The 141,003-nt window shown below is 50.0% G+C and overlaps 4 protein-coding genes and 1 long non-coding RNA gene across 6 annotated transcripts; 3 read left to right on the forward strand and 2 right to left on the reverse strand.

Annotated features, from left to right (window-relative positions):
- Positions 1 to 31,224: 31,224 nt before the first annotated feature.
- On the reverse strand, positions 31,225 to 48,254 carry ETHE1 (ETHE1 persulfide dioxygenase). 2 transcript variants are annotated; one of them, XM_060257871.1, is made up of 7 exons: positions 48,005 to 48,254; positions 38,789 to 38,933; positions 36,410 to 36,558; positions 34,830 to 34,959; positions 33,591 to 33,680; positions 33,086 to 33,202; positions 31,225 to 31,803 (listed from the first exon to the last, which is right to left on the reverse strand). In XM_060257871.1, the coding sequence occupies exons 1-7, from the start codon at positions 48,149 to 48,151 to the stop codon at positions 31,751 to 31,753; spliced, it is 831 nt and encodes a 276-aa protein (XP_060113854.1). In that variant the 5' UTR covers positions 48,152 to 48,254; the 3' UTR covers positions 31,225 to 31,750. The 2 variants fall into 2 exon arrangements, with proteins under 2 accessions (XP_060113854.1, XP_060113855.1); XM_060257872.1 differs by lacking the exons at positions 36,410 to 36,558; positions 48,005 to 48,254 and having other exon boundaries at positions 38,789 to 38,921.
- A 7,306-nt stretch (positions 48,255 to 55,560) lies between these two features.
- On the forward strand, positions 55,561 to 63,438 carry ZNF575 (zinc finger protein 575). The gene is made up of 3 exons (XM_060258411.1): positions 55,561 to 55,749; positions 60,557 to 60,670; positions 61,785 to 63,438. Exons 1-3 carry the CDS (start codon positions 55,677 to 55,679, stop codon positions 62,480 to 62,482), a joined length of 885 nt encoding a protein of 294 aa, XP_060114394.1. The 5' UTR covers positions 55,561 to 55,676; the 3' UTR covers positions 62,483 to 63,438.
- Positions 63,439 to 69,539: 6,101 nt separating this feature from the next.
- On the reverse strand, positions 69,540 to 99,799 carry XRCC1 (X-ray repair cross complementing 1). The gene is made up of 17 exons (XM_060258379.1): positions 99,680 to 99,799; positions 97,767 to 97,859; positions 96,618 to 96,725; positions 95,070 to 95,228; positions 93,098 to 93,178; positions 92,758 to 92,875; positions 91,815 to 91,936; positions 89,801 to 89,924; positions 88,151 to 88,370; positions 86,676 to 86,792; positions 86,326 to 86,425; positions 82,522 to 82,717; positions 78,867 to 78,918; positions 76,613 to 76,758; positions 73,078 to 73,168; positions 71,101 to 71,176; positions 69,540 to 69,714 (listed from the first exon to the last, which is right to left on the reverse strand). Exons 1-17 carry the CDS (start codon positions 99,728 to 99,730, stop codon positions 69,601 to 69,603), a joined length of 1,968 nt encoding a protein of 655 aa, XP_060114362.1. The 5' UTR covers positions 99,731 to 99,799; the 3' UTR covers positions 69,540 to 69,600.
- Positions 99,800 to 113,620: 13,821 nt separating this feature from the next.
- Positions 113,621 to 116,225, forward strand: PINLYP (phospholipase A2 inhibitor and LY6/PLAUR domain containing). The gene is made up of 3 exons (XM_060257731.1): positions 113,621 to 113,849; positions 115,237 to 115,380; positions 116,035 to 116,225. Exons 1-3 carry the CDS (start codon positions 113,621 to 113,623, stop codon positions 116,202 to 116,204), a joined length of 543 nt encoding a protein of 180 aa, XP_060113714.1. The 3' UTR covers positions 116,205 to 116,225.
- A 12,614-nt stretch (positions 116,226 to 128,839) lies between these two features.
- On the forward strand, positions 128,840 to 139,378 carry LOC132586253 (uncharacterized). Its single transcript, XR_009556356.1, has 4 exons — positions 128,840 to 128,924; positions 137,653 to 137,808; positions 138,055 to 138,201; positions 139,134 to 139,378. It is a non-coding gene; the product is annotated as an uncharacterized LOC132586253 (long non-coding RNA).
- Positions 139,379 to 141,003: the final 1,625 nt, after the last annotated feature.

Raw genomic sequence — 141,003 nt, forward strand, 5'->3', positions numbered from 1 at the left:
AACCGAGCCGGGTTCTCCCAACTTCCACGGGGATCTCTCTCCCTCCGGCCTGGGCAGAAAGACCCCCCCCCTCAAAAAAAAATCTAGATTCCTCCAGACGCGGCTGGCGGAGGGGGACTCCTCCTTCCCCCTCCTCCCCAAACCCCATTTTTTCCCAAATCCTGAACCCTTCCAGTTTTAGGGCTCCCGGTTTCTCGTGCCCCTCCAACTGTACACGCACCCTCACTGCCCCCCCCCCAAGCCCGCTAAAGGGGGCGTAGGTGACCCCCCTTTGGAAAACCTCTGCTCGCATCTGCCCCCAAAGTGCGCCCCCCCTTCTCGCACCCAGGTGCCTATTACGCCCCCCCCCCCAAAAAATACTCACTCTCCAGTGGTCTTGGGGGGCACTTCGCCCTCCTGCTAGGACAGCCCCCGGACCAGATCCCCGATGTCCTGAAGTGGGGGGGGGGAGAGAGAGAGAGGAAGGAAAAAGGCCTCTGACAACCCCAGTTTTTTTGGGGGATGGCTGCAAGTTCAGACGGTGTCCCCCTGTCCTAGGAGAGCTGCGCTGGGGATGGATGTCCTGCCACCAGGTTGTCCCTTTGCTCTTCCTCTCTCCCTCCCTCCCTTCCCTGGCTCCTCCTTCTCTCCTCCCCCCCCCCCTTACCGGCTTGCTGCCTTCCTAAGTTCGAGGCTGCCCCAGGTCACACGCGCCCGGCCCCGCTTTCGAACGAGGCGAGGATGGAAGGCTGTCAGTCACTCACCTGGGCTGCCCTGGAGCTGGCTGCACAGCAAGGGGTGGGTGGGTGGGTGGGTGGGTGGCACAGAGCACTCCTCACCTCCACCACTTCCGCCTGGCTTTCTGGCCTCTGCAAGGCTGCCTCTTTTTGTGTTTGCAAAGAGTCCTTCCCCCCCCCCTTCCTTCCCTCTCTCTCTCTTTCTCTCTCTTTCTCTCTGCCTCTCGCTCGCCCCGCTGGTGTTCAAACAAGTTTTACAACCCAGCTTCGCCGCGGCCCTGGCAGAACAAGAAACCCGGTGAGATCAGAGGAGCCCAGCAGGAGGGGTGGGGGTGGAGGGGGGAGCATCAAAGCCTGTCTTGGCCGGCAGAAACGACTGCTAAGGTTGCCAGGTCTGGGGGGGGGGGGGGGGGGAATCCCTGAAGACTTTGGGGGTGGCTCCGGGAGAGGGTGAGGTTTGGGCAGGGGAGGGGCCTCAGAGTGACACAGTGTCACTCTTCCAAAGGGCCATTTTCTCCAGGGGGAGTTGATCTCTGCCGGCTGGAGAGCAGTTGGAAAAGCGGGAGAGCTCCAGGCCCCACCTGGAGGCTGGCAACCATAACTGAGGGGCAGCATTGCCAATCCCCGGTCGGGCAAGGGAAACAAAGCATAAAGCTTTAGAGTGTTGTTCTGTGTTTGAAATTCATGGCGATCTTACCCAGTAGGTGAACATTGATTGGGAGAAGCTTGAAGAAGCTAACGCGAAACAGGAATAAGTAGGACAATCCTGTTGCCTTAGGGATCGCTGGCTGCATAATATTGTAGCATCAATTTGCTTGTATCTGGCATTTATTTGCTTGAGAAGAAGGAATTGGATTCCTGATGAAATGTTGTTCCTTGGAGGGTATTGCAGCCTTCACGGACTGTAAAACAATTCTATTTGGTACTTTTGTATAATTTTGCACTCTTGGTTTAATTTTCTGGAGGTTGAATATCACGGCAGCTTTCTGCTTTGTTTCCCCTGCCTCTCTTCACTGTGATTCTCTAATTTGGTTACACAATCCCCAGTTGGGGACAGGGGATCTGCCTATTTGGAGGCCCTCCTCGCGCTTCAAGGTCATCACAAAGCAGGGGGGGGGAATGTCTGCTGGGCACTCCATTATACCCTATGGAGATTGATTCCCATAGGGTACAATGGAGATCCATGGGTGTCGGGGGGGTTGGTTTTTGAGGTAGCGGCACCAAAATTTCAGCATAGCATCCAATGCCTCTCCTCAAAACACTCCCCACGTTTCAAAAAGATTGGACCAGGGGGTCCAATTCTATGAGCTCCAAAAGAAGGTGCCCCTTTCCTCCATTATTTCCTATGGAAGGAAGGCATTGAAAAGGAGCACATTGCCTTTACATGTGAGGGCCAGAACTCCTTTTGGGGTGCAGTTGTGCTGGTCACACCCTTGTTCCTGGCTCAAACCCCAAAGTCCCCAGATACTTCATGAGTCGGACTTGGCAACCCTACTGAGGGGTTACCTTGGAGATATTCCTAGAATGTCATTATAAAGGCCATTTTTTCTGTCCTACACACCTCAGTCTCTCACAGATGGGACACTGGGACTGAGGGTAGGGTTTGTGTTGGAAAATACCTGGAGACTTTGGGGGTGGATCCAAGAGAAGGTGGGGTTTGGGGAGGGGCCTCAGCACGGTGCAATGCCCTAGAGCCCGCCCTTCCAAGCAGCCATTTTCTCCAGGGGAGCTGATCTCTGCCTGCTGGAGATCAGTTGAAAGAGCCGGAGATCTCCAGCCCCCCCCCCCCCCGGAGGCTGGCAACCCTAATTATTTGCCAAAGCAAAACCAGGGACCCCTGGGTGGCCTCTCGCAGCTTCACTCTCTGTGTTAACAACAGGACTCCTTTAAGACGGGGTTTTGACAGGCAGACGTTCAGCCGGTGCAGCTTTCTGCCAACACAGATGCTCCAGCTCTCTGGTAGAAGGCTCAGTGGCTCGGTTCCCTGGGCTCGGTGAAAGGTTGGCAAGGAAGAGAAAGGTCTTTGCCTCAGCAGCCAGTGCTGCTCCGTATGGGGCCAGACGAGCCAATGGTCTGACTCAGGAGAGCCAGAAAACTGCTTCCTATCTCACTCAGTAATTGATGCTGAAGAAGCAAGACACAGGCCCGGCCCTCAGATTTAGAGGCCTGACTTTTGGCTACCTGCTTGAATTCGCCCAGCAGGGAAAGGCACTCTGTTTGTGCTCAGAGGCATTGTCTTGTTCATCGCATCGTGTGTTTAGATGCAGTGGTTCCCCCCCGAGGTGGGCAGCAGACCTCCTGGCTTCCTCTGGGGTCTTGCCTAGCAGCTCAGCCCCTGGAATCCAGCAGTCTGGAGACAGGTTGTAATTCCAGGGCAACTCCAGGCCTCACCTGGAGGTTGGTAGCCCTCTTGTTGTGTAGCAAACTCTAGTTAAAAGCCAGTCCTCCCTGATAAATGCTGCTGTCAAGAACAATCTATACAATTTAATTTCCTTTCCAAGCATAGAATCTAACAAGGGGCTGTAGCTCAGTGGTCAAGCATATGCTTGGCCTGCAGAAGGTCCCAGGTTCAATCCCCAGCATTTCCAGTTAAAAGGACCAGGCAGGAGGTGATAGGAAAGACCTCAGTTTGAGACCCTGGAGAGCCACAAAATGGGGCTGTAGCACAGTGCTATAGCATCTGCTTGGCATGCAGAATTTTTTTATTTATTTAAGGCAATTTATAGCCCGACCTTTCCCAAGGATGGGTTCAGGGCAGAAACAACATTCTAAAAACAGTATAAGAACAACAGTTAAAACCAGAGCAATGTGGACAATACAGTTTGACAGATCATACAAATTATAAATGCCCCAGAAGGTCCCAGGTGCAATCCCCAGCATCTCCAGTTTAAAAGGACCAGGCAGGAGGTGATGGAAAAGACCTCAGCCTGAGACCCTGGAGAGCCATGAAGTGGAGCTGTGGCTCAGTGGTAGAGCATCTGCTTGGCCTGCAGAAGGAACCAGGTTCAATCCCCGGCATCTCCAGTTAAAAAGGACCAGGCAGGAGATGATGGGAAAGACCTCAGCCTGAGACTCTGGAGAGCCGCTGCCAGTCTGAGTACACAAGATGGACCTGGATGGACCAGCGGTCTGATTCAGTATAAGGCAGCTTTTTGTGTTCATTTGTAAGGAAGGGGCCATGGCTCAGAGGCAGAGCATCTGCCTGGCATACAGAAGGTCCCAGGTTCAATCCCCAGCATTTCCAGTTTAAAAGGACTAGGCAGGAGGTGATGGGAAAAGACTGTGACCCTGGGGAGCTGCTGCTGGTCTGAGTGGCCAATACTGTCTCTGATGGACGAAGGGATCTGATTCAGTAGAAAGCAGCTTCAAAGGTTCATGTGCTTCCCTCGCACCTGACACCTGCCTGGTATACTGATCCAACCGGCCTTAATTATAGCCTCTCCTGCTCCCCTCCCAGGTAATGGAGGGGCAGAGATGTCAGCCATGTGCACGAGAGAGAAAACGAACACTCCTTTTCATCCCCTCCTTTTTTAATTAAAATACTCCCCCCTCTCCCCGCCCAAGAATGCCTGTTGCCATATTTGAAAGAGGCCATTCCAAGGGACACAACAGTTCCCTCTTTCCTCATCTTAGTGGCTGCAAGACTGTGACAAAAAGCTTGATGTTGGAAATTAGAAGAGCTGACGCTGAAAGAAGGGCTGTTGCCATTACTTTCAGGAGGGCAGCTGGGCTGGTCTGCTGTAGAAGAGCTAGATTTGAATCCAGGGGCGATTGCGAGACCCACAAGATTTTCAGGGGGAGAAGCTTTCCAGCTTAGCCTACCTTGCAAGGTTGCTGTGAGCAGGGCTCATTTCGTAGCAGGAGCTCCTTTACATATTAGGCCACACCCCCTTGGTGCAGCCAATCCTCCTGGAGCTTACAGTAGGCCCTGTAAGAAGAGTCCTGTAAGCTCTTGGAGGATTGGCTACATCAGGGGTGTGTGGCCTAATATGCAAAGGAGTTCCTGATACAAAATGAGCCCTGGTTGTGAGGATAAAATGAAGGCAAGGAGAACCACATCCACTGCCCTGAGCAACTCCCAAGAAGGCTGGGGTTTTTAAAAAATGGTATCATCGAACTCATTTGTTATGAGGGCCAGATCTGAGCTAAATGGGACCTTGTCGGGCTGGGCCATGCATGTACCTATTTAAAATTGGGTAGCAGAGATATAAACTTTTTGAAGGACACAGACAAACACGTGTAAAGATTTTTTTTTTAAACCCCTTAAAATAAAACAGCTTACAACATTCGCACTTGTTGGTCTTAAAGGTGCTTTCTTTGTATTTCTCCCATGGAATCCAGGGAACTGGGCAAGGGAAGCTCTGGCTCTTTTCTTCCTTCCCCAGGGGACCACAGTGGAGAGGAGCCTCAGCCAATAGAAGGAAGAGAGGCTTGGCTCAGTAGCTCTGCTGTGCAATTGAGGGAGACTGACAAAGCAAGCTCTGCCTCTCCCCCTTCCTCCTCAAGGGAGGAGCCTCAGCCAATGGAGAAAATTTTAGGTTTTGCTCTGTAGCTCCTGTGCGATTGAGCAAGTCTTGCAAAACAAGCTGAGATGCAGAAGGAAGCAAGAGAGAGGGAGAAGGAAGCAGATGACAGCCAGTTGCGAGGGGGCCTGATAGAACCCCCTCTGGGGGCCTGATTCGACCCCCAGGCCACTTGTTTGACACCCCTGGCATAGATGGTCCTTTTTTTTTTTTTGCAGGGGGGGGATCTCACAGTGTGCAAAACAACCATCTGCATTGCAGCCTTTGCTGGTATTTCTTCCATATTTGGGGCAGCCTTCCCTCCCACACCCGGTGGCTCCCACAGCTATGGGCATTTTTGGAAAACAATCATGATCCCTGGAGAAAACGTCCATCGGAAAATGCCAACATCAAGAGCCGGTTTCAAAAATAAACTATCTGCAGAATCTTGTAATAAGAATTTCTTCATTGCAACGCAGAGCATTTTAAAGCTCATCCATGATCACAGAATTCCCTGTTCCTGAGAAATCACATGTTGCCAAGTTTGTCCCAAACATGCGAATTTCCTCCATGGAGGGAAGGATTCATATCTTCATAAGGGAGGATTCAAACACCCCCCTGTTTTCTCCCTGCCACTTGAATGGGTTCAGAACAGGAAATGCATAACCATCTGATTCTGCTGATAGCACAAACTGTCCCAAACTGGCTTAGTGGTTACATATCGGCCAGTTTCCAGAGCAGGGGAATGGAATTGTTAAACCTCAATGCCGTAAGTGCGTGCCAGTGTTCTGAAATGGGATTATTTTTCCACCCCTGTCTTCTTTTTTGTTATGCAACTCCTTTATTTCGGAAGCAGAATAGACTTAACTGATAATTAGATTTCTAGATTTTGGCAGAAGATCTGCTCGGTTAGATCTGGGGAGAGACCAGAGGAAATTTGGATTCCTAAACTGTCTTTGGCTGTAGGAAGTCAGAGGCGGCTGGAGCGAGACTGGAGCTGTTTCCCCCTTTAGGCAGAAGAAGAGAAGAAGAATCAAATGAGAGAGTCTGAGGGATCTCACTAAGCTCACAGCAGTGTGGTGTAGCAGTCAGGAGTGTGAGAATAGTACCTGGGAGACCCGAGTTCAAATCCACTCTCATGAAAGCTCACTGGGTAACCTTGGCCCATCACACTTTCTCAGCCTAGCCTACCTGACAGGGTTGCTGTGAGGATGAAATAAAGGAGAAGGGAACAACGTAGGCCACTTTGGGTCCCCAAAGAAAGGGTGAGACAGCGCATAAACAACCTTTGAGGAACCATTTATTCCAGAGAAGAAAGGTGAGACAGCGCTTAAGTAAACTTTGAGGAACCATTTATTCCAGGAAAAGGAGCTGAACTCCATCCCTGCCATTTTTTGTTGCAAAGATATAAGGGGAATGGTGCAGGCCATTTATGTTCTAGTGGCTTGAAAAGGATTGGGGAGTAGAAATGGCAAGATGGCTGGAGAAATACTATTTATATGTGAATATGGTGCTATAGCACTACAACCACCTTTTGCCATCAGTCTGTTTCAAATTTTGTAGAACTATTACAGTACATGGATAAAGAGGCTAGACGGCCATCTGACAGCAATGTGGCTCCTGTGAATTTAGGGGGAGGTATCTGAAGTTTATTTGTGAACTTCCCGCATTGTGCAGGGAGTTGAACTAGATGACCCTGGAGGTCCCTTCCAACTCTATGATTCTAAGAACACACACAAAAAAGTGTGATGAGGCACCACAGCATCGGTGCTGACCGGGCCCTCAAGAGTTGTTGCAGAACATGTGAGGAAAGGAAAAGCTGTAAAAAGAACAGAAGAAATGTGCAGAGAACTGTGGAAGCTCAGTTGAATACACAAGCAGCAGCTTTATGCTGAATCCGACCCTTGGCCCATTAGGGCCATCATTGTCTACTCAGAATGGCAGCAGCTCCCCAGGGTCTCAGGCAGAGGTCTTTTAAAATTTCCTTCTACCTGGTCTTTTAAGTGATAATGCAGGGGATTGAAGCTGGGACTTTCAGCATCTCAAGCAGATGCTTTGCCACTGGCCCCATTCACCAACAGTGTCTTTCTGCATTTGCAGTGGTGTGGACAGCATACCAGGAAACCCTCTCAGTGTGGAAGGAGCCACTAAAGAGGCAGACAGTACTATTCAATAGGTAGGGGTGCCGGGTTCGATTCACGAAATATCTGGGGACTTTGGGGGTGGAGCCAGGAGACATTGGGGATGGAGCCAGGCACAAGGGTGTGAAAACATAATTGAACTCCAAAGGGAGTTCTGGCCATCACATTTAAAGGGACTGCACGCCTTTGAAATGCCTTCCCTTCATTGGAAATAATGAAGGATTGGTTACCTTCTTTGGGGGCTCATAGAATTGGACCCCCTGGTTCAATCTTTTTGAAACTTGGCGGGTGTTTTGAGGAGAGGCATCGGATGCTATGCTGCAAGTTTGGTTCTCTACCTCAAAAAATAACCCCCCGGAGCCCCAGATACCCATGGATCAATTCTGCATTATTCCCTATGAAATTGGTCTCCATAGAGAATAATGGAGTGTCCAGCAGACATTTCCCTCCCGCTTTTTGATAACCCTGAAGTGGGGGGAGGGTCTCCAAACCAGGGGATCCCCTGCCCCCACCTGCTGATTGGCAACCCTATCAATAGGTGAGACAGACGGAACCCCGAGGCCACCATTTGCCAATCCCCAGGCTAAAACCATCACCTCACCCTTCAAAATAAGGTTGCCCATGGTTATGCAGATATTAGGGTTTGTAGAATCTTTCGGGCTCAAGTGCCGTGTTCTACTGGAGAAAGTTTTTCTTCCAGACGTTTCGTTCTCAGCTGCGGAGAACATCCTCAGTGGCGTTGCAGCCAGAGCAGGCGCTCTGACCTTCTTAGCTGCTGTGCATTGAGATCAGAAGAAGGTCAGAGCGCCTGCTCCGGCTGCAACGCCACTGAGGATGTTCTCCGCAGCTGAGAACGAAACGTCTGGAAGAAAAACTTTCACCAGTAGAACACGGCACTTAAGCCCGAAAGATTCTACAAACCCTAATGATGTTACCAGCCATGAAAACCTGAAATCTTTGTTATGCAGATACTTTGAGATCAGATTACATTACTTTGATTATCACTGGCCCATTGTTCTCGCAACTTGTGTCTGAACAATAAAATCAATTCCCTGAAAACCGGGTCTCGGGGCCAAGCCTGTGGAAGAGAAAATGCAGATCTTCTGGTATCGCGGGCCGAGATAGAAGGGAAGGGAAAGTGGCACCCCACCCCGTCTGTCTCCAGCCCTGAAATAACACCTGGGCCTGCTCTCCAAAAACAAAGCCGCCACGCCCCCCTGTTTCAACAATGCAGTCTGTCGTCCAAACATCACGCTGCTGCGTTTTTAGATATGGAACAAAGGCAGGGTGTTTGATGGCACTCCAGAGATCGGAGGGTGGGGCCTAGGGTTTGCCATGATGCTCTTGAGAGAGCACTCAGGGGCCAGTAGTTGGCAAACTGTGTTCGAATCCTGGAGTTCTTTGGAAGCCCTAATGGAATTCAAGGGTCACCGAGAACAGATCGGCTTCCCAGGAAAAGTGCTTGCCACCCCAGTCTCCTGTCATGCTGGAGATTTTGGTGAGCCTTCTCCATTTGCATGGGGTTAGGATAGGGTCGCCAATCCCCAGGTGGAAGCAGGGGATCCCCCGGTTTAAAGGCCCTCCCCCCGCTTCAGAGTTATCAGAAAGCAGGGGAGGGGAGGGAAATGTCTGCTGGGAACTCTGTTATTCCCTGTGGAGACTTATTCCCACAGCAAATAATGGAGACTGGATCCGGAAATATCTGGGGCTCTGGGGGGCTGTTTTTTGAGGCAGAGGTACAAATGTTTCAGTATAGCATCTAGTGCATCTCCCAAGTTTCAAAAAAGATTGGACCAGGGGGTCCACATCTATGAGCCCCAAAAGAAGGTGCCCCTATCCTTCATTATTTCTTATGGAAGGAAGGCATTTAAAAGGTGTGCGGTCCCTTTAAATGTGATGGCCAGAACTCCCTTTGGAGTTCAATTATACTTGTCACACCCTTGCTCCTGGCTCCACCCCTATGTCTCCTGGCTCCACCCCCAAAGTCCCCAGATATTTCTTGAATTGGACTTGGCAACCCTATGTTAGGATAGGACCCAACATGCCTAGGCTGATGTTCAGAATGAACTCAAGAGCGGGGTTGGGGGCAAACTGTGGCTCTTTCACACATATTGTGTGGCTCTCGAAGCCCAACACCACCAATACTCCCTCTAAACTGTGGAGTCTTCTGAGCAAATATTTTACTTCATGAGCTGCTGGCTTTAAAGTTGTGAGCTACTGCATAAGTTAGTGTGCTCTAAGCTAAGGCCACCCTTTCTGCGCTAAGACAAAAATGTGTGAGCTGGAGACTAAAAAACTGTGAGCTAGCTCACACTAACTCAGCTTAAAGGGAACACTGGTATGGGGCCCTTTTTCCTGCATGAAGACAAAAATGTGTGAGGTAGAGGCTAAAAAACTATAAGCTAGCTCACACTAACTCAGCTTAGAGGGAACATGGTCCATCACCCTGTCAGCTGAGATGGAAAAGCATTTCTCTCTTCAAATCACTTCTCCAACCAAGCCAGCTAGCAGCTTGGAGAATGCATTTAAAGTTTCTTTCTTTCTACCTCTCCCGCTCCCCTCTGCCATCTATTTGCTTGCAGCTGTCACAGACCTGACATTTATTCTCTGTGGATCTTAAATTAAGCAAGTTTGGCCCCCCTTGACTCAGAGTATATACCCTTCAATATATCACAGATGGGTGGAATTCTAGCAGAAGCTCCTTTGCATATGAGGCCACACTCCCTGATGTAGCCAATCCTCCAAGAGCTTACAAGGCTCTTTTTCATAAGCTCTTGGGGGATTGGCTACATCAGGGGGCTCCCGCTAGAATTCCACTCCTGATCGCAGAATCCTCTGCAATGCGTAAGGGGTCCTTATCAAGCACTCAGGGCTTGGGAAACAAATTGACACAGAAAAGTTGATCTGCAGACAGAAAGCTCTATACTAATCCGGGGCCTTTTGCCAGAGCAGATGAGACTTTGGGAGATCTGTGAATAGTTCCTTCTATCCTTTTTTCAAAGACTTGTCTGAACAATGCGGGGTGGAGTGGGGATTAGTCCTCTCTGTGCTCTGGGTTTGCCAATGAAAACTGCTCTTGCGGCTGCTGTTACCTAGGGTTGCCAAGTCCAATTTAAGAAATATCTGGGGACTTTGGGGGTGGAGCCAGGAGACTTTGGGGGAGGAGCCAGGAGACATTGGGGTGGAGCCAAGATCAAGGCTGTGACAAGCATAGTTGAACTCCAAAGGGAGTTCTGGCCATCACATTTAAAGGGACAGCACACCTTTTCAATGCCTTCCTTAAATAGGAAATAATGAAGGATAGGGGCACCTTCTTTTGGGGCTCATAGAATTGGACCACCTGGTCCAATCGTTTTGAAACTTGGGAGATATTTTGGGGAGAGGCACTAGATGCTGTACTGAAAATTTGGTGCCTCTACCTCAAAAAACAGCCCCCCCCCCGAGCCCCAGATACCCGTGGATCAATTCTCCATGATTTTCTATGGGAATAAATCTCTATAGGGACATATCCCTCCCCTCCCCCCGCTTTCTGACGACCCTGAAGCGGGGGGAGGGCCTCCAAACCGGGGGATCTCCTGCCCCCACCTGGGGATTGGCAACCCTACTGGTACTCCTCAAAAAGGAGGGAGAGACTGGCACACTCTTGACCCATCTTTTTCCCTTCTCACATGGACCCATTTGGGGAGGAGAGGATTTGCAAAAAGGCGGAGGGACACTTGGGAGGAGGTTCACAGAAATCTCTTGCTTTTAGAGATACAGAAGGGCAGGGGTGGAATTCTAGCAGGAGCTCCTTTGCATATTAGGCCACACATCCCTGATGTAGCCAATCCTCCAAGAGCTTACAAGGCTCTTTTTTTGTAAGCTCTTGGAGGATTGGCTATGTCAGGGGGTGTGGCCTAATATGCAAAGGAGCTCCTGCTGGAATTCCACCCCCGCAGAAGGGAAATAAGGGAATTATTCTCAGTGGCGCCATGAGAAGGAAAGTCTGAGCCCCGCAATCAGGGCAACTTATTTACCCCATATATACCCTGCCTTTCACCCTAACAGGGATCCAAATCGCATCATTGTCTTCTCCTCCATTCTGTCCTCACAACGGGCCTGTGAGGTAGGCTGAGAGTCAGTTTGGTGTAATGGTTAGGATCGTGGACTCTAATCTGGGAGAACTAGGTTTGATCCCCCATTCCGCCACAGATACCTGCTGACGTGACTTTGTGTCAGCCACAAATTCTCTCAAAGCTGTTCTTTCAAGAGCAGCTCTCTCTGAGCTCTCTCAGCCCCACCTACCTCACAGGGGATCTGTTGTGGGGAGGGGAAGGGAAAGAGATTGTAAACTGCTCTGAGACTCCAAGTGAAGGGCGGGGTATAAATCCAATCTCCTCTTCTAAACAGAGTAAGGATTTGAACCCGGGTCTTTTAGATCCTAGTCCAGCAGTCTAACCATGGCCCTACAGTGAGTCTTAATCAAGTTCCAGGCAAGGCTTTTTTTGGTAAGGTACAGAGCTTAGAACACTCTTCGGTGAGAGCTTTAACTAACACATATATTGAAAAAAAAATTAAACCACAGTATTTTTCACATAGTAATTTGGAATTATTTTATGATCCGTTTTGCAATATGCAATGTTTTTCTTCGTTTGTAGGACTTCCTGAAGTCCAATGCACCAATGCAGGTGGGATTGCAGTTCCCAATTTGCATAAGCAAATGAGTCGTGCTAACGAGCTCCAGCACCTGTTTTTCTATGAAATGACCCTGAGCACAGCTGAACATCGCAATGTAATTCTACAGCCAGGCAAGCATCAGTTGTCCACGTGAAGAAAAAGACAGTTTTGGTGTGCTTGGCACCCACAGCCCCCTCTGGCACCCTAGACATTGCCCTCGTCATGGGCCTCATTTTGGGCAGGAGCTCACAGGGACAGAGGTCCAGAACCTCTAAATTTTATTGAGCTCTTTCTTTCTTCCCCCTCCCCCCACCAATACTTGCCTCTGGGCTCCGTTGTTCAAACCCCCTGGAGAATTTTGCTGAACTCTAAGATTTGACAAACTTTCTAATATTTTCTCCCACAAAAAAAGGGAAAATAACCAAAACATGATGATGATGATGATGATGATGATGATGATGATGATGATGATGATATTGGATTTATACCTCGCCCTGTACTCTGAATCTCAGAGCAGCTTACAACCTCCTTTACCTTCCTCCCCCACAAGAAACACCCTGTGAGGTCGGTGGGACTGAAAGAGCTCTCACAGAAGCTACCCTTTCAAGGACTGCTCTGTGAGAGCTATGGCTGTCCCAAGGCCATTCCAGCAGGTGCAAGTGGAGGAGTGGGGAATTGAACCCGGTTCTCCCAGATAAGAGTCCTCTCACTTAACCACTACACCAAATTGGCTCTCCATATCAAGTGGACAGATGGAAATCTTCATCATGCCACTGTGGTCACCTAGGAAAAAGTAATTTTAAAAGTATGATGGGAGTAAGGTTTTATTCTAACAATTATAATTCCAGAAGCATTTTAAGGTAGATGGTTAGCTGATATGATTTAGTACACCTTTCAGTGACATCAGTTGTGCTAATGATCTCCAGCACCTCTTTTTCTATGAAATGACCCCTGTATCACTCTCTCTCTCCCTCCAAATGCTGTAATGTTGTTCTATTTATGGGTTTGCACCAACCCCTCTTTTCTATATATCCCCACAACATTCAGGCCACAGCCCCCAGCAGAAGCAAGCTTTGGACACACACACACACACACACACACACACACACACACACCAGAGAAAGTTCAGGTAAGCCCTGGAAGAGACTTCCTTCCTGTCTCCGCCATGTCGGCCAACAGCCCTGTGGGGTTTTTTAATCTCACCTCCCATATTTCTGGCCTTTCCGGAATGTTTCTAATCTCTCTGATACTCTGGAGAGCCACTGCCAGTCCGAGCGGACTATTGGGACTTTGATGGGCAGGTCTACTTCAGTAAAAGGCAGCTCTACGTGAGTGTAGGAAGATGACTCTTGGAATGAGCCTGTGTTGGGAGAGATGTGGAGGATCTAGAGTTGCCACCTTGGGCTTGGGCAGTTTTGGGAAAAAGTTCTTGGGGAGAGCAGGAAGGTTAATGGTGGTGTGATACCATAGACCTCTCCTTCCAAAGCTGCCATTTTCTCCAGGAAAACCTATCTCTGTATGTGTACATTAAATGCTGTCAAGTCGCTTCCAACTTATGACAACCCTACGGATTAGTGTCCTCCTAAATTACCTATAGGCAAGGGTCAGTTTGTAGAAAAATAGGTGATGGAGTTCATTAGCATAACTCAGTAGCATATGCTGCCCCCTCCCACCAGCCAAAAGCAACCCGATGCAAGAAAGGAAAGCCAAGGGCAAGCGATGTCTGCTTGGGCTGGCTAGAGATCCAGCCAGCCCAAGCAGGCCTCACTCACCTGGGGCTCTTCTTGGTCACCCCCCCCCCCCCATTCAAAAGGCCAGCAAGCCACCTCCTGCCCAAAATCACATAAGAAGTGGAGAAAGGGTGGCGTGGGCTTCTCGAGGGGTTAATGAGGGCTGCTGGGAGTGTGGCAAAGCCCCTGGTGGCTGGCTGGCTGCCCGCTCTCCTAATCCAGAGATTGTTATGCAGCTGCACCAACTATCCAATGGACAAGGTAGGTGGGGAGGAGGAGGGGGAACCCTCAGAAAGGTTCAGGAGCTGCACTCCTGTGAGCTCCTGCTGAATTCAAGGCCTGCCTACAGGTAAGAACACTGCTCAAGTCTTGCAAACTGAGGGCCGTGGCTTCCCTTCTCAAAGGGTCTTCCTTTTTTCCTGCTACCTTCAACTTTTCGTAGCATTTCATTACCTTTTTTTCAGTGACTCTTGTCTTCTCATAATGTGACCAAAGTACAACAGCTTCAATTTAACCAAGTGTGAGTCCAGGTACACCATTAAGACCAACAAAGGTTAATTCTGGGTATAAGCTTCCGTGTGCAGGAACACTTTGCATGCACATGAAAGTTCAGGTTTGTTTAAAAAAACCCAAAAAACCCAGGAATGCAGCTCCAGCTAGCTTGACCAGGGCTCTAGCTTGACCAGGACTCCAGCAGAGGAAAGTCACTAGACAGCCACACACTCCCAGATGGTGTGCTCCATCCTCTCTGACACCTCCAGACTCCAATGGGCTTGTGAAGAGGGTGAGGGATGTGGAGCTGCCCAAAAGCCCCCCCCCTTCCAGAAGAAGCTGGGCCTGCCACTGCCCGCTCCGCCACATAGGGTTGCCAATCCCCAGGTGGGGGCAGGGGATCCCCGGTTTGGAGGCCCTCCCCCTGCTTCAGGGTCGTCAGAAAGCAGAGGGAGGGGAGGGAAATGTCTGCTGGGAACTCTGTCTGCTGGGAACTCTGTTATTCCCTATGGAGATTTATTCCCATAGAAAATAATGGAGAATTGATCTGCGGGTATCTGGGGCTTTGGGAGGGGCTGTTTTTTGAGGTAGAGGCACCAAATTTTCAGTACAGCATCTACTGCCTCTCCCCAAAATATCCCCCAAATTTCAAAACGATTGGACTACGGGGTCCAATTCTATGAGCCCCAAAAGAAGGTGCCCCTATCCTTCATTATTTCCTATGGAACGAAGGCATTGAAAAGGTGTGCTGTCCCTTTAAATGTGATGGCCAGAACTCCCTTTGGAGTTCAGTTATGCTTGTCACAGCCTTGATCTTGGCTCCACCCCAATGTCTCCTGGCTCCACCCCCAAAGTATGTGCTCCCACCTGGGAAGTCCCAATAACAGCCTGGCTGCTGCGTTCTGCACTAGCTGTAGTTTCCGGGTTCGGCACAGGGGCAGCCCCAAGTTGAGGGCATTACAGTAGTCCAACCTCGAGGTGACCGTAGCATGCATCACTGTTGCCAGGTCGTCGCGTTCCAGGAAGGGAACCAACTGCCTCACCCGCCTAAACAGACTTGGAGTGGGACATCCACACGAGCCTTGAGGGCATAGTGGTCCGACCATGGCACTGCTTCAGCGGCAATACCGTCCACTAGAACCCCTGCAGCAAAGATCAGATCTAGCATGTAAGAACCCACATCCATGAAATGCAGCTGATGATACTGTACTGTTCTGGGTCAATATGCGGAAAGTAGCCTACTGAATGGGTGATGTCACTTCTGGTGACACCAGGGGGTGGGGCCTAATATGCAAATGAGCTCCTGCTGGTAGGAAAAGCCCTGCTTGTGACCCCACCCCTCCCTCTCTGGCCTGGTGATTCAGAGTCTAGGAAGCTCTGAGCCATGACTGGTTACAGGTTTCTTGACAGTTACTAGAAACGCCCCATCCCTGAACTTGAGAAAAAGTATGAAAAGGCACGGCTACAGTTTCTCCCCAGAATTCGAGACATTTAGCTAGACCACCTCTGTATACAAATGCTCTGTTCTGGGCTATAAGAACGGCCAATGACAGAGCAGCGTATAAATCTTTTATAAAAACCATCTAGATGAGCCATCACTGTGTCCAGTGGCAGCAGATCCCATGGGTTTAAACCCTTTTCAACAACATGCTAGCTTTCTAAGGGCAGGTACTTCTTTAGACCTGGTGGTAATCCAACACGCAGGCCCCCTGCATCCACAGATAATGGGTGTGGATAAAGCACCATTAAAGTCACAGCAAACATGGCCACCCCCTAGGATTTTTAAGGCAAGAGGTGAACAGAGGTGGTTACATTGCAACCTAGACTTCCTTGGTGGTCTCCCATCCAGGGGTGGAATTCTAGCAGGAGCTCCTTTGCCTATTAGGCCGCACACCCCTGATGTAGCCAATCCTCCAAGAGTTTACAAGGCTCTTTTTTGTAAGCTCTCGGAGGATTGGCTGCATCAGGATTGTGTGGCCTAATATGCAAAGGAGCTCCTGCTAGAATTCCACCCCTGCTCCCATCCAAGGACTAACTAGGGCTGACCCTGTTTAGCTTCCAGCTTTGTGGAGGGGTTAAGAGCGGCTGACACTAATCGGGAGTATCAGGTTTGATGCCCCACTCCTCCATGTACAGCCAGCCGGGAGACCTTGGGTCAGTCACAAGTTCTCTCAGAGCTGATCTCTCAAGAGCAGTTCTCAAAAGAGCTCTCTCAGCCCCACCTACCCCACAGGATGTCTGTTGTGGGGAGAAGAAGGGAAGGACTTTAATCTGGGAGGACCAGGTTTGCTTCCCCATTCCTCCTCCACATGCAGCCAGCTGGGTGATCATGGACCAGTCTCAGAGCTCTCTCAGTCCCACCAACATTACAGGGTGTCTGTTGTGGAGAGAGGAAGGGAAGGAAATTGTAAGACACGCCGAGACTACTTTGGGTAATGATAGGCTTCCCAAACCTCTCGCTCTGGCGGGAGACTTCTGGGTTCGCAGCCTGATTCCCCGCTTTTCAAAACTCTGGAAGCGGGGGGGGGGGAGAACATACCCGTAGGCGTCATGTTGTAGAGCTCCTGAGCCCTTTGCAAAATGTCTGCCCCTTTAAGGCTGGACAGGAAGCAGGAAGGGCTTCTGAGAACAGCCCCTCCCTTTCTTTTGCTTTCGTTTTCACAGCAAGTAGAGTTGTCCCGAAGAAGATCTGGTAAGTGTTTGTGTGTGAGAGGGAGGGGGCAGGGGATTCCCTGGTTTGGAGGCCCTCCCGCCCTTTAGAAAGCTTAGGGGGGGGGGAGGGAAATGTCTACTGGGCACTCTATTATTCCCTATGGAGAATGATTCCCATAGGGAATAATAGGGAATTCATCCGTGGGTATTGGGGGCTCTGGGGGGGGGCTGTTTTTTGAGGTAGAGGCACCAAATTTTTAGTATAGCATCTAGTGCCTCTCCCCAAAATACCCCCCAAGTTTCAAAACGATTGGACCAGAGGGTCCAATTCCATGAGCCCCAAAAGATGGTGCCCCTATCCTTAATTATTTCTTATGGAAGAAAGGCATTTAAAAAGGTGTGCTGTCCCTTTAAATGTGATGGCCAGAACTCCCTTGGAGTTCAATTATGCTTGTCACACCCTTGTTCCTGGCTCCGCCCCAATGTCTCCTGGCTCCACCCCCAAAGTCTCCTGGCTCCGCCCCCAAAGACCCCAGATTTTTCTTTAATTGGACTTGGCAACCCTAGGTAATGAACAGGAGAGCATAAAACCAATTCTAATCTCTCAAAAGAGAGCCAGTTTGGTGTAGTGGTTAAGTGTGCGGACTCTTATCTGGGAGAACCGGGTTTGATTCCCCACTCCTCCACTTGCACCTGCTGGAATGGCCTTGGGTCAGCCATAGCTCTCGCAGAGCTTGTCCTTGAAAGGGCAGCTTCTGAGAGAGCCTTTCAGCCCCACCCACCTCACAGAGTGTCTGTTGTGGTGGGGGAGAAGATGTAGGAGATTGTAAGCTGCTCTGATTCAGAGGGAAGGGTGGGGTATAAATCTGTACTTCTTCTTCGCCAGCCAAGTCAGGGTGTTAGAAATCAAACAATCCAGGAAAAAAATATATACCATGTGATTTTACTGAACGCAGAACCCGGTTCATATTTCTTTTCTTTCCAACAACCCAAACCACATAAGGTACTCTAAAAATGGGTACCCAACAGCTTTCCCACCTTTCCCCCCCTACCCAGTTCCTTTCCCAATGATTAACTCAGAAGCAGCCTTTTCCAAATCCTAGAACTCCAACAGATCCGACGTTTCAAAACCTTCCCCCTGCCAAACTGGTCCTCTGTTTGCCCAGCACCATGACTGGATGCTGTGCCAGATCTGGGGTTTATATAACCCTCGCGCCAACTTGGTAGGTGGCCGACTGCACAAACAGGATTAGAGGAGGAAGCATGTGGGGTGCAGATGTTGTTGTTCTTGGCAACAAAGGCAAGGCAGGAGAAAGCTGCCCTTCTCGTTTCTTTGATATCTCTCTTGAGGGTTTGGATGAGTGTGTTGTGTGTGTGTGTGTGCTTGGAAATCATGGTTGACTTCTGGTAACTCCTATTTGAGCTTGGAGAGGTGACCATAAGAGAAGCCATGTTGGATCAGGCCAGTGGCCCATCCAGTCCAACATTCTGGGTCACACAGTGGCCAAAAAAACCAGGTGCCATCAGGATGTCCATCGATGGGGCCAGGACACTAGAAGGCCTCCCACTGTTGCCCCCTCCCAAGCACTAAGAATACAGAGTATCACTGCTGCAGACAGAGTTCCAACAATACCTGATGATGTATTGTTATTGCCTGCCCCTGCATCCCAGCCCTGGTATTCCTTGGAGGTCTCCCATCCAAGTACTTGCTAAAGCCAGCCCTGCTTAGCTTCTGAGATCTTTGACATGTCTCTTGAGCCACACCCTTAGCAGTGACAAAAAGGAAAAGAAACAGGCAGGGAACCGCAAAGGCCAAATCATCAGGTCCGCTGATTACCAGCCAAACCTTTCACCCACTAAATTTATATTATTTATTGACATTATTTATAGTCCGCTTTTCTTGCAGGGACTCAAGGCAGATTACGCACAGGGAATCCGTATAATCAGGTCTTTTATGAAAAAAAAAGGGGAAAAAAGGCTCAGCAGGAATTTCTTTGCATATTAGGCCACATCCCCTGGCATCAACATTGTTTCACACAGGGCTTTTCTGGAGAAAAATCCCAGCAGAAATGCATTTGCATATTACACCACGCCCCCTGACACCAAGCTAGCTGGAACTGTGTTCCTGTGCATTCCTGCTCAAAAAAAGCCAAGTGTAATCAACAAAATGTGCATTGGAAGAGGTGCAGAAAAGGGCAACTAGAATGATTACAGGTTTGGAACACTTTCTCTATAAAGAAAGGTTAAAACGCTTGGGGCTCTTTAGCTTGGAGAAACGTCGACTGCGAGATGACATGATAGAGGTTTACAAGATTATGCGTGGGATGGAGAAGGTAGAGAAAGCAGTACTTTTCTCCCTTTCTCACAATACAAGAACTCGTGGGCATTCAATGAAATTGCTGAGCTGTTGGGTTAGAACGGATAAAAGGAGGTACTTCTTCACCCAAAGGGCGATTAACATGTGGAATTCATTGCCACAGGAGGTGGCGGTGGCTACAAGCATAGCCAGCTTCAAGAGGGAGTTAGATAAAAATATGGAGCAGAGGTCCACAGCGTGTATATATATGTATATAAATTTTTGGCCACTGTGTGACACAGAGTGTTGGACTGGATGGGCCATTGGCCTGTTCCAACATGGCTTCTCTTATGTTCTTATATGACATTTGACAACCAATGTATTAAGGTTTTAGAAAGAACTGGTGCATTTGGGGGGCATTTTTGTAGTGTGTGCGCGTTTGCGTGCACATACATGCACCCAGAAGTCATGGCTCATTCTGGTGACTGACCCCCTACTTGGGGACTGGAGGATATTTAGAGAGGTGGTTGAATAAAGCCTGCCCCTGCCTCCCGGCTCTGGTAACTGGAGATATTCTGGTATTACAACTGCTCTCCAGGCTCCAGAGATCAATTCCCCTGGAGAAAATGGCTGCTTTGGAAGGTAGACTCTATGGTATTATACCCCCTTGAAGTTCCTCCCCTTCCCAACCCCCCACCCTTTGAGGCTCCACCCCCCCCCGAAATCTCTAAGTATTTCCCAACCCAAAGGTGGCAACCCTAGAGGCATAGAATAAATATTCATATGATGCACCTTAAACAGTGCAAGATTTACATAACAGGATCCTACTTGCAATAAACTACATGCACCAGTATATAGAAGAAGAAGATTGCAGATTTATACCCCGCCCTTCTCTCTGAATCAGAGACTCAGAGCGGCTTACAATCTCCTACATCTTCTCCCCCACCACAACAGACACCCTGTGAGGTGGGTGGGGCTGAAAGGCTCTCTCAGAAGCTGCCCTTTCAAGGACAAGCTCTGCCAGAGCTATGGCTGACCCAAGGCCATTCCAGCAGGTGCAAGTGGAGGAGTGGGGAATCAAACCCGGTTCTCCCAGATAAGAGTCCACACACTTAACCACTACACCAAACTAGCTCTCACAGCCCCTGATCATATTATCCAGGCATATTGCCACTTAATTCAGCCTTGCAAAACAGGTCAATGAGAGTGGCTACAGCCTGCTTGGCTGGAGGTGCCGGTGTTCATTGGACGTGGCCTTAAAAGAGAAAGAGAGCCCCATTTTTGCAGAACTGCCTTGCCTAGTCGCCTGCCTGAGATTCTTAATGCACCATAGGCGACCTGGAGCAAGTGGTTAATTAGGAGCCTGCCAGCCTTGACTACTAATTTAGGTGCATGACACATCTCTGGTTTAGGGAGGGGACGGAGATTTGCATTTGTGAACTTTTTTTGGCATATGCGTATGTGTGCGTGCACGCCTTAGGCGGAGAGGCAGCACATAAATCTTGTGATATTTTATTTACTCACAACATCTTGTCAACCCACCTAACTCCACTGCGGCCACCTGTACACTCCAGGCACGTGTCTTATTTTCTGGGAGAGGTGTTTGTAATAGCTGCCGTAAAGGTAGGAATTCGGTAGCTTGGCCTTTCCCCCCAAGAGAGCTAGAATTTCTACCCAATTCACCTCCCAACTGAATGCAGCTGTAGAAGCCCTGCTCACTTCATTCCGGAAGCAACTGGGGTGTGTTGACCGCTCTCTCCTGCCCCACAGCCATCTCCCTCCTGGGATCTTTGCTGGGGAGGGTTAGAATTGGGGGTGCTGGCCTCCAGGAGGTGGGAAAAGGCTAGGGTCGCCAAGTCCAATTCAAGAAATATCTGGGGACTCTGGGGGTGGAGCCAGGAGCAATGTTGCAACAAGCATCGCTGAACTCCAAAGGGAGTTCTGGCCATCCCATTTAAGGGGACCACACACCTTTTAAATGCCTTCCCTCCGTTGGAAATAATGAAGGATAGCGGCACCTTCTTTTGGGGCTCATAGAATTGGACCCCCTGGTCCAATCTTTTTGAAACTTAAAGGGTGTTTTGAGGAGAGGCACTGGATGCCATGCTGAAATTTTGGTGTCTCTACCTAAAAAACAGCCCCCCCCCGAGCCCCAGATACCCATGGATCAATTCTCCATTATACCCTATGGGAATCAGTCTCCATAGGGAATGATGGAGTGCCCAGCAGACATTTCCTTCCCCCCCCTTTCTGATGACCCTGAAGCGGGGGGGAGGGCCTCCAAACCGGAGGATCCCCTGCCCCCACCCGGGGATTGGCAACTCTAGAAAAGGCTAAGCCAATGGGCTCCGTGCAAATACAGTCTCAAAACACACAAGTTCTGAAAATCCTCTAACTTGATAAATGATTCAAAAATCCAGTCATCACAGCTCCTCAAAAATATCCCAAACTCTTTCCCAATCCAACGGATATAAGCATACCAGGAAACAGAATCCACGCACCGCCAACAGTAAATCTCTAACGCGTGAAACCAGCCACGAAAAATTCTGCACAATCAGGAAATCTTCCATTCCACAGACCATCCATGGCCAGACCTCTTATCCCACCTTGGTTCGAAGTATCAATAAATACCAGTTTACAAGTGGAACAGGTATACAAGGTCTCATTTCACGGTATGCTTTTTCCTAACTTAATCCCAATCTAATATCAATTTAAAACGGGAACGCTCATAATACTCAGGGATTTTTTTTTAAAAAAAAAGAAAACACAGAAGGAACTCATTTGCATATTAGGCCATACCTTCTGATGTCACCATTGTCACACAGGGTTTTCTTTGTACAAAAAAGCTCAGTAGGAACTCATTTGCATATTAGGCCACACCCTCTGGTGGCACCATTTTTTCCACACAGGACTTTCTTTTGTAGAAAAAGCCCAGCAGGAACTCATTTGCATATTAGGCCACACCCTCTGGTGCCACCATTGTTTCACAGGGCTTTCTTTGTACTAAAAACTCAGTAGGAACTCGTTTGCATATTAGGCCATAACCCCCGGACATCACCATTGTCTCACACAGGGGGGTTTTTTGGTAGAAAAAGCCCAGCAGAAACTCATTTGCATATTAGACCACACCCCCTGAAGCCAAGCCAGCCAGAACTGCGTTCCTGCTAAAAAAAAGCCCTGATAATACTGTTAACATTCCACATAATTACCGATTGTCATACCCTATCCAGTGGATTGGAAAAGGGTTTGGGATATTTTTGAGTAGTTGCGATTATTGGACTTCTGAATTATTTAAAAAATTAGAGGATTTTCAGAACTCATGTGTTTTGAGACTGCACTTGCACGGAGCCCATTGGCTTAGCCTTTTCTGTGCTACTCACTGGTGCTCAGCCTCCAGGTGCTGGCTGGAGAGCTCCTGCTATAGCCATCGATCCCCAGGCAACGAAGATCAGTCGGCCTGGAGAAAATGCCTGCTTTGGAGGGTGGGCTCGACGGAATTATAACCCCATTGAAGTCCTTCCCTTCCCCCATCTTCCTTAGGCTCTCCCCCCTCAAAATAATCTCCAGGTATTTCCCAACCTTGAGCTAGGGTTGCCAATCCCCAGTGGGATCTCCCACTTCAGGGTTATCAGGAAGTGCAGGAGGGGGAGAGAAATGTCTGCTGGCCGCTCCATTATTCCGTGTGGAGAGCGATTCCCATAGGGTACGGGTGTCAAACATGTGGCCTGGGGGCCGAATTAGGCCCCCAGGCCTCCTATCCCCCAAGCAACTGGCTGTCATCTGCTTCCTTTTCCCTCTCTCTTGCTTCCTTCTCCATAGCATCTTGCTACAGAGCAAAACTTCTTTTTACTGCGTTAGATGAGGCTCCTTCCTTGAGGAGGAAGCGGGGGGGAGGCAGAGCTTGCTTTGCCAGGCTCTCTCAATCGCACAGCAGAGCTACAGAGCCAAGTCTCTCTTCCCCTGGGGAAGGAAGGAAGGAAGAGCCAGAGCTTCCTTTGTTTAGTTCCCAGGATCCCTTGGGAGAAATACAAGGAAAGCACCTTTAAGATCAACGAGCGCTAATGCTTTAAGCATGTTTTATTTTTAGGTTTGTGTGTGTCCTTTATAAAAATTTATATCTCTGCTACCTAATCTTAAATAGGAACACACATGGCCTGGCCCAACCTGACATGGCCCAGCCGGACAAGGTCTCATTTATGGCAGATCCGGCCCTCATAACAAATGTTCAACACCCCTGCCATAGGGTATAATAGAAAATTGATCTGCGGGTATCTGGAGCTCCAGAGGGACTGTGTTTTGAGGTAGAGGCCCCACTTTTTCAGCATAGCATCTGATGCCTCTCCTCAAAACATCCCCCAAGTTTCAAAAAGATTGAGCCAGGGGATCCAGTTCTATAAGCCCCCAAAGAAGGTGCCCCTATCTTCCATTATTTCCTATGGAAGGAAGGCGTTTAAAAGGAGCACTGTTAGGCTACAAACGGGAATACCCTTTAAATGTGATTGCCAGCACTCCTTTCGGAGTTCAGTCGTGCTTGTCGCAACCTTGCTCCTGGCTCCACCCCCCAAAGTCCTCAGATATTTCTCGAGTCGGACTTGGCAACCCTACCTTGAGCTGGCAATTCCAGCTGGAGCACAGGCGCGAGACAGACGCCCCTCTCCACCCTCAGAAACAAACAGCACACAGGGAGGGGAACTGAGTGTGGGAAAAGGGTGCAGGGGAAAGAAGGCCCCGCCTCCAGCCCCCAAGTCAAATTAGCAGCCGTTTCCAGCATGCAGCTGCGTTTAATTTTTTTTTTTTAAAGGCGGAAGATTCGTCATGGATTGCCTGGCATAATAGGCGGCTTGGATCTCACATGCAGACATTGAAGGCAGTGCTGGCCCCCAAATTTGCATCTGGCCCCCCAATTCGCATCTGGCAATGCTCTCAATGGAGGATGGGACCCAGGGTGGGGGCCACGGCATTAACAATGGGTGCTGAATTCTAAAAACTAAGCCTTGCTGCATCACACCAACAGTTAGAGTCGCCAACACCAGCCTAGGAAATTCAGGGGCAGTGCCTGTAGAGAGGGGAGATCTGGGGAGAGATTTGGTGCAGTGGTTAAGAGCGTGGACTCTAATCTGGGGGGACCGGGTTTGAGTCCCCATTTTCTTCGCATGAAGCCAGCTGGGTGGCCTTGAGTAAATCACAGTTCTCTCAGGGCTGTTCTCTCAAGATCAGTTCTCAGAGAGCTCTCTCAGCCCTGCCTACCTCACAGAGTGTCTGTTGTGGGGAGATGAACAGAAAGGCAACGTAAGCCGCTCTGAGACTCCAAGTGAAGGTTGGAGTACAGGGGTGGAATTCCAGCAGGAGCTCCTTTGCATATTAGGCCGCACACCCCGATGCAGCCAATCCTCCAAGAGCTTACAAGGCTCTTTTTTGTAAGCTCTTGGAGGATTGGCTACATCAGGGGGTGTGGCCTAATATGCAAAGGAGCTCCTGCTGGAATTCCAATCTCTTCTTCTCTGATCCACACGCCAATGTGTAAAGTGCTGTGGAGCCGCAGCAGATGTACGGTGATCCCAGCAAGGGGTTTTCAAAGCAAGTGAGAAGTGATTTGCCATTGCCTTCCTCTGCAAAGGCTTCCTTGGTGGTCTCCCTTCCAAACACCGACCCTGCTAAGCTTCTGAGATCAAACTATACCATGCTGCCTTTCCTCCCCCTAGAATCTATGGTATACTATGAAGTTTGCCCTTCAAAGCTCTCCATTTTCTCCAGGGGGACTGATCTCTAATCTAGAGATCCATTGTCATTCCAGGAGACCTCCAGATCCCATCTGGAGGTTGGCAGCAACCCTACCAATAATCTGTCTAGCCCAGTCTCCTGTTTCCAGCCAGCTCTCCCTGGGAGGCCTACAAGCAAGGCTTTCTTGTCGTGGCCCCAGAACTGGTAATTCTGGGATATGCTGCCCCTGAATATGGAGGTTCCATGTATTTATTGCTGCTGCTAGCCACGTGTGGATCTTCCTTCTCTGAATCTATCCTGCTTTTAAAGCCACCCAAAACAAGTGACTATCGCTAATTTCAGCCAGAGTGAATCCCTCAAGTTCATTAGTTCAGTGAAAAACTTCTTTTTGTCTGTCCCAAATAAGGTTGCGAGGTCTTCTCTGGCAGATGAGGGGGTAGCCAGATCCAGGCTGGGAAACGCCTGGAGATTTGGGGAGGACAGACACCTCAGTGGGGCACAATGGGGCACATGTGGCTCTTTCACACATTTTGTGTGGTTCTTAAAGCCCCCATTGCCCCATCAGCTGGTTTGGAGAAGGCATTTAAAGTTGCTTTCTTTCTACTCTCTCTCCCTCCTAGTTGCTTTCCTTCCTTCCTCCCTCCCTCCCTTCCTGTGTTGCAGCTCTCAAACATCTGATGCTTATGTCTTGCGGCTCTCAGACATCTGATGTTCATGCCTTGCAGCTCTCAAACATCTGACATTTGTTCTCCGTGGCTCTTACATTAAGCACGTTTGGCCACCCTTGCCATAGAGCGTCCATCGTCCAAAGCATCCCATTTCTCCTGGGGAACTGACCACTGCAGTCTGGAGATGAGCTATAATTGCAGGGGATCCCCAGGTCCCATCTGGAGGTTGGCATCCCTACATCCTGAATATATCGCCCATTCACTCGAGTACCAAGTTCTAATATAGGGCGGGGAGGGGGGTTTCTGCTCAAAGGATGGGATCTGGAACCGGTTCCTTCCCAAAGGATGGGGTCTGGATTGTCCCTAACTTGTAAAGGTGAAAAGCCCACCGGCCCACTTCCTCCCAGGTGAGTGTTTGAGTCCATGGACGGAGAGAAGACCCTGGGTGGATTTCACAACCCTTGTGTGCCAGCTCTCTGCCTGCCCTGTGGGAAAAAACCAGTTCCTCTCCAGCCTGCTCAGCAAATCAAAACATGCCAGATCTTGTCTGGTTTTGCTCTCCTTTCAGCTGTTTTCTGGTTTCCCTTGGGAAAACTCCAGTATGCTCCACCAGTCCTGGCTGGGAAAGTGACGGTGGGGAAGGGGGAGAAGGGGCTTTCTTCCCACCTCCTTCTGCAGCAGCAGAGCTCGGGAACTGAAGGAGGGTACCGGAGACGAGTCCAGGGGCGGACGCAGCAGGTTTTGGAGCAGCTCAAGGATGAGAGGCTGACTGTGGGTATCATCCTAGCTGAGGGAAGCTTGGCACGGAGCCTCCGCTGTGCAGAGGTCCATGAAAAGGGAAGGGATAGGCAAACCTCAGCGGATCATATGAGAGAGAGACAGAGAGGGTGTTTTTACACGGACAGTTTGTTGCTGTCTTATCTCCACATTGGAAACTCGCTTTTTACACTACAGAAGGAAAAGGAGAGGTCCCCTGTGCAAGCCCCAGTCCTTTCTGACTCTGGGGTGACGTTGCTTTCACAACGTTTTCACGGCAGACTTTTTACGGGGTGGTTTGCCATTGCCTTCCCCAGTCTTTTACACTTCCCGCCCCCAGCAAGCTGGGCACTCGTTTTACCGACCTCAGAAGGATGGAAGGCTGAGTCAACCTCGAGCCAGCTACCTGAAAAACCAGCTGCCGCCAGGGATCAAACTCAGGTCGTGAGCAGAGCTTAGGACCACAGTACTGCAGCTTTAACACTCTGCGCTATGGGTGTTAACACTCTACACTTCAGGACGTGCTCACAACTGTCTCGCATTGTTGTTTCCCAAAACATCTACATTTGTTTAGGCGAAATGGGTGCCGACTCTGCTGTTGCGTAATTTTTCTTGAAACTAGTTTTGATCTGGACATTTCTCAAGAGACGAATCAAATGAATGGTTGTGGAAGTTTTCCTCTGTATTTTCAGACCCCACTCCCTGCCCCTCTGAAAGCCACAAGGTGCCACCGATTTGCATAAGAATTGACAGCACTTGAAATTTTTACATCTCATTGCTTGCCTCAATTTACATTTGCATGGTGATGATTTCTAAGCAATTGTATACATCCCTGTACTAAGCAAAGGAATTCTGGCTGCCCTGATCACAGCTCATCTCACAACGTTTAATTTTTGCTCACAATAATCCACATCATGGAGTAATAAGGAAACCGTGAACACTGGAAAGAGCTGCAGAATGTAGCAATCAGGCTTCCGGATAAAATGCGATGTCTCAGAACCATATATCTGCAGTTCCTGTAACTGACGTCAGCAGTCTGTGCATGAGCTGCAATACAGAAGCTTAGCTCCGCAAAATGAGCGCAGCAAATCCACAAATGTAAAAAGGAAATAATTAAAGCGGAGCAGTGGCAGGCGATTTGAATACTCAATAACTCTGGATCAAAACCGAATGTAAAAACACTCACAAAGACACAGAGAGACAGACACACGAACACCCCAGAGCTTTTTTTTTGTAGAAAAAGCCCAGCAGGAACTCATTTGCATATTAGAGCACACCCCCTGATGCCAAGCAAGCCAGAACTAAGCCCAGAGAGACTCAACTGAATCATGAAAAGGAGAATTCAGAGATGTTTTCATTGCGTGTGTAATTAGGATTGCCAGCTCTGGGTCTGGAAATACCTTTTGGGAGATTTTGGGTGTGGAGTCTAGGGAGGGGAGGGGCCTCAGCAGCGTACAATGCCACAGAGCAGGGGTGTCAAACTCATTTGTTATGAGGCCTGGATCTGATGTAAATCTCACTTTGCCCTGCCAGGCCGTAAAACGTATAAAGGGCACAGGCAAACTGAATTAACAACATTATTTTTTTTTTTACTCAAAATATGAACAAGAGCAAACGATTCCTAGCTGTGGAAGCAATCGATTCACTGGGGAAGCCACAGAAGTCCCAATAAATGCATCTAATCCTATGCAAGACGAGGCTTTGTTTTCCACGGTCACACATTTGAGCATGCAAGTAAGCCCCGGTTCATCCATGGAACCCGCCCCCCCCCCCCAAACCCTGGGATTCAACCCTGAGAGATTCAAAGTGCTTCTGGCCATAGGCAGAGTACTTTCCCCTCATCTCCAAGGAAGCAAAATTCCCCACACGTCTGAGGATTTAGGGTGAGGTTACCACAGGCTACAAATTAGCCCCAGCCCCGCTCATGGTGAAAATGACAACTGATTCCAGCCATTTATTTGGCAATCACCTTCTCTTGCAGGTGAGACATCAATGGAATGGAAGGATATGGTGCCGTTCTGGCTGGGAGGCTCAGGGGCTGGGTAAACGGTTGCAAAATCCCCCTCCGCTATGAAGTAGAGAGCAAAGAAACCAGTTCTACTCACAAAACAAAGCCGTGAACTCCGGAATGTCCTCTGTGAGACACTGTACATGCATTGTACATGGGCCACGTCACCGCACGGAGCTGGAATCTCAGGGGGCAAAGGACAACACGGCCGAGAAGAGGAACTCCAGTGCAGCGTTCCCTCTAAGCTGAATTAAGTGTGAGCTAGCTTACAGCTTTTTAACCTCCAGTTTGCACATTTTTTTTGTCTTAGCCCAGGGAAAACGCCTCCAGAACAAATGCAATGGCTTACAACTTTCATGCCAGTAGCCAGGGATTGTTTTGTAGAAAAATAGGTGGTGGAGCTCATTATTATAACTCATTAGCACGTTCCCCCCCCCCCACTAGCCAAAAGCAACCCGATGCAAGAAAGGAGAGCCCCAGGCAAGCGAGGCCTACTTGAGCGGGCTAAAGATCCAGTCAGCCCAAGCAGGCCTTGCTCGCTTAGAGCTCTCCTTTGCCGCCCCTGCCCCCAGGAAGAAGGCCAGCAAGCCACCCATTGCCCAAAATCACACAAGAAGTGGAGAAAGGGTGGCTTCTCCAGGGGTTAGTGAGGGCTGCTGGGGAGGGTGTGGCAAAGCCCCTTGTGACTGGCTGCCTGCCTGCCTGTTCTCCTAATCCAGGGATTGTTATGCAGCTTCACCTACTATACAATGGACAAGGTAGGTAGGTGGGGAAGAAGAGGGGGAACCCTCAGAAAGGTTCAGGAGCTGCACTCCTGTGAGCTCCTGCTGAATTCAAGGCCAGCCAGTAGCTCACGAAGTAGAAGTTTGGCTACCCCTGGTATAGCCCGAAGTGCCTTAAGGAAGGGTCGGGACTGGATCTATAAGTTTTTAGAGAGGGGGGCAAAATTAAAAAAAAAGGACTCCCCCTTATGGGCCATTCTGTCTTATGGTCCCATAGAATACAATGGACGCCATACCCAATTTGGTGCCCCCCCTCCGTCAGCGCCCAGGGCAAGCACCCCTCTCTGCCCCCCCCCCCCCCCCCGACCAAACCCTGGGAAGGGTCTATTATGAGCGTGACAAAAGACCCAAAGAACTGGGGAGGGGAAAATTTGAGCACAGTGACTCTCCAGCAACAGTCTCCTGATGCAGGCTGGGTCAGTTTGCAGGATTCGGTTACTGTTCTGCGCTACAAAACACTGATCTTTCAGACTGGGACATGGCAGAATCAATATTTGAAAAGGTAGAGGAAGCAAATGGAGAGTCAGGTGTGCATGGGGGTGGGGGGGGGGGAGACAAGGAAAGAGAAGCAGAGTTGTCACTGATACACAAGCAAACCGCAATCCTGCAAAGAGGTGCCACGATCCTTCAGGCTGCAGCAGCCCATGGGCATGATTCATGGCTAGAGTTTCCAGACCCGCCCCAGCCAATGGCGGGGGATGGAGGGATAGGGTTGCTAAATCCAGGTTGGAAAACTCTTGAAAATGTGGGGACGGAGCCCGGGCAGGAGAGGGAGTACAATGCCCTAGACTCCACTCTCCCAAAACATTAATGTCCTCCAAGCTAACTGACCTTTGCAGTCTGGAGACGAGCTTTAATTCTGGGGGATCCCCAGGCCCCACCTGGAAGCTGGCGTCCCTATGATGACACTCAGGGGTGGAATTCTAGCAGGAGCTCCTTTACATATTAGGCCGCACCCCCCTGATGTAGCCAATCCTCCAAGAGCTTACGAAAAAGAGCCTTGTCAGCTCCTGGAGGATTGGCTACAGCAGGGGGGGAGGGGTGCAGCCTAATATGCAAAGGTGCTCCTGCTAGAATTCCACCCCTGAGGACACTAAATATCCCAAAATTTAAGAACATCGCATGCAAACGCAGATAGGTGAAGATTGTCAAACGATTGCTCATTTCTCAACTTCCAGAGTCAGGGAAGCGAAAGCAGGTGCTCAGTAGAATGACCGTAGACCTTTAGAGGGGTTCTCCAAAATCCTCTAGCTTTCCGGGATTGTTAGCATTCCTGGATCGAGAGTGGCCTCAGCAAGCCAATCCTGCCACCTAGCGATCAGAGCCTCCAACTGCAAGCTAAAAGGACAATCAAATCTTGACCCTGCGGACTATCAAAGTACTTCAGTGCTGTGCAGAAGGAAACCTCCCTTCCCTCAAAGAACTTACAATATTTCCCCAATGGAAAGCGCCACCAAGTCTCAGATGACTTATAGCAATCTCGTAGGGTATTCAAGGCAAGAGGCAAACAGATTGGCCATTGCCTGCTTCTGCGTAGCCACCCTCCCAGCCTCCAGGCACAGACACACAAACACACACACAAAATACAAATAAATAATCTCCCATAGCCAATCAGAAGCCTTGCTGGGCAACAGCCCTACCTGGTCCCACTCACTTCCTTAAACATTTGGCACAGGTGCCAGAAAAGGTGGGCATCATGATGCCCACGGGCACAATGCAGCTGACCTGTAGCCTAGATCTGCCCTTCTCTCACTTAAGAACAGGGCTTTTTTTGTAGCAGGAGCTCCTTTGCACATTAGGCCACACACCCCTCATGCAGCCAATCCCCCGAGAGTTTACACGGCTCTTAACACAGGGCCCACTGGAAGCTCCAGGAGGATTGCCTACATCAGGGGGTGGGGCCTAATATGCAAAGGAGTCCCTGCTACAAAAAAAAGCCCTGCTGAAGACCATTCGATCTAGCCTGGCCGTGCCAGAGCAGCTGAGGTGCACATCAAGAAACCTTCCAAGGCCTTGCAGTCAAAGCGCACTGGGCTCCATCCTGCCACAGCCCCTCAGGTCCACAGCCCTCACCAGCGCCCTGCCCAGTTTGAACTCCTGCAGATAACAACAAATGCATTTTATTTGACTGTAGTAAAAAACCTTTCACAGACAGCGTCTCTCCCCGCCACCCCTGGTTTCAAAAATTCACAGTACAAAACTCTTTTGCCTTCTGATCCGATCCGGCACAGGGAAGCGGGGCCAACATATCTCTGGGGTGAAAGCAACGCAGTGCAAACTTGAAAGTGAACTGAAGTGAATCGAAAGTGAATTGAAGCTGGGCTGGAAATTTCCAAGGGCTGCAAAAAACGAAGTACCAGCAAGTACCAGGAGGGGGAGCAAGTAGATCAATCAAAAGTCTCCTTCATATCGATTTCCAGTGCAGGAAGTAAAGAACAGGAGGGACTATTTCGCCTCCCTGAGAAGCGCATTTTCTTCTTTTACCATTTTCTAGGCATCAGTGCTAAGGAAGTGGGGGTGGGGGGTGGTTTCCTTCATGGCATCCCGTCCCACTGCTACAGGGGCCCCTTTTAGGAGCCCCTTTTAGGAGCCATTTGCGGCAGAAGCCCATCCGATTGGGCAGGCAGCTGCTAAACTGCTACATCTTGGACTCCGCACTTGAGGTTTGCCGGTACTGCAAAATCTAGAAGTGACAAGAGAGAGCAGAGGTCAGCTAGAAATCTTTTGGGATTGCCTTCCTTCAGCGCCTGAGTTCCAAACCCCCAATTTTTGGCTTTCTTCTCTTTTTTTTGGGCCATAAGTTGCAGTTGAGTTGTAGTGACCCCATAGGGCAGGGGTGTCAAACTAATTTGTTATGAGGGCCGGACCTGACCTAAATGAGACCTTGTCGGGACGGGCCAGGTCATATCAGGCCGGGCCATGTATGTACCTATTTAAGATTAGGTAGCAGAGATATAAACTTTTCAAAGGTTTATAAATACGACTAAAGATTTTTAAAAACCCTTAAAACATGCTTGAATCAATAGCACCTGCTGGTCTTAAAAATGCTTTCTTTGTATTTCTCCCACAGGATCCAGGGAACTGGGCAAAGGAAGCTCTGGCTCTTTCCCTCCCTCCCCAGGGGACCAGGAGGGGGAGGAGCCTCAACCAATAGAGAAAATCGAGGTTTTGCTCCGTAGCTCTTGTGCGGTTGAGCAAGCCTGGCAAGCCAAGCTGAGATGCAAAGGGAAGCAAGAGAGGGGGAGAAGGAAGAAGACAAGAGCCAGTTGCTCAGGCCGCATGTTTGACACCACTGCCCTAGAGGGTTTTCAAGGCAAGAGACATTTAGAGGTGGCTGGTCACTGCCTGACTCTTTGGTGGTCTTCCATCCAAATACTGACTAAAGCCGACCCTGCTTGGCTTCTGAGATCTGACAAGATTGGGCTATCTGAGGCTCTGCAGGTCAGGGCTTTAAACAAAAATCAACCAGCTTCCGCCCAATTCCGGGCCAGTTGACACTGAAGAGTTTCACGGGATTTGCTCCCAAAGTGTCAGTGGGGAACAGGCCTTCAGTATGTCAACACTACATACTAAAATGGGATGAAACTGTCAAATTTGTCACCTCAGTGAACTGTATTTCTACTAGCGGGGAGAGGCAGGGAAATTCTGACGCTTAAGAACCAACAAGATTTCGGGCGTATAAACTTTTCGAGAGCCAAAGCACTCTTTGTCAGGGGTCTGATGAATTCCCCGTAAATTCTGCTCGTCTCTCAGAAGCATTGAAATTGGCTGTTTTACCACAGACCAATAGAGCTACCCTCTGAAACCCTGATGTTCTTGCCCACCCTCCTCAAACTAGCATTCTCAAGCTACTTGGGGGAGGAGGGGACATGACACTTGAACCAGGACATAGGTTTGTAGTACAGACAGGCCCTTTGACCCCACGGCTCTCCCCGAGAGAAAAGGGAGACAGAATCTGGCCTCACCGATCTGTTTGGGCTTCGGCAGGTTTAAGTTGTTCATCAGTTCCACAAAAGCCTCCAGGGGGAGAGTCAGACGAGGATTCAGGGTTCTCTCTTCCTCCACTGTGGAAACTGTTTGGCCTAAAAGCAAGGTGAGGCAGGGCATGTTGAGGGGGACGGCACACAAAGAAGAAGAAAAGATTGGATTGACACACCACCCTTCACTCGGAGTCTCAGAGTGGCTTACAATCTCCTTCCCTTCCTCTCCTCACAACTAACACCCTGTAAGAGAGGTGGGGCTGAGAGAGCTCTGACAGAAACCGCTCTTGAGAGAACAGCTCTGAGAGAACTGTGACTGACCCAAAGTCACCCAGCGGGCTGCAAGTGGAGGAGTGGGGAATCAAACCTGGTTCTCCAGATTAGAATCTACCACTCTCAACCATTACACAAAACTGGCTCTATCTTTTCCCCGCCGCTGACTGCCCAAGACTGCTTCCCCCTCTAGCATCACCATCAGGCACTGACATACCAGTATAATCATGGGCGGGGTAGATCAGGCAGTCGCCAGGGAGTGTAAAGATCTTCTCACGGACAGAGTGGTACAAAGCTTCTGGGGAACCTAAGAGGAGAAAGGGAGCTGGCTGAGACAATTCTAACTCCCTCTACTCCATTTATCCACTCAATCTGCACTCTGCACGTGGCATGGAATGAAGTTGTGGGTTGAAGGGGCAGAATCCTGAACTGTCTCACCACACAGTCCAGGTGGGGTGCAGCGTATTTTTGAAGGTGGGGGGGAGTTTTAACATAACGAACTACTGCATCAAGGGCTAGGTTAGAACATCTCTCCTTGATGACCTAACTTACTAACTGTGGGGAACTTCTCACAACAGATTGAAATTTGTCCCTGGTGAGAGAACGAAGAAGGCTATAGACAAAAGGATCCTCAGCTGTACCCGCTTCAGACTGCATTTTTGAATACTCCATGAGAAGCTCCCTGGATGTAGCAAGCTAGCTCATACAGACACACGCTGCAGTCTAAAATGAGCTCCCCCTCACCCTTTAAACCATATCCAAAATAATCTTACTTTGGTCTGGTTCAAAGAAGGAGCTATGGGGTGGTGGTGGGTGAAGCATCCTCCTGAATGCTTCCCCCCACAGCCACTAGGGAGTAGAGCTAAACTCTGCTTGCAAAATGGTACCCACCATTCCTCCCCCACTTCCTGTTTTGGGATTTAAACTGGTTTTCTGCCTAGCATGGATAGAGAAAGGACACAGATGAGAAGGAGGCGATTTGGGGATAAAATGGGATTGTGTGTTTGCGCCCACCCTGGGTGACACGTGTTGCCTTAGTGATGAGATCAAACATCCTGAGGAGGAGAAAACATTTTAGGCGGGAAAATAAAATACCCTGAGGAAACTCTGACGGAAAGGTATTCTGAGGGGACAGAAAACTGAGGAGATTTAACGTTCAATTGAATTCTATGAGGGAAAAAGAATTGCTATAAAGAAGGAAAAGAATTGTTATAAAAGAAAGAGAACATAATCTTGTGAGGTTTAGTCAAATTGTAGAAGGGAATACTATTAAAAGAGTGAAACATGGCAGAGTTCCTACAATCTGAAATTGGATTGTGTAATCCTGATGCTTAGCGAAGCAGCCAGTACTCCTACCCCAAACCCACCTGACCACAGGAAGAATCCCCTCTTCTATAATTCCCCCTCCTTCCAAAGCATTGCAGAGTCTGCTCTCCATTCACATGCACCACTGTACCCTGCTGGAAATCCGTCCGCCCGCAGCCCCGAATCAGCAAGGCGTCCCCCGTGAAGGCCATGCTCTGGTCGTTCAGCACGTAAGTCAGGCAGCCGTCCGTGTGCCCCGGAGTGGAGCGAGCTTCCAAGGCCTGCGAGGCAAGATGGAAAGAAAGCAAACCTAATGCTTTGCAAGAAAATAATAACTATTATTACATGGCATTGTGTGTAGAATAGCCAGGAGATCCTAAGATTGTCTGGCAGCCTGAAGTTGGATCACAGTTGCTTCTTTTAATCATTAGAGCTGGGGAAAGATATTAAAAAGGGCAAGGAACATGATGGAGGAATTCAAGAGCTTTCTCTAGAAGGAGAGACTGAATGGTGAATCCCCCACCTCCAGCTTTTAGAAAAATGGGGGAGGGAGGGATCCAAGAGAGAGGTTTGTAAAATTGTATGGGGTAGGCTTCTTTTAAAGCCTGTGGACTCCTTTGGCATTTTGAGAAGGGGTGGTAAACATCACCTGAAAATGGCTGCCATAGGAGGTCGAGCCAAACCCAAAATGGCAGCTACAGTAGGAGGAGCCAAATGGAATAACACCCTCCTCATACATCCTTGGAAGAAAGGAATCTTGGAAGGGGAAATAAAACCATATACTGACTAAGGAAAGCCTGGATGCTTATCACCCCACCCCACTGACTGCTGGACAACCCTTGCATTTGAATGAGGGCAGCCAACAAGAAGCTCCACCTAGTCGGGTTAGAACGGATAAAAGGAGGTACTTCTTCACCCAAAGGGTGATTAACATGTGGAATTCACTGTCACAGGAGGTGGTGGCGGCTACAAGCATAGACAGCTTCAAGACGGGGTTAGATAAAAATATGGAGCAGAGGTCCATCAGTGGCTATTAGTCACAGTGTGTGTGTGTGTATATATATATAAAATTATTGGCCACTGCGTGACACAGATTGTTGGACTGGATGGGCCATTGGCCTGATCCAACATGGCTTCTCTTATGTTCTTATGTACAATGGCCCAACCCACTTTATGGAAAGCTCAGAGGGAACCAAGGGAAGAACTGGCAGGCACCATGTTGGGGAACCCTGAGGTAGACAGAGAGGACTGTTTCTCCTTCTATTATAATGTTATTGTTCGGGAAAAACAGATGGGCCTCACAGTTGGGTCCAGCAAAAGTACATACTGCTTTGCAATATCCACAATCAGCTCAGCAATATCCACAGTTGCAAGACCCGGTAATGCCATTAGCTTAGATGGTTTTCAAAGGCGAGCACATGAATTCACACAGGAAGAGGCCTACCAAGCTCTCAACTGCAACAGCTAAATGGAAACTCCACATTTGGAGGCAATATATCTCTGAATGCTGGTGGCTACCCCCTATGAGTTCTGGTCATGGGCTTCCCGAAACCTCTGTCTGGCTGCTGCAGAAACTATGATCCCAAAAAGTTCATTCCACTTTCCTGCTTTCTAACCCCACCAGAACCAGTGGCTCTCAGAGACCCAGAATGATTAAGGGTCGAGCTAAAACCAAATGCATCTGTCTCTCTTCATTCGGCTTTGCCCAATGCGCCAACTTATGTGACTTACGAATGCCCCAAACTTCAGGGAGTGTCCTTCCCCGATCAGGATATCTGCCGAGGCCCCGCTGTCCCGGGAGATAACACTCCGACATCCAGGCAAGAGCTGCTTCAGAAGGCCAGTGCCTGTGATGTGGTCGGCGTGGCAATGGGTGTTGACTGCAAAGGAGTGGGGGATGGAATGGGACAAAAGACCAAACTGTAAGAACATAAGAGAAGCCATGTTGGAGCAGGCCAATAGCCCATGAGTTTCAACACTGTAAGAACATAAGAGAAGCCATGCTGGATTGGACCAATGGCCCATCCAGTCCAGTGTCCAGTGGCCAAAAAATCCAGGTGCCATCAGGAGGTCCACCAGTGGGGTCAGGACACTAGAAGCCCTCCTACTGTCCCCCCCCCCCCCCAGGCACCAAGAAAACAGCATCTCTGCTCCAGACAATGGCTAATAGCCACTGATGGACCTCTGCTCTATTTGTTTATCCAATCCCCTCTTGAAACTGGTTATGCTGGCAGCCATCATCATCTCATGAGTCAGTGAACTCCATGTGTTCCTTTGGGTGAAGAAGGACTTCCTTTTATCCATTCTAACCCAACTGCTCAGCAATTTCATTGAGTGCCCACAAGTTCTTGTATTGTGAAAAATGAAGAAAAGGACTTCTTTCTCTAACTTCTGTGTCACACTCAGTGTCACACACAGTGGCCATCAGGAGGTCCATCAGTGGAGCCAGGACATTAGAAGCCCTCCCACTGTGTCCCCCCATGCACCAAGAATACAGAGCAACACTGCCCCAGACAGAGAGTTCCGACAATACGCTGTGGCTAACAGCCACTGATGGACCTCTGCTCCATATGCTTATCCAATCCCCTCTTGAAGTTGTGTACACCTCCCACATTACCGTCATCTCTGGACACAGAACTGAGCACTAACCCACTTTTCTCTCGGCCTACAGTCTTCAGTCCCACCTGCTTATGACTACCATGGAAACACCAGGGGTGTGTGTGGGGGGGGAAAATAATTTCCAAGCATATTTTTTTCCACTATAAACATGCTTGAAGAATGTTACATCCTGCCAATTACAGATTTGTTAATAACGTTTTCTCCAATACTGGGCCCCAGTTGCAGGCTGGCGGGAGGCACAGATAGAAATATTTTAATAAACGGTTTAACTAGATTTAGGCAGGGGTCTTTTTGAGTACAGGAACACATTTCTGGATGGCTTGGGGGTGTGGCCTAATATACACATGAGCTTTTTCTTTAAAAGGCCCTGCGTGAAACAATGGTGACCCCCAGGGGGTGCGGCCTAATATGCAAATGAGTTCATGCTGGGCTTTTTCTACAAAAAAAGCCCTGAATTTAGAAGTTTAAGGGAGCGGAGGGGTGGGGGGGGGGAATAGATCCACCCCAATAGCTTACAAACTGGCTGAGAGAGCCACTGCGGTGCAGTGGTTGAAGTGTGGGTCTAGGATCTGGGAGAACCCAGTTTGAATCCCCACGTGGCGGTGGAAGCTTGCTGTGTGACCTTGGGCCCGTCACACACATTCAGTTTGACCTTCTTTATAGGGGAGGAGAGAACAATGAAAGTTCTTTTGGGTCCCCCACTGGACAGGAAGGAAGGATATAAATCAAGAAATGAATATAGCAGAGCGTAAACGGCTCTCAACAATCCCATGGTGTTCTTCAAAATCTCAATTTAAAAATCAAACTGAGCATTCTAAAATCAGGCGTTTCCAATTCAGTTGGGAACGTTTTTGGATTTTCAAAGGATCACCGTGACCAATTCCAGTTCTGACTGGATGGATACTCAAGACCAGGGCTTTTTTTTTTTTTGTAGCAGGAACTCCTTTGCATATTAGGCCACACACTCCTAATGTAGCCAATCCTTCAAGAGCTTACAGTAGGCCCTGTAAGTTCTAGAAGGACTGATTACATCAAGGGGGCACAGCCTAATATGCAAAGGAGTTCCTGCTACAAAAAAAGGCCCTGCTCAGAGCCGCTGTGATTAAAAGCCTTCCAATTCGTTCCTGAGGTTGCTGTTCTACAATCAGGGGCCTGTCAACTGAAGCTCGATTCAGAAGCAAGTAAGCCTTCCAATGGTGGAAACGGCACAGGCCCCTTTCCTTTCTTGCCAATTTAATCTAGACTTCCAGGAGAAAGGGGTGGAGATTGGACATTTGTCCTCGAAGTCAAACGATTCGCTTTATTAACTTCATTTATTTTCTGCTTTTCCGCCCTGGGTCTCCAAGCCATGCCCAAGCAGCATCTTGCTGACTACTGACTACTCCTGAAAAAGCAGAGCTTTTAGGTACCTTCAGCTCCTACCGACAACAGGCCGATCCCCTTCCAAAGACCTATGTTCAGTCAGGGCACACGTAGACCACCTGGTCTCACCTGCATAGAGTAAGTTAAGCCCCAGCTGCTTCACGAGCGTCGTGTCTCTCTGGGCCGTCTCCAGAACTGGGTCAATCAGAACCGCCTCCTTGGTCTTTGGGTCTGCCAGCAAGTAGGTGTATGTGAAGCTTTCGGCTTCAAAGAGCTGGTGGGGAAAGAGACAGTCAGTGAGTCTAGGGAAGAACCGGAGGTTTCACACGCTCTGCATTTGCTCCAAACCTTCCGGAATTAACTGGCATTGTTGAGGGAGAGGAATGTTTTATTCCTCATTGCACTGTTCCTTTTGTTGGCTCTAAACCAGGGGTAGCCTATGGTAGCTCTCCAAATGTTTTTTTGCCTACAACTCCCATCAGCCCCAGCCATTGGCCATGCTGGCTGGGGCTGATGGGAGTTGTAGGCAAAAAAACATCTGGAGAGCTACCGTGGCCACCCCTGCTCTAAACCATTGTTTTATGGAGCTTTATCGTTTTATTACGAAAAAGTTCCTGCCAACTTGCTTGAAAGCACTGCACATTAAATGGTGCGTCAGTGACAGAACTGAGAATCTATATCCAGACCCAAGACTAGAGATGTAAAATTTCTGGAAATTTTGAACCTTTTTTTTTTTGGGGGGGGGGGGGAATATACCGTATTTTTCACACCATAAGACGCACTTCCCCCCCCAAAAAAAAGTGGGGGGAAAAGGGTAGTTTTTTTGGGGGGGGGATATAATTTTTTTGAAAAATTGATAAAAATGCTACATTAGCACTTCTTTTTTCTTTTCCCAATTGAAGAAGAAGAAGATGATATTGGATTTATATCCCGCCCTCCACTCCAAAGAGTCTCAGAGCGGCTCACAATCTCCTTTACCTTCCTCCCCCACAACAAACACCCTGTGAGGTGGGTGGGGCTGGAGAGGGCTCTCACAGCAGCTGCCCTTTCAAGGACAACTCCTGCCAGAGCTATGGCTGACCCAAGGCCATTCCAGCAGGTGCAAGTGGAGGAGTGGGGAATCAAACCCGGTTCTCCCAGATAAGAGTCCACACACTTAACCACTACACCAAACTGGCTCTCTGAAAGTCATTCTGTTACTTTAGGGACATAAAATATGACTTTGGACAATTTTACTTGGCATGAAATTATCACAGCTAGCATATTAAAAATACAGTGCATCCAAACAATGATTATAAACAGAATTTACTTTTTAAATAATATTTATTTGTAATTGTAACAAATGGAGCAACAATCTGCTGAAATGTTTACTAGCTTATGTGGAACAGACAAAAAACCTCCACAAAACAATTTTTTAAAAATCCAGAAGTAACCATTATGCATATTTCCTCTCCACAGTATTAAATAAAAATCTCATTCTCATAAAAAGAATTGTAGAGGGGGGAAGTGTCTAGAAGGGAGTGTAGGACTAAGTTTCAATGAATGGGCATGACCTAGGACTTCCTTGTCCTCAGTGCACAAAAATTAGAATAATCTAATACCATACATATTTTTTAGAAATGATTTGGAAAATATTTGAACACCTCATCATAAAATATTTTATTCATCATGAAAATAAAACATTCCATAATCAATTTTTTTCTTTTCTTCAATTTTTCCAATTTTTCAGAAAAAAACAAAAAAGGCTCCAGGAAAAAAACTGTGTGTGGGGGGGAAGGTTTTTTTTCTGAATTTTTCCAGTTTTTTTCCGGGCCTTCACATCTCTACCCAAGACTTTTTCTTGGCATTGAAGCCTTTAAAGATATCTAGCGGGGTGTCAAACATGCGGCCCAGGAGCTGAATTTGGCCCCCAGAGGACTCCTATCAGGTCCCCAAGCAACAGGCTGTCTTCTGCTTCCTTCTCCCTCTCTCTTGCTTCCTTCTGCATCATAGCTTGTTTTGTCAGACTTCCTCAATTGCACAGGAGCTACAGAGCAAAACCATGACTTTCACCATTGGCTGAGGCTCTTCCCTTTGGAAGGGTTGGAGGAATAGCTTGCTTTGCCAGGCTCTCTCAATCGTACAGCAGAGCTACTGAGCCAAGCCTCTCTTCCTTCTATTGGCTGAGGCTTCTCCCCTTCCTGCTCCCCTAGGGGAAGGAAGGAAAGAACCAGAGCTTCCTTTGCCCAGTTCCCTAGATTGCACAGGAAAGATACCAAGAAAGCACCTTAAGACCAATGAGTGCTAATGTTTTAAGCATGTTTTATTTTAGGCTTTGTGTTTTGTCAAGTCTGTCTATAACTCTGGCTCAACCAAAGAGCATGCTGGGTAAAACCAAAGTATAACCAAATGCTGCTAGCAAACCCTCTCCTATCCCCCCTCCCAGTAGAGAGTGTTCCTGCTTTGAAATGGAAATGTGTGAAAAGTCTTATCTGTGCCTTCTCAGCTCAGGCTCAGGGGGAGAGGAAGGAGCCTGGAGTATCAACGCCAAATGGGCCTCTAATCAACTTGAGAATGTATTTGTAACATCTATGTGTGAATGTCCTCTGCACAATTCCCTCTCCCCGTAGGAATCCCTTTGAAGTATCCCTTATATGCAATGTATCTACTGTATGTACTTTAGTCTTTTCAAGCCTTGGCTTAGGCCACAAGTATCAGTATCAATAAAATAGTTTCTTTGTACTTACATCGACTCATCATTGAATCTGCAGACTTGACATGTTTTGTCTGTGTCCCTTATAAAGTTTATACCTGTTACCTGACATTATATTTTATGACACACATGGCTAGGCCCAACAAGGTCTCCTTTATGCCAGATCCGCCCCTCATAACAACTGAGTTTGACACCCCTGATCTATATGTTAAAAAGAAGAGTTGTAAGCAAGCATAGCAGCTAGACTCAAATTCAGTAGCATGCAAGAGACCAACAAAAATTTCAGGGGACCAGTCATCCAGAGTAAAAGTGCCTCTTAATATTAAGAAGGCGCCAGACATTTTTTTATTGGGATTACAAATGGAAACATTTCAAAACCAAGATAGAACAATAATTTGGTACATGCTTTCAGCTGCACGGACATTAAGAACATAAGAGAAGCCATGTTGGATCAGGCCAATGGCCCATCCAGTCCAACACTCTGTGTCACACAGTGGCCACAAAAAATTATATATCTATATATACACACATATATATACACACTGTGGCTAATAGCCACTGATGGACCTCTGCTCCATATTTTTATCTAACCCCCTCTTGAAGCTGTCTATGCTTGTACCCGCCACCACCTCCTGTGGCAGTGAATTCCACATGTTAATCACCCTTTGGGTGAAGAAGTACTTCCTTTTATCCATTTTAACCTGACTGCTCAGCAATTTCATCAAATGCCCACAAGCATTTGATGAAATTGCACCTCAAAATATGCGCAAACATGGAAGCAAGATAAACTACCAGAAAGGTGGGAGTGGACTTTGAAAGTTATGCACTGGAGTGAAATGGACAAGTTTACAAGAATCTTAAAAGAACAAGATCTAGAGAAGTTTAAAAATGAGCGGGGAAAATTTCAAAAGTACACTGAAAAACAATGGAAAGTTAAAGGACATTTGGTGATTTTTGACAATGGTTAATCTCTAAATGGTTAATGGTTAATCTCTAAAAACAATTTTATATGGATTACAGTTTTAAAAAATGAGATTATTGGACTATATCTTTTTCTTTTCTTTGTGAAAGACTATAAAGGACTACTATCGAGTTGGAGTACAAATATGGGGTTTTTCTTCTTTTTAATGTTTTTTCTTTATAAAGCAAGATTCTTTAATAGAGTTTATTACCTTCTAACAAAGCAATAGGGAACAGTTTGTAAAGGGGGTGAAACCTGCACTGCCGGGGGTCACGAAAAGGGTGGAGGGGTGAAGAAAATGTAATGTATGTGTATTAATCTTTAATAACCAATGATGATATGAAAAATTACAATATATTACATTATAATAAATTGTTTTAAAGATAGAGTAAAAGTGCCCTTTGCCAGATACTATAGGTAAACATGAAAAGTTAACACTATCTGTACTGATAATCCAAATGACATCGTTAAAGTCCATAAAACAATTCACAGTGACCGTGATCTTTGAAAAACCTGATTGCTTGGAGGGAGGGGGTATTTTTCAGCAGTACAGACTCAGTCTGGCCATTTCGGCTTCAGAATTTAGCAATCTATACTTTCACAGTGAGAGCAGTTTTCTGTTCAGGCCATTTTGCCTGCATCCAGTATTTTGGGCTGCAGTTCAATCTCAGTCCCACCTACAGCACTCATTTAATTATCACGGCATCCAGGGCCTTTTTTGTAGCAGGAACTCCTTTGCATATTAGGCCACACACCCCCATGTAGCCAATCCTCCTGGAGCTTATAGTAGGCCCTGGACTAAGAGCCATGTCAGCTCTTGGAGGATTGGCTACATCAGGGGGTGTGGCCTAATATGCAAAGGAGTTCCTGCTACCCCCCCCCCCAAAAAAAACATGACTGCATCTGATGCCCAAGCAAGAGCCAGCCTGGTGCAGTGGTTGGATCTGGGTTCAAATTCCAACTCAGCTATGTAGCTTAGTGGGTGATCCTGGTACAGTCCACTTTCTCACACCCTCGCCTACCCTGCAGGGGTGTTTTGGAGATAAGGTGGCAAAGGGTTCACATTGAAAGTGATAAGGCACATAAATGGAGTTGAAAAGTAAAGTACTGTTAATGATCAAGCTAATTGCAGCCCAAAGAACCTCAAATGCTCTGCTGAACCAGACAATATAAGAGTGGGAAATGCTGTCAAGGCACAACTTACTTAAAGTGACCCAGAACGGGCATTCAAGGCAAGAGGTGAACAGAGGTGATTTGCCATTATCTGCTTCTGCATTAGGAGCACTGCCAAGATTCTAAAAATCGGAGGCATTTTTAAAAAGTCAGAGGGCACCCTTTCCTAGGGCTTTTTTTTTTTTTGTAGCAGGAGCTCCTTTGCATATTAGGCCACACACCCCTGATGCAGCCAATCCTCCAAGAGCTTGCAGGACTCTTAGTACAGGGCCTATTGTAAGTTCCAGGATGATTGGCTACATCAGAGGCGCGTAACCTAATATGCCAAGGAGTTCCTGCTATGAAAAAAAGCCCTGCCCTTTCCCATCCACTGTGCGACTTGCCGCCCTTCAGAAGCTTTCTCGGGTAGGGGCAAAAGCTGGAGACTCTGAAAGAGGCAGCCGACACTAAAACTTTGGAGACAAGGAGAGACTGCACCTTGCGTGCAAGCAGGGGGGTTTCCTTCCACCTCCCTCTTCCCCACCCCAGTGATTTGCAGCCAGCAGCTCCATTCATCCCCCCCCCCCACCTGGCCTATTCCATGCGGCTTCCTCCGTCTCCCTCCTCTCCAACTGCTACTTTTGCTGCTGCAGTGCACTGTGCCCTGCTCAGCTCTCCCGGCTCTGGCTGCCGCTGATGATGCTTCACTGGCTCAGTCACGGCAAAGCGAAGCGAAGTGCAGGGTGCACCCCAGAGGGCCACTTGGAAGCTGGCCCCGGCCTGGAACTCGTGGGGCAGGGCCCTCACAGGCCCCTCCATGGCTATGGGCCTGCTCTGCGTGGCAAACAAGGACTTCCTCTGCAGAATAAAGAACGAGTTTATTGACGCTTTGGTACATACATCTATGAAAAGAGAGCCAGTTTGCCAGCTGAGAGCCAGTTTGGTGTCGTGGTTAAGTGTGCGGACTCTTATCTGGGAGAACCGGGTTTGATTCCCCACTCCTCCACTTATAGCTGCTGGAATGGCCTTGGGTCAGCCATAGCTCTGGCAGAAGTTGTCCTTGAAAGGGCAGACTCTTATCTGGGAGAACTGGGTTTGATTCCCCACTCCTCCACTTGCACCTGCTAGAATAGCCTTGGGTCAGCCATTGCTCTTGTAGGAGTTGTCCTTGAAAGGGCAGCTGCTGTGAGAGTCCTCTCAGCCCCACCCATCTCACAGGGTGTTTGTTGTGAGGGGGAAAGTTATAGGAGATTGTAAGCCGCTCTGAGTCTCTGATTCAGAGAGAAGGGTGGGGTATAAATCTGCAGTCTTCTTCTTAAAGAAAAAGCATATTAAAAATTACAGTCTTTCATAGATAGATTGGCTAGTATGAATAACAGATGCACGTTTCGTTCCTTAAAGAGATATGCTATTGAACATTTTGTTAAGTAGTCAATAGAAAACCTAACAGACTCTAATACTTATCGAGCCAGGTGAAACAATGAGAAATGATGAGGTGCAGGGTTAGAATAAATATTTAAATTGGATGCCTAAACTTTACCCACAGAGAGAGTAAAGGTAAAGGTATTCCCCTGCGCAAGCACCAGTCGTTTTCAACTCTGAGGTGACGTTGCTTTCACAACATTTTCATGGCAGACTTATTTATGGGGTGGTTTGCCCTTGCCTTCCCCAGTCATCTACACTTTCGCCCCAGCAAGCTGGGTACTCGTTTTACCGACCTCGGAAGGATGGAAGGCTGAGTCAACCTGGAGCCGGCTACCTGAACCAGCTTCCTCTGGGATCTAACTCAGGTCGTTAACAGGGGGCTCTGTCTGCAGTACTGCAGCTTTACCACTCTGTGCCACGGGGCTCTTCTACAGAGCGAGTAGGAAGTTTAATAAATAGATTGGACGAAAACGTAAAAAGCAATCAATACTAATAGTAGGTGAACGAAAAGGATACCAAATAAAGAAAAAAAAGAGAGAACAGAAAAAAACTAAAATCAAATAAATTTTCAAATAAACTTTAACAATTAACTTGTGTCGTGGCTAAAGTGGAGTAACACAGTGTAAGAGTGTGAAGTGTGGCATTGCAGTTTCCTATCCAAGTCCCCGTAAACAGCTGAGGCCTTCCCCAAAGACATGCACCAGGATTCTCACCCTGCATCAGAAGAAAAAGTTATCCTTATTTAGGTATTAAAAGAGGCACCGGGACAGTTAGCGAAAAATATGTGGGTTTATTCACAACACAAGGGGAGGAGATGGAAAGAGATAGAACACAGCTCCTTCAGGAAATGAAAGGAAGCGCCACTGAACCTAAGGGACTTTTCCCTGCAGTGCCTACGTGCCTGAACTCCAGGAAAGAGATTTACAGCTCCAATCTGTGTTTACTCTGAAGTCTCGGTAACAGCTGGGTGTGTAAGAACAGAGATGCAATGCATGCTAGAAAATTGGAGCTGTTGAACTCTGACTTTATTCCTTTTTTGGCGGTACGGCAGCTGGCCCCTTTTCTGGAGCATGACGACTCACCAATGGTGATCCACGCTATGGTCACCTCGAGAATAGATCACTGTAATGCCTTCTACATGGGGCTACCCTTGACACTGACTTGAAAATTACAGCTAGTGCAGAACACTGAAGCGCGGTTGTTAATGGGGCTCCCTCGATGGGAGCACGTTCGACCAGTGCTGAAAGAGCTGCCCTGGCTACCTATTGTGTTCCGAGTCCGTTTCAAGGTGTTGGTATTGACCTTAAAGCCCTATACGGTTGGGGGCCTGCCTATCTAGGGGACCGCTTTTCTCCGCATGTTCCCCAGAGAGCACTGAATTCAGGGACACAAAACCTACTGTCCATTCCTGGACCAAGGGAGGCCAGGCTGTGTTCTACACGAGCTAGGGCCTTCTCGGTGGCAGCACCAGAAATGTGGAATGCACGCAAAAGCTCATACCATGACTAAGCCTTTATTGGTCTTAAAAGTGCCACAAAATTTGCTCTAATGCTACAGACCAAGGGTGGCCAAACTTGCTTAACATAAGAGCCACATAGAATAAATATCAGTTTGAGAGCTAAGGAAGGAAGGAAGGAAGGAAGGAAGGAAGGAAGGAAGGAAGGAAGGAAGGAAGGAAGGAAGGAAGGAAGGAAGGAAGGAAGGAAGGAAGGAAGGAAGGAAGGAGGGAGGGAAAAGAAAGCAACTTTAAATGCATTCTCCAAGCTGCTGACTTCTCCAAGCTGGCTGATGGGGAAGTTGGAGGCTTCAAGAGCCACACAGCATGTGTGAAAGATCCTCATAAGGCTTCTGAGCCACAGTTTGGCCATCCCTGCTACAGACCAGCGACTGCCCACCTGGATCCCGGATCAGCAACTGGAGAAATCTTCCCTGTTGAAATTACCAGGAGCTTTTTAAGGGTGCCACATGGGAAACCCACGATTCGGAGCCATCAGCGCTGCCTTCGCACCATCCTCAACATCCACTGGAGTGACTTTGTGACCAACACTGAAGTCCTCAAGCGGGCAGAGGTTACCAGCATCGAGGCACTGCTGTTGAAGACGCAGCTGCGCTGGGCAGGGCATATTTCTAGGATGGAAAACCACCGCCTTCCCAAGATTGCCCTGTATGGCGAACTCTCCACCGGCCATCGAAATAGAGGGGCACCAAAGAAGAGGTACAAGGACTCCTTGAAGAAATCCCTTAGCACCTGTCACATCAACCATCACCAGTGGTCTGACCTAGCCTCAGATCGCAAAGCATGGAGGCACACCATCCACCAGGCTGTCTCTTCCTTTGAGAACACACGCATAGCTGGTCTTGAGGACAAAAGGAGATTGAGGAAGAATCGCACTGCTACAGCACCAACCCCAAATCAGACTTTTCCCTGCAGCCGCTGTGGCCGGACCTGCCTGTCCCACATTGGTCTTGTCAGCCACCAGCGAGCCTGCAGCAAACGTGGACTATTGCACCCTTCTTAAATCTTCGTTCGCGAAGCCAAGCCGAGAGAGAGAGAGAGAGAGACATGGGAAAGGAAACGCACTTTTTACCCACAACAGGAACTGTACTTGCTATAGCTATTGGACTAGATTAAATTATCTCAGATTAAAAATGTGTCCTGTTTGTCTTTCCAGCCTCCAGGTGGAGCCTGGAGATCTCTCAGAATTCCAGCTGATCTCCAGACTACAGAGATTAATCCCATTGGAGAAAATGGCTATTTAGAAGACGAACTTTATGGCATTATATATAACCCGTTGAGGCCCCTCTCCATCCTCCACCCTCAAATTCTCCAACCCAGAGTTTGCAACAACGTGTACACCGCTATCCGTAGCAACAAGCAATGTCACAGGGTTGCCAGCTCCAGTTTAGGGAACTCCGGGAGGTTTGGAGGTGGAGCCTGGGGAGAGCAGGGGCTTCAGTGGGGTACAATGCCCTACAGTCTACCCTCCAAAGGGGAACTGATCTCCGTAGCCTGGAGATGAGCAGTCATTCCGAGGGATCCCCAGGTCCCACCTGGAGGTTGGCATCCTCAGGCTCCGTTCCGGTTTCCCCTGCCGCTTCTCCAGCAAAGGCTCACCTGTCGGAAGAGCAGTCCCTGGCGCTGGGCGGAGCCGGCGCCGTAGTCTCTGCGGGGGAGGCCGTCGGGGGGCCGGGCGCGGCGCAGGGCCAGGGAGCGCAGCGCGGCGGAGGCGGCACCCGCGGGGCATCTCCGGGGCAGCCACATGGAGGGAGGCGCGGCACCCTTCGAGGAACGGCTGGCAGACGGCGAAGCGGCGCCTTCGGAAAGCGCCCCGGCCAGGAAGCGGTGCTGGGAGTCAGCCCCGGGGGAGGAGCCGGCCCGGGAGGCCGGGCTTTCCTTAAGGGCGCTCTGCGGAAGAGGCAGGCTGCCCGCCCGCTAGGGGAATACGTTCCGGGGCGCGGGAAGAGAGCGCGCCCCCTGCAAAGGATAGACCAGCGGCGTCAAACATGCAGTTTGGGGGCCGAGTCCTCGGAGGCCTCCAAGTCACTGGCTGCGCTCTGCTGCCTTCTCTTGCCTCCTTCCGCGTCACAGCTGGCTTTGCAAGGCTTGCTCAACGGCACAGGAGCTACAGACCAGCAAGATGCCCGGGGTTTTCACGGAGCTACTGGGCCCAAGGCTTGCTCTTCTCCGGGACACCCACATGGGTTTCCCTGTGAAACTCTGAAAAATGAGCCAGGTGGGCAGCCGTAGTGGTCTGAAGCAGCAGAACAAAGTCTGAGTCGGTGGCACCTTTAAGGCCAATACAGTTTTATTCAAGGTGTGAGCTTTCATGTGCACGCGTGAAAGGTGCCGCTGGACTCAAACTTGGCACTAAAAGAATTGTAATCTTTCAGTTGTCACTAGACCCGTTTGCACATGCAGAGAGCGAGAGAGAGCATGTACTGGCCCAGAGAGGATCCCAGATTTCCTTTTCTGCTTCATCCTTCTTTTCTGTTTTATAAGACTGTATTTAAGAAAGCGTTAGAAGCCAGTTAGGAAAAATAATAATAATTCAGGATCGGAGATCTAATTTTTCCCCCTACATTTTACTTTTACAGTGGCTGGCAGTATTATAGACTCAGTGTGAACATATTCAAAGAGGCCTTGTACAGAATCAGACTATGATCCATCAAGGTCTGTATCAGGGGTGACCAAGCTGTGGCTCTTTCACACATATTGTGTGGCTCTTGAAGCCTCTACCACCCTCTTGGCCTGCTTGGAAAAGGCATTTCTCTCTTTAAATCGCTTATCCAAGCCAAGCCAGCTGGCTTAGAGAATGAATGTAAAGCTAAAGTTGCTTTCTTTCTACCTCTCTCCCATCTATATGCCTTCTTCCCCCCCTCCGCCATCCTTCCCTTCCTTCCTGTCTTGTGGCTCTCAAAATCTGACGTTCGTGTCTTAAGGCTCTCAAACATTTATTCTTTGTGGCTCTTACGTTAAACAGGTTTGGCCACCCCTGATCTATATTGTCAGTTCTCTGACAGATCAGCATTGTCCACTCAGACTGGCACCGGTCTAAGTTTCCAAGGTCTCAGACAGTGGTCTTTATTATTGTTATTGTTATTGATTTCATTTATACCTTGTTTATTTTTTTACGATTTTAAGTTATGATTTTATTTATGTCAACTTCCTGCTCTACACCACCCCGAGCCCTGTTTTACTCAGAAAGCAGTCTAAAAATTGAACTCAAATAAATGAACCTTGCTTTCCTGCCCCACAGGTATCCAAAGTGGCTTACATTGTTTCGCTGTCCTCCATTTTATTTTCACAACTACCCAGTGAGGTAGGTGAAGCTGAGAGTGCGTGACTGGCACAAGGTCACCCAGTGAGCTTCCCAGATAGAACAGGGATTCGAACTTGGGTCTCCAAGATCCTTGTTGTTCAGCCACACAGTCGAGTCCGACTCTTTGCAACCCCGTGGATGAAGTCATGCCAGGCCCTCCTGTCTTCCACCATCCTCTGAAGTCTGCTCAAATTCGTTTTTGTTACATCAGTAACGCTGTCCAGCCATCTCATCTTTTGCCGTCCTCTTCTTCTTTTGCCTTCTGTCTTTCCCAGCATCAGGGCCTTCTCCAGGGAGTGCTCTCTTCTCATTGGGTGGCCAAAGTATTTGAGCGTCAGCTTCAGCATCTGACCTTCCAGGGAACAGTCTGGGTTGATTTCCCTTAGGACTGACTGATTTGGTCTTCTTGCAGTCCAAGGGACTCTCAAGAGTCTTCTCCAGCACCACATCTCAAAAGCATCTATTCTTCTGTGCTCGGCCTTCCTTATGGTCCAGCTCTCACAGCCATATATTACTAGCGGGAATACCATTGCTGTGACTATACAGACTTTTGTTGGCAGGGTGATGTCTCTACTTGTTATTATACTGCCCAGGTTCGCCATAGCTGTCCTCCCAAGGAGCAAACGTCTTTTCATTTCGTGGCTACAGTCACCATCTGCAGTGAACTTGGTTCCCAGGAATGTGAAGTCTGTCACTGCTTCCATGTCTTCCCCTTCTATTTGTCAAGGTGTGATGGGGCCGGATGCCACGATCTTAGTCCCACTTTAACCTTTACATCACGCTGGCTTGAGAATTTCTCCTCACCTTCTACCTCATCCTTAGAACTGGAAGTGTTGGGGATTGAACCTGGTACCTTCTGCATGCCAAGCAGATGATTCACCACTGGGCTACAGCCCCTGCCTGGGTCTGGGGGGAAGCAGTGTAAAAAGAATGTCAGATAAAACAATCGCACTCACAGACATTGCGGAAGCAAAGCATTCAAATAGTGGCACTCCATTTGGAGTAATTTTCACATCTCTCCGTTTTTTAATGCAAGTTGTCGGGTGAGTGCTGGGCCAAAGAGGATCTGAAAACTACGCCCAGGGATGTTCTATGCACAGAGGCCTCAGCTTTTCCAGAGGACCGAAACAGGTTGATGTGTTACTAGCGCTAAACTTTTATCATGGGCTTTCTCAGCACAAAGGGCAAAATGGTGTGTACATAGGCTTGTGGTTATTCTTTTACAGATGGCACGAGGCTGTGTGTGTGTGTGTGTGTGTGTGTAGACCCGGGCAGGGCATGGCATGGTGTGTGCCAGATGCGGCTAGAGCAGAGGTGGCCAAACTGAGGCTCAGGAGCTACATGTGGCTCTTTCCCACATATTGTGTGGCTCTCAAAGCTTCCAGCACCTCGTTGGCCGGCTTGGAGAAGGCATTTGTCTCTTTAAATCACTTCTCCAAGCCAAGCCAGTCAGTGGCTTGGAGAATGCATTTAAAGTTAAAAGTTGCTTTCTTTCTACCTCTCTCCCCCAAATCTATTTTCCTTTCTTCCAGCCTGCCTGCCTGCTCTCAAACATCTGATGTTATGTCTTGTGGCTCTCAAACATCTGATGTTCACGACTTGCGGCTCTCAAATTTCTGACGTTCATGTGTCTTGCGGCTCTCAAACGCCTGATGTTTATTCTGAATAGCTCTTTCTTTAAGCAAGTTTGGCTACCCTTGGGCTATAGGGTGCCTGATTGCAGAACAAAACATTTAGCCAGACTAGGATGCTTTCACACGCGCTGACCAATGCAACTTTTGGTGCACTCATGATGGTTTGCACGTGGATCTTGCCATTTTCACTCGGTAAAATCCAGTTGCACGGTTGTATTGAAAGTGGATATGTAGATACAGAAGTCTGAGCACTCAGCTTGGTTTAGTTTAGTTGCCAGGAAGAGCCCATCAGAATCAAGACAGAGACAGAAACAAAACTGGAAATGACTAGTCTACGCAGGTGGGCAGTCAGTTATCATACAGCATAGCGAAGATGTTGAAGGATCAAACAAGAATAATAAGCTCAGCTTATATGGTAACCATTTTTGTCTCTCCTGATTCTAATTGGCCCTTCCTGGCAACTAAACCCCACCCCCAACGCTTTCTTTCTATATATAATAGTTGAGGAAATTCTGCACCACTGCATCTGAAGAAGTGTGCATGCACACAAAAAGCTCCTACCTTGAATAAAATGTTGTTGGTCTTAAACGGGGTGGCCAAACTGTGGCTGGGGAGCCACATGTGGCCTTTTGACATATATTGTTTGACTCTTGAACCCCCCACTGCCCTGCTGGCCTGCATGGAGAAGGCATTTCTCTTTTTAAATAACTTCTCCAAGCCAACCCAGTTGGTGGCTTGGAGAATGCATTTAAAGTCACTTTCTTTCCACCTCTCCTCCCCCCCCCCCCATTTATATGCCTGCCTGCCTTCCTGTCTTGCGGTTCTCCAACATCTGATGTTCATATTTTGCGGCTTTCAAGCATCTGACATTTATTCTATGTGGCTCTTACATTAAGCAAGTTTGGCCAACCTTGGTCTTAAAAGTGCCACTGGACTCAAAATTTGTTCACATACCACTGCGTGTGCATACAGTATTAGTGATGCTTGCAAGTGGTATACTGCACACTAGGTTTGGAAGCCAAAGCACAAATTGTCCTGTATTTGTGAAATGCCTTGTAAGAGAAACTTAAATAGGTTCCCCAGGGCATGTAAAACCGAACTTTTCCAAAAGCCTTTCCCCTGACTGTGTTGCTATCAGTCCATCTCTCTTCAGCTCTAGCTATTTCTTCCCTCTAGTTTTCAGATTTTGGAGAGGTTTCAAGTTTTTGATAACTGATATTTTTAGAATTTTATACTGATTTTATTATCGTTTATTTATATTGGTTTGAAAGTACGCTATTCTACATTGCCGTTGATGGTTATATGGCATTTAACTCGTTTAAATCCGATTCTATCACACTGTTGTTACCTGTCTGCAGCTGTGTTTGCTGTGGTACAGAGGAGGGAATGTTGGGTTCTTAGGTGTTGATTCCCCTGATGTTGTTAGCCGGTCCAAAAAAGTAACCACAAGCTATGCTTTTAAAGTTAATTTTTTTTATTTATTGGAGGGAAATTGAATCTTGAATCCTAAATAGCCCTTGCTGAAAATCCAACCTCCGGGTTTCCTTGCACGCTTTCCCTCCTTGCAAATGTGTTTATTATTAACATGAAAAAAGATGAATGTTCTCCTAAGCATTTGCCTTCTGTGGCAGCTTTCAAAGTAAATACACAAAAATACAATGGTTTTTTTTTTTTAAAGTAACCATGGAGGCAGGTTAAAACCACAGACACAATTATTTGTGACCTCTGAGAAAGCAGTAACAGATCAGGGACAGGCCTCAGCTTCTATGACTTGTTTGTTTGCTGGAGATCTTGCAGATTTCACACTTGATTGGCCCTCAGACTGACTGATTTGGCACATGTGGTTTGGGAGCCACATGTGGCTCTTTCGCACATATTGTGTGGCTCTCAAACCTCCCACCACCCCATCGGCTGCCTTGGAGAAGGCACTTGTCTCTTTAAATCACTTCTCCAAGCCAAGCCAGCCTGCGGTTTGGAGAATGCATTTAAAGTTGCTTTCTTTGCACCTCTCCCTTCCTCCCCCATCTATTTTCCTTCCGTCCTTTATTCTGTGTGGCTCTTAACGTTAAGCAAGTTTGGTCACCCCTGCTATATGGGCTATATGGACCACTGGGCTGATCCAGCTGGACTTATTCGGGTTTGTGTGTTTTCTAGCTACAGAAGGCTGCCTTCTCAGTTGAAGTTAAGTCCTATGAAGATAAGGAAAGAGGACTAGGCTATACCTGGTTAGGATAAGGGTAGGGCTTTTATTTGAGGTAGGTGGCAGAGGAAACTGCAGCCTGAGCCATGGCTCTTTGGAAAGCGGCATCTCCTGTGGGGGAACCATCCCTCCCCGAGAGGTCCCAGGTTAAATCCCCAGCATCTCCAGTTAAAAGGTCAGGTAGAAAATGATGTGAAAGTCTAGAGAGCAGCTGCTAGTCAGAGCAGGGAATTAAATGGCCAAAGGTCTGACCCAGGGAAAGGTCACTTCCTTCTGAGCAATAAGCATGCGCAGGATCTGGCCTTTGGGCTCCGTTTCTGAGCACACTTGTCTGGAAAGTGCCATCACAGCTGAACTACGAGGACCCCCAAAAGGTTTCTAAGGCATGAGATGTACAGGGGTGGTTTGCCATTGCCTACCTCTGCACGGCAGCCTGGACTTGTTTGGCGGTTTCCCATCCAAGTGCTAAACAGTGCTTCTGACCAAGTGCTTCTGAGATCTGATGATCCAGGGCTAGCCTGGGTTATCCAGGCCAGGGTACATTTTGTTAGGAGATCCAAAGGAAAGCAGGTCTTGCCCGATTCTAAAGGCATGCAGCGAAACTATAGGATCTTAGTGTACAGCTGTGTAAATGAAAAACCGCTAAGAGACACCATAACAGTCTTCTGTGAATGTCTTTTTGCTACATGCTCTTGCCTATGCAAAGTTATATGTGCAAGCTTCGTCAGAACACCACTGACCTCTACATTACACTGTCTGGTTGTTTAAAATTTATGGTGTCTCTTAGCGGTTTTTTATTTAGACGATTCTAAAGGCAGGGAAAGGGGAGCACAGGGGAGTACCTTTACCTTTTTTAAAGGCAGGCAGATTTCTTGCGGCATAAACTTGGGAGGCTGCTACAAAGTGAGAACTCCTTTTGATAGAGGTGCGGGAACGGAAACATGAGGCAGCGCCACCTCATTTCTCTGCAGAGGACAAAACAGCAGGTTCGTGTTTCTTCCCAACAAACTTGTACAGAGCTCAACCAAGTTCTCAACATCTGGAAGTAGTGCTGCCAACCTCAAGGTGGGGCCTGGAGATGTCCCAAAGTTGCAACTGATTTTCAGATGTGGTCAGTTCCCTGGAGAAAGGGGCAGCTTTAGGGAGAGGAGTTACAGCAGTACATCTTCACGAAGGTCCCTCCCCAAGCCCCACCCTCCCCTGGCTATTAGGGTTGCCAGCCTCCAGGTGGGGCCTGGAGATCTCTCAGAATCTACACAGACGACAGAGATCAGTTCCCCTGGAGGAAATGGCTGTTTTGGAGAGTAGCCTCTATAGAACCGAACCCCTCTGAGGTCCCTCCTCTCCCCCCCCCGCCCCCACCACCCCCAAATCTCCAGGAATTCCCTAACCAGGAGTTAGCGTCAACCGACTCCACTCCCCAATCTCCAGGAAGCTCTCAGGCCAGAGTTGGTAGCCCTCTTTGGAGAGAAGGCAAATCTTTCCTCGGGAGTAAGACCCATTGCATGGGCGGATTTACTGTGCAGTATTGCAGTCGGAGCCCTCTGCTCACGACCTGAGTTCGATCCCAGGGGAAGCTGGTTCAGGTAGCCGGCTCAGGATGACTCAGCCTTCCATACTTCCGAGGTCGGTCAAACGAGTCCCTTGGGGGAAAGTGTAGATGACTGGGGAAGGCAACGGCAAACCACCCCGTAAAAAGTCTGCCGTGAAAACGTTGTGAAAGCAACGTCACCCCAGAGTCGGAAACGACTGGTGCTTGCACGGGGGACTACCTTTACCTTGATTTAAGCGCGCTTTGGCCACAGCTGCTAGCATTGAAAGCAGTTTCCTTGCGAGGAAGAGGGGCGGAAAGGTTGGGAAAGGAGAGCTGAGCTTCCTCCTGGGTCGGGGGAAGAGAACCAGCCGCGTCGGAGAGGATCCCCCCCTCCCCTTGACGTCGCTTCCGTCACCGCCGACCTCATCGCGTACCCCCCCCTCCCCTCCCCAAAAACAAGCCCGTCGAGGGGGAGGCGCCGACCGCGAGCGAGCCGGGCTCTGCTTTCCAGCCTCCCCGGCGGCGGCGGCGTCTTGGGCTGGTGCGCCCAGGCTGGGGGCAAAAGGGATGCGGCGGGGCGCCCCCCCCGCGGGGACAGCATGACCCGCCGCGACCGGCTCATGAAAGGGAGACCCCAGAGGCAGCCGGAGGCCGGCGGAGGCGCCCGGGCCGGTGAGTGGCTCGCCGGGCCCCCCAAGCCCAAGGCCGCGCTGGGGGCAAGGGCCAGGAGGCGGCGGGGAGGGCGCCCCGGGGGCAAAAAAGGACGGGGGGGGGGAGGAAGGAGCAACTGCACGCGGACCCCCCGCGTCGCATTGCATTGCATCGCATCGGGTTGCTTCCGTCCCCCACCCCGCTTTGCAGAAACCCATCCGACCCTCTCCAAACTCACCCCGCGGAAGGAAGCGTTGCGCAAAAAAGCCCCATTTCCGCCCGGCGCTCCACATGCATCCCCTACGCGCCCGACACACACCCCGATCTTCCCATGGGTCCCGGGCCCTATGGAGATCGAGCTTCTTGCTTCCTAAGGGAGGGAAGAGTCGAAGGGGGGTGGGAGGGGAGTGCCTTATCCAAAATGTGCCTTTGGGCTTCCCGGGAGGCGCACAGGAGGTGTTTGGATCGGGAACCGGATCAAGGGGTTCACAGGGGGATAGAGAGTCAGATGTCCCGCGGGTTAAGAACCTGAGAAGGGCCCTGCTGGATCACACCCGCGGTCCATCTAGTCCAGCATCCTGTCTCACGCAATGGCCAACCATTTCTTCTGGAGGGCCAGCAACAGGGCAGAGAAGCGGAGGCCTTCATAAGAACATCAGAAGAGCCTTTCTGGATCAGAGCAGTGGTCCATCTAGTCCAGCATCCTGTCACACACAGTGGCCAACCAGTTCCTCTGGAGGGCCAACAACAGGGCAAAGAGGCTGAGGCCTTCATAAGAACATCAGAAGAGCCCTGCTGGATCAGAGCAGTGGTCCCTCTAATCCAGCATCCTGTCTCACACAGTGGCCTCAACCAGTTCTTCTGGAGGGCCAACAACAGGGCAAAGAGGCTGAGGCCTTCATAAGAACATCAGAAGAGCCCTGCTGGATCAGAGCAGTGGTCCATCTAGTCCAGCCTGCTGTCTCACACAGTGGCCTCAACCAGTTCCTCTGGAGGGCCAACAACAGGCAGAGAGGCCGAGGCCCTTCATAAGAACATCAGAAGGCTCCTGCTAGATCAGACCAGTGGTCCATCTAGTCCAGCATCCCATCTCACACAATGGCCAACCTGTTCCTCTGGAGACCCAAAAGCAGAGGCCAAGGCCTCCGCCCCCCCTCCATGTCCTTTGCTGGCTCTGGGGTACAGAGGTTTAGTGCCTCTGAACCGGAGCCCGCATGGCAAGAGCCCCTGAAAGACCTATGTCTGTTGGAGCTAGGGGGCAGCAGATCCCACTGCCGACCACACCAGACCCACCAAAATGGCCTACGGCTCTGACCATCTCCTCAGCAGAGTGTGCTTTTTCTTTTCAAGCATGTGGTCTGCCTGGCTTCTGCAGTGCCCCCCCCCCCCCCATGCAGAACTCCCTCCAAAGAGGTTCCCCAGGAAGACAGAGAGCAACTCTAGACATAGTTTAAGAAGCCATACAGAACAGGGGTGGCCAAACTTCAGCTCAGGAGCCACACGTGGCTCTTTCACACCTATTGAGGGGCTCTCGAAGCCCCCACCACCCCATTGGCTGGCTTGGAGAAGGCATTTCTCTCTTTAAATCTCTTATCTGAACCAAGCCAGCTGGTGGCTTGGGAAAATGCATTTAAAGTTGCTTTCTTTCCACCTCTCTCCCTCCCAGTCTATTTTCCTGCCTAGTCAAACATCTGACGTTCATGCCTTGCGGTTCTCAAACATCTGATTTTATTCTGCGTGGCTCTTACGTTAAGCAAGTTTGGCACCCCCGATAGAGAGCACGGGCCGGCTGCTGTGCCCCGTTAAAGAATCACTGCCAGCGATGCCAGGGGAATCAAGATTGCCGCCGCCCCAAGACATTGAAGCTCCAGCCCCACCCTTTGATCTGAGCCTCTATTTCCCCCTCCCCCCCAAAAAAAAAATTGCCGAGGAGTCCACACTTTCAGCTTTTTGGCACACGTTTCAGTTTTGAGACTTGGCATTGAACCCCGGTGCTGGGCCCAAGTCTTGGAAGAGGTTCAGCTCTGTTGCTGCTGAGCCTTTCGGTGTCCGGCTGCCCTCCGCCTCTCCCTTGGCAGGGCGCCTCTCTCGCCTTTGCCCCGGCGGTGGCTTCTTTTCCTCAGCTTGTTCGGCCTGTCTGCTGAGCTAGTTGCCATAGCAACCGCACAGGGAGGCCAAGCTGAGCGAGAGCAGAACTGAACGGCAACCGGATCCAGAGGCCCTGCAGCAGACAGGAGCCAAGGGGGAAACTGGGGCAGGCTGTGTCGGGGGTCTTTCCCAGAGATGCCGCCGGCCCACCCGTCGGAACAAAAGTCAGCCTTTTGAACGGCCGCAAGATTCGCTAGCCCGTCTGCTCACTCGCATCCTGAAAAGGTCACCTGTGATCCAGAACAGTGGCTCCCAACCTTGTTGACACCAGGGGCCGGTTTCATGGAAGACAATTTTTCCACGGACCAGTGGAGGGGCGATGCTGGGGTTTTGCTGCCCCAGGCTGCCCCCCTGTCCATGCCCCATCCCTGGCCCCCCATGGGGGTCTTTAAATGAGGGGTAGGCAAAGGTTGCTGCCGTGCTGCCCCTCCAGGACCTGGCTGGATGAAAGTGGTGGTGCTTCAGAGCGAGGCCGTGCCTCTTTTGTCTGCCTGGGTCGCGGGTGGCCAAAAGGGGCAGTGAAGCACCTCTGCCTTGCTCCACGGCCTGGTTGCTAACAGGCCACAGACCGGTACCGGTCTATGGGCCAGGGGTTGGGGACCCCTGATCCAGAAGAAAAAAGGAGCCAATTTTTGTAAAGGGTTTGTTTTTTAAAAAACTAGTCACTTGGAGACAACCCTTGTTCGCCACAGGTGACTAGACCATGGCTATATACAAACCTGCCTGGTTTCATGGACGCTTTCCTACTTTCCTGTACCATGGCTCAGGGCTAGGTGAATTCCCCACCAGCACTGAAACTGTGCGGATTCTGATGCCTAATATCTGAAAACCTTAGCGGAGGTACAAATACGTATAGAGCAGGGGTAGCCGTACTTGCTTGATGAAAGAGCCACATAGAATAAACGGCAGATGTTTGAGAGCTGCATGACGTGAACATCAGATGTTTGAGAGAAGGAAGTTAGGAAGGGAAGGAGAAGGAGGAGGGAGAGGTGGAAAGAAAGCAACTTTAAATGCATTCTCCAAGCTGCCAGTCGGCTTGGCTTGCAGAAGTGATTTAAAGAGAAATGCCTTATCCAAGCCAGTCAATAGGGCAGTGGGAGCCAGTTTGGTGTAGTGGTTAAGTATGCGGACTCTTATCTGGGAGAACCGGGTTTGATTCCCCACTCCTCCACTTGCACCTGCTGGAATGGCCTTGGGTCAGCCATAGCTCTGGCAGAGGTTGTCCTTGAAAGGGCAGCTGCTGGGAGAGCCCTCTCCAGCCCCACCTACCTCACAGGGTGTCTGTTGTGGGGGAGGAAGGTAAAGGAGATTGTGAGCCGCTCTGAGACTCTTCGGAGTGGAGGGCGGGATATAAATCCAATATCATCATCTTCTTCTTCTTGAGCCGCACAATGTGTGTGAAAGAGCCACATGTGGCTCCTGAGCCGCAGTTTGGCCATCCCTAGTATAAAGCAAGCTTTTAGTCCAGGGGTATCAAACATGCAGCCCTTGGGCCAGATCAAGCCCCCGGAGGGCTCCTATCAGGCCCGCAAGCAACTCAGTCATCTGCTTCCTTCTCCCTCTCTTCTTTATACTTCGCAGCTTGCTTTGCCAGGCTTGCTCAATCACACAGGAGCTACAGAGTGAAGTCTCTGTTTTTTTTCATTGGCTGACCAGCACACAAAGCAATTTATGTACAGAAGCTCGCAATGCCCAGCCACTTCACGTTTTCCCCTGGGTCTCAGGCTCAAAGCATTGGCCATGAGATTTCTGTAACGAATGTCAATAAATCAAAAGTAGGTTCGCAACTTGCAGACACACACCTGAACAGCACACTCAAGATTGCTACAGCACAGACACGCTCCAGATGTTGATACAATAATTCAGAGCAAGAGGTGTCAGTTATCAGAGACCATTCAGGGGTGGCCAACGGTAGCTCTCCAGATGTTTTTTGCCTACAACTCCCATCGGCCTCAGCCATCAGCCATGCTGGCTGTGGCCGATGGGAGTTGTAGGCAAAAAACATCTGGAGAGCTACCGTTGGCCACCCCTGTATTAAATAAACAAAATATTGCAAGAGTGCTAATCTTTTAAGCATGTCTTAAAGTTTATTTTTTTAAAATATTCCATAGTGTTTGTCTGTCCTTTATAAAATTTATATCTCTGCTACCTAGCATATTTTATGACACGTGGCCTGGGCCGACAAGATCTCATTCCTGCTAGCATTCCACCCCTGATGTGATGTCACCCTGTGGGTCGGTAACAACTCGGTGCTTACACAGGGGATGTCCTTTACCTTTTTAACCTGTACTTTCCCGGTTTTGCACTTTGCAAAGAGCCCCGTGGCGCAGAGTGGTAAAGCTGCAGTACTGCAGTCGGAGCCCTCTGCTCACGACCTGAGTTCGATCCCAGCGGAAGCTGGTTCAGGTAGCCAGCTCCAGGTTGACTCAGCCTTCCATCCTTCCAAGGTCGGTAAAATGAGTACCCAGCTTGCTGGGGGGGAAAGTGTAGATGACTGGGGAAGGCACTGGCAAACCACCCCGTAAAAAGTCTGCCGTGAAAACGTTGTGAAAGCAGCGTCACCCCAGAGTCGGAAACGACTGGTGCTTGCACGGGGGACTACCTTTTACCTTTATTTTTTTTACTTCCCGGCTTGATCAGTTGCCGCAGGTAATACTGTAAATGTCTCCTGTTGGTCCAGGTTTCTTCCTCGCTAGACCGAGCCTTGTCCTGATGCTGGAAAGGGGAGACCAGCCCTGCGTGAGCAGCAGCAAGAATGGCATGGCTGGCAATCCGCTGAGCGGCGACAGTGCGGGTAAAGAGGACCCGTCTCAGAAAGCAGGAGGCATCTCTTCTCGGGCGGGACTGTGCCACACACAAGTTTGCGGTGGAACGGCGGGGAGGGACGAGGGCAGGAAGCCGATGTCGTTTGCCATCCGGAGGGGGTCTGGAGGAGGGGCGGAGCATCCGCTTTGTGTGTAGAAGGAGGGAGGCTCAAGCCCCGGCACGGCTGGATAAAATGAGGGCAGCATCTAGCACGAAAACCTTCTAGCTGAGGCTCTGGAAAGCTGCTTCCAGTCAGAGCGGGAGATGCTAACCTCGAACGACCTGACTCAGAAGGCAGCGTCATGCTGCCACCCAAAATTTGTTTGAGCTAAGAAAGGAGAGGAACTTAGAGAAAAGTGGTCATTATGTCATAGGGGGATCAGGCCTGTAGTTACGGTGGGGCCTTGGGGGCCAAGCCACTCTATTTAACCCCCCCCTTCTCTCTGTAGGGCCCCTCCATTGGAGGGTCTCCAATATGCTTCTAATTCATGCAGCCAACAACAGGATCAGAGGAAAAGGGAGAGTGAGAGCACGAGAGAGCGACAGCGAGAGTGAGAGAGACTGCAAGAGCAACAGTGCAAGAGTGCTAGAGAAGCAGGAGAGCGAGAAAGCATGAGAGAGAGACAGACAGAGAGAGCATGAAGATGATGATGATATTGGACTTATATCCCGCCCTGTACTCTGAATCTCAGAGACTCAGAGCAGTCACAATCTCCTTTTACAATCCCACCCCCCCCACACACAACAGACACCCTGTGAGGTGGGTGGGGCTGGAGAGGGCTCTCACAGCAGCTGCCCTTTCAAGGACAACTGCGAGACCTATGGCTGACCCAAGGCCATTCCAGCAGCTGCAAGTGGAAGAATGGGGAATCAATCCCCGTTCTCCCAGATAAGAGTCCGCACACTTCACCACTACACCAAACTGGCTCTCCGAGAGAACGACAGTGGCCGCTCCACCAATATTTTTATCCCCTGGGCCACCCCACCCAAAATCTTCTGGCTACAGGCCTGACGGGAATGATCCCTTACCCAGGCGGTTGAAGCAGGGAAGTGGTTTCCCCCATAAAAGCACTTTCCCTTTTGACTTTCTCCTTTCCTTTCAGACCCGCAAGCCGTGAAGGAGAATGCCAGGGCACCTTCGCCTACAGCCCTCTCTTCTCCCCCCGCCGCGGAGCCCCCCAAGCCTGCCCGCCCTCGCCGCCCCAGGCCCCCCGCCATGCTCCCCTCGGAGCGCCCGTACCAGTGCAAAGACTGCGGCAAGCGCTTCATCTACCGCTCCAAGCTGGCCACCCACCAATGGACCCACTGCGCCGAGCGCCCCTACAAATGCCCCGATTGCCCCAAGAGCTTCAGCTACCCCTCCAAGCTGGCCGCCCACCGCCGAACCCACACGGGCGAGCGGCCGTACCCTTGCAGCCTGTGCCCCAAGCGCTTCGGACACCGCTCCAAGCTGGCCGCCCACCAGTGGATCCACACCCCGGAACGCCCCTACAAATGCGCCGACTGCCCCAAGAGCTTCTGCTATCCCTCCAAGCTGGCCGCCCACCGCCGCACGCATACGGGGCAGCGCCCTTACCCCTGCAACCGCTGCGGGAAAAGCTTCTGCTACCCCTCCAAGCTGGCCGCCCATCAGCAGATCCACGCGGCTGCCGCAGCGGGACGCCCCTACCCATGCATGCGCTGCAGCAAGAGCTTCCGGCAGCTCCGCAACCTCACGCTCCACCAGCGGGTGCACGAGGACGCCGAGGCGGAGAGCGACTTGTCCCAAAACAAGGGCCGCAGCAATGGGGAGAGGCCTTAGAGCGGAGCTTCCAGAGACCGGACCATGGGAAGGGGAAGGGTGGTTAAAATTTGAACACGTGGTGGGTGCGGTGGGATCGTTTTGTATGTAGCTGAACAGGACACAAGGGAGGATTTGAAATGACATGACGATGCCCCCCTGTTGGCTCATAACCTCTTGGCCCATGGCGGTTTGCTCCCCCCCCTGGTACTGCCAAATCAAAGCGCTCTTCAGACCAACTTGTGTGTCGCCCCCTGAAAAACAATTCCACGTTCTCACCCCGATTCTGCAGCAAGGAAAGGCGTATCCTGCGCCCTGAATAATTTATGCAACCTGGCACATCTAGTTTATTTTGCTGAAATCTATTTTCAACTTGCGTCAAGGAATCACGAAGAACACAGAAGTCCTGCCGCCGTATGCAGAAATCCGTTTTGTAAGAAATTTGTTTTGAAAGATATTTGTGTTCCCCCTCCCCAACGTTTAGCATCACACGAGAGCAGAATTCTGTCTTTGCTTTGCACAGAGGGACAAATGATCTGTCTGGTGCTGGGACGGTATGTATTCTGTGGCTTTTTAATTTGCACACGTGCACAAGAACTCCTTGGGATCGGAGACCTGGCCTTGCCAACCTTCCGAACGTCGGTTGCCTACTGCGGCCTACGCAGTGGTTTTGTGAACTAAGGCAGGGCTTAAATTTGCAGTGGTTCCCAAAGCGGGAGGTTTAAAAACACAGTAGCAGGTGAAGGTACATTGCTCTGGCCGCGCGCGACTGGAAGCCCTGTCTGATCTGGCCGGTCTTTTAAAAAAAAAAAAAAAAGCTTCAAGCCCTCATTAATTCAAAGGGTAAACCTGGGAAAAAACATTTGGAATTTCTGGGTGGAATTAGAGGTCAGCACGATTCTGTACAACTGCAGTCTGCCCGTTCTGTGTCTAACAAGCAGAATAACTTTTGTTAAAAAAAGACATAATTTATGTAACCTTCTGAATTCCGGGTGTTTTCTTTTTAGTTCAGTATCTGGGCCAAGTGCTGCTAGGAGTGCAGCCGGCTGGACACGCAGAAGGGCAGTTCGGGGCTGTGAGCGTGTTCTGCTTTCCTTTCAAGGTGCACTTCTTTCCATTGCATTGGGGTTGGTGCATCACAGTGCGACTGTCAAGAGCGGGGGGTGGCCAAACTGCAGCTTGGGAGCCACGTGGCTCACACGTATCAGGTGGCTCTCTAAGCCCCCACTGCCCTGTCGGCCAGCTTGGAGAAGGCATTTCTCTCTTTAAGTCACTTTGCCAAGCAAAGTCAGCCAGCAGCTTGGAGGATGTGTTTAAAGTTGCTTTCATTCTACCTCTCTCTTCCCCCTTCCATCTATTTTCCTTCCTAGCTTCGATGTTCATGTCTTGCGGCTCTCAAAATATGACTTTTATTCTATTCCAAGGGTGGCCAATGGTAGCTCTCCAGATGTTTTTTTTGGCCTACAACTCCCATCAGCCATGTTGGCTGGGGCCGATGGGAGTTGTAGGCAAAACAAATCTGAAGAGCTACCGTTGGCCACCCCTGTTCTATGCATCTCTCATGTTAAGTATGTAAGTTTGGCTACCCCTGGTCAAGAGCAGTGTTTCCTCTAAGCTGAGTTAATGTGAACTACCAGAGATTTTTGGCCTTTGGCTCACACTTTTTTGTCTTAGCTCAGGAAAAATGGCCCCAGAGCAAACTAATTTATACAGCAGCTCACAACTTTCATGCCAGTAGCTCACAAAGTAGAATTTTTGCTCGCAAGTCTCCATGGCTCAGAGGGAACATTGGCCAACAGCAAGAACCTAGAAAGCTGTTTTCGCTGCGCAGATAGCGCCTAACAAATAAGGTTGTCGCACTTTTCTTTTGCACTGTTCTGTTAATGTTCTGCTTGTAGCGCACTTCCTCAGTTCTTGTTTGTGGCCGTTTAAACCCAAAGGCATTCTGGGGTCTGTCCCCCGCCTCCCAATGCAGGGGTCAGTCTTGTACCAGTTTGGCCTCCTGTCCAGTTTGCTGCATTCCACCTGTTCTCTAGGATACAAACCCAAACTTGGGGATTTTACTCATCCAGGTGTTTCCCCCCCCCCCTCCTTTTTACATTTGCCAAAGTGTCTCCTCCTTGCACTCGCCACCCCAAACCAGCAGATTCCCCTACCCTGCAAGGCAGGTTGTAGAGATGGCGGAACAAAGGATTCGTGATCTCTCTGATGTTGCCTCTATGAGGGGAGTCGAGGGTTTTTCTTTTTTGGTCTTTTTCTTGGACCGTAAATCCCCCCCCCCCCCAAAAAAATGTTTCTCAGCCAGGGATGGAATTCTAGCAGGAGCTCCTTTGCATATTAGGCCACACACCCCTGGTGTAGCCAAACCTCCAAGAGCTTACAAGGCTCTTTTTTGGTAACCTCTTGGAGGATTGGTTACATCAGGGGGTGTGGCCTAATATGCAAAGGAGCTCCTGCTAGAATTCCATCCCTGCTAGGTCATCTGAATGTGGGGGAGGGGAGGGAAATGCCTGCTGGGGACTCCATTATTCCCTATGGAAGCTGATTCTCCTAGGGTATAGCGGAGAATCGGTGTGTAACCATCTCTAGCAGGAGCTCCTTTGCATATTAGGCCACACACCCCCTGATGTAACGAAGCCTCCAAGAGCTTACAGGGCTTTTTTTTGTAAGCCCTTGGAAGATTGGCTACATCAGGGAGGTGTGGCCTAATACGCTAAGGAGCTCTTGCTAGAATTCCACCCGTCCTCAGCTATACTGACTTTGGCTGACCAGTTCATTGAGTAGGTCTTTAGAGAACGTCTCCGCCCAAAAACCAAACTGTGAGGACGGGGATGAAGTTCAGGGCTTGGTGTCATGCATTTTGAAGCAAGTGACTGCCGGTGGGAAAAGAAAACTGGGTTAGGTAGGTCCACACCCACCCTATAGAATGCAGTTCTCATCTACGGATGCAAATTGGCCTTGTGCTGAAATGAAATCTGGCCATGGCTCAGTGGGTAGAGCCTCTGCTTCACACGCAGAAGGTCCCAAGTTCAATTCCTGGCATCTCCAGATAAAAGGACCAGGCAGGAGGTGATGGGAAAGACCTCAGCTGAAGAGCCAGGAAGTGGGGCTGTAGCTCAGTGGTAGAGTATCTGCTTGGCATGCAGAAGGTCCCAGGTTCAATCCCCAGCATCTCCAGGTAAAAGGACCAGGCAACAGGTGATGGGAAAGACCTCAGCTGGAGACCCTGGAGAGATGCTAGTCTGCAGATGCAGTGCTGCAGCCGATGGATCAAGGGTCTGATTCACAACATGGTACCTTCATATATTCATGTAGGTCCCTGCTAAAATACCCAGATATTCTCTGGAAGGTGTGGCTTAGCAGTAGAGCATCTGTTTGGTACACCCAAGGTCTGAGGTTCAGTCCCCAGCATCTCCAGTTAAAAGGACCAGGCAGGAGGTGATGAGAAAGATTTCAGCCTGAGACCCTGAAGAGCCATGAAGTGGGGCTGCAGCTCAGTGATAGAGCCTCTACCTGGCATACAGAAGGTCCCAGGTTCAGTCCCCGGAATTTCCAGTTAAAGAATCTAGCAACAGGTGATGGGAAAAGACCTCGCCCTGAAACCCTGGAAATCCGCTGCCAGTCTGAGTAGACGTTCTGGACTGAGGATGATTCAGTATAAAGCATTTTCACGGATATTCATGTTGTCTGTTTTGAGAACGGCTGCCATTTATAGAACAGGTCTGTGAGATCTTCCTATTTCCCATAAACACAATCTCAAGAAGACGATTGCAGACTGATACCCCGCCCTTCTCTCTGAATCAAAGACTCAGAGTAGCTTACAATCTCCTATATCTTCATCCCCCACAACAGACACTCTATGAGGTGGGTGGGGCTGAGAGGGCTCTCACAGCAGCTGCCCTTTCAAGGACAACTGTCAGAGCTATGGCTGACCCAAGGCCATCCCAGCATGTGCAAGTGGAGGAGTGGGGAATCAAACCCGGTTCTCCCAGATAAGAGTCTGCACACTTAACCACTACACCAAACTGGCTCTCTCACTAGTAACTCCTTTTTGCTCTAACACAGGAACACAAGAGCACCTGAAGCCCTTTTTGAATATTTATTTTTTTAAAAAAAAACACAACAAACCATACGGGAGTGGGGGAGGGAAATACATGAACAGAGGCCCCCGAAAGAGATTTGCGCTGTATTCTTTTCTCCATTTCTAGACACTTGAGGCAAGCTTGTTCTGACTCGTATTATTTCATACAAAAAAAGTTAAGCCCTTGAATCTTGGCCGTAGGGGCAGCGTTACAAACTTGACCTGGCTTTTTAATTCTGGTGGGCCTCCCTCTCTCAGCCCCCCCCCTTAATGTTGTAGTTTTATAAGAGCCATTGCATGTGTGTATTAGACAATCCACAGGGCATGCTCAAAACCCCTACGTTTCCCAAGGCTTCCAGGCAAGAAGCTGATAGCTTATTTGAAGCCCCCTCTAAGGACACGCCTCCTGTCGAGTGTATGATTTAGAAGGGCAATACTGGGTACCTGCAGAATCCCGGCATAGATGAAATCTGGTAGAAGGAATTCTGTAAGGGGACAGAGCGCCAGAAAGGTTAGGGCATCCCCTACCCGGAAGAAATCCACATCCCCTCTTCCAAGGTTCCTTGGTTGTAACCCGGGGAGTTTCCCTGTGCCTTGACTGTCTGTCTGTGGAGCGGGAGAGGTGACAACAGCAAACCCCAATTCCTTCCCAAGCTGGTCCTCTTGCCCAGGGGTGGAATTCTAGCAGGAGCTCCTTTGCATATTAGGCCACACACCCCGATGTAGCCAATCCTCCCAAGAGCTTACGAGGCTCTTTTTTGTAAGCTCTTGGGAGGATTGGCTACATCAGGAGGGTGCGGCCTAATATGCAAAGGAGCTCCTACTAGAATTCCCCCCCGTTCTCAACCTGTTAGCAGCTCAGCTTTGCCACTTCAGCAGGAAAATGGGGACTCAGGCAATCTGGGGGACGGTGTGTGTGTGTGTGTGTGTGTGAAGAAACCTCTGCAGCCCCACTCCCATGGCATTTGAGAGATCTCCAGGTCACACAGGGCTTTTTTTGTAGCAGGAACTTCTTTGCATATTAAGCCACACACCCCCTAATGTAGCCAATCCTCCAAGAGCTTACAGGGCTCTTAGTACAGGGCCTACTGTCAGTCTTGGAGGACTGGCTACGTCAGGGGTGTGTGACCTGATATGCAAAGGAGTTCCTGCTACAAAAAAGCCCTGACAGTGGGAATTTCTGAAAGATAACACCTGGGGAGATGTTGCAGGATGCTAGCCGAAATGAGACCATCCAGAAGAGCCGGCCCCTGGCCAGTCTCTGTGGCAGCCGCTTGAAGATGGGGAACCCCCCCCCCCCCCGAAGGAACTGGGGAACGCAAGAAGCGCAGCTGGCTCGATCCCTGGGGCAGAGGGCAGCACCAACGGAGCGGTGGAAGCTGGCTGTAAAAACGAGGTAGATTCAAAGCCCTCGCTGCCCAGTTCAGAGCCAGTGCGGACCGGGGGTGTGTGTGTGAAGGGCACGCGCTTTCCAAGAAGGGCAGCCCCCCGGAAATCTGTGGGGGTGTTGAGCCGGAAAGGGATTGATTGGCTCTTTCCAGAGGTGGGCTTCACCCAGGCAGGAGGAAAAGAACCAGAGCCGGATGATGCGAACTTAACCCTCTGGTGAAATCTGAACTCGCGTACCCTTCTACTCTCCTGTCCTATAAGGGGGAAACGGGTTCCCACTGCTTGGTCCAAAAAAAGTACAAACAGCGCTTCCTAATGCAGCTTTAACTGGTTACGCCAACGGTAAGAAGCTCTTAAATTTAAAAAAAAGGGGAGGGGGTGTGTAATGTGAGAATTCTGAAGTTTGGCACTGGATCTCCTCTTAGAACGCTTGGCCACAGGAGGGCGTCCACCGGCAGACATGTCAGGGGAGGAGAGCTTGTGAATACTGTATAGGGGAAAGCTCAGATATGCAGCTGAAAGAGCTGGACTGGAAAGAACCAGTTTGGACCCAGGTGTTTCCGCGTGCACCCGTGGGTAATGTGGAATGCACAACAGAAATCTGTGCTCACGGGACTCGTGGATTCCAGAATTCTAAAAGAGCTGAGCCCTGCCTCCTGCTGGGATACATGCTTTAACTTAAAAGCTTTTTTTTGTAGCAGGAATTCCTTTGCATATTAGGCCACACACCCCTGATGCAGCCAATCCTCCAAGAGCTTACAGGGCTCTTAGTACAGGGCCTACTGTAAACTCCAAGAGGATTGGCTACATCAGGAGCGTGTGGCCTAATATGCAAAGGAGTTCCTGCTACAAAAAAAGCTCTGGCTTTTAAGATTCCCAGCACGGACGGATGCAGGGGTCGGCTCTCGTGTGGTGTTTCTGCAGGCAAGAGGACTTCTGCCTGTGGAATGTGACTTTCTTGGACTGCAGCCCATTATGGAACTGGGGAGGGGGGAGTGTTTAAAAGGGTGACATCCTGGGCTTTTTTTGTAGCAGGAACTCCTTTGCATATTAGGCCACACCCCCTGATGTAGCCAATCCTCTTGGAGCTACCAGGGCTCTTCATACAGGGCCTACTGTAAGCTCTTGGAGGATTGGCTACATCAGGGGTGTGTGGCCTAAGATGCAAAGGAGTTCCTGCTACACAAAAAGCCCTGGTGCCATGAACATGAGAATGAATGGGGGGGGTGGAGTCCTTCCCTCCCTCCCTGCCAGTTCAGTGAACACGGTTCACTTTCACCCGGCCCCGTTCCACATCTTAAGCCTTCAAACCAGGTTCAGACGACGCACAGCAGTGTGCCAGTCTGCCGTGTGTGTGTGTGGGGAGGGGTGGATTTGGGGGAAGCTGTTTCCGAAAGAGTAAGCGAAAGTGAGTCGTTCCGTCTTCAAATGCAACCTTGGAGAGCTGCGGGGAAGAGAGAACGTTTTTAAAAACCCACTAGCTCGGTACGAGCCTCGTGTGTGGCTTCCGGGGAAGGGGTGCTCGTCGGACCAGGCTCTCCGGGAAGAATTCCAGCCGCCTGGGAGGGGACCCCACCCGCCCCCCAAAAAGACCAAGATGATCCCTGTCTTCTGTATGCGGTGGTGTAAAATGATATATACATAGATGAGCCGGCGGGAGGACCTCCTCTTACGCTCGCGGGACCACGACGTACGGCTGGTGGGGGATGAGCTTCTGCCGCTCGTTGCAGTTGTAGATCCAGCGGGGGCGCACAAAGGAGAGGTTGGCATTCTCATTCAGAGCCTGGAGCGGGAAGCAAAACCAGCAGGTTCTTCAGTCGTTGATGCTGGCTTGGGGGAGGAGCCGTGGCTCGGCGGCAGAGCCTCTGTAGATGGACACGGGCAAGGCTTTTTTTGGAGTAGGAACTCCTTTGCATATTAGGCCACGCTCCCCCCTCCCAATGTAGTCAATCCTCCTGGAGCTTACTGCAGGCCCTGTACTAAGAGTCCTGTAAGCCAGGGGTGTTAAACATGCGGCCCGGGGGCCAAATCAAGCCCCTGAACAACTGGCTCTTGTCTGCTTCCTTCTCCCTCTCTCTTGCTTCCTTCTGCGTCTCAACTTGCTTTGCCAGGCTTGCTCAATCGTACAGGAGCTACAGAGCAAAACCTCAATTTCCTCCATTGGTTGAAGCTACTCCCCCTCCTGGTCCTCTGGAGAGGGAGGGAAAGGGCCAGAGCTTCCTTTGCCCAGTTCCCTAAATCCCATGGGAGAAATACAAAGAAAGCATCTTTAAGAACAACAGTGCTAATGTTGTAAGCATGTTTTATTTTAAGAGCCAGTTTGGTGCAGTGGTTAAGTGTGCAGACTCTTATCTGGGAGAACCGGGTTTGATTCCCCCACTCCTCCACTTGCACCTGCTGGAATGGCCTTGGGTCAGCCATAGCTATCGCAGGAGTTGTCCTTGAAAGGGCAGCTGCTGTGAGAGCCCTCTCAACCCCACCCACCTCACAGGATGTCTGTTGTGGGGGGGGGGGAAGGTAAAGGAGATTGTGAGCCGCTTCGGAGTGGAGGGCGGGATATAAATCCAATATCATCATCATCATCATCATCTTCTTCTTCTTAAGGCTCTTTTTTTAAAAAAACAAACAAACAAACCTTAGTCGTGTTTGTCTGTGTCCTTTAAAGAGTTTCTATTTCTGCTACCTAATCTTAAATAGGTGCACACATGGCCCAGCCAGGTCTCATGTATTTATGTCAGGACAGGCTCTCATAAACTGAGCTCGACACCCCTGCTGTAAGCTCTTGGAGGAATGGCTACATCAGGGAGGCGTGGCCTAATATGCAAAGGAGTTCCTGCTACAAAAAAAAGAGGCCTGGTCACAGGTATCCCCAGCTGAAAGGACCAGGTAGGAGGTGATGGGAAAGACCTCCACCTGAGACCCTGGAGAGCCCCCGCCAGTCTGAGTAGACAAGACCGACCTGGTTGATTCTGTATAAGCCAGCTCTGTGTGTACCCTCTCCCGCCACAAGGGGGAGCCAGTTCACTCAGGGCACTGTACTCCAGAGATCGCTGGTGGGACCCCGGGGTGTTTGCTTTTGTTTCAAAGTTGCCACGGAACAGCGAACCCCCATTTGGGATTTGCTGGGCTCGGCCGACGGCCCCCCCCCCCCCAAGTGGGCCACGCTCACCTCCTCGAAGGTGTCGTCCCATTCCTGAGCCGTGATCACGTAGTTCACCCTTTCGTTCATGTAGTCTTCCACCTCCCTGTAAGCGAAGCAGAAGAGCTGGCTGTGGCTGACAGATGGACACCCCGCCCCACCAGTCCTAATCACCAGCTGCCCTGCCCATATTACTCTTTTTTTTTGGTGGGGGGGGGCTCCAGTCTGCCAGCTCTCGGACCAAAGGCAAGGAAGAGAGGCAGATTCCTCACTGGAAAAAACAGAAATCCAACTCTGCAATCCGGTTCCAGGTTTTGGGTTCTTCCCCACCCCCCTGCCCCCAAACAAACGAGCTCTAGTCCTAGGACATGCCCGAAGGCGTACAGAACCCTAAAGCCACATGATTTCAGTTCCTACGAAGAAAGGTTAAAGCACTTGGGGGCTCTTTAGCTTGGAGAGACAATGACTGAGGGGTGATGAAGGTTTACAAGGTTATGCATGGGATTGAGAAGGCAGACAAAGAAGTACATTTCTTCCTTTCTTACAGTACAAGAACTCATGGACACTAAATGAAGTTGCTGAGCAGTCGGGTTAGAACGGATAAAAGGAAGTCCTCCTTCACTCAAAGGGTGATTAACATGTGGAATTCACTGCCACAGGAGATCGTAGGGGCTACAAGCATAGACAGTTTCAAGAGGGGATTGGATAAACACCTGGAGCAGAGGTTCATCGGTGGCTATTAGCCACAGGCAGGGATGGAATTCTAGCAGGAGCTCCTTTGCACATTAGGCCACAACCCCCTGATGCAGCCAATCCTCCGAGAGCTTACAAGGCTCTTTTTTGTAAGCTCTCGGAGGATTGGCTACACCAGGGATGTGTGGCCTAATATGCAAAGGAGCTCCTGCTCGAATTCCACTCCTGGCCACAGGGTATAGATGGAACTCTCTATCTGGGGCAGTAATACTCTGTATTAAAGATTTCAGGTTTTCACGGCTGGTAACATCATTAGGGTTTGTAGAGTCTTTCGGGATCAAGTGCCGTGTTCTACTGGAGAAAGTTTTCCTTCCAGATGTTTCGTTCTCAGCTGCGGAGAATATCCTCAGTGGCGTTGCAGCCGGAGCAGGCGCTCAGACCTTCTTGGCTGCTGTGCATTGAGTGGGTCCCCACTCAATGCACAGCAGCCAAGAAGGTCTGAGCGCCTGCTCCGGCTGCAACGCCACTGAGGATGTTCTCCGCAGCTGAGAATGAAACGTCTGGAAGGAATACTCTGTATTGTTGGTGCTTGGGGGGGGGGGCAACAGTGGGGGGGCTTCTGTACTTCTGCCCCTGCTGGTGGAGCTCCTGACAGCACCTGGGGTTTTTTGGCCACTGTGTGACAGTGTTGGACAGGTGGCCTGATCCAACATGGCTTTTCTTATGTTCTTCAGCCCACCCCCCCCCCCATCCTGCTCTGGACTGGAACAGACCAAGGTGGGGAGCCGTGTCGGCCTGCCTGCAGCAACAGAAAAGAGCCAGAGTGCAGGGGCACCTGAAAGGCTAACAAAATCCACGGCAGGGGAGGAGTCTGCAGGAACTCCCAAAGGCACCTAGCCTGCCACACATTTGCTAGTCCTTTAAGGTGCTGCCCCGCGGTGCTGAGTGGTGAAGCTGCAGTACTGCAGTCCGAGCTCTCTGCTCACGACCTGAGTTCGATCCTGGCAGAAGCTGGGTTCAGGTAGCCGGCTCGAGGTTGATTCCGCCTTCCATCCTTCCGAGGTCAGTCAAATGAGGACCCACCTTGCTGGGGGGGAAGCGTAGACAACCGGGGAAGGCAAGGGCAAACCACCCCGTAAAAAGTCTGCCGTGAAAACGTCGTAATTCGACGTCACCCCAGAGTCAGGAGGACTGGTGCTTGCACAGGGGACGACCTTGACCATCTACCTTTTTAAGGTGCTGCCGGACCTCTGGCTCTTTTCTAGTGGATTGGGACGGGGTGCCACCGCGAACACACGCACCGACACAACTCACCCGTTAAAAGCCGTGATGTAGCGATTCAGGAGGCGCCGCTCTGGAGAAGGGAATTTGCCGTAGAGGAAGAAGTGCTTGCCCCCAAACAGGTCTGCAAAAAGGTCAAAAGTCGGCAGAGAGACTACGATTTAGAAGTTTTCAAGACGGAGTGGGAAAAGTTCAGAAGATATGTAGAAAAAGAGTGGAAAATAAAAGGACACGGGGCAATTTTGATAATGATTAAGTCTTAGAAAAAAGAAGAATATTAATTTTTTGTTTTTATAATAATATAATAATAATATAATAATAATTTTTTATTTCTATCCCGCCCTCCCCGCCGAAGCAGGCTCAGGGCGGCTCACAGCATAAAATACACATTACATCAGTTTACGTTATAAAAACATGGTTAAAACAGTTATAAATTATTAAAATTAACATAACAATATGGCATTGTAAACATTAGATTTCGTAACATCAGATAATAAAAACATTTCCAGCAGCATACCTAGCTTTATTACTGATTCTATCGCTAGTTGAAGGCCACCTTGAAAAGGTGGGTCTAACAGGCCCTACGAAATTGATCTAAACATCTTAGGGCCCTCATCTCCTCGGGGAGTTGGTTCCACAATAATGGAGCGACGACAGAGAAGGCCCGATCCCGGGTGGCCTTCAGTCTGGCCTCCCTTGGCCCAGGGATATTCAACTGGTTTTTCCCAGATGACCTCAGTGCCCTCTGGGGCTCATATGGGGAGAGACGGTCCCTCAGGTAGGTAGGTCCTCGGCCATATAGGGCTTTAAAGGTGATAACCAGCACCTTGTAGCAAACTCGGTATACCACTGGCAGCCAGTGCAGCCCGCGCAGCCCCGGCTGTATGTGCTCCCACTTTGGGAGCCCCAGCAACAGCCTAGCCGCCGCGTTCTGCACCAGCTGCAGCCGCCGAGTTCGACACAAGGGCAGCCCCATGTAGAGGGCGTTGCAGTAGTCCAGTCTCGAGGTGACCGTAGCATGGATCACCATTGCCAGGTCACGGCGCTCCAGGAAGGGGGCCAACTGCTTTGCCCGTCGAAGATGAAAAAACGCGGACTTGGCAGCGGCCGCTATCTGTGCCTCCATTGATAATGAAGGCTCCAGAAGAACCCCCAGGCTCTTGACCTTATGTGCCGCTTTAAGCTGCACACCGTCAAGGACCGGCAAAGGGATTTCCCTTCCCAGGGCACCGCGACCCAAGCAAAGGACCTCTGTCTTCGTTGGATTTAACTTCAGCCCGCTCAGTCTGAGCCAACCTGCCACGGCTTGCAGTGCTAGGTCCAGGCTTTCTGGGACGGAGCCAGGCCGACCATCCATTAGTAGATAGAGCTGGGTATCATCAGCGTATTGGTGGCACCCAAGCCCAAACCTCCGGGCAATCTGGGCAAGGGGGCGCATATAGTTATTAGTTAAGGGTACCTTTAAACATTAGTACTTTAAGTAAATAACACCGGTGGGGGTCAAGTAACGGGGGAGGGGTGGGTAGAAAGTAATATATGGGATAGAGAAAAGAAGTTATTAATGATGTAAGAAATATAACTTCTTACCATATGTTACCAAATAAAATTGTTTTAACAAAAAAAAGTCGGCAGAGAGGCAGAAACACCCCCCACAAACAAAACCTGCCGTCTCAAAGCATTATATTCGTTTACTTCGTTGATCCCCTGCCCGTATCCCCTCTGTTTTTATCAAGACAAACCTGCGAGGTAGATTAGGATGAGAGTGTGTGACCCAGTGAACTTCTGTGCCTAAGGGGATTCGAACCTGGGTCCCCCAGATCCTACACCAGGGGTGTCAAACATGCAGTTTGGGAGGTTGAATCAGGCCCCCGGAGGGCTCCTATCAGGCCTTTGAGCAACTGGCTGTCATCTGCTTCCTTCGCCCTCTCTTTTGCTGCCTTCTGCATCACAGCTTGCTTTGCAAGGCTTGCTCAATCACACAGGAGCTACAGAGCAAAACCTCTATTTTTTCCATTGGGGAGAAAGGGGGGAGGAATAGCTTGCTTTGCCAGGTTCTCCCAATTGCACAGCAGAGCTGCTGAGCCAAACCTCTCTTCCTTCTATTGGCTGAGGCTCCCCCACCCACCCAGTCCCCTGGGGAAGGAAGGAAAGAGCCAGAGCTTCCTTGGCCCAGTTCCCTGGATCCCATTAGAGAAATACGAAGAAAGCACCTTTAAGACCAATGAATGCTAACATTTTAAGCATGTTTTGAGTTTTCTAAAATATATATTTGTGTTCCTTATAAAACTTTATATCTCTGCAATCTAATCTTAAATAGGTACACGCCTGGCCTGGCCTGACATGGCCCCATCCAACAAGGTCTCATTTATGTCAGATCCAGCCCTCATAACAAATGAGTTTGACACCCCTGTCCTAGGTTGACACTGACCACTGTGACATGCTGGCTCTCAAGTTTTCTCCCCAGGGCATATAAAGACAGAAGTTCGTTCCTTGCTAGTAAGATAAAGGTCACACTGCTATATCCCACAGGACCACGGCTCGGTGAGAGGGCCTCTTAGGTGGCAGACAGAAGGGTGCTGGTTCAGTCCCCAGGGTCTCCGCTTCAAAGACCTCAGGAAGGAAGTGTTGGGAGGACAAAACTCCAAAGAGCTCCTGCCGCTCAGAAAGGAGAAGAAACTCCAAACTTGACGAACCCGAGGGATTGCCGTCGTGGAAGGCAATTCCCAACGTATGCGTTCTCCTGGCCGTGGACCGTGCTTGGGAACACCCAGGAGAAGTGGGTGATTAAATGGGGAGGCCTGTTCACCACTGAAGGACTTTCAATGGTTTATCGCAGGGGTGGCCAAACTTGCTTAACATAAGAGCCACAGAGAATGAATGTCAGATGTTTGAGAGTCACAAGACATGGACATCACATGTTGGAGAGCCGCAGGAAGGGAGGGAGGGAGGGAGGAGAGAGGTGGAAAGAAAGCAACTTTACATGCATTCTCCAAGCTGCTGACTGGCTTGACTCGGAGAAGTGATTTGACAAAATGCCTACTCCAAGCTGGCCGATGGGGCAGCTGGAGGCTGCAAGAGCCACACAATATGTGCGAAAAAGCCTCCTGAGCCATGGCTTGGCCACCCCTGGTTTATCAGCTACTTTCCAGTGGGAAAAAAATCAGAATGGATTTGTGCAATAGTAAAATGCAAGCTGGCATCCGAGTTACTGATGCAAGAGCAAATCGCTTTACAGTTTTAAAAGGGGGCCTTGTTGTTAGAAACTTTTAATTCCCCCCCTCTTCTCGCTCCCCAAAAACAAAAGTGAGGAGAGGTCTTTAACTCTCAGTCCTACTAATGAAAATTTACAGAACACGATGGAGGAGGAGGAGGTTTTATACTCCGCCCTTCACTATCCAAAAGAGTCTCAAAGCGACTGACAATCTCCTTCCCTTCCTCTCCTCACATCAAACACCCTGAGACTAGGTGGGGCTGAAAGAGCTCTGAGAGAGCTGTGACTGACCCCAGGTTGAGTCATGGTGAGAGCCCCTAGAAAAGAAGAGAGAGAGGCCCATCCACCTAGGTGTACCTGGCAGCTCAGGGATTGGCTGATCCGGCTCCCCCTTCTCCTCCACGTCGGTGTTCTCGTCGGTGGTGCCGCCGTACGGGTCATCCTCCGGCTCTGGAGCAGCCCCCTGCCCGCCTTGCTGCTTTTTGCGGTGCTCCTCTTCGACTCTGAAGCCGGGGAGAGAGAAAGGTCGTTGGAGACGGAGGGCTCGCCATCAGCTAACCAGAACGTGAGCTTTCAAGTGCTCAGAAAAGACACATGAGCCTTTCACCCGGCCATTTCTACTGAAGGCAAAAGTGCCACGGTAAAGTGTTGTGGCAAGAATTCCAGATGGCATCGCTGGACCCAAAAACGCTGCCACCGGTAGGCGGAAGTGGGAAAGGTGTCAATCAGGGCTGGAGAAAATGAAGTGATTCTTTCCTGATCGCCAGGGCTTTTTATTTTTTGGTAGCAGGAATTCCTTTGCATATTAAGAAGTTGACGATATTGGATTTATATCCTGCCTTCCACTCCAAATCTCAGAGCAGCTCACAATCTCCTTTACCTTCCTCCCCCCACAACAGACACCCTGGGAGGTGGGTGGGGCTGAGATGGCTCTCACAGCAGCTGCCCTTTCAAGGATAACCTCTGCCAGAGCTATGGCTGACCCAAGGCCATTCCAGCAGCTACAAGTGGAGGAGTGGGGAATCAAACCCGGTTCTCCCAGATAAGAGTCCACACACTTAACCACTACACCAAACTGGCTCTGTGAAGACAATTTGAAAGTTTTGAACCCCAAAATAAGGTCTGGACTACCATATTCCTCCCTCCATCTTGAATCAGAGTCTCAGAGTGGCTCACAACCTCCTTTATCTTCCTCCCCAACAACAAACACCTTGTGAGGTGGGTGGGGCTGAGAGAGCTCTCCCATCAGCTGCCCTTTCAAGGACAACCTCTGTGAGAGCTCTGGATGACCCAAGGCCATTCCAGTGGCCCTCTTATGCATTTATTTATTTAGTAGGCTTATATTCCGTCCTTTCCCGTAAACGGGCTCAGGGCGGATCACAACATGCAGTATTAACAATAAAAACCTAAAATGCAGAGTTAAAGCGCTACATTAAAATTAAACAAAGAACGGTAAAACAATAAATAAAGTGAATCACAGGCAGGGAGGGCACATTGTACAGGATAAGTGGCTAAAGGCCCAAATAAAATGATGGTAATAATAGCAAGATAGCACTATAATAGCACTATAGCACATAATAATAGCAAGATAGAGCTATAATAGCACTATAGCACATAATAATAGCAATATAGCACAATAATAGCACTATAGCACATAATAATAGCAAGATATCACTATAGTAAGATGTCACTGCAAGGGAGGCCAACTGATGGCACAATAGCTGGAACAGGACGCTCACTGCCTCAACCAAAAGCCTGGCGGAATAGCTCCGTCTTGCAGGCCCTACGAAATGGCAATAGCTCAGGTAGGTAGCCAATCCTCCGGGAGCTTACAGGGCTCTTACAGGGCCTGTATGGTTAGCTCCAGGAGGATTGGCTACATCAGGGGTATGTGGCCTAATATGCAAAGGAGCTCCTGCTACAAAAACAAAGCCCTACTGATCACCACTCAGGAGTACGTTGCAGGAAATGTGCACATGACATCAGGGCGGGGCCACAGTTCAGCCACAGAGGGAAGAACTCCATAAACCAGGCGTGGCCGACGGTAGCTCTGCCGATGTTTTTTTTTTTTTGCCTACAACTCCCATCAGCCCCAGCCATTGGCCATGCTGGCTGGGGCTGATGGGAGTTGTAGGCAAAAAAAAAAAAATCTGCAGAGCTCCCATTGGCCACCCCTGCCATAAACCAATCCCTGACTTCCCCGACAAGGAGACCCAGGAGAACGGCAACCGCTTGGAACACAACAAACCAATGTACCAGATCTTGCCGTAAGACAGCTTTGGATGTTCACAGGTGACTACCAATGCCAGGTGCCTCTTCTGCTATTTCAGTTGAAGAACAATTGGCACCCAGGATCAGGGTCTTTTTTGTAGCAGGAACTCCTTTGCCTATTAGGCCACCCCCCCCTCCCCGATGTAGCCAATCCTCCTGGAGCTTACCATACAGGCCCTGTAAGAAGAACCCTGTAAGCTCTTGGAGGATTGGCTACATCGGGGTGTGTGTGGCCTAATATGCAAAGGAGTTCCTGCTACAAAAAAAGCCCTGCCCAGGAGTAATATGTATCAGGAAAGATCCCCTTCCCTGCTTCCCCCACGGTCCTCCTTTGACCAACCTTCTCAGCTCGTCGTCTGTGTCGCCCTCTTCTTCCTCGTTGTCTCGAACACCTGCAGGACGGTAATGGAGAAAACAGAAATATCAGACCCTGAGCTGGCACCGCCGCAGCCACGTCACCCCATGGGAAGATCGGCTCCCAGCTGGCAGATGCCGCCTGGCCTTTCTACCGCGGTTCGTGGGACGGGCCTGGCTTCTTGAATGAAGAACGTTTTGAGGTTCGTCTAATCCAGCGCCCCGTTGCCCGGGATGCTGGGGGTGGGACTGGGATCCAGGTTCAAATCCCCCCACTCTGCCGTAGGGTGACCTGGAACACTGGAGAGGGGGAGGCCCCGGCTGCTGCCCTCAGCGCTGCCCACAAAAGACCAAATACAAACATCACTGGTCCAGATAAGATCTTGAAAAAAGAGTCAATGCTATATGGTTTTAGATCCAGGTGGGCAGCTGTGTGGGTCTGAAGCACAAGAACAAAGCAAGAGTCAAGTTGGACCTTGAAGACCAACAAAGATTTATTCAGAATGGAAGCTTTCAGTGTGCTAGAAGCACACTTCATCAGACATTAGGATGGAATGGCAAACAGTCCTAAATATAGAGAAAGTGGGCAGTGAATTAGTATGCGAAATCATGGAAATGTTTGCTAGCAGATTTAAAGAATCACAGTTTGGGGTCTGGTGATTGTTAGTTTATGTTCACTGGGCTGCATCAACAAGTCAGAATAGCAGACTGATGTCTATCTCATTAGGTGTGAAGTGCCGTAGATAACAGTCTGTACGTTTCCACGACTCCGCATACTAACCCACTGCCCACTTTTCTATATTTAGGACTGCTTGCCATCCCATACTATTATCTGATGAAGCGTGCTTCTAGCACACGAAAGCTTACATTCTGAATAAAACTTTGTTGGTCTGAAAGGTGCAACTTGACTCTTGCTACATGGTTTTGTACTTTATGGACTGAGCGTTCTGTTATGATTTAGGATTACAATTTATTAATTTGTACACGGTTTGCATGATGGTTATAGGGTTCCCCCCCCCCCCCCGATTGACTCAGATAATGCAGCAGACAGCCGGAGGCTTCTGGGAGGCCTGCCAGTGGGCCATGAGAGAAACAGCTGTATTTGCAACAGGTTTCCTCAGGAGGGGGTGGCTCTCCTTCCTTGGAGGTTTTTAAACAGAGGCTAGATGGCCAGCAATGAAGATCTTGTGAATTTAGGGGGAGGTGTTTGTGAGTTTCCTGCATTGTGCAAGGGGTTGGACTAGATGACCCTGGAGGTCCCTTCCAACTCTATGATTCTGTGATCCTGTTCTCCCCCACCCTCAACCCCCAATGCAACTGGCATTCTGAGACACACTGCCTTTGAATGTGGGAGGTCCATTTAACCATCATGGCCAATAGCCTTTGAGGGACCTCCCCAGTCACAGATTGATCAGATACCCTTTTAAAAGCCATTGAAACCAGAGGCCATTGCCTCATCCAGTAGCAGAGAGATCCAGAAGAAGAGACGGTGGCTCCGTAGTAGAGTATCTGCTTGGTAAGCAGAAGGTCCCCAGGTTCAATCCCCGGCATCTCCAACTAAAAAGGGTCCCGGCAAATAAGCGTGAGAAACCTCAGACGGAGACCCTGGAGAGCCGCTGCCAGTCTGAGTAGACAGTACTGATGTGATGGACTCAGGGTCCGATTCAGTAGAAGGCAGCTTCAGATGTTCATATGCTGGGCTAAGAATGACTTCTGTTACAACAGTGGTGGGAAGCGGCATCAAGTCACAGCTGACTTCTGGCGACCCTGGGGGGGGGGGGGTCAGGGCAAGAGGTGTTCAGAGGTGGTTGGCCGTTGCCCGCCTCTGCAATGCATCCCAGGGCTTCCTCCGCCCGTCACTTGGTGCCCGTCACTTGGCGTCTCAGAGCGGCTTCCGATTTCCTTTCCCTTCCCCTCCCCACAACAGACACCCTGTGAGGGAGGTGGGGCTGAGAGAGCTCTGCGAGAACTGGGACTAGCCCAAGGTCCCCCAAGCTGGCTGCACGTAGAGAAGTGGGGAACCAAACCCGGTTCTCCCGGATCAGGGTCCGCCGCTCTTAAGCGCTACACCAAACGGAGGGCGTGAGGCAGCGCAAGCCAACGTTTTGTCGTTAGAACCTTGCACAGATGTTGTGAACGCAAGACGGGAGGTTCACAATAATGAGAAGTGTGGTTATCGCAGAACCTTTTTTCATCCCCCTTGAAATGCAGTAACTGTGGGTCACCTAGCGCAGGGCTCCCCGACCCCTGGTCCCCGGCCTTCTTCAGTGAGTCACTTGCCACTGCTGCCCCCAGTGCTGATCGTGAGAGCACCAAGAGGGACATAGGAGCCCAGCTCAGTGTGGTTTTTCCCGCCGATCAGCTGATCGGTTGGTGTGTGTGGGGGGGTCGGCCTTTAAAGAGGCCAGGAACGCGGCGCTTCACCGCTCCTTCCCGGGCCTTAAAATTGTGAAGAATGGAGGGAGGAGGCTGGGGAGGCAATCAGGGATTTGCCTAGGAGGCAGGGGGGAGGCCGAATTTGGTGCCCCCACCCTGCCAGTCTTGGGGCCGCAGTGGGCAGGCCAGCCCTGGGGCCGCAGAGTGAGGCAGAGACCTTCGCCCACTCCTCATTTAAAGACCCCCATGGGGAGGCAGGCATGGGGTGTGGGCGTAGGGGCAGCCTGGGGTAGCGAAACCCCAGGCACCCCCACCTCCACCGGCCTGTGGAAAAATGGTCTTCCACAAAACCGGTCCCTGGTGCCAAAAAGGTTGGGGGCCACTGGCCCAGCGGAATCCACCGGCAGCAGGCTCAGGGCTGCCCAACACGTCGTCAGCTCTTGAGCCCGATACGGCCTCCGTCAAAAATGATCTTCCAAACCTACAGCGGGGTGGCCTGTTGACAGCAAGCGGCTGTGATGGCTGACCTCAACATCCCTGCCCAGAGACAGTGCACCTCTGAAAATCAGACGCCGGACAGAGAAACAACAGGAGAGGCCCGCCTCTTCTGCACCTCTGCGTGGAATTCCCACGGGGCACTGAGCTAGTAGCAGCTAGACTTGGCAGAAGGTGGCTGTGACGCCTCACTTTTCTCTCCTCTCCTCTAAGGAATCTCAAGGAGGCTTCCCATCGCCTTCCCTTCCTTTCCCCACAACAGACACCCTGTGAGGCAGGTGGGGCTGAGAGAGCTCTGAGAGAACTGTGACTGGTCCAAGGTCACCCAGCAGGCTTCACAGGGAGGAGGAGCCGGGGAACTGAACCCAGCTCTCCAGATTAGAGTCCGCCGCTCTTAACCACTGCACCATGCTGCCGGGCCTGTAGCCTGACCCGGCGAGCCTGTTCCCTACATCTGAGAGCCAATTTGGTGTAGTGGTTAAGTGCGCGGACTCATATCTGGGAGAAACGGGTTTGATTCCCCACTCCTCCACTTGCAGCTGCTGGAATGGCCTTGGGTCAGCCATAGCACTCACAGGAGTTGTCCTTGAAAGGGCAGCTTCTGTCAGAGCTCTCTCACCCCCACCCATCTCACTGGGTGTCTGTTGTGGGGGAGGAAGATAAGGGAGGCTGTGAGCCGCTCTGAGACTCTGAGATTCAGAGTGGAGGGCAGGATTTAAATCCAATGTCGTCTTCTCTCCGGTACGGCAGAACCGCACGCCGGATCCTACCCGAGGGCTCTCTGTCGTCACTGGAAGTCGCAGAGTCAGCCTCCGGCGCCCGCGAGTTGTTGTGGACACTGCTGTTCCGCGAAGTGCTGGGCTCCTCCTCCTCCTCTCCGGAGGTCGCCTTCTTCTGCACGGGCCGGGCTGCTTGAGGGCTGCTCGGCGTCTTGGGTTTGTGGTTGGAGCTGGGGAGGCTGGCTTTCTGGAAAAGAAAAGCCCGACAGCTGGGGCGGTGTACCTTCCTGCCCTGGGTCTGCTACGAATGACCGGCAGGAAATACACGAGAAGGAGAGTTCAGCTTTCCCCTGCATCGTCACTTTGCAAACCGGGACAGAGAACCTTTCCTAAGCACAGAGCACATGAGGCTCTTATCGGATATTGTGACCCTGCATGGAATTGGACCTGAGAGGGAAAGGGTTAAGGGAATTCTCTGTCTTGGCTACACCTGGCAGTTGGCACCACCCTCTCATCAGTTAGATCTTTTTTTTTTAAATATATGGTAAGTTTATTTTGCTAGCAGCCCCCTGGTGCAGAGTGGGAAAGGGTTCGCCGCACTTATAATAATAATAATAATAATAATAAATTTTATTTGTACCCCGCCCTCCCCCGCCGAAGCAGGCTCAGGGCGGCTAACAATACGGTGACCAATGGTGCACCAACAATAAAACAGTTACACTAGAAACATTAAATTAACATTAAACTAACCTTAAGAGCCTGAATTAAAACAATTAACTAAAACATTTTATGACGCTATCCTTGACACTCTTCTAGTTGATGCTGATGGCGGATTTTCAGTTATTCATAAGCTAATTTAAAAAGGGTGGTCTTGCAGGCCCTGCGGAACTGATCAAGGTTCCGCAGGGCCCGCACCTCCTCTGGGAGTTGGTTCCAGAGATGTGGGGCTGCGGCCGAAAAGGCCCGAGAGCGAGTATTCTGTAGTTTAATTTGTCTTGGCCCAGGGGTAGTCAGTCTGTTCTTTCCTACTGACCTCAGTGCTCTCTGGGGTTCATACGGGGAGAGACGGTCCCTCAGGTAGGCTGGTCCTCGGCCATATAGGGCTTTAAAGGTGATAACCAGCACTTTGTACTGGACCCGGTATACAATCGGTAACCAGTGCAGTTCGCGTAGCCCCGGCCGCACATGTTCCCATCTTGGGAGACCAAGTAACAGCCTGGCCGCCGCGTTCTGCACTAGCTGTAACTTCCGGGTCCGGCACAGAGGCAGCCCCATGTAGAGGGCGTTACAGTAGTCCAATCGTGAGGTGACCGTTGCATGGATCACCGTTGCTAGGTCCCGACGCTCCAGGAAAGGGGCCAACTGCTTTGCCCGCCTCAGATGGAAGAAAGCTGACTTGGCAGTGGCTGTTATCTGGGCCTCCATTGATAATGAAGGCTCCAGTAAAACACCCAGACTCTTCACCTGCTGCGCCGCCTTTAGCTGCACACCATCGAAGGTCGGGAGGGATATTTCCCTCCCTGGAGCGCCGCGACCCACACAGAGAACCTCTGTCTTTGCCGGATTCAGCTTCAGCCCACTCAGTCTAAGCCACGTTGCGATAGCCTGTAACGCCCGATCCAGGTCTTCCGGGGGGGAGGCGGGCCGGCCGTCCATTAGCAGATAGAGCTGGGTGTCATCCGCATATTGGTGGCAGCCCAGCCCAAACCTCCTGGCAATCTGGGCAAGGGGGCGCATATAGATGTTGAATAACATCGGGGAGAGGACTGCTCCCTGAGGCACCCCACAATCTAGTGTGCGCCTCTGGGATCGTTCACCCCCGATCGCCACCCTTTGTCCCCGACCCATGAGGAAAGAGGAGAGCCATTGTAAAGCAGACCCCTTAACCCCAATGTCGGCGAGGCGGTGGATCAGTAGCCGATGGTCGACCGTATCAAATGCAGCCGACAGATCTAATAACATCAGCACTGCTACACCGCCTCGATCCAGTTGCCATCTGCGATCCATCTGTCAGAGCTCTCTCACCCCCACCCATCTCACTGGGTGTCTGTTGTGGGGGAGGAAGATAAGGGAGGCTGTGAGCCGCTCTGAGACTCTGAGATTCAGAGTGGAGGGCAGGATTTAAATCCAATGTTAAATCCAAAGTTACCAGTTGCCAATCAATCAATCAACTTAACCACTACACCATGCCGGCGGGCCTGAAGACTGACCCAGCGAGCACGTTCCCTACTGCAGCCCTAAGCTCTGCTCACGACCTGAGTTCGACCCTAGTGGAAGCTGGGTTCAAGTAGCCGGCTCCAGGTTGACTCAGCCTTCCAGCCTTCCGAGGTCGGTAAAATGAGGACCCAGCTTGCTGGGGGGAAAGCGTAGGTGACTGGGGAAGGCAAGGGCAAACCACCCCATAAAAAGCCTGCCATGAAAGCGTCACGATGCGACCAACGTTCCCTCTAAGCTGCAGAGTCTTGTGAGCAAAAATGCTACTTTGTGAGATACTGGCATTAAAGTGGTGAGCTCCTGCATCAATTAGTGGGCCCTGAGACCATTTTTCCTGAGCTAAGACAAAAATGTGTGAGCTGGAGGCTAAAAATCTGTGAGCCAGGTCACGCGAACTCAGCTTAGAGGGAACACCGGATGCAACGTCACCCCAGTCCGAAAAGACTGGCGCTTGCACAGGGGACTACCTTTACCTTTATTACCTTTTTAAGTTTCTTTTAAAAATTCCAAGTTATACAGAACTTTGTTGGATGAAGTAGCATCAAGTAGATTAATTCCATATATATCAAAATTCTACTGTGCACAAAGGACTATGGTATATATAACATTGTAGAACAGCTTATTTAGCATTTAAGGTAATGTCCAATTTGCCAATCAATCAATCAATCAATCGATAAATAAATATCTTATTGAGGATAAATCAACTGATAATTAGGCTAGAATTTTTGACTCTCAGGCTAAGAATAATGCCTTGCTCTATCCCAAGCCAAAACAAAAGGGAATATTTAAATAAACAAAGAAAAAGAGGATAGCATAAGTTAGAAAGAATTATAGTGAGAGAAACTGAAGGTGTGTTAATAGGCAAGATGTTTTTAGATTCAGTAAATTCCAGAAATGGAAGCCATTTTTCTTCAAAAGATGTGACCTTGGGGGTAAATGTCAGACAAGGAAAGTTGTGATTTTCTCAATTATTAAAACGTCCCAGATTTTTGTACATCAGGGGTGTGACCTAATATGCAAAGGGGTTCCTGCTACAAAAAAGGCCCGGATTCTTCCCCCCTCTTACCTGAGCTTGGAGCTGTAGCACGTGAACTTTATTATTACTATTTCTGTATTTTTAAAATGTGCACGCGTGTGTGTGTGTGTGTGTGCGCCTGGAAGCCATGGTGACCCCTGGTGACTGACCCCTACTGGGGACCTGGAGGATATTCAGGGAAGTGGCTGAATAAACCTGCCCCTGCCCTCCTGACTGCTGGTATTCCAAGGAGGTCTCCCCTCCAAGTCCTTGCCAGAGTCGACCCCGCTTAGCTTCCGAGATCTGACGAGATCAGGCTTGCCTGGCCGATCCAGGTTAAACTTTTCTGACATTCATCTGCTCACAATGAGTTAAATGCACCTAGATGAATATGTCGCAGGAGATGTTCTTCTATTTTAGCAAATAAAATTTCTTTCTCGTTACCGTTGGGAGTCAGGTCGCCTTTGTAATTTGCTTGAAGAGCGCTTTCCCCTTAACTGGGAAGCGTGGAGGATCAGGGATTCTGGGTAAAGCTTCTGTGCAAATTATATATATCTATTTTTGGACAGTTAACCCAACAGATCTGACTGCTGACGGCCTGCAAGGGACAAATGAACGCCGCATACCTGCCGATGAGGAAGGGGTTTCCGGTGCCGGGCGGGACTGCTGTCTTCACTGTCTTCCTCTTGCTCACTGCTGGATGATTCGGGGCTGCCCATCAGGTAGCTGGGAAACGGGAACCCATCGGCTGATCACCCCGCAGCAGCTACAACCAGATCTCCCGCCCCAGAGTAACAAAAAGCTGCCTGAGGACCACTCTGTACAAAACCGGATGTTCTCCAGCAAAGTCAAAGGATTTCACGGGGTTAGCCTGATTGTGCTGGGTTGTGCTCATTGGAGGCGCGGGGGGGGGAGTATGAACAGCCATGCCTTTTGGCATGAAGGACGGAGCCGCTCGTATCTGCTTCCCACTCACCGCTTGCAGGGCAGGCGCCGGCGCGTGCGGTAACAGTCCAGGATCCACTCCTTGCGCACGATGGTGCCCCCCAGCCCTTTCACGTGGCTGTACTTGGGCGTGTTGGCAAAGGCACAGCTAGGAGAGGAGAGAGAGAAAGCAGAGTGGGGCAATCAATACAGCGTGGGAAGATGGCCAGGGGTGGAATTCTAGCAGGAGCTCCTTTGCGTATTAGGCCACCTCCCCCCCCCCGCCCCGATGTAGCCAATCCTCCAAGAGCTTACAGTGCTCTTAGTCCAGGGCCTACTGGAAGCTCCAAGAGGATTGGCTACATCGGGGAGGGGGGGGGGAGGTGGCCTAATATGCAAAGGAGCTCCTGCTAGAATTCCACCCCTGAAGACAGTCATTTACGAACCGGTAGAGAAGCTGGCCGGGACCACAACAATGAGATCAACTCAATGAAGGTGGCAGGAAGTTACCCTTAACCAAAACTTAAAAAAAAAAATCAGTAAATGTTGACATAGCTTTACAGCCAATCCCACTTTGCTCAGTGAGGCTTGCTTCTAAGTAGACTCGGGTGGGTAGAGGCGCGTTGGCCTGAAGCAACTGCACAAAGCTGGGGGCCGGGGGCATCTTTCAGACCAACCAAGTTTAATGCTGGGTCTAAGCTTTCGTGTGCAAGCGCGTTTCTTCAGATGATCTGTGCGTGCGAAAGCTTAGACCCAGAATTAAACTTCATTGGTCTTAAAGGTGCCACTGCCAGGGCTTTTTTTGTAGCAGGAACTCCTTTGCATATTAGGCCACACACCCCTGATGTAGCCAGTCCTCCAAGATCTCACAAGGCTCATAGTACAGGACCTACTGTAAACTCTGGGAGGATCGGCTCCAGCAGGGGGTGTGGCCTAATATGCAAAGGAGCTCTTGCTACAAAAAAAGCCTGCTTCTAAGTAGACAGACATAGAAATGGGTAGAGTCTCAGCCCCCACCTCTAGCCAGCCGACTGTCCCTCCCTCTTCCTCGCCTTCCACCCTGGACACCTGGCAAAAACCTCTTTGGCTGGAAGCGGCTGAATGCCATTCCTATATGTTTCTGTGACCGGGGCTCCAGGTCCAGTCACGTTTCAGGTTAGCGGCGAGTCAAACAAAGTCCATTTGAAAATCTCCGAGGGAGGAGAAGTTGCTCGGCTGTGTCTGGACCACATCCAGCTGAGAACCCCCCGCCCCCTCCAAGACCATTTGTATGAAACTTTATCTGTCATTTGTGTGGGGCTTTGAGCCACCTTGGAAACGAATTTTGGCTGCAGGCAGGGGCGGAATACAAGGCCCTTTGATCGGCCTGGCTGAGGGCCTTGGGGTTTGCGGCGGGAGAAAGCCGCACTACATCAAATGGAAAAAACAAATCAAAGTAACAGATTCCCTATGTCAGGGGTGGCCAACGGTAGCTCTCCAGATGCTTTTTGCCTACAACTCCCATCAGCCCCAGCCAGCACGGCTTACATGAGGTGGGTGCTGTCGGGGGTCCAGTCCGGCCGGTACTTGGCCCCCAGCTCCAGGGCTTTGTCCCGCAGCTCCGAGCGGAAGGGGTTCTGGAAGCCGCTCAGCACGAAGACGGTGCCCTGAAGGAGATGCTGGAGGGGTCCTTCCGATGAGCCCTCCGCAGGCTGTGCTTGGGGGGGCTTCTTGGAAGGTGGCGTCTTGGATGGGGCGGAAGGAGATGCTGCGGGGGAGGAGAGAAGGGAAAGGTTACTTAGGGCGGGGAGAGAGCGGGTACAAAAAATGGCGCCTGGAAAAGGAGGCAGGAAATGTCGGGTAGGGGGCAGTGCGGTGGGGAAACTGGTGGCCCGTGGCGGTGGTCTCGGGGAATGCTCTTTTTTGAGAGGCGCGATAGCACTGTTTCCCCAGGCGGCAGCAAAACGGAGAAGCCAGCCCAATGAAGCTGTTGTTGCTGTTTCTAGGCACACATTTCCAATTCTCTATACCAGGCGAGGCCAACCTTGCTTAACTTAAGAGCCACACGGAATAAACGTCAGTTGTTTCGAGAGCTGCAAGACATGAACATCAGATGTTGGAGAGCCGCAAGGCAGGCAGGAAAATAGGTGGAGGGAGAGGTGGAAAGAAAACAACTTTAATTTTAAATACATTCTCTAAGCCGCTGGCTGGCTTGTCTTGGGAGAAATTTTTTAAAGAGGCAAATACCTTCTTCAAGTCAGCCAACGGGGCAGTGGGGGTTTCAAGAGCCACAACAATATGTGTGAAAGAGCCACATGTGGCTCCCGAGCCAGTTTGGCCACCTGCGATCTATGCTACCCCCTCCTTGAGAAGAAGCCACGGTTCAGTGGTAGAACTTCTGCTTAAGAACATAAGGAAAGCCATGTTGGATCAGGTCATTGGCCCATCTAGTCCAACACTCTGGGTCACAAAGTGGCAAAAAACCCCAAACCCAACAACCAGGTGCCATCAGTAGGTCCATCAATGGGGCCGGGACAGTAGAAACCCTTCCACTGTTGCCCTCCAAGCACCAAGAAGACAGAGCATCACTGCCCCAGGCAGAGAATTCCGTCTATACCTTGTGGCTAATACCCACTGAGGGACCTCTGCTCCACTTGTTAATCCAACCGCCTCTTGAAGCCATCTATGCTTGCAGTCGTCACCACCTCCTGTGGCAGTGAACTTCATGTGTTAATCACCCTTTGGGTGAAGAAGACGACTGCAGATTTATACCCCGCCCTTCTCTCTGAATCAGAGACTCAGAGCAGCTTACAATCTCCTGTATCTTCTTCCCCCACAACAGACACCCTGTGAGGTGGGTGGGGCTGAGAGTTCTCACAGTAACTGCCCTTTCAAGGACAACCTCTGCCAGAGCTATGGCTGACCCAAGGCCATTCCAGCAGGTGCAAGCGGAGGAGTAGGGAATCAAACCCAGTTCTCCCAGATAAGAGTCCGCACACTTAACCACTACACCAAACTGGCTTCTCCAAGCCGGCCAATCGGGTGGGGGCTTCAAGAGCCACACAATATGTGTGAAAAGAGCCACGTGTGGCTCACGAGCTACAGCTTGGCCACCCCTGCTCTTCAAATTGCTCACAATGTAAAGGAAGAGGTCCTCAAAGTCCCATTTTTTCAGTCATCTCCCATCCACACACACACCTTTGTGTTTCTTGGGGGGTGGGTGCGCAGGGCGGGGGCTGTCGGGGTCAGCCTTCTTGGGCACGGAGGGGAGAGGGGCGTTTTCCTTGCTGAACTCGAACTTCCTCTTGACCGGGGTGGGCTCCTGCAAGAAGGAAACTCAGACAGATTGGACAAGCGCCCCCTTCTGCACGGGAGTAGCTATTGCTGGCAACCACCCTGTTGCCTCAGCAAACCAGAGGCTGTGATTTCCTCTCAGAAAGGGCGTAAAGACCGGTCTGGGAGAGGAGACACCAACAAAGTGCCCTCTCTGGAAAAACGCCCTATATTCCAGTGGGCAGACTTGTCCCCCTGTCTTTTACGCCATCAGTCCAGCGCAGAGAGATCCAGCAGGCCAAACATCTCCCTCTGTGCCAAGGAAAGTATCACTTTCTGAACTTTTGTGTATCAGGCTCCTCTTAAAGACACAGATGAACAAGAAGACTGCAGATTTATACCCCGCCCTTCTCTCTGAATCAAGAGACTCAGAGCGGCTTACAATCTCCTATATCTTCTTCCCCCACAACAGACACCCTGTGAGGTGAGTGGGGCTGAGAGGGCTCTCACAGCAGCTGCCCTTTCAAGGACAACTCCTGCAATAGCTATGGCTGACCCAAGGCCATTCCAGCACCTGCAATTGGAGGAGTGGGGAATCAAACCTGGTTCTCCCATATAAGAATCCACACACTTAACCACTACACCAAACTGGCTACCAAGAAGCACCACTCTGTATACTTATACTGGACACGACAGGTCACTAATTGAAAAATTTCTTGGGAAAGTGCTATCCAAGGAAGTAATGATTATTAGAAACAGCTGATGAGTTTTCTTGGTAGCATCAAGGGAAATGAAGCCATTTATTTCCTTTTATTTATACCCCGCCATTCTCCCAAAGGAGCTTGCATCGTTCACAATTTAGCCTCACAACAACCCTGCGAGGTAGGCTAGGTCAAGAGAGCGTGACTGGCCCAAGATCGCCTAGGAAACTTCTGTAGCACAGTAGGGATTCGAACCTGGGTCTCCCAGGTCCTAGTCCAACACTCTAACCGCTACATTGTGAGGGCCAGTTTGGCATAGTAGTTTAGAGCATGGACTCTAATCTGGAGAACTGGGTTTCATTCCCCACTCCTCCTTCACATGCAGCCAGTTGGGCGACCTTGGGTCAGTCACAAGTTCTTTCAGAGCTGTTCTCTAAGAGCTCAATCGGCCCCACCTGCCTCACAGGCAGTGTTCCCTCTAAGACAAGTTTGTGTAAGCTAGCTCAGTTTTTTAGCCTCTGGTTCACACATTTTTTTTGTCTTAGCTCAGGAAAAATGGCCTCAAAGTAAATTAATTTAAGCAGCAGCTCACAACTTTAATGCCAGTAACTCACAAAGTAGAATTTTTGCTCACAGGGTGTCTGTTGTAGGGAGGGGAAGGGAAAGGAGATCGCAAGCCACTCTGAGACTCCGATTGAGTCGGGGTATAAATTGAGGCGGGGTATAAATCCAATCCGATTGAGGCGGGGTATAAATCCAATCTTTTCTTCTACACCACGATATTAAAGATAACCACTTTGTGTTTCAACTTTGGTCATATGAGACCTTGAACTCGCCTGAGAATAGAAAGCCATTTCTTGAAAACCATCATCAGATGGTTTTTCCATCCTGCACTCTACTGATGAAGACACACCTCAAAAAAAGGACAACGTACTGGAAGCTTGTGATGGATTCTTTCTGAAGATGCACGCAACGCACGGTAATGTACTTTTGTTATAACCATCACTCCTATTGGTACCACTATCCCAGAACAATTATCCATGGCCCAGGACAATTATCCAGTATGGTGCTTCTTAGGGCATTATGCACCCCGTTTGACATGCTGTGCTCCTCTCTGGGGTTGTTCTTCAAGGCACAGATGCAGATCCAGTTATAAAGAAAAGCATCCCCCCCCACTCACTGCACACAGATGGAGAAGCCTTGGCATCCAGTCCATTCACACAGCATCCAGCTATTACCTTGGGTGGGGCTTTGGGGGCGGGCTTCTCCGCAGTTGATGGGGCCAGGTCCGGGGTACTGGACCCGCTGCTTTGCAGGGAGGCAGCGGCGTAGCTGGGCGAGGGCTGGTTATTCTGGGACGCTGCAAATGCAAGCAGAAGAAATGAGGCAATCCCCATCGGGCCAATCAGTTTGCTCAGACGCCAAACAACGTTTTCATTCCAGTCGCAAAACTGATACTCAGCAACGTGCTGAAAGCTTCGGGCTCAGACTCCAAGCCAAGGATTGGGCGTCCTGACTCCCAGTTTGGCATTTGCTAGCTGGCTTGACCCCACCTAACAGCTGAAATCCAAAAACGGATGGCACTCTGTTTGGATGGTCACAACAGGAATTCATTGGCATATTAGGCCACACCCCCTGACATCATCATTGTTTGACACGGCTTTTTTGCAGAAAAAGCCCAGCAGGAACACATTGGCATATTAGGCCACACCCCCTGACATCATCATTGTTTGACACGGCTTTTTTGCAGATAAAGCCCAGCAGGAACACATTGGCATATTAGCCCACACCCCCTGACATCATCGTTTCACAGGGTTTTTTGCAAAAAAAAAAAAGCCCAGCAGGACCTCATTTGCATATTAGGCCACACTCCCTGACATCATCAGTCCCATATAGGGCTTTTGGTCGCAAAAGCCCGGCAGGACTCATTTGCATATTAGGCCACACCCCCTGACATTATCGTTTCACAGGGTTTTTTGTAAAAAAAGCCCAGCAGGACCTCATTTGCATATTAGGCCACACCCCCTGACATCAACAGTCCCATGTAAGGCTTTTTGGTCACAAAAGCCCGGCAGGGCCTCATTTGCATATTAGGCCACTCCCCATTTCCAAGCCAGCCGGAACTGCTTTCCTGGGTGTTCCTGCTCAAAAAAAGCCCTGATGGACACCCTTCTCAGCTACCTTTTTGTGGGGAGGCCAGGGGTTTGCTGGCCCGGCTGAAGAAGAGAGCTCCGGGCTTCAGAGAGGCAGAGTTGCTGTCCTCATCCTTCACCTTGAACTGGCCCAGCTTGGTCATCTTCTGGAGGTTAAGCGAGAAAAGTGAAAAAGGGGTTAAAACCACAGAGTACGATCAGAAGGCGCTTAAGTTCCGCAAGACTGGCCAAAGCTAAGGGAACAGGGGCCCAGCCAGGACAGGGGGTCATCCAGGAACCCCAATGTCCACCACTACAAGTTCTGTGACAGGAGAAAGATGCAGGAAAAAAGAAAGAATGAATCACATCAGAGTTCTGGGGATACTCACTGGGGATGATGTTTTGGAATGAACTTCGTTGTTTTCGGGCGGAGAGTGGAACCTCACAAAGGAGAGGCCATAGGCCAAGGACTGCCGAGAGAAGGAATGGACTCGGTTACAAAGCGTGGAGGGTTTCAAAGTCTGGACTTGCTGCCCTCTCGCAGCACACACGGCCTTTCTAGCAATCGCATTCCACATGCACCTATTTCCCTTACCCCTTCCTACAGTGGAAACAGAAGCCAAGTTTGCTGCTATTTATTTAGAACATTTATATACCCACCTTTCCCCCCAAGTATCCCAGGACCAAACAGTCTGCTTGTATGTCAAATAAGAATACAACAGAAGCCGTGTTGGATCAGGCCAGTGGCCCATCTGGTTGAATGCTGTGTCACACAGTGGTCCAAAAAACAGCCATCAGGAGGTCCACCAGCGTGGCTAGAACTCCAGAAGCCCTCCAACTGTTGCCCTCCCCACCAAGAACCAAGAATACAGAGCATCACTGCCCCAGAAACAGTGTTCCACCTATAACCATGGATGGAGGGACCTCTGTCCTATATGTTTATCCAATCCCCTCTTGAAGGTGTCTCTGCTTGTAGCCGCCACCACTTACTGTGGCAGTGAATTCCATGCATTAATTTATCTTTGGGTGAAGCAGGACTTCCTTTTTATCTGTTCTAAAACCTACTGCTCATCCATTTCATTGAGTCTCCAAAAGAGTTTGCATTGGGAGAAAGGGAGAAAAGGACATTTCTCTACCTCTATCCCATGCATAATTTTGTAAGCCTCTATCATGTCACCTCTCAATCCTCATTTCTCTAAGCTAGAGCCCTAACCTCCTGTGATCTCCCAGAATGAACAAGGCCCCCCCCTCCATTATGAATGGCCACCTTGATTGTACCACTGCTAGTTGATTATCTTTTTTCTACTTCAAATATACACCACTCAAGAACTGATGGGGTCTTTTGCAAGAGACCAGCCAAAGTGCAAAATACTACCTTGTCAGATTTCAAACCCTTCCCCTGGCTCCTCTAAAACACATCTACAGCCAAAGCAAAGGAACCAGTGTTCACACCGTCCCGTGGATGGGCAGAGACAAAACAAGTCTCCCAGGCACGAAGAGAGACTGCTTCTCAGTAAGTCCAACTTGGTGGTTCTCAGGAAAGCTTAGCTACATTTCAAAACACGAATGTCATAAAAACCGTTTCACTTTTTCAGTATCTGGCAGCAACTGAGAAAGTGGAAACTTCTGTACCTCCTGTGACTGCTGAGCATCTCTTTCTCCCTTTGTGGTCATGTTTCTAGCAAAGTCAACTTGGGAGCGAGGGCAGTGCTCCCTGCCCTCGCTCTGATGCGGCTTCAGATCTCAGATATATGAATGAGCCAAATAAGAGTGAGGGCACACTTAACTGGCCATCATTCCAGAATCTTGGGAGCTTTCTGAAAGGGGGAGAGGGACTAAAGGGGCACCACTATTGCTACTAGAGGAGGGGAGAGCATTCCACGTCAGCCCCCCCCCCCGAAAGACTGTCAGCATGACTTCATTTGATAAACAAGCAACCAAGAAGATGATGATATTGGATTTATACCTCGTTCTCTGCTTCAAATCTCAGAGTCTCAGAGCAGCTTACAATCTCCTTTACCTTCCTCTCACACAACAGATAACCTGTGAAGGACGTGGGTCAGAGAGAGCTCTCCCAGAAGTCTGCCCTTTTAAGGACAGCTCTGCAAGAGCTATGGGTGACCCAAGGCCATCCCAGCAGGTGCACGTGGGGAAGTGGGGAATCAAACCTGGTTCTCCCAGATAAGCGTCCATGCACTTAACCACTACACCAAACTGGCTCTCGTGGTGGGCAGTGACCCTCTCAAGGATATTGTACTCAGCTGGAAACTTGCTGTAAAGAGAAACTAACCCAGCAGCCCATGCCTGATGCTGCCCGCCACCCTCTTCGACGCTGTCCTGCTTTTGCCCAGCAACACCAACCTTGTTGTAGGGCTGGGTGCAGACGATTTTCACCCGGTCCCACTTCTTCTCAGCCGTGGCCTTCACCAGCTTGTCGGGTCCAAACATTCGAACTCTGTTCAGGTTGGTGCCACTCTTGCTCTCCGAGGGGGACAGGAAGGAAGACGTGACCAGCAGGACCTGGGGTGAACGGAGAGAGGAGTACAGGAGATACTGCAACGAGGACCTCAGAAGGTCTCAGAACATCTAGCAGTCGCTAGCCTGCTGCTCTGCTTCAAGCAGGGGTGTGCACTTGAGAACAGTGGGACTTCACGAACCAAAACAGGTTCTGTCCCTGGTACTGGTAGGTAAAAATTGCAATCAGCAAGTAGTTGATACCGCCCCCCAACCCACGTGGGACCCTAAAGAACTGCTGCCGGCTGTATCTGAAGAAGTGAGCAGTGACTCCCAAAAGCTCCTACCCTGCCACAAAATAGTGAAGAATCCAGCAGCATCTTTAAGATTAACAAATTTTATAGCAGCATAAGCTTTCCAGAAACACAGGTCTCTTCGTCAGATGCATGGAGGGTGTGTAGAAACTGGCCAGAGATATCTAGGTGGTAAGGGGTGGGGGGAGCGGTCGTACCCAGTCTGGATTGCGCATTCTACCTTCTCAGAGCTTTTTTGGTAGAAAGAGCCAAAAGGTATCATTTGCATATTAGGCCAAACCCCTGGTGCCAAACTAGCCGCAACTGCATTTCTGTGTGTGTCTGCTCAAAAAAAGCCCTGTACGTTTTCATGACTTTTGCAACCGCTTTGCATGTACTTGGTCTTTGCTTCCTGCATCCCCTCCCCACTCCCCTTACCACCTATATATCTCTGGCCAGTTTTGACATACCATCTATGCATCTGACGAAGAGACCTGTGTTTCTCAAAAGCTTATGCTAGTATTACAGGCTTAAAGGCGCTACTGGACTCTAGACTATTTTGCAGCGACAGACTAACACGGCTAACTCCCTCTGAGTCTATAGCCTGCCACCGATTTTGTTAGTCTTTGAGGTGCCACTGGACTCTTGCTGGTTTCTACTGCTACAGACAAGACTAACGTGGCTACCCATCTTGATCTCTGCTGTTCAGAGTAAGCAATGCTGGCTCGATGGCCCAGAGGTCTGAATCAGCAGACGGCCCCTTCCCGTGGGCGTCCAACAATGACACAGAAGAAGAAGATGATGATTTTGGATTGATATCCCGCCCTATACTCTGAATCTCAGAATGGTCACAATACCTCCCCCCCCACAACAAACACCCTGTGAGGTAGGTGGGGCTGAGAGTGCTTTTACAGCAGCTGCCCTTTCAAGGACAGTTTCTATGAAAGCTATGGCTAACCCAAAGCCATCTCAGCAGGTGCAAGTGGAGGAGTGGGGAATCAAACCTGGGTCTTCCAGATAAGAGTCCACGCACTTGACCACTACACCAAACTAGCTCTCTGAAGAGCCTTTGACATCACACAAGGGATAGGGCAGGCTTTCACAACAGGTGAACCCACTTCTGAGTCACAACAGTGATCGCCGTCCAAAGCCGGCTCCTCACCTCATAGTTCTGCTCGCTGGGGGAGGCGGAGCTGCCGACCAGCACTTCCACAAACGCGGAGCCTTCGTTGCCGATGTCGACGCTGTGAATCTGCTCCTCCTTTTCAAACTACGGGGCGAAAGAGCGATTAGTGGGACACCCAAAAAAGCTCTCCCGACAGACCCTTGCAAAGCGATGACCAACCACGCAGGCTACCCCTTTGCAATGGACGGTGGCCTAGGGGGATCAAAACAACCCTGTGTTTGCTGTGGTGGCGGGAGGGAGCGGGAAAAGAAGGGAGCACTAGACATCCAGGGAGGTGGTAACGCAGCCCCGGCAGGCAGCAATCAGCCTCTGAGTCCCACTGACTGTAAAAGCAAGACTGCTGTAGCAACCCTGATCTAAGCAGGGATGACCCTGGCAAGTATTTGGATGGGAGACCTCAGAGAAATACCAGAGTCAGGAGGAAGAGGCAGGCTGTCAATTCACTTCTTTGAATATCCTCCATGCCCCAGCAAGAGCTGCAAAAAGCTGCCACGACTTCCAGGCATGGGGACACATACACACACATGCAAAAATGGGAAGGAAGGGATGGAGGGAAAGACTGCTACAGTCAAACTGGATGCTAATCCAGCAGCTTTGGGAGTTCAGGCCCTGTTCACCAACTCCCGGATAAACACCACACACAGGATTTGCAAAAGGAACAGAGGGGAAGCATCAACAGTATAACGGGAAGAGTTACAGCAACTGCCATGGCTGACCCCAACACCCCAACATCTGTGAAGCAATGCTAGGACAGTCAATCAGGATGCAAGCAGAAGCGCTGGTCAGGCCTGATATCAGGCTGCGACGACGCAAAGCATCGGGTTGCAGAGGTACAGGTGCTTCCTTTCCACCGCTACGCACACGCTACAAGCGACCCCGGCTGTAAACAGCCACGCTCGACCGCAAGTTCCACCGTCACAGCAGCCGCAGCTATGACCCAGTGTCCAGCACGCTTCACAGCAACACCTTTCCACTCAAGGAACGTACACGGAGCGGAAGGGATTGCACGCTGAATCCGTTCCTGAGCAACAAGCCAACTTCCCAGGTCAGATGCGCACTGCCAACACTCCAGTGAGACATTTCAGGCGGATTTCCAAGGCGAAGCCGGTCCCACCAAAACCTCACCTGTAATATGGCCGAGACTTGCTTCTCACCAGGCTGGGCGGCTTTCCATTTGCGGTAAGTGTCAGGCTTGAGCAGATTCTCGGCGCAGTGCGTCTAGGGGGTGGGGAAGGCAAGCGACAGGAAGGTAAAATGCACGGCAAGACAGGAGCCATCAAACCCAGAGCACCTTCAAGCTCCTGCACAGCCTGTCCTCCATAGCCATTCTCCTTATGACAGGGTTTTCCCCCCCTCTGCTTTCCTCTAAGCAGTTTAAGAGCACCTCTCCTGAAATTTACCCTCACAACCACTCCGCAAGGAAGGCTGGACTGAAAGCACATGGCTGCCCAAAGGTCAACATGAGTTTCAAAGGGGTGCAGCCATTTGAACCTGGATCGTCCCATTCCTACTATAACACTCTTAAGTGCTACACCACACAGACTGAATATGCCTCAGCCTTACCCCTGTATTACAACTGCCAGAGAAGCCTGACACAGAGTGTCGGACTGGATGAGCCATTCGCCTGATCCAACATGGCTTCTCTTATGTCCTTATGTCATCTATGCTTATTTGCAACTGATCTAGAAGAAGCGGAGCCCAGCATCAGCTAATTCTGTACACATTTGCAAATAATTTGTGCTCAAAGCAGAGAGGAAGCGGAAATGTCCACAACTTGCACAGGTTGAGTAGAAAAAGTCCAGATTTATAACCCTGATTCAGAGACTCAGAGCAGTTTACAATCTCCTTTATCTCCTTCCCCCACAACAGACACCCTGTTCAGTGGGTGGCGCTGGAGAGGGCTCTCACAGCAGCTGCCCTTTCAAGGACAATCTCTGCCAGAGCTATGGCTGACCCAAGGCCGTTCCAGCAGATGCAAGTGGAGGAGTGGGGAATCAAACCCGGTTCTCCCAGATATGAGTCCGCACACTTAACTACACCAAACTGGCTCTCAAAGAAGGACAAAGCTTAAGACCAATGGCATCTTGAAGACCAACAAAGCTTTTGTGCGCATGCATCCTTCCTCAGATGCCATACGGAAGCTTATACCTTGAGTAAAACTTTCCTGGCATTAAAGGTGCCCCTGGACTCAAAACCTGGTCCTGCCGCTTCAGACCAAAACAGCCGCCCATCAGGCTGAATAAGAGCAAGCCAGGCCATGGACTCACGCACAGATGCAACAGGCAGCACAAAGAGGGCGGGACATGAAATGGTTCAGCCCAAAGTTTCCAGGCCCTGCTTCTTTGTCCACCCCTAACCCCTAGAAAATAAGCTATTCCAGATCCCACCAACCTCATATTCTCTCGCCCCACTGCAACCACCCCACCTTCTCACTTCCTCTCTTTGGGGAAAGAAATGCCTTCTTTTTGACCCAGGTTTATTAGCAATAGAATAATTAACAGGCATTCTCACATTCTGACATGTTACTGTTTTATGCTTTCCCATGCTAAAGAAACCCAGATCAAAGGTTTTCTGAATTTGTTAATTTTACTATTCTGCTATTGGTTTTTAACTTTGTACCACTTGGCATTCCAAACCCCACCAGCTATATGTGGCTCTGCTTACTGTACCTCATTCCTCGTCTGAAGAAGTGTGCATGCACACGAAAGCTTACGTTCTGAATAAAACTAAGTTGGTCTTAAAGGTGCAATCGACTCCTATTTTGTTGTCTTTCTTTGGGGAAGTTTCTTTCCCCCCCCCGCACACACCCAATGGTCTCTTCCTCCTTCCCATATGGTCTCCTCCGAGAGCTCCCTCAGCCCAAGTCCCCCCCCCAACCCCTACCGAATGGGCTCTTCCAGCCGCCACCAATCAGAGCCCCCCACGAGCGAACTACTCCTTCCAAGACTCCCCCCGCCCCGCCCGTGGAATGGTCTCTCCCGCCCAACCGCCACAGGGAAGGAGCCGCCGGCCGAGGAGGCCGCGTCGGAGTCTCGCACCGTGTCGGAGCTGCTGGCGGACACCACATGTCGGAGGGCGATCTCCGGCATCTCCCCGCCAGTTTCTGTCACCGCCGTCACCCGGCGGCAAAACTCCGCGGCCACCCGGAAGCGGTGCAGGCGGCGCTCTGCGCGGCGTCCTCACCGCCGTGGTGGCCGCCGGTCCTCCGAGCGGTTCTGCGCAGGCGTGGGACGTTAGCCCAGCCCGAGGCGCCCGGAGGACTGTGAAGCCCATCGGCGGGCCCGGATCAAGGCGCATGCGCATTGGAGGAGCATGCTCAAACTGAAATTTTGGCGTTTCAGACTCTTATCTCTAAAGGAGGGCTGTTTGTCTTTGATAACACCCTGGAGGGTTTTTTTCCTTCCCCTTTTCTTTTCCCCCTTTTCCTTTCTATCCAGTTCTTTTGCTACATCCTTTGGGCTGGATTCTGTAGCTTTCAGTGGTTCCAACCTTTACGCATAATAATATTGCACTCTGGATTACACCATACAATATTTGTTGCTTATAGGGTTTGATAAACTGTGTCATTGACGCGACCCAATTTAGATATTAAACAGAGCGCTTAAAAAAAATAGTTTCTCCTAGCCGGAGCTCCTTATCAAGGCAGTGACGTGCATACACCAAACATGTGGTTCAACCACATCCTGAGAATAAGAAAAGACTGCATGTTTATACCCTGCCCTTCTCTCTGAATCAGAGACTCAGAGTAGTTTACAATCCCCCATATCTTCCCCTATCTTCTCCCCCCACAACAGACACCCTGTGAGGTGAGTGGGGCTGGAGAGGACTCCCACAGCAGCTGCCCTTTCAAGGACAACCTCCGCCATAGTTATGCCTGACCCAAGGCCATTCCACCAGGTGCAAGTGGAGGAATCAAACCCGATTCACCCAGATAAGAGTCCATGCACTTTGCCACTATAGCAGATAAGAGTACAAAAGGTCATATCAGTGGTCTTGGGTTGAGAATAGGGTTGCCAAGTGCAATTCAAGAAATATCTGGGGACTTTGGGGGTGGAGCCAGGAGCAAGGTTGTGACAAGGCTGTGACTGAAAGGAGTTCTGGCCATCACTTTAAAGGGTCGCATGCCTTTTAAATGCCTTCCTTCCATTGGAAATAATGCAGGATGGAGGCACCTTCTTTGGGGGCACATAGAATTGAACACCCTGGTCCAGTCTTTTTGAAACCTAGGGTTTTTTTCCCCTTTTCTTTTTTAGGAGAGGCACCAGATACTGTGCTGAAAATTTGGTACCTCTGCCTCACAAAACAGCTGCACCAGAGCCCCAGATACCAACAGATCAATTTTCCATTATATCCTATGGGGACCAGTCTCCATATAGTATAATGGAGTGCCCAGTGGACATTCCCTCCCCCACTTTCTGATAACCCTGAAGCAGGGCGAGGGCCTCCAAACTAGGGGATCCTCTCACCCCAACTGGGGATTGGCAATCAACTTCAGGGGATGCCCAGTTGTCGGCCCTCCAGAGGAACTGGCTGGCCATTGTTTGAAACAGGATGCTGGACTAGATGGACCACAGGCCTGATCCAGCATGGCCCTTCTTACGTTCTTCTACAAAGGAGACCGTCAGGTGGAGGGCAGGAAGCAGCTATGCTCCCACCATCACACTTCGATCCAGATTCACTCAAGAACAGCTTCCATAAGAGTGCAGACCACCAAGATGTTCAGTGTATGAGCGTTCAAGAGTCCAAGCTCCCTTTGCCAGATAGCATAAGAGAAACAAAATGGAACAGAAGTAGCCAGATTCACCTTATACAAAGCTGCCTCACCCCACCCTTCCTGGGTTCAGATTGGCTCCTCCTCCTCTTCCTCCTCCTCCAATGGGCTCAAAGTCACCTAGTGGGCTTCATGGCAGACAGAACCTGTATCTACCTGGGTCTAGTCCAACACCCTACCATATCTTGTTCTCTATCTCCTCACACTAGAACCCGGGAGCCGTCCCCATGACCCCAAATCTACCTTTACACCACGAGATGCCCCTCATCTGCCAGACCTGAGAACAGAGCCCGGAACTCCTGACAGAAAAATGTACCTCACAAAAGGAATCTTGTGACAAGAATGAAGAGGTCCCATTTTTCATCCTTGAACTGACCACAAGGCATACTAAAGGAGATTCAAGAGAGTTTAATAAAGGAACCAGGTAATTTGAACAAATTTACAAAGGCGTTGGCTGTTCTGTCTGATGGTCATTTGAGAGGGCCTGGGATATTGAAAGAGCAAAAGAATTGGAACATGTTTAGGTAGGACAAAAGTATTACTGGCATGGCCTGCCCTTCATCACCCTCTCTCAGCTATTTTGATGATCAGAATCATAGAGTTGGAAGGGACCTCCAGGGTCATCTAGTCCAACCCCCTTCACAATGCAGGAAACTCACAAATACCTCCCCCTAAATTCACAGGATCTTCATTGCTGTCAGATGGCCATCTAGCCTCTGTTTAAAAACCTCCAGGGAAGGAGAGCCCACCACCTCCCGAGGAGGCCTGTTCCACTGAGGAACCGCTCTGTCAGGAAGTTCTTCCTAATGTTGAGCCAGAAACTCTTGATTTAATTTCAACCCATTGGTTCTGGTCCCACCTTCTGGGGCCACAGAAAACAATTCCACACCATCCTCTATATGACAGCCCTTCAAGTACTTGAAGATGGTGATCCTATCACCTCTCATCTGCCTCCTCTCCAGGCTAAACAGGCCCAGCTCCTTCAACTTTTCTTCATAGGACTTGGTCTCCAGACCCCTCACCATCTTCGTTGCCCTCCTCTGGACCCTCTCCAGCTAGTCTATATCCTTCTTAAAACGTGGTGCCCAAAACTGAACACAAGACTCCAGGTGATCACCTGAGAAGTTCTTCAGATGTACTTTTCTGCTTGCAAATTCTGACTTCCGTTGTTTTAAAGGTGCCTGCCAGGAATCCCCTTTGCTAGAGATTACACCATTTCACGTTTGTAAGGAGATCATGATTTTACAGACCATTCGGGCTGTAAAAACTCCTCCCGCACAGACATGTGCAACCACTTGGCTATCAGAGCACAGGACATGGAGATCCCTGGTCAGCAGCTACCGTGGTCTTACCATAAGACTCCCAGGATATACCCCAAAAGTGTACGATGCAACAGTCTTTCTGTAGTTAGGGGAGAACGGTCAATGCCTGGATGCGAGACTGTCTGAGAATGCTGCATACGCTGCCTTGAGCTCTACAGAAGTAACATGGAATATAATTGTAGCAAGTACATCTTGCAGGACAGATTATTCCTCCCAAGAATCTCCAGTTGCTGGCCATACTGTAGGACAGGGGTCACCAACATGGTGCCCCGTGGGTGCCTGCGTTCCCACCGATATGTTTCCTGGTGCCTGCTAAGTGTTTTTTTTTAGAAAGTAGTTGGTTAGGGTTGCCAGGTCCGGCTCAGGAGATATCTGGGGACTTTGGGGGTGGAGCCAGAAGCAGGGTTGTGACAAGCATGATTGAACTCCAAAGGGAGTTCTGGCCATCGCATTGAAAGATTGTAAATGCCTTCCCTTCATTGGAAATAATGGAGGATGGGGGCACCTTCTTTTTGGGCTCATAGGGTTGGAACACTTGGGGATGTTTTGAGGAGAGGCAGCAGATGCTATGCTGAAAAATTAGCGCCTCTGCCTTAAAAAACATGCCCCCCCCCTGCACCCCAGATACCCACAGGTTGATTCTCCATCATATCTTATGGGGACCAGTCTCCATAGGATATAATGGAGTGCCCAGCCGACATTCACCCCACCCCTGCTTTCTGATAACCCTGAAGCAAGAGGAGGGCCTCCAAACCTGGAGATCCCCTTCCCCTAACTGGGGATTGGCAACCATAGTGGTACCGGGCGGGGCTTTGCCATTTGCCATTGGAGATCTGAACAGCTGAGCAAAAGATGTTGCTTGGGCAGCATCTGATGACAGAAGGGGAGGCAGCCATTTTGTGGCTCATTTCACATCCCACAGGAGCCATTTTGTGGCTGCAGCTGACCACGTCTTGTCAGAAACTCCGAAGGTGCCCACAGGCTCAGAAAGGTTGGCGCTCTCTGCTGTAGCTTTTGCAGGTTCTAACCGCAGACATCTGAGATCTCCTTGCGGGGGATTCGTCTATCAACTTGGCATCAACACTTGGCCAGCGTTCATCCTCGAAAAGGCTCCCGGTCTTGTACGGAAGAACCAACCCGTGGTTCATTGCCACCATTGTTCCTGACACCACCCCACCTTGGTCTGAACTCCATTTCACAAACAACTCGGATTGCCAGCGAGCCCCGCTGGACTCGCTCCAGCTTCAGTTCTGAACAATGGGCTCAGTGTTCTGCAGGAGCACATGTTCTTGAGCTACTTCAAAGGCACTGCCACAGAGCCCTGTGTAGTGAAACCCATCGAGACGTTGGTTTGGGCAGGATGAAGCTTTTAGGAGCTTGCACCCGTGCGCCGTGACCGTAACTTACTCATCATATATCCCACAAACTTCATGGCATCTAAATCAAGCTAGGAAGGAGCATGTTGCAAGCTCTGTGCATTGGGCTTTTTTTTGTAGCAGGAACTCACTTGCATATTAGGCCACAGACCGCTATGTAGCCAATCCTTACAGAGCTTACAGAGATCTTACTACAGGGCCTAAGCTCCAGGCCCTGGTTGCCAATCTCTTGCCGGTGGCAGGGGATTGCCCCGTTTGGAGGCCCTCTCCCTTCTTCAGGATTATCAGAAAGTGGGAGGGGGAAGGGAAATGTCTGCTGGGCACTCCAGTAGACCTTATGGAGACCAGTTCCTATAGGGAATAATGGGAGAATCAATCCATGGGTATCTGGAGCTCTGGGGAGACTGTTTTTTGAGGTAGAGTCACCAAATTTTCAGCATAGCATCTGGTGCCTGTCCTCAAAAACTCTCCCAACTTGCAAAAAGATTCAACCAGGACAGGGGCGGTCAAACTTGCTTAACATAAAAGCCAAATAGAATAAACATCAGATATTTGAGAGGTGTAAGACATAAACATCAGATGGAAGGCAGGTGGAAGAAGAGAAGACCATAGATTTCTACCCGCCCTTCTCTCTGAACCAGAGTCGCAGAGCAGCTTACAATCTCCTTTATCTTCCTCCCCCACAACAGACACCCGGTGAGGTAGGTGGGGCTGAGAGACCTCTCACAGAAGCTGCCCTTTCAAGGACAACTCTGCAAGAGCTATGGCTGACCCAAGGTGCAAGTGGAGGAATGGGGAATCAAACCCGGTTCTCCCAGGTAAGAGTCTGCACACTTAACCACTACACCAAACTGACAGGCAGGGAAATAGATGGGGGAGAGAGGAGGTGGAAGGAAAGCAACTTTAAAATGCATTCTCCAAGCCTTTGGCTGGCTTGACTTGGAGAAATTATTTAAAGAGAGAAATGCCTTCTCCAACCCCGTCGATGGGCAGCGAGGGCTTTGAGAGCCATGCAATAGGTGTGAAAGAGCCACATGTGGCTCCCGAGCTGCACTTTGGCCACCTCTGGACCAGGGGGTCCAGTTCTATGAGCCTCAAAAGAAGATGCCCTATCCTCCATTATTTCCAACAGAAGGAAAACATTTAAATGGTATGTGGTCCCTTTAAATGTGATGGCCAGAACTCCCTTCAGGGTTCAATTGTGCTCTTCCCAACCTTGCTCCTGGCTCCACCCCCAAAGTCCCCAGATATTTCCTGAATCAAACCTGGCAACCCTAGGGACAAAGTGTTGCCAGGTCCGACTCAGGAAATGGCCTGGGACTTGTCTACTTTCGGGACCACCTCCCCCCATACGTGCCCCAGAGAGCACTGCGTTCGGGGTCCCAAAATCTCCTGTCCCCGGACTGAAAGAAGTTCGATTCTCCACCACTAGAGCCAGAGCACTTTCAACAATAGCCCCCACTCTGTGGACAACAGTTAAGGGAAGGCAGCAAACGCCCCACAGCACTAACAATCCCATTGGACAAATACAGATATTCAGAAACATCGATGTGCATCTTGGAATATATGGTTAAAAATGTGTGGTATTGACTTTATTGTATATTGTTTTTAATATTTGATGTGGTTTTTAACCATTGTTAACCACCCTGCGCTCGTTAGAGGAGGGCGGGATATAAATTTGAGATGATAGATAGATAGATAGATAGATAGATAGATAGATAGATAGATAGATAGATAGATAGATAGAGAGAGAGAGAGAGAGAGAGAGAGAGAGAGATGATTTGTACTACTGCTCTGCCATGCTGGAACGATGGAGAAAAGTAGCTGGTATTTAACCCCATCCCCAACAGTGGTGGCAAGCAACCTCTCTTCAGCAGGCCATTTGACAAGGGGGGGGATAGAAGCCAGCTTTCAGGGAGCTGACCCTTGCCGTCTTTGTATCCCATGAAACCCAAGGCACTCAGGTTCCTTGCCAAATGGGGACAAGGTTTGGGGAAATGAAAGCTCTTGCGCTCACTTGCCCCTGGGAGAGAACTGGCTGGTCGCACAAAGGGACTCCTTGAGGCGATCAATTGACAAAGAGAGTTGCCTGTCAAGGAAGCACGAGGGCTGCCCAGGAGTTTAAGTGCCTCTCATCTGAAGCCACAAACCCGACGCCAAAACTCCTGTTTACTCACCCACCCTTATGTAACTGCTCCGGCTTATATATGCCTGTCCCGCATATTGCTTCAGAAGCAAGGGCTCTCTGCAGAGATCTTGCCTCCAGCCATCATGGAGAAGACCCTGGCTGGTCTCGGCCTCCTCCTAGCCATGGTCTTGACTAGAGGTGAGTCCCAACTGAACTTCTGTGGGGATACTATTTCTGCCCCATCTGGGGAAGAAGCTAGAGTTTAGGGCAAGGCACGTATGTCTGAAGGACCGTCTTCTCCCGTACCTTCCAGCCCAGGGATTAAGATCACAGAGAGAGGATCTTATGACCATCCCACCAATCAAAAAACCTAGTCTGGTGGGCACATGAGAGAGGGCCTTTTCAGTGGTAGCCCCATGGTTATGGAACAACCTCCTCAGGGAGGCACACCTGGCCCCCTCTCTTTCAGTCTTCAGGAGACAGTTGAAGATAAGATTGCCAGACCCCATGCTGGGGGGGGGGGGGAAACCTTGCTTTTGCAGGGTGCTTCCTGCTGCTGGCCAGGGGCGGAAATCCTGTCCCCCTCCAGCCTGAAAGGTGTGATGATGTCACCCGGAATTGATGTCATCGTGTTGCTGATATTGCACAGCGATGCTATAGTTTTTTGGGCAAAACTCTTATGGTAAAATCAGCTACAAACTATAGAGTTTTGCCCAAAAACTAGAGGGTCAGCCCCCCCGACATTGGCGACATGATAATGTCACTTCCGGGTGATGTCATTGCACCACACATGTGACGCACACGTGGCAGAAAATCTCAGAAACGATACAGGATCCTCCCACCGGCTGCAAGGTAGGACCGGCCAACACTAGTTGGGGGCAGTTTTATTTAGGACTGCATTTGACTAATTTCATTCGACTTTATCGGCTGTCCTAACTGAAGGTTTTAAATTGTGGTCCTTTATGGGTTGTTCTTAAAACAATGGTCATTTTATTTACATTGTAAGCTGCCCTGAAATTCCACAAGGCAGAAAGACAGCAAGTGTTTTAAACAAATACATAAACATGTTGTGGTCGGGAGTTCTGCAAGGTAGAAACTTCCACCAGGTAGAAAGACAGCTAATGCATGTTTTAAATAAATACATAAATAAATGCGTTCTGGTTAGAATCCAGACTTGGGGGCGGGGTGACAGTCACACATTTTTGGACACTGCAGGGGCATTGTGCTGTAACAGGGGTGGTCAAACTGTGGCTCGGGAGCCACATGTGGCTCTTTCACACATATCTTGTGACTCTTGAAGCCCTCACCACCCCATCAGATGGCTTGGGAAAGGCATTTCTCTCTTGAAATCACTTCTCCAAGCCAAGCCAGCTGGTGGCATGGAAAATGCATTTAAAAGTTGCTTTCTTTCCACCTCTCTCCCCCCACCTTCCTTCCTTCCTTCCTTCCTTCCTTCCTTCCTTCCTTCCTTCCTTCCTTCCTTCCTTCCTTCCTTCCTTCCTTCCTTCCTTCCTTCCTTCCTTCCTTCCTCCCTCCCTCCCTCCCTCCCTGTTGTGTGGCTCTCAAACAGCTGAAGTTCATGTCTTGTGGTTCTCAAACATCTGATGTTTATTCTGTGTGGCTCTTATGCCAGGTACGTTTGGCCACCTCTGGTCTCGTCCGTTCTGACTAGCTGTGGCATGTCAGAGGCTCAGGTGAAGATCTTTCCTGCCACCTTCAACCCTGATTGCTTTAACTGGAGATGCCAGGCATTGAGCCTGTGACCTTTTGCATGCAGAGTGGTTGCTTTGCCACTGAGCCACCTGGACTTCCAGCCTCCAGGTGGGGCTTAGAGATTCCTTGGAATTACAACTCCAGGCTACAGAAATCATTTCCCCTGGTAAAAATGGCTGCCTCGGAGGGTGAACTCCAGGGCTTTTTCTGTAGCGGGAACTTCCTTGCATATTAGGCCGCACCTTCTGATGTAGCCAATCTTCTTGGATCTTACAGTAGGCCTTATAAGAAGAGTCCTGTAAGCTCTTGGGGGATTGGCTACATCAGGGGGGGGGGGGTGGCCTAAAATGCAAAGTTCCTGCTACAAAAAAAAAAAGCCCTGGTGGACTCTATGTTGTTAGACCCCATGAGGTCTCTCCATCCCCAAACCCTGCTTTCCCCAGACTCCACCCCTAAATGTCCAGGAATTTCCCAACCTGGAGTTGGCAAAACTAGAGGGGTCTATAGAAAGCCTGCCTTATTTGTTCCCTTCCGTTCCTTCCCGGTCCTTCCTTGCTGGTGCAAGATATTAGAGTCCTGAGTGCTGGGAATACCATGTCCTCCTCACAGGAGACCCAGAACCTGGAGAGGGAACCTCATGCAATTGCTCTGGTACAGGCAAAGAAAGCGCTATGATGATCGAAGTCATTCCTCTTGGACCTTGGCCCAGAGGGTGGAGCCCAAGAGCTGACTTTCGACTCATCATAGGCTTTCTTTGCACTGTCAGTGCAATTTGCATGAGGTTCCCTCTCCAGGTTCTGGGTCTCCTGTGAGGAGGACATGGTATTTCCCCAGCACTCAGGACTCTAATATCTTGCACCAGAAGGAAGGAAGGAAGGAAGGAAGGAAGGAAGGAAGGAAGGAAGGAAGGAAGGAAGGAAGGAAGGAAGGAAGGAAGGAAGGAAGGAAGGAAGGAAGGAAGGAAGGAAGGAAGGAAGGAAGGAAGGAAGGCGTCGTTTTGTAGAAAACTAGGTGTTGGGAGCTCATTAGCATAACTCATTAGCATATGTGCCCCCCCCAGCCAAAAGCAACCAGACGCAAGAAAGGAGAGCCCCGGGCGAGCGAGGCCTGCTTGGGCTGGCTAGAAATCCAGCCTGCTTGGGGCGAGGCCTGCTTGGGGCTCTCCTGTTCTTCCCCCCTCCAGTCAAAAGGCCAGCAAGCCACCCGCCACCCAAAATCACATCAGAAGTGGAGAAAGGGTGGCGCGGGCTTCTCCAGGGGTTAATGAGGGCTGCTGAGGGTGTGCCAAAGTCCCTTATAATATACTGGGTTCAATGCAAGGAAGAGGCTAGGTGGTAGTGATCATAGCTCTTTATAATAGCACAGCCTAGTATAGGGCTGCACTCTAAGACTGGAGAACTGGGCCAGTGGGGCCAACTATATACACAACAGGGTTCCTGCACAAGCATGCCATTGGGTAGGGTTGCCAAGTCCCCAGCGTTGTACCATAGAGTTTTCCCTCCCAAATGGTTAGAGCATCTGGGAAAACTATGGAGTTTTCCCAGAAACGCCTAGAGTGGTTGCCGCATGACATCACTTCCAGGTGATGTCATCGCACTGACAACATCGGGAGGTTCCCCCGCTGGCCCAATATGGGCCAGCGTGTTGGGAACCTCCCAAGTGGGGGAATCCCTGGGGGCTTGGCAGCCCTACCACTGGGTCATTCAAACCAGCAGGGGGCCGTGATTGGAGCAGGGCAGCAGGGATTTGGATCCTACTGCCCGTTGTTCCTGAGACCCCAAGCTCAGTCCTACAGGCTGCAATGAGCCAGGCAGGAACGCCATTAAATATACACACTCCTGTTCACATACACAACATCCCTGGTGGCTGGCTGGCTGCCCGGTCTCCTAATCCAGGGATTGTTATGCAGCTGCACCTACTATTCAATGACAAGGTAGGTGGGGAGGAGGAGGGGAGACCGTCAGAAAGGTTCAGGAGCTGTGCTCCTGTGAGCTCCTGCTGAATTCAAGGCCTGAGAAAAGGTAATCATTCCCCCATTGAGATGGGTGGCTGCAGGGCTTTTTTTTTTGTAGCAGGAACTCCTTTGCCTATTAGGCCACACACCCCTGATGTAACAATCCTCCTGGAGCTTACAGGGCTCTTCTGACAGGGCCTACTGTAAGCTCCTAGAGGATTGGCTGCATCAAGGGGTGTGGCCTAATATGCAAAGGAGTTCCTGCTACAAAGAAAGCCCCGGGTAGCTGTGTCAGTCTGTCCGTAGCAGCAGAAAAGAGCAAGAGTCCAGGATAAAGTTGCCAATCCCCAGGTGGGGGCAAGGGATCCCCTGGTTTGGAGACCCTCCCCCCGCTTCAGGGTCGTCAGAAAGCGGGGGGAGGGAGGGAAATGTCTGCTGGGAACTCTATTATTCCCTATCGAGATTCATTCCCATAGAAAATCATGTAGAACTGATCTGCAGGTATCTGGGGCTCTGGGGGGGCTGTTTTTGGGGGTAGAGGCACCACATTTTCAGTATAGCATCTAGTGCCTCTCCCCAAAATACCCCCCAAGTTTCAAAAAGATTGGACCAGGGGGTCCAATTCTATGAGCCTCAAAAGAATGTGCCCCTATCCTTCATTATTTCCTATGGAAGGAAGGAATTGAAAAAGTGTGCTGTCTCTTTAAATGTGATGGCCAGAACTCCCTTTGGAGTTCAATTATGCTTGTCACAGCCTTGATTTTGGCTCCACCCCCAAAATCTCCTGGCTCCACCCCCAAAGTCCCCAGATATTTCTTGAATTGGACTTGGCAACCCTAGTCCAGGAGCCATTTAAAGACTCACAAGATTTGCAGCGGGGAGGAGCTTTCTGAAGAAGCGAGCGGCGAATCACGAAAGCTCATACCCTTGAGGCAAATTTTGTTAGTCTTTGAGGTGCTGCTGGACTAGGTTGCCAATCCCCAGGTGGGCAGGGGAACAAAGCAAACGCAGCTTTGTTCCCATGTCTATTTACGCTGCGATTCTGTATTTTGGGTTGCACAATACCCAGGTGGGGGCAGGAGATCCCCCGGTGTGGAGCCCCTCCCCCTGCTTCAGAGTCATCAGAAAGTGGGGGAGGGGAGGGAAATGTCTGCTGGGCACTCATTATTCCCTATGGAGAATGATTCCCATAGGGTATAATGGAGAATTGATCCGTGGGTATCTGGGGGGGGGCTGGTCTTTGAGGCAGAGGCACTCCATTTGCAGCGTAGCATCCAGTGGCTCTCCCCAAAATAGCTTCCAAGTTTCAAAAGGATTGGACCAGGGGTTCCAATTCTATTCGCCCCAAAAGAAGGTGCCTTTATCCATTATTTCCAGTGGAGGGAAAGCATTTAAAAGGTGTGTGGCCCCTTTGAATGTGATGGCCAGAACTCCCTTCATTCAGTCATGCTTGTCACACCCTTGCTCCTGGCTCCACCCCCAAAGTCCCCAGATATTTCTTGAATTGGACTTGGCAACCCTATGCTGGACTCTTGCTCGTTTCCCCAGGTTCTCTGTTTACCTATTGTGCTTGCAACATAACACGCTGCCTGCAGAATCTTATTTGTTTCCTTCATTGTGCCTTTCCCTCAGTCCAAGCCACTGAGGCCTTCAGGTTGCCAATCTCCAAGCAATAGCTGGAGACCTCCCGCTATTACAACTGATCTCCAGACGATAGATATCAGATCAGCCAGGGAAAATAGCCATTGTGGCAGGTGGACTCTCTGGCATCATCAGGACTGGTGCATAGGAGGAGGCCAGGTAGGTGGCCGCCTAGGGCATTGCCTAGCCTACAGGGGCACCACTATGTGCCTGCTCCCCCTGCACCACCGCTTTCATGAGACTGGAGGGGTAGTGCAGCAGTATGTCCTCTCCACGGAGCCCACCTTCCCGTGAAAGGGAAGGCAGGCTGTGAGGAGAGCATGCACCACCCCGCTGCTCTTGCCTTCCTGGTCTGTGCAGGCCCAGGAAGACGAGAGCGGTGCGGCAGTGTGTGCTAGAAATATCTGGGGACTTTGGGGGTGGAGCCAGGAGACACTGGGGTGGAGCTAGGGGGGAGGGGGGAAACGGCGCCGGGGAGCGTGGCGAGCCGCCCCGCAGCTGCCACCTCTGCTCCGCTCGCCGTGGCTGCTCCTCTGAGATGGGCTCAGCCTGAGCCCATTGGAGGAGCAGCCACGGCGAGCAGAGTAGAGGTGGCAGCAGCACGGCGGCCTCGCCCGCTCCGCCTCTGGGATGGAAGCGGAGGGGGGGGGGTGGAGGCGGGCTGGGAGCGTGGCGAGCCGCAAGTCCGGGTCCTAGAAGGGCCCGGATTCACAGCTCGCCATGCTCCTGGCCTGCCTCGCCCTCCCCTGCGCTGCTGCTGCCTCTTGGCTGCTCCTCCGAGATGGGCTCAGCCTGGGCCCATCTTGGAGGAGAAATTGCGGTGGGCGGGGAGGGGGCGGCAGCAGCGCGGCGGCCTCGCCGGCTCCAGGATCTGGCGGCTCGGCGCCATTTCCCCCCTCTCCCCCCACTTCCATTTTTTGGGGGAGCGGGGGAAGAGGGTGGAAATCCCGGGGTCCCCCACCAGGGCGGGAGGGTTGGGAAGCCTAGTGTGTGCACAGGCTGCCAACTCACCCTGCCCTCACCTTCCCGGGTCTGCCTGGGCCAGGCGTGGGGCCTAGGGTGCCAGGAAATCTGCCACTGGCCCTGGGCATCATAAAGTCCCTCCCCCCAAGCCCTCCTCAGGCTCTGCCCCCCGACTCTCCAAATATTTTCCATCCCTATAAGGTGGCCACGTTCTGCCCCATTCCCTGTAATGGAATTGGTACTGAGCAGCACTACTCCTTCATTGGCAACATGCTTTTAAAATAAACATTTTTTAAAAAGGGGATTTCTGGAGGCTAGATGTGCACCCTCCGCTACAAAACCAAAATGGATCCCAAGGAAAACCAGGTATGCAAAAGTCTGTCCTCCTGGATTTACCGCCCCCCCCCCCTTTCCTCCCTTTCGCTATCACCCACTAAACAGAGACCTCGGCAGGGTTGTATTTTTACAATACTCTGTAAAGATCCAGGTTAAGCTGATGCAACCAAGGAATAGCAACTGCAGCAGCAAAGCAATCCACCTCCTTCAACTATGCATAGAAATAATTTTGCCAGCACCCAGGTGCGGCCAGGAGATTTCCCACAATTAAACCAATCTCCAGACTTCAGAGATTTGTGTCCTTGGATAAAATGCTTCGGAGGACAGCCTCTGCGGTATACCATAGATTCTAGCTGAAATCCCTCCCCAGATTCCCCCTTCCAGAAGCACCGCCCCCCCAGTGTCCAGGAATTTCCAAGGCCAGAGTTGATACAGATATGCAGAAGGGCAGGTCTTTTTTTGTGCTGGAACGCATAGGAATGCAGTTCCAGATGGCTCGGGGTCAGGGGGTGTGGCCTAATATGCAGTTGAGTTCCTGCTGGGCTTTTCCTACAAAGAAGGCCTTGCGAGAAACAATGGCAAAGTTAGGGGTGTTGCCTAATATGCAAATGAGTTCCTGCTGGTCTTTTTATTTATTTATATATATATATATATATATATATATATATATATATATATATATATATATATATATATATATATATATATATATATATATATATATATATATATATATATATAATTTTTTTTGGGGGGGGGAGAGATATTGGAACAAATGGCCAGTTTTGACAGCATATCTTTTAGGTTGTACTGTGACCCATCTCTCCCAAGGGATCTTTTGTCTTCTTCAGGGGGAAGCGACACCACCGAGACCCTCAAGACCTGCATCGCTGCCAGCGACTGCTACGCCGGCTCCATCAGCATCACCACCGGGGCTGGAGTCCACATTCGGAGTGTTTCCAGATGCTGCCAGGATGACCTCTGCAATCAGTGGGCCCTAAACCGTACGGAGAAACCCCTGAGTCCCTCCTCACCACCATCCTCCTGGCCTGGGGTGGAATTCTAGCAGAAGCTCCTTTGCATATTAGGCCACACCCCCTGATATAGCCAGTCCTCCAGGAGCTTACAAAAAGGAGCCTTGTAAGCTCTTGGAGGATTGGCTACATCAGGGGCGTGTGGCCTAATATGTCAAGGAGCTCCTGCTAGAATTCCACCCCTGCTCCTGGCCCATTTGTACCCCTCTGGTTACTTCTCACTACCTAACCTCACGTGTTCCGTTTTAGGGTTGGTAACCTCCAGATTTGGGGATGGCAGGAGATCGCCTGGATTTAATTTATTCGTTTATTAGATTTATATCCCGCCCTCCCCACCGAAACAGGCGCAGGGTGGCTTACATATCAGATTTACAGCTGAGCTTCAGACTGCACAAAACAAGTGCTTTAGTTATTGTTTGTTTGCTTGAAGCATTTATTCCACTTCTTCTGGAGAAAATGCCCTCGTTGGAAGGTGGACTCTATGGTAGTATACCCCATCAAGGTTCCTCCCCTTCCCAGACCCCGCCCTCTTCAGGACCCAACCCAAAATCTCCAGGTATTTCCCAACCCAGAGCTGGCCATCCTACCCAGTTAGTCCCAGTTTTAGCATTGTGGGGTATAAGACCCACAGTCCACCTTTCAAACTGGCCATTTTCTCCAGGTGAGCTTGGGAAGGATAGAAAGGCTCCTGCCGCAAGCTGATCTCTATTGCCTAGTAGGATTCCCAGCCTCCCACTGAGGGTGAGATTTCCCCCAGTTTTGGGGTCCCCAAACCACTGTGTTGCCGGTTGCCCCCAAAGGCTTCATCGTGCATGATCTGCCCAGCGCCAGACACATTGTGCAGGGATGTTCTAACAATTTGGGTCAAAACTCTATGGCACCTGCTGGCACTGTGGGTAGCTCAAAGGTCTCCATTATTGGTTGTCTTTAGCAAGTGGGAGGTCAGATGTGAAGAGGGGCCTCCTGCATCTCTTTGTGAGGGACACGTGTGCAGGGGCCATCACTGATCTATCACACAGACTCTGTGCATCAAATCCAGCAGGAGAAGGGAGGAGTGGATTTCCTCAGTTCCGTTCTTCTACTATTTGGTGGGTTTGCTTTTGATCCTGTGTCCCACTCTGGTTAAACTGGAATAAGCGCCGCAATTAATTTCAGAATCGCATGCACCCTTTGTTGCCACTTTCGGTCTCTTCTGTATCCAGGCAAGTAGATCACACAGAGGTGCAACAGGCAGACTCCTCTTTGGGCGGGCCAATTGGGCTCAGAGGCAGACGTAATTATTGAAGAAATTCATTCCCTGGGGGACATGCTTTGGGAATTGGGTCAGCTAAGCTGCTGTGTGGATTTCTTGCTCTAGTGCCACCGATGAATCTCAGCCCCAACGGCGTCCGTTGTCCCGTCTGTTTTGCCTTTGAGTCTAACCACTGTGAGGGGAATGAAACCCTGACCTGCATGGGAGCGGACAACCACTGTGTCTCTGTGTCAGGGACACTGAACATAGGTAAGTCTCATTTTTCACCTGGTTGGCTCCCAGAGTCCCCCAACCAGACAGGCTGCCCTATCTGACCCACTTCAGGGTCACCAGAAAGTGTGGGGGGATGCCTGCTGGGCACTCCATTATTTCCTATAGAGACTGATTCCTATAGGGTATAATGGAAAATTGATCCACAGGTATCCGGGGCTTGGGGGGGGGGCTGTTTTTTGAGGTAGAGGCACCCATCTTTCAGCATAGCATCCAATGCCTCTCCTCAAAACACCCTCCAAGTTTCAAAAGGATTGGACCAGGGGGCCAATTCTATGAGCCCCAAAAGAAGGTGCCCCTATCCTTCATTATTTCCAATGGAGGGAAGGCATTTAAAAGGTGTGCGGTCCCTTTAAATGTGGTGGCCAGAACTTCCTTTGGAGTTCAGTCATGCTTGTCACAACCTCAAAGTCCCCAGATATTACTTGAATTGGACCTGGCAACCCTATCTCCAGACGATGGGATCAGTCTCCCTGGAGAAAATGACTGCTTTAAAAAGTAGGCTCTATACCACACTGAGGTACACCCCTCCCCGAACCCTGCCTTCCCCAAGCTCCACCCCCAGATCGCCAGGAATTTCTCAACCTGGAGATGGCGACCCTGTCACTGACTGTCTCCCTTGTCTTTCTGCAGCCGGCCACCTCTCCCCCTTCGCGGCAAGGGGTTGCAGCACAGCCACCGCCTGCTCTTTGCCCCTAGGGGTCGGGCTGTACTCCGCCGGAGTCATTTTCACCCTGGAGAAGGTGCTGTGCAGCCCAGCGCCAAACACCGGCAGTCGGGGGAAGAAGCTATCCCAAGGATGATGGCCCTGCATGGCTCTCAGCTCTGTCTTGCACAAACCTCCTGACTTTCCTTCCATCGATCCATCCAACCATCCATCCATCGATCCATCCATCCGTCTGTCCATCCATCCATCCATCCATCCATCCATCCATCCATCCATCCATCCAAACTTTGGTGCAATGTTTTGTCATGCAAGTGGATTCCTTGAATAAAACTGCATGGGTGAAATAGGTTGCTCAGCATTTCTTCTGTTCTTTCCTCTATCAACATCTGTACATCAGCCTCTGCCTCCCCATTTATCCAAAACACAGAGGAGAAGGCTACATACAGAGCAGAGGTGGCCAAACTGCCGCTCAGGAGGCACATGTGACTCTTTCACACATATTGTGTGGCTCTCAAAACCCCCACCAGCCCATTGGCCAGCTTGGAGAAGGCATTTCTCTCTTTAAATCACTTCTCCAAGCCAAGCCAGTCAGTGGCTTGAAGAATGCATTTAAAGTTAAAAGTTGCTTTCTTTCCACTTCTCCCTCCCTCCCCTATTTTCCTTCCTTCCTCCTTCCCTCCCTTCCTTCTTTCCTTCTTTCCTCCCTCCCTCCTTCCTTCCTTCCTTTCTCCCTCCCTCCCTGCCTGCCTGCCTGCCACATCTGACATTTATTCTATGCGGCTCTTACATTAAGCAAGTTTGGCCACCCCTGGTACAGAGCATGCAAAGAAATACCAAAGCGGTATCATAACCCCAAATTCCGATGAAGGCTTTATCAGTAGTAGAATCAAAGCAGTAGTAATATCAAACAAAGCATCAGTGTCCTTCAGTGAGTGTACCATAGTATAGTCAATAATTCTATACCACAAGGCATTGGCATAAACCCCTCCAGGGGTCACAGATAGCTTTTCAAGTCCACGGAGTTGATTCAGAAGTCTTTTACTATAAACCCAGTGGCCCCAAAAGGGTCCCGAAGAGCCGGCCCAACGACAAGCAGTTGACTGTTTACACGGCTCGTTTCCTGGAAACTTCCGCAAGGTTGGGAACAGCAGCATCGTCACAAATTCATATGAATGCACAGCAGGCAAAATCTGTAAACTTACAAAATTGGTAAACTTTTACAGGATGTAAAAAATGCAATGTCTGGGTCAACGGGGGGGGGGGGCCTTCAGCTGGTGGGCCCTGATTTCTGAAATCAGCATCCGCTAGGGTTGCCAACTCCAGGTTGGGAAACCTGGAGATTTGTGGTGGAGCCTGGGGAGGGTGGGATTTGGGGAAAGGAAATGTCAGTGGGGTATGATGTCGGCGTTCCGCAGGGCCTGTAAGACCGAACTGTTCAAACAGGCTTTTGTGGTTGATTGAAAATGAGCTGCCACCGGACATCCCACAGAATGCTGGCGAGCATAGTCAGAAGTCAATACCACCTAGATTGGACTGAGACAGCGCTAATAGTTTTTAAATTGATAAGTAAATTATGGTTTTATATGTTTTATTGAATTGATTGATTTATGATGTTGTGAGCCGCCCTGAGTCCGCTTGCGGAGAGGGCGGGATATGAATGTAAAGTAATAAATAAATAAACAAACAAACAAAGACCACCCTCCAAAGCAGCCATTTCCACCACCACCCCCCCCCCCCCCCAGGAAAACTGATTTCTGTAGTCTGCCAATAAGTAGCAATTCTGGGAAATCTCCAGGCCCCAGCTAGAGGATGGCAACCCAGGCACCCACACATGGTACCACTGGCTTTTTTCATGCTGTTTGCCTGCAAATTTATGCTTAATGTGCGATTTTTATTAGACCTGGGTTTTTGTAGATTCTTTTTAAAAAAAGATTGTCCTCTACACAGGCTGCCTTCAGGACTTCATGGAATCAGTGAGAAACAAATCTTAAAGTAAAAATTAAAAATAAACAGAAATAATGCAGAGGAGGAAGAGAAGAGGAGATTGGATTTATACTCCACCCTTCACTCAGGGTCTCAGAGCAGGTTACAGTCTCGTTTCCCTTCCTCTCCCCACAACAGACACCCTGTGAGGTAGGAGAGCTTTGAGACAACAGCTGTGGGAGAACTTGTGACTGACCCAAGCTGGCTGTATGTGGAGGAGTGGGGAGTCAAACCCAGTTCTCCCAGATCAGAGTCCATGCAATTAACCACTACACCAAACTGGATCTGGCCAATAAACAGCCTAGCAGGAAAAAAAAAGCAGCCAGAAATGCTCACTTCTATGACATCCCGTGTAACAAAATTCACACACCGTCTAGGATAAGCTGGGAGCCATTAGGAGCAGTGATAACAGTGACGGCCACTGACTTGTCAGCTTAAAAGGGAAATTCATACTTAAAAAAAAAAAAGGATAAGTCCCGCCTTGTCTATTAGCACTGATAGCTGAATTTGACCTCAGGCCGCCGATTCAGCTATCAAAGCTAGCAGCCCAGGGCTTTTTTCCATAGCAGGAACTCCTTTGCATATTAGGCCACACACCCCTGATGTAGCCAATCCTGCAAGAGCTTACAGATCTCTTATTACAGGGCCTACTGTAAGCGCTTGGAGGATTGGCTACATCAGGGGCGTGTGGCCCAATATGCAAAGGAGCTCCTCTGCAAAAAGAAAGTCCTGTAACAGGACTCCAAATCTCCAGGTGTTTCCCAAGCCGGATCTGGTGGCAACCCTACTGTGGCATCGGACTGGCCAGTTGTGGGAGCCAGGATGCTGGACCACTGGTCTGATCCAGCAGGGATGCTCTTATGTTCTCATGGGGACAAATCCGCTCACCAGCTCCCTGTGGCCACCAGGGTCAACAGCTCATATCTTTCCTCATGTTCATTGATGTAGGGAGAATGCTAAAAACCCATTAGACACACTGTTGTTTCCCTCCTTATCTTAGCCAAGGCTCACTTAGCCTCTCCCTTGTGGTTTTTGCAAACTCTATAAAGAGAAGTTGGCTCTTATCTCGCTTGCTTTGCATAAGTTAAGAATTAGCTGGAGTCTCGGGCATGGCTTCTTGTGTTCTCCATATCTCAGGACAAGTAAGATCAACCTGATCTCACCCTTAAGCCTTCTCTGCTTGCCAGGGTATTGGGGAAGGGCTTGTGGCAAGTCTAGTTAGGGTTGCCAATCCCCAGTTGGGGACCAAAATCAACACCACTGTGTTATAAAGAATGTATAAACCTGAAGAAACTTTCTTTTAGAGCACAGGTTCATAGTCCTTCTTATTGTTGAAACAAATCCAAGACCCTTGGACAGGGGTGGCCAACGGTAGTTCTCCAGATGTCTTTTACCTACAACTCCCAGCAGCCCCAGCCATTGGCCATGCTGGTTGGGGCTGATGGGAGTTGTAGGCAAAAAAACATCTGGAGAGCTACCGTTGGCCACCCCTGCCCTAGAATGATGGCTCCAAAGGCTCCAGTCTTCTCCTTACGTGCCTGTCGACTTTATGGGTCATGGGTAGGGCTGCCAAGCCCCTAGTCCAGGCAGGGAATCCTCCGCCCGGGAGGATCCCAACCTGCCCACCCACATTGGGCTGGCAGGGGGAACCTCCCTTGACGTCGCCGCCGCAATCACATCACCCGGAAGTGACATCATCGTGCCAGTGACATCGCGTGGCAGCCACTCTAGCTGTTTCCGGGAAAACTCTATGGTTTTCCCAGACGCTCTAGCCGTTTGGGAGAGAAAAACTCTATGGTACAATAGGTACCATAGAGTTTTCCCTCCCAAATGGCTAAAGCATCCAGGAAAACCATAGAGTTTTCCTGGGAACGCCTAGAGTGGCTGCCGCATGATGTCACTGGCACGTTGCTGGCGTGATGACATCACTTCTGGGTGATGTCATCACGCCACGTGTGCTTCGCGAGCGCGAGTTGAGTCCCCTGCCGGAGGCTCCAAGGGACTTGGCAACCCTAGTCACGGGATCACAGAGCCATTCTGCAAATTCAGTCTTTTGTGGGGGGAGAAGACTAAGATTTCTAACAAAACTAAGATTTCTAACATTCACAAAAGGCACAAGCTCTAAAAGAAAGTTTCAACAAGGAACTTCTCTATAAAAATCGTAGGGAGCAGCGATGATAAAATTGGTTAGAAATTTGTGCTGTGGAATCCACCCCCTTTGGAAAAAAATTCTGTACTGTGTATAAGGAATCTTTGGAAAATAAGAACAAGTTTATACATTCTTTGTTGTTTATATACACAGTGGTGTTGACTTTGGTCTGTAATGTACTGTGTTGCCACTTTGTTTGAATCCCCAGTTGGGAGAGTAAACGTGATGCTCCCTGTCAAAAAACCTCCCTCGTACCCAGTGACAATTTCTTTACAATAAAGGTCAAAGATCACTTGCAACGTCTCAGACTTTTTTCTAATTTTTATACACATAAAAATGCTCACAGGTACAAAAATTTATTACATTGTGGTCTCCTACTGTTGAATATTTGTCTGCTGCAAAAATATTTCCTTATTTTCATAAATGTGTTATCTGTAAGAGATCTCTTTATGCAAAATGTTTTATATCTTTGGACAACAATAAGATTTGAGTATGTAGATGGTTTGTTATTATTGAATAACATATATTTTTTAAAAGTCCAAGCCTTACATATACTTCACAGAGCTTGGTTTCCTTCCACCAATAATATGGCTTGCATTTATATTCTTCAATTTTCCAGCCAATACTTCTCAATATTCACAAATGCCTACAAAAAGCAACAGGCCAAACCAGTCTAACATCCTGTTTTGTTGAGCAGCTTTTTCAAAGCTTTCCCTTCTCTTCTACGCATAACTTGTCTCCACCTTCCCAAAGACAGACTCTATTTGGACTTTCAACCACTTCCTACTCTTTTTCTACCTGTGTGAGCATTTTTGTGCATAGAAAATTAGAAAAAAGTAGGGCTTTTTTTGAGCAGGAGCACAGTTCTGGCTGGCTTGGCGTCAGGGGGTGTGGCCTGCTATGCAGATGAGTTTCTGCTGAGCTTTTTCTGCAAAAAAAAAACCCCTGTGCGAAACAAGAGTGACACCAGGGGGCGTGGCCTAATATGTAAATAAGTTCCGGCTGGGCTTTTTCTATTAAAAAAAAGCCCTGGGAAAAAAGACTGAGGCATTGCGAGTGATTCTTTGATCTTTATTGCAAAGAAATTGAGATTGGGCGTGAGGAAGAGGTTTTTCGACATGGAGCATCGCACTTACTCTCCAGTTCTCCTTTCCATGGGACTCTTTTTGTGGCACAGTTGGGGGCAAGAGATCTTCTGGTTGGAGGCCCTCCCCCCACTTCACAGTTAGCAGAAAGCAGCAGGTGGGTGGCTTTGAATGCCTACTGGGCACTCCATTATACCCTATGGAGACTGGTCCCCACAGGGTGCAGTGGAGGCTCTGGTGGGGGCTGTTTTTGAGGTAGAGGTACTGATTTTTCAGCATAGTATTTGATGCCTCTCCTCACACACCCACCTATCCAAGTTTCAAAAAGATTGAAACTGGAGGTCCCATTCTATGAGCCCTCAAAGAAGGTCCCCTCAACCCCCGTTATTTCAAATGGAGAGTTATCAGAAAGCGGGGGAGGGTGAAAATGCCCACTGGGCACTCCATTATACCCTATGGAGACTGGTCCCCATAGGGCATAATGGAGAATTGAGCTATGGTAGGGTTGCCAAGTCCAATTCAAGAAATATCTGGGGACATTGGAGGTTGAGCCAGGAGACTTTGGGGGTGGAGCCAGGAGACATTAGGGGCGGAGCCAGGAGCAAGGGTGTGACAAGCATAAATGAATTCCAAGGGAATTCTGGCCATCACATTAAAGGGACGGCACACCTTTTCAATTCCTTCCTTCTATAGGAAATAATGAAGGATAGGGGCACCTTCTGTTGGGACTCATAGAATTGGACTCCCTGGTCCAATCTTTTTGAAACTTGGGGGTATTTTGGGGAGAGGCACTAGATGCTATACTGAAAAATTGGTGCCTCTACCCCAAAAAACAGCTCCCCAGAGCCCCAGATACCCGCAGATCAATTCTCCATGATTTTCTATGGCAATAAATCTCCATAGGGAATAATAGAGTTCCCAGCAGACATTTCCCTCCCTTAGGGAGTCCAGTTCAATGAGTCCCCAAATAAGATGCCCCCATCCTCCATTATTTCCAACAAAGGGAAGGCATTTAAAAAAATCGTGATCTCTTTAAATGCAATAGCCAGAACACCCTTCAGAGTTCAGTTGTGCTTGTCACAACCTTGCTCCTAGCTCCACCCCAAAGTCTTCTGGCTTCACCCCCAAAATTTTGTATACTATTGGAGGCTGGTCTTTGCAGAGGTTTATGTAACCTTTTCCCCTGCTCTATTATCAGCGTTGCTCTTTGTTGGTTGCACAATCTCCAAGTGTGGGCAGGGGATCCCCCAGTTTGGAGGCCCTTCCCCTGCTTCAGGGTCATCAGAAAGCGGGGGGAGGGAATGTCTGCTGGGCACTCCATTATTCCCTATGGAGACCAATTCCCTTAGGGCATAATGGAGAATTGATCTGCAGGTATCTGAGGCTCTGGGGGGCCTGTTTTTTTTTAGTTAGAGGCACCATTTGCAACACAGCATCTGGTGCCTCTCCTCAAAAGACTACCCAATATTCAAAAGGATTGGACCAGGGGGTCCAATTCTGTGAGCCCCAAAAGAAGGTGCCCCTATCCTTCATTATTTCCGATAGAGGGGAGGCATTTAAAAGGCGTGCAGCCCCTTTAAATGTGATAGCCAGAACTCCCTTTGGAGTTCAATTATGCTTGTCACAACTCTGCTCTTGGCTCCACCCCCAAAGTCTCCTGGCTCCACCCCCAAAGTCCCCAGATATTTCTTGAATTGGACTTGGCAACCCTAGAAATGATAAACAGCGAAGGATTAAATTATCAGGACAGTGAGCCACAAAGTTCCCAGAAGGGTAGCTCCACCAAACCTCCGAGGACTCCATGTTCCGCTGATACCCAAAGAGACTGTCTCCTTTTTAATGAGGGGAATTAGCAAGGAAGACAAAATGTTGCAAGCAAGATCTTCATCTTTGTATATGGGGATTTTTTTCCCCTTAGAGAAACTCTCAGGAATAAACCAGGCTGTGACTTAACTGAAAAAGGTTCTTTTTTATTGAAAGAGGAAGAGGGCTTTTTTTCTGCACAGGAACGCAGTTCTGGCCGGCTTGGGGTCGGGGTGTGTGGCCTAATATGTAAAGGAATCCCTGTTGGGCTTTTTCTACAGTACAAAAAACAAAAACCTTCTTCTTCTTCTTCTCACAGAGCTGTCCTTGAAAGGCCAGCTTCTGGGAGAGCTCTCTCAGCCGCCCCTACCTCACAGGGTGTTTGTTGTGGGGGAGGACGATAAAGGAGCCGCTCTAAGATTCAGAGTAGAGGGTGGGGTATAAATCCAATATCTAACAAAACCTTCAACAGTATTTAAGCAACTCTGCTGCACAGGAACACTCTGAGAACCGAGTGTGCCAATTGGAAAAGCACAGAATCCTGTTATGAGCGAAAGCCTGGAGCATGGAGTGAATTATAATTATGTATACATACTGTACTCCAAAATAAGTGGATTATGAAACTGTTCTCTTTGAAATAAGAATAGAACATATATTCTTACTAATCCAATATAAATGGATTTTGAAATTGTTCTCTTAGAAATAAGAATATAATATATTCTTCCATCCTTCCGAGGTTGAACGACTGGTGCTTGCACAGGGGACTACCTTTACCTTTTTTAAAATACCCCAATATGGTTCAGCTCACCCATAAGAACATTAGAGAAGCCATGTAGGATCAGACCAATGGCCCATCCACTCCAACACTCTATGTCACACAGTGGCCAAAAAACTCAAGTGCCATCAGGAGGTCCACCAGTGGGGCCAGGACACCACAAGCCCTCCCACTGTGTCCCCCCCCCCCACCAAGCACCCAGAATACAGAGCATCACTGCCCCGGACAGAGAGTTCCAACAATATGCTGTGGTTAATAGCCACTGATGGACCTCTGCTTCATATGCTTATCATATCCCCTCTTGAAGCTGTCTATGCTTGCAGCCGCCACCACCTCCTGTGGCAGTGAATGCCATGTGTTAATCAGAAGAAGGACTTTTATCAGTTCTAACCTGACTGCTTAGCAATTTCATGGAGTGTCTGTGAGTTCCTGTATCGTGAGAAAGGGAGAAAAGAACTTCCTTCTCTACCTTCTCTATGTCCTGCTTAATCTTGTAAACCTCTATCACGTCACCCCTCAGGCAACGTTTCTCCAAGTTAAAGAGCCCCAAGCATTTCAACCTAAGCTGTTATTAACTTTGTAAGAAGAGAAAAGGGAGTATCTTTCTCTTTGCCTTCCTCCTTTTTTCTTCCTTTGCAGTGGCAAAGTTCCTGGGATAGCCCATTCAGACAGGGACAAATGACACAGGTAAGGAAAGGGTAAAATTCCCCCCATGCTGATCCTCTTTTCAGAATCCACCTGCATCTGCTCGAAGCTATTGGGGAGAGGGGGGGGGGAGCCAAGAAGGAAGGGCGTTCAATTACTCCAGCATGTACAAGCATTCTGCTTTTGATCTTATCACTTTCACTTCTGAGTGTTAATGGACAAACAAAAAGTCCAAGAGAGCTATTGTTCCCTGCACAGATTCTCTTATCAAGGGTGGCACTTTTAGTCAATATAGAAACCCAGATAAAGGCAACCTCCTTCTTCCTTGTGATTGGAGAATCCCCCTGACTTTGACTGGAAAACAGCCCCCTCCCCAAGCCCCCATATGTGCTCCTTTTTTCTCTAGCCAGCATTTTCCCACAGCTGAGTATGTATATATAGAAGAGGCCAGACTCAAACTTTCTCTACCGTCATCCAGTCAGTTGAGAACCGGACACTCTCCAAAGAAAAGCGGGTAAGAGAGAAATGCTTAGGAATATTTGTCAGTCTTCTCCCTGGTGTTTTGGCGTAGTGGTTAAGAGTGCCTTGACCAGGGCTTTTTTTGTAGCAGGGACTCCTTTGCATATTTGGCCACACCTCCCTGATGTATCCAATCCTACTTTAGCTTAAAGTAGGGCCTGTACTAAGAGCCCTGTAAGCTCTTGGGGGATTGGCTACATCAGGAGTGTGTGGCCTAATATGCAAAGGAGCTCCTGCTTCAAAAAAAGCCCTGGCCCTGATACTTTGGGGTAGTGGTTAAGAGTGGGTGAACCGGGTTTCATTCCCCACTTCTCCATAGGCAGCCTGCTGGGTGACCTTGGGCCAGTCACAAGCTCTCTCAGAGCTGTTCTCTCCAGAGCAGTTCTCGAAAGAGCTCTCTCAGCCCCCACCTACCTCAAAGGGTGTTTGTTGTGGGGAAGGGAAGGGAAAGGAGATTCTGAGTGAAGGGCGGGGTGTAAATCCCATCTCCTCTTCTTCTTCATTTGTGACTCATTTAGTGGGTAGGAGGGCGGGTACCCTAAACGTCTGACTGTTCACAACATTTACAATGAAATCCTGGGAAGGAAGGTGGGATGGTATAGCCCAGGGATGGCCAAACTTGCTTAACATAAGAGCCCCACAGAATAAACATCAGATATTTGAGAGCCAGAAGGAAGGAAGGAAGGAAGGAAGGAAGGAAGGAAGGAAGGAAGGAAGGAAGGAAGGAAGGAAGGAAGGAAGGAAGGAAGGAAGGAAGGAAGGAAGGAAGGAAGGAAGGAAGGAAGGAAGGAAGGAAGGCAAATAGATGGGAGGAGGGAGGGAGAGGTGGAAAGAAAGCAACTTTAACTTGAACTGCTTTCTCCAAGCTGCCAGCAGGCTTGAGCTGGAGAAATAATTTAAAGAGAGAAAGGCCTTCTCCAAGCCAGCTGTCAGGGTAGTGGGGGTTTGAAAGCCACACAATATGGATGAAAGAGCCATATGTGACTCTCGAGCGAGCCACAGTTTGGCCACCCCTGGCCCAATCTCATCAGCCCAATCATTTTTTCCAACAAGCATATGATAAATGTATGCATTAGGGTTGCCAATCCCCAGGTGGGGGCAGGGGAGCCCCCAGTTTGGAGACCCTCCCCCCGCTTTAGAGTCATCAGAAAGCGGGGGGAGGGGAGGGAAATGTCTGCTGGGAACTCTATTATTCCCTATGGAGATTTATTCCCATAGAAAATCATGGAGAATTGATCCACGGGTATCTGGGGCTCTGGAGGGGGCCTGTTTTTTGGGGTAGAGGCACCAAATTTTCAGTATAGCATCTAGTGCCTCTCCCCAAGATACCCCTCCCCCAAGTTTCAAAAAGATTGTACCAGGGGGTCCAATTCTATGAGCCCCAGGAGAAAGTGCCCCTATCCTTTATTTCCTATGGAAGGAAGGACTTGAAAAGGTGTGCCGTCCCTTTAAATGTGATGGCTGGAACTCCCTTTGGAGTTCAATTATGCTTGTCACAGTCTTGATCTTGGTTCCACCCCTAATGTCTCCTGGCCCCACCCCCAAAATCTCCTGGCTCCACCCCCAAAGTACCCAGATAGTTCTTGAATTGGATTGGCAACCCTATACTGGACTGGTGCTCTTATCCTGATCCATCTCAATGTGTGGCAGAACATGTCTGCTGTGGCCTGTATACCCCATTCTGTCTTGAAGAAGAAGAAGAATTGCAGATTTGTACCCCACCCTTCCCTCTGAATCAGAGTCTTAGAGCAGTGTACAGTCACCTATATCTTCTCCCCCCACAACAGACACCCTGTGAGGTGGGTGGGGCTGAGAGAGCTCTCCCAGGAGCTGCCCTTTCAAGGACAACTCTGCAAGGATCGTGGGGCCCAGCTGTGCTGTGCAGCAGCCTCCCCAGGGCCAGGCAGGGATCACAGGGCCCAGATGTACTGTGCGGCAGCCTCCCTGGGGCCTGGCTGGCCGGCCAGAATTGCTGCAGGGCCTGGAAAAGTTACTGTCACAGTTCAGTTTGCACTTGATTATCCCAGAGGGTGTGGCCTAATATGCTAATGAGTGTGTGACCTAATATGCTAATATTAGGGGATGTGGTCTAATATGCTACTGAGTTCCTGCTGGGCTCTTTCTACAATAAAGCCCTGGACCTATGCATTTGCCTAGGGTGGCGGGCCGGGGATGTGTGTGTGTGCGCCAGATTAGGCTCTCCCCACATGACTTCAAATAGAAAAGTTTGCATTAATTTTGCTGGCCTGAATAATTCTCCCTTGGCGGAGCACTGTTTTTTAAGTTGATAATTTTGTATGGCCCGCGAATGATGTTATAAATATCCATATGGCCTTTGGCAGAAAAATGGTTCCCCACCCCTGGCCTAGAGCATCCCTGAGTAGTACTTGTCCAGCCAATGTTTAAAGACTGCCAATGAGGGGGAGGCTCACACCACCTCCCTCGGGAGCTGATTTCACTGCTGAACAACTTTTACTGTGAAAAAGTTCTTCCTAATACCCATCCAGTACCTTCCCAGCCTTAATTTAGACCCATCACTGCAAGTCCCCTCCTCTACTGCCAAGAGGAACAGCTCCCCGCCCTCCTCCAAGTGACAGCCCTTCAGATACTTCAAGAGTGTCATTATGTCCCCCCTCAATCTCCTCTTCGCCAGACTGAACATTCCCAAGTCCCTCAGCCTTTCCTCATAGAATCATAGCGATGGAAGTGACATCCAGGGTCATCTAGTCCAACCCCCTGCACAGTGCAGGAAACTCACAAGTTCCTCCCCCTAAATTCACAGGATCCTCATTGCTGTCAGGTGGCCATCGAGCCTCTGTTTAAAAACCTCCAAGGAAGGAGAGCCCACCACCTCCCATGGAAGCCTGTTCCACATTCATTGTACTATAGCTTCCTGGGTTCTGAGGACCCTCCTCAGTTATCTACCAGACAGCCCATGTGAATTCTGGGCAATGCCCCTGTGAGTGGCTTGCCTTGGGTGCCATACTGCAGCACCCCGAACGTCCCTGGAACACTTTTCAGTTGGAAACTCTCAATGCAAACGCTTCTCTTGTATTCCACCACACCATTTCAGGCTTAGAGGAGTGGGACTCCAGAAACAGAAACAGAAGCAGCAGCAGAAGAAGAAGATATTGCATTTATATCCTGCCCTATACTCTGAATCTTGGAGTCTCAGAGCGGTCTCAATCTCCTTTAACTTCCCCCCACAACAGACACCCTGTGAGGTGGGTGGGGCTGAGAGGACTCTCACAGCAGCTGCTCTTTCAAGAACAACTCCTACAAGAGCTATGACTGACCCAAAGCCATTCTAGCAGGTGCAAGTGGAGGAGTGGGGAATCAAACCCACTTCTCCCAGATAAGAGTCCGCACACTTAACCACTACACCAAACTGGCTCTCTGAACAGGTCTCGGGGAACTCATTGCCACCTGATTCCCCAGAGCTTCCTGATGTCGCTGTACATCTGAGTCTCGCTGCGTCTACTTTCTGCGCGGGTTCTCTCAGGCTAATCTCATCTCATTCCATCCCTGCAGCTTCCAGGACCAGACTTGTTTAACTCCCAGGATCATGAGTGTGCTCGCTGTCACCCTCGTTGCTGCTCTGGTCACCACAGGTGAGTCTTCCTCGATGACGAGGGTAGAGTCACAGGGGCCTCAACCCCTGGGCCTAACTGACCTCACGGAGATGTTGCGAGGGACAGACACACGAAGCCTTATAACAGTAAGTTGTAAAAGTTCAAAATGCAGTTAACTAATAAAACACTCCCACTCCTGTTCTTTCCCCCTCAGCCCATTCCCTGATTTGCAAATGCACTGAAGGACCCGGCTGCACCTCTCAAGGGATCTGTTGGGTTCCAGACTTCGGCGTCTGCATGCTGATGGCACAGGAGAACAACCTGGGTAGGTGGATGCAGCTCGAATGACATGCCATCGGCGTTGGGAAGCAGTTTGAGTGCCAGACTGGGATCTGGAGGACCCAGGTTCGAATGCTGCCTCTGCCACGGGAGCCAACTTGGGCCAGTGACATAGGGTGCTTTCACACGCACTAAATAATAACGCACTTTCAATCCCCTTTTAGTGCACTTTGCAGCTGGATTTTGCTGCGTGAAACAGTGGCTGAAGTGGATCGAAACAGTATTATTTAGCCTGTATGAAAGCGCTCATAATAATTTTCTGCCTAACCTACCCCAAAGTTGCCAGTTCTAGCTTGCGAAATTTCTGGAGATTTGGGGGCGGTGCCTGGGGAAGCTGGATTTGGGGGAGGGGCCTCAGCCAGGATGTGATGTCATGCAATCTGCTATTTCCTCCAGTGGGACTGATATATGTACTGCAGAGGTTAGTTTGCAATCCCAGGAGAATCCCCCATCCCCAGCTGAAGGCTGGCGACCTGGCTCAGAGGGTTGCTGTGAAGATAAAATGGTAGAGAGGAGAATGGTGCAAACTACTTTGGGTCGCAATTGGGAAGAAAGGGAGGCTATAAAGTAAAGAAATAAATAAATTGCCATAACGTAGGATTGCCTGGTCCTTATCTCTCACTGGAGGGGGTAGGGAGGGGCTCCGCCTCCAAACAGTGACATCACTGCCACATTGACATCACACAGAAGTGACATTATCACGTCAGGGACGTTGTGCAGGGACGCTCTGGTTTAAGGATGAAACTCTATGGTAAAGTTGCCCTCAAACCATAGAATTTTGCCCTCAGACCAGAGGATCCCCACGCAATGCCCCTAGTGTGATGATGTCACTTCCGCATGACGTTACTTAGTCAATGACGTAGTGTAGGAGTGTTGCTGTTTGGGGGTGGGGAGAAGCCCCCCAAAGCGGGGGATCCCCCGCCTGGACCTAGGGGCTGGTAACCCTATCCTATGGCTACTTCCAAATGGAGGGCTGACACTCTGTTGATGAATTGGTCATGATTTGTTGACCAAAGAAGTTGAGATAGCAAGCTGGATATATTTAGCAGTCACATGCAATGTTCCCTCTAAACTGCAGAGTCTTGTGAGCAAAAATTCTTCTTTGTGAGCTACTGGCATTGAAGTTGTGAGCTACTGCATAAAGTAGTGTGTTCTGGGGTCCTCCTTCCCGGGCTAAAACAAAAATGTGTGAGCTGGAGGCTAAAAATCTGTGAGCTAGCTCACGCTAACTCAGTTTAGAGGGAACACTGGTCACATGGTAAGAGTTACAGTTGCAACAAGCTAGCTAAAAAGATTTTTTTTTCCCAAGGCAACTGAAAATTTGCACCTGGAATAAGCCGCATGCATGTTAAACCTGTTGCAACGATATACAGTTAGGACCAGGGCCGGCTCTCCCACTAGGCAAACGAGGCGGTTGCTAACATTTCTTCAAGATAACACATGCTGGCATTTTAAAAAGTATGCTAAAATCAAACACATCTCAGCAACAACAACAAAAATCCATCAGTGACAACTGTGCAGTTTTTTGGGGTTTTTTACAGATGCATAGAGTTCAAAAACATCCACACCCAGCTGTCTTGGAAAGATAAAAAGGTAATTAAATCATCACAGACAAACCAGTTAGACATTCATCAGTACTTCAAGTGGAACAGGACTCAGGTTCAACCACTCACGGCGGCATGCGAGATATCATAGTAAAAATAATGTTGCCTCTTTCAAAATTACAGGTGGCCCAATAGGTTCATAAAAAGCTTGTGGCATATTACCTAAATGTGTGAATACAAAAATAGAAAGACGTTCATTGACTGTTTTCATTCTAATGTAAGTTTTTGAGGACTCGAGCGATAGAAGATCTAACCAAGCGGGCTCCAGTCCAGCAACGCTAACGCTGGAATGAAAACTTGTTAAATCTTTTAAGGAGCCACAATATTCTTGCAATGCAAATTCAAGAGCTTGGTGTATTATTTGTTTTTGTCTCCCTCCTTCCTGGCAAACTGTGAGGGGAAGGAAGCGTTGCCAGCGTCCAGGTGTGCAACTAGAAGAGTCACACGGAAGGAGGTCCGGAGAAAAAGCACAAGCTCTGTGTCTGTCAGCTTCTTTATGATAAAGTTCTTAAAAGAGCATAATCCAATAAAGACAGACTGATAACAAAAATGCCTCAGTCTATTGCGTTCAGTAATATTCCTCCCGAAATACGCGTGGAAGAGTATATCAACCCAATCTTCCACCAAAATAGAAATTTCCAATCTATTTTTAAGCAGCAAGGAACCAATAGCACGACCGGATTAACTTCCTCTTCCGCTTTATTGCTTTATCGAAGTATCTTGCTCATTCCAAAAATCATTTTTCGTATTCAAACCACTTCACTCTCACAGTCAAAACCAATCCGAACGGAATATTGCTGAACACAATAAAAGGAGGTGTTGTGTCCTAGGTTCAAATGGAGAACTGTTACTTTTGGAGGGAACTGTTACTTTTGGAGGGAAGCTGAACAAGCCAAGCTTGTACTCCACACCAGGGTTCCAGAGAAGGCCTAAGCGTGCCCAATCAGGGGAAGGATTGAAACATAAGTAGCCAATCAACATCTAGGCTCATACTGTACCCTGATAGGCCCTTAGGCCTCTGTAAATAGCCAATCCATGTACATAGTTAAGGTCCAATCAGAAGGGGGCAAGAATTGTATAAAAGGAGCGGGAGGTTTGAATAGAGCTCAGTTGTGTTGGTGTTCCTGAAGTAAAGCTTGCTGAAATCACTCTCCGACTCTGGTCTCTTACTGCGCCGACCCCAGTACTTTACACTGGCGACGAGGATGGGATACCAGTAAGAACCAGCAACAGAACCAGGAACACGGAAAGGTGGCTAAATCCAAGCCATCTGGGTCCCCACCTCCGCTCTGCGCACACCCCATCTCGCAAGCCGCCCAGACACGCTGCCAAGAATGGAGGCTCCAGCCAACCTCCTGCAGCCTTTTAGCATCGATCGCCCCGAGCTGTGGGACTCGTGGGTCGAAGGCTTCCAGTCATACCTGACCTTCTGGAAGATTACAGAGACTACCATGCAGAGAGCTCTGCTTATCAGTACGTGTGGCACAGAGACCGTGGACTTAGCCAGGGCTCTTCTCCAACCCAGGAAGCTCTCAGAGACGCCGGTGGACGACATCATCAGCGCTCTGGAGAAGTATTTCCAGCCCCAGCCAACCAAGCTCACCCGGCACTGGGACTTCCGACAAAGGACACAGAAGGCAAGCGAAACCACGATGGCGTTCTTGACAAGCCTGCGCCGGGTGGCAAGCCGATGCAGTTTCGCAGACCTCAACGAAGCCCTTCTCGACCAGTTTGTATGGGGCTTGAGGGACGAAAAACTAGTACAGAAACTCCTGTCCCTCTCCGAGTGCGACCTAACAAAGGCAATCGATGTGGCCACCAGCTGGGAGAAGGGCAGATCAGGGCCACGGCTGACAAGACAGGCTGCGGCACACCAGATCAACCCTGAACCATCTACAGAGGACTCAGACAAGGACAAAGCTCTACAAACCGGCTATCGTTCAGCAGGAAGAAAGACCACCCATACCCCACAGGGCATGAGACACAAGACACCACCTGCATGTGCAAGCTGCGGGGGCCAGCACGAGCGAAAGACCTGCCGATTCCGGAATGCCACCTGTCGACTCTGCAGCAAGGAAGGCCACATCGCCTGCGCCTGCAGATCTACATCCCGAGCACGCGTCCCGCAAAGATCTGCGCACTCCGAAGGCCAGCCAGACTTCGAGACCGACGCTCTCCACGCCCACCAATACCCGGTACAGTACCTACCCTCGCCAGTCAGGCCCTCCAAAATCCGGGTCAATGTAGAGATCGGGGGGGTGCCCTGCCAAATGGAGGTGGACTCTGGGTCAGCATCATCTATTATAGCGGCAGAGACATTTTTTAAAATCCCCACCAGGCTGAGGCCTCGTCTCAGGGACCCGGGGTTTACCTTAGTGGACTTCCAGAAGAATAAGGTGCCTATCTTGGGAGTGGGCCCGGTCCCAGTCGAATACAAGGGGTTCAAGGGCCAGCTACAAGTGCTAGTGGTCAAGAACCACCTTACAAACCTTTTGGGTCTCGACTGGTTCAAGCCCCTGGGAATAGAGATCAGGGGGGTCAATAAGACTGTCGGAGTGGACTTTAACAAGGTTTGCGAAGAGTTCCCGGCCGTTTTCGATGGCACCTTGGGCTGCTACACGGGTCCCCCGGTTACACTACACCTCGACCCCACAGTGCGGCCTATTAGGCTTAAAGCGCGGCGAGTTCCATTCGCGCTCAAGCCTAAAATTGAGGAGGAACTGGATAAACTGATTGCACAGGGAATACTAGAGCCTGTCACCCATGCAGCCTGGGAAACGCCCATCGTGACTCCAGTCAAGCCCAGTGGGGAAGTGCGGATTTGTGCAGACTATAAGTGCACCCTCAACAAGGCTCTTCAGGCCCACGCATACCCTGTGCCCATCGTCAGCCACGTTTTAGCCACCCTAGCCGGCGCAAAAATTTTTGGCAAGTTGGACTTGGCCCAAGCTTACCAACAGCTGCCGGTGGATGAGGCCACGGCCAACGCCCAAACAATTGTGACCCACCGGGGGGCCTTTAGAGTAAAGCGGTTGCAATTTGGCGTGAGTGTGGCTCCGGGGTTGTTCCAGGAACTCATGGACTCTCTTTTAAAAGGACTTCCCGGAGTCACTCCATTCTTCGATGATGTGCTGATCGCTGCAGCCTCGCCTGAAGAATTCGCCGCCCGCCTTAGAGGAGTCCTACAACGTTTTGAAACAGCCGGCCTCAAGGTCAAACGGGAGAAGTGCCTCCTGGGCGTGGATCGGGTGGAATTCCTGGGGTTCTCCATCGATGCCCAGGGGGTCCACCCCTCCGACGCCAAGCTGCGTGCCATCAGAGATGCTCCAGCGCCCACCAACAAGCAAGAACTCCAGGCCTTCCTCGGCCTCCTAAACTTTTATCATGCTTTTCTCCCCCACAAGGCAGCGGTGGCCGAACCCCTGCACCGGCTTCTAGACAAGAACCGACCCTGGGCGTGGGGCCGCCAGCACGCTAAAGCCTTCCAGGATATCAAGGGCCTCCTGATGTCCAACTCCGTCCTTGCCCATTTCGACGAGACCCTGCCCTTGGTCCTTGCATGCGACGCATCCCCTTATGGCGTGGGGGCTGTTCTGGGCCACCGACTCCCTGATGGGACCGAAGTCCCTATCGCGTACTACTCGCGGACCCTCTCATCGGCGGAGCGGAACTACGCCCAAATCGACAAAGAAGGGTTGGCAGTTGTGGCCGGCGTCAAAAAATTTCATGATTACATCTACGGCCGGCCCTTTACCCTCTATACGGACCACAAACCCCTCTTGGGCCTCTTTGCATCAGACCGGCAGACCCCTCAGGTGTTGTCCCCACGGGTCCTCCGTTGGTCCATTTTTCTAGCCGGCTACACTTACACCCTAGTGCATCACCCGGGCAAGGCAATGGGCCATGCTGACGCCCTGAGCCGCTTGCCCTTGCCTGACGTGGATCCCGATCCAGCCCCGGCTCATCAGATCCTACTGATGGACATGCTTCCGGACAGGCCATTGCTCGCCCGCGACGTTGCTGCCCGCTCCGCTCGTGATCCAGTCCTCTCCCGTGTCTTGGACTGGGTGGGGAGGGGGTGGCCCAAGGGCTCGACTAGGCCGGAATTTACTCCATTTGCAGCCCGGAAAGACGAACTATCCACCCACAAAGGCTGCCTACTATGGGGCAACAGAGTCGTCATCCCCAAACCCTTGCAAGACCAAGTGCTTAGAGCCCTGCACGAGGCACACCCGGGCATAGTCCGCATGAAGGCTCTCGCACGAAGCTATGTCTGGTGGCCCGGCCTCGATGCAGAAATTGAGGCTTGGGTTAAAAGGTGCCCGACATGCCAGGTGTCAAGGCCTGACCCCCCACGTGGCCCAGTGCAACCATGGGAATCCACCAAAACCCCCTGGTCAAGACTGCATATGGACTTTGCTGGCCCCTTCCATGGGCGGACTCTACTCATACTAGTGGATTCATACTCCAAGTGGTTGGAGGTGGTCCAGGTGCCCTCGCCATCATCGCAGGCAACCATCACGGCTCTGAGGGCCATCTTTGCAACCCACGGGTTGCCGGAGACCATCGTCACCGACAACGGCACAGCATTCACGTCCGCAGTGTTCCAGGACTTCTTAGCCAGGAACCTCATCAGGCACATTCGCTCTGCCCCGTTTCATCCAGCCACCAACGGCCAGGCAGAGCGGATGGTGCGCACAGCAAAGGAGGCCTTGAACCGTCTGGGCCCCTCAGACTGGCCAAAAGACTTGGCGTGTTTCTTAATGGCCTACCGGACCACACCCACCGCCTCCACAGGTCGCAGTCCAGCCGAACTCCTCATGGGCCGCCGCATCACCACCCTGCTGGACAAGCTGCACCCTGACCGAGCCCCAGACAGGCGACCGGCACCGGAACACCTTAAAGCCCCCAGAGGGTTCTACCCAGGTGAGACAGTGTGGGCACGGAACTATGCCACCACTGGCCCCGCCTGGCTCCCTGGAAAGGTGGACCACATCACAGGACCGGTCTCCTATGCAGTGACCTTGGAGGGTGGACATCTCCTGAGGCGACACATCGACCAACTCCGTGGTCGCCTGCCTGCCGGGGAGCCAAGGTCAGAGGCTCCAGATCCAGACAACGTAAGTCCCCGTGAGCCTGACACAGAACAGGGTTCCGTGGAGCCCGCTTCGGCCCAGCAGGAGGAGACCCCCGACCGCGCAGCTGAACCCAGGTCTTCCAGGGCCGCCGTCCCAGATGTCTCCAGCTCTGCAGCCGCGGAACCACCAACCGAGTCAGAACGCCCAGTCCCCTCGGAGCTCCGACGCTCGACACGAGACCGCCGCCCTCCGGCATATCTCCAGGACTATGTCACCTGATAGCTGGAACTATGGGGGGAGGGGTGTTGTGTCCTAGGTTCAAATGGAGAACTGTTACTTTTGGAGGGAACTGTTACTTTTGGAGGGAAGCTGAACAAGCCAAGCTTGTACTCCACACCAGGGTTCCAGAGAAGGCCTAAGCGTGCCCAATCAGGGGAAGGATTGAAACATAAGTAGCCAATCAACATCTAGGCTCATACTGTACCCTGATAGGCCCTTAGGCCTCTGTAAATAGCCAATCCATGTATATAGTTAAGGTCCAATCAGAAGGGGGCAAGAATTGTATAAAAGGAGCGGGAGGTTTGAATAGAGCTCAGTTGTGTTGGTGTTCCTGAAGTAAAGCTTGCTGAAATCACTCTCCGACTCTGGTCTCTTACTGCGCCGACCCCAGTACTTTACAGGAGGAATATTACTGAGAACAATAAACGGAGGCATTTTTGTTATCAGTCTGTCTTTATGGGATTATGCTCCTTTAGGAACTTTACCATATAGAAGCTGACAGGCACAGAGCTTGTGCTTTTTCTCCGGACCTCCAGGTGGGGCCTGGGCATCTCCAGGAATTGTGGCTGATCACAAGAGAGCAGAGATCAGGTCCCCTGGAGAAAATGGCTGCTTTGGATAGTAGAGTCTATGAGACTGTTGAGGTCATTCCCTTCCACAAACAATATCCTCCCCATGCGCCACCCCCAAATTTGCAGAAATTTTTCCAACCCAGAGCTGGCATAATCTCTAGCTAGGACTTCCACTCAGCCATGGCAGCTCAGAAGGAGACAACAGGTATTCCGTGCCCGGTTGTGGTGGAAAGTGGTTAATAATGCCAAGTCCAACAGACTTACGGTGACTCTGTAGTAGAGTTGCCAAGTCCCCCTTGGCTGGTACCATAGATTCCCCCCCCAAATTGCTAGAGCATCGCAGCATGAAACCATAGAGTTTCAAGCAAATTCCTAGAGTGTCCCACGTGATGCGTCCGGCATGATATGTCACTTCTGGGTGATGTCATCACACCACGCAATGATGGGCTCTTTGGGCAGCGGGGATCCTCCTGGTGGCCTCCTCCCTGCCAGTGGGTTGGGGCCTGCCAAACTAGGAGATTTCCCTCCCAAATGGCTAGAGTGTCTGGGGAAACCATAGAGTTTTCCCAGAAACGCCTAGAGCTGCTGCCGTGCGATGTCGCCAGCGTGATGACATCACTTCCAGATTGTGCATCCCAGATCGCCTCAGCAGAGTTAAAGCTCCAGGCTCTGCCCTGAACATGACAAGTTCCAGGGCTTTTTTGGTAGCAGGAACTCCTTTGCATATTAGGCCACACACCCCTGATGTAGCCAATCCTCCAAGAGTTTATAGGCCCTGTACTAAGAGTCCTGTAAGCTCTTGGAGGATTGGCTGCATCAGGGGTGTGTGGCCTAATATGCAAAGGAGTTCCTGCTACAAAACAAAAGCCCTGACAGGTTCTATGCTTGGGCCCCCAGAATACCTTGAACCATCCTGCAGGGCTACTGGGCGCCCTCTGAGAGTACCTGATAGTTAAAACCTTCTCCTGAAACTCACCACCACAAAGGAAGAGTTGGGTTCTTGTTTTTGCTGATTTCCCTTTCGCTGTTACTGTCACTGAGATCAGATTTTCAAAAATAATCCACGAACCACCTCAAAGGCCCTATGAGTTATTCGGCATGGTGGAAACACTTCCATTCCAAGGAACGGTGTTCTGGATTTGCACTTTAACTCCTTTGTGGCTTTGCTGACTTTGAAACAGGAGGGGCCCAGATGTCGGGGGTGTACAGAGCATGCCAGTGGAACGCTCAGCCTTGCGATGAGAAGGTCATGACCATCACTGCCGGAAAAGGGCTGTATTGGACGAGCAGCACCTAATGCTGCACCGCCGATAACTGCAATGTTGCTTCCATCAACGGTATGTGGGGTCTGGATGGAATGATGGGGTGGGGAGGATCCAAGGGCCTGATCAAGACTGCTGCCTATCTGCCCTCTGCAGCAGAGGCTGATCAGCAAGAAATAAAGCCAGAACAGTGACTCAGGCAGAGGCATAGCGAGCAGCCTCCTCTGTGGCTGGGTACCCTGGGTTATTTAAGCAATTTAGTTCCTGGAACACCCATCAAACCCATAGAACTACGGTGTCCCTGTGGGTCTTTCTTCCTAGTGCCGCCTGTGAGCCGCACCTCCAATGGGCTGAAGTGCCCCTCATGCTTCGCCTTTGGTTCAGCCTCTGACTGTGAGGCGGATGAGACGCTGATGTGCACAGGAGCCCAGGATCACTGCATCACCATCTCAGGGGTGGTGAACGGAGGTAAGCGTTCCCTCGCCTGCCGCACTGGCTCTCAGAGAGAGACGGGTTCGAAATTGCCCTGCCCATTCCTTGCCACCCAAGTCCCAAATCCAAATCCCTGAAGCTCTCCTCATCTCTTTTGCAAGCTGGAAGAATTGAGTGACCAATCGGCGACATCAGCTCTGGAGCTTGACAAATCCAGCCCTTTTTAGCTCCAGGGAGCTGTGTGAGTTTGTGTGGTTTTGTATGCATGTCGGCAGGGCTTTTTTTGTAGCAGGAACTCCTTGCCATATTAGGCCACACAACAACCCTGATGTAGCCAATCCATGAGTTTACAAAGCTCTTCTTACAGGGCCGACTGTAAGCTCCAGGAGGATTGGCTTAGGGCTGCCAAGCCTCTGATCCGTGTGGGGGTTTCCCTGCCCAGAAGTTTCCCAACCCGCTGACCCACATTGGACCGGGGGGGGAACCTCCCTCAACGTTGCCGCCACGATGATGTCACCCAGAAGTGATGTCATCACGCTGGCGGCAGCAGCTCTAGGCGTTTCTGGGAAAATTCTATGGTTTCCCCAGACGCTCTAGCCATTTGGGAGGGAAAACTCTATGGTACAATAGGTTCCCCACCAGGCAACGCTGGGGACTTGGCAACCCTAGATTGGCTACATCAGGGGATGTGGGCTAATATGGAAAGGAGCTCCTGTAATAAAAAAAGCCCCACAATGTCAGGTCTGTGTGTTTACTGAGGGGCACTGGGTCACCAACTCTAGCTGGGCAGATTCTTGGAGATTTGGGATTGGAGTTTTGTCTCAGTGTGTTTTGTCTCAGCGTGGAAACGGAAATGAAATTTGAATCAGGGACTTTTTGAACACTCCTGCTCCTTCTGTAGGTGCTCTTCAGCACCGGCTCCAGATTGACAAGACCCCCTGCTAACTGACTTCTTTCTGTACCTGCAGAAAGTGGCCTTGCCACCCCATTCGTCGCCAAGGGCTGCAGCACAGCCACAGCCTGCTTTTTGCCTTTGGGGATGGGGCTGTACTCAGCAGGGATCGCCTTTAACCTCAACAGCATCACGTGCAACCCGTCGCCTAAGAGCAGCAGCGGACAGTAGATCTGGCTGAAGGACGAGAACATGCAAAGTCTGTCCTCTGACAGATAATGGAGAATGGCCTAAATTTCTTCCCTTCCTTACCCTTCCCTTCCCTTCAGAACATGAGAAGCCATGTTGGACCAGGCCAATAGCCCATCCAGTCCAACACTCTGTCACACAGTGGCCAAAAAATCCAGGTGCCATCAGGAGGTCCATCAGTGGGGCCAGGACACTAGAAGCCCTCACATTGTTGTCCCTCCCAAGCACCAAGGATACAGAGCATCACTGGCCCAGATGAAGTTCCAACAATACCCTGTGGCTAATAGCTACTGATGGACCTCTGCTCCATATGTTTATCCAATCTCCTCTTGAAGCTGTCTATGCTTGTAGCTGCCACCACCTCCTGTGGCAGTGAATTCCATGTGTTAATCACACTTTGGTGATTCCCTTCTCTTCCCCTTTCCCTTCCCTCCTTCTCCCCTCCTCTCCTTCTTTTCTTTCTTTGGTGCAAGTCTATGTCACCCTTGTAGTCAAATCCTTGAATAAAATGGCATGAAAACGAGGGAAAGCAGGTAAAGTCGTTTTTCGTGTGCTTCTCAGAGCCAAGAAGAGGTTGTGATGGCAAGTCTGGTTTTGGAAATTCCTGGAGATTTGTGGATGGAGCTTCGGAAGGCAGAGTTTGAAGAGGGCATCACTAAATTGTAACACCATCCAGTCCACTCTCCAAAGCAACTATTTTTCTCCAGGGGAAGCAGGATTGCCAGGTCCAACTCAAGAAATATCTGGGGACTTTGGGGGTGGAGCCAGGAGACATTGGAGTTGAAACCAGGAGCAAGGTTGTGACAAACATAATTAAACTCCAAAGGGAGTTCTGGCTATCACATTTAAAGGGACTGCACACTTTTGAAATGCCTTCCTTCTGTAGGAAGTAATGAAGAATAGGGGCACCTTCTTTTGGGGCTCATAGAATTGAACCCCCCATGTCCAATCTTTTTGAAACTTGGAGGCTATTTCAGGAAAAGGCACTGGATGCTATGCTGCACTTTTGGTGCATCTGCCTCAAAAACAGCCCCCAGAGCCCCAGATCAATTCTCCATTATACCCTATGGAAATCAGTCTGCATAGGGAATAATGCAGTGCCCAGCAGACATTTCCCTCCCCTCCCCCTGCTTTCTGATGACCCTGAAGCGGGGGGAGGGCCTCCAAACCAGGGGATCCCCTGTCCTCACCTGGGGATTGGCAACCCTAAGCGGAACAGACCACTATAGTCTAGAGATCAGTTGTAATTCTGGGAGGTATCCAGGCCCCACCTGGAGGTTGGCAACTTTAAGTGGAGATTGGGGTGGTGGCACCCGAACATAGATGGGGAAGCTGTCTGGTGGCCAGACCCTGAAATGCTATGGCCAAAACGTATTTCATCCCAGAAGGCCAAGGGACAAATTGAGGGTGTGGACCATGCCATCCCAGAGTTTGTTTGTGTATTTAAAAATATTGAATTCTCTTACTCTTTACACATGCGGGCTTGTGAAGTGGTTAACAACAATGATAAAACCATGAAGACAGTCAAATGCACAAATAGACAAAAGGCGAAGGCAATGTTAAAGTGTAAGCCTGCAGATTTGCTGAAAATCAGGAATCACTAGGGCCAACCAGGCAGCTCTAAAAGCACAAATAAGTCCAGGGCTTTTTTTGAGCAGGAATGCACAGGAACACAGTTCTGGCTGGCTTGGTGTCAG

The sequence above is a fragment of the Heteronotia binoei genome, chromosome 17 (assembly GCF_032191835.1).
Source record: "Heteronotia binoei isolate CCM8104 ecotype False Entrance Well chromosome 17, APGP_CSIRO_Hbin_v1, whole genome shotgun sequence".
In the NCBI taxonomy this organism is placed as follows: Eukaryota; Metazoa; Chordata; class Lepidosauria; order Squamata; family Gekkonidae; genus Heteronotia; species Heteronotia binoei.

Coding starts and splice junctions, on each gene's coding strand:
- ZNF575 (XM_060258411.1), top strand. CDS start 55,677: ATGACCCGCCGCGACCGGCTCATGAAAGGGAGACCCCAGAGGCAGCCG. Junction 55,750..60,556: donor CGGCGGAGGCGCCCGGGCCG/GTGAGTGGCTCG, acceptor CTGTTGGTCCAG/GTTTCTTCCTCGCTAGACCG. Junction 60,671..61,784: donor GCTGAGCGGCGACAGTGCGG/GTAAAGAGGACC, acceptor CTTTCCTTTCAG/ACCCGCAAGCCGTGAAGGAG.
- XRCC1 (XM_060258379.1), bottom strand. CDS start 99,730: ATGCCGGAGATCGCCCTCCGACATGTGGTGTCCGCCAGCAGCTCCGAC. Junction 95,229..96,617: donor CCAGCGAGCAGAACTATGAG/GTGAGGAGCCGG, acceptor CGTTCACCCCAG/GTCCTGCTGGTCACGTCTTC. Junction 91,937..92,757: donor CCTGGCCTCCCCACAAAAAG/GTAGCTGAGAAG, acceptor TTGCATTTGCAG/CGTCCCAGAATAACCAGCCC.
- PINLYP (XM_060257731.1), top strand. CDS start 113,621: ATGGCCAGTTTTGACAGCATATCTTTTAGGTTGTACTGTGACCCATCT. Junction 113,850..115,236: donor CAATCAGTGGGCCCTAAACC/GTACGGAGAAAC, acceptor TTCTTGCTCTAG/TGCCACCGATGAATCTCAGC. Junction 115,381..116,034: donor GTCAGGGACACTGAACATAG/GTAAGTCTCATT, acceptor GTCTTTCTGCAG/CCGGCCACCTCTCCCCCTTC.
- ETHE1 (XM_060257871.1), bottom strand. CDS start 48,151: ATGTGGCTGCCCCGGAGATGCCCCGCGGGTGCCGCCTCCGCCGCGCTG. Junction 33,203..33,590: donor CCCCGCCCATGATTATACTG/GTATGTCAGTGC, acceptor CCTTGCTTTTAG/GCCAAACAGTTTCCACAGTG. Junction 31,804..33,085: donor GCCGAAGCCCAAACAGATCG/GTGAGGCCAGAT, acceptor TGTCACTTCTAG/ATTTTGCAGTACCGGCAAAC.